Source organism: Anser anser, assembly GCF_964211835.1.
Source record: "Anser anser genome assembly, chromosome: W".
In the NCBI taxonomy this organism is placed as follows: Eukaryota; Metazoa; Chordata; class Aves; order Anseriformes; family Anatidae; genus Anser; species Anser anser.
In genome coordinates, this window is record NC_139731.1 from 7215149 (window position 1) to 7359327 (window position 144179).

The 144179-nt window shown below is 47.6% G+C and overlaps 1 protein-coding gene, 2 long non-coding RNA genes and 1 pseudogene across 4 annotated transcripts; 2 read left to right on the top strand and 2 right to left on the bottom strand.

Annotated features, from left to right (window-relative positions):
- Positions 1–1561: 1561 nt before the first annotated feature.
- LOC310888723 lies at positions 1562–61552 on the bottom strand. The gene is made up of 3 exons (XR_014576097.1): positions 60376–61552; positions 3583–22297; positions 1562–2774 (listed from the first exon to the last, which is right to left on the bottom strand). It is a non-coding gene; the product is annotated as an uncharacterized lncRNA (long non-coding RNA).
- On the top strand, positions 52571–95850 carry LOC310888721 (endogenous retrovirus group K member 21 Gag polyprotein-like). Its single transcript, XM_083815689.1, has 2 exons — positions 52571–52658; positions 86069–95850. The coding sequence occupies exon 2, from the start codon at positions 87807–87809 to the stop codon at positions 88953–88955; it is 1149 nt and encodes a 382-aa protein (XP_083671815.1). The 5' UTR covers positions 52571–52658; positions 86069–87806; the 3' UTR covers positions 88956–95850.
- LOC310888720 (dual specificity testis-specific protein kinase 1-like) lies at positions 61522–71302 on the top strand (annotated as a pseudogene). Its single transcript, XR_014589230.1, has 9 exons — positions 61522–61763; positions 67018–67139; positions 67251–67299; positions 67448–67594; positions 67724–67806; positions 68147–68237; positions 68439–68522; positions 68914–69003; positions 69149–71302. The product of XR_014589230.1 is annotated as a dual specificity testis-specific protein kinase 1-like (transcript).
- Positions 95851–112604: 16754 nt separating the features above from the next.
- Positions 112605–128526, bottom strand: LOC310888726. The gene is made up of 2 exons (XR_014576101.1): positions 120235–128526; positions 112605–117053 (listed from the first exon to the last, which is right to left on the bottom strand). It is a non-coding gene; the product is annotated as an uncharacterized lncRNA (long non-coding RNA).
- Positions 128527–144179: the final 15653 nt, after the last annotated feature.

The window sequence follows — 144179 nt, forward strand, 5'->3', positions numbered from 1 at the left end:
CGGAAATGAGTCCCGTTGTCTGACTCAATTCTCTCTGGGGTGCCATGTCGCCATAGGACTTGCTTTTCAAGGCCCAGGATAGTGTTCCGGGCGGTGGCATGGGGCACCGGATATGTTTCCAGCCATCCGGTGGTTGCTTCCACCACTGTAAGTACGTGGCGCTTGCCGTTGCGGGTTTGAGGGAGTGTGATGTAATCAATCTGCCAGGCCTCTCCATATTTATATTTCAGCCATCGTCCTCCATACCAAAGAGGTTTTGACCGTTTGGCTTGCTTGATTGCAGCACATGTTTCACAGTCATGAATAACCTGTGCTATAGTGTCCATGGTCAGGTCCACCCCTCGATCACGAGCCCATCTGTAGGTTGCATCTCTACCTTGATGGCCTGAGGTGTCATGGGCCCATCGGGCTATAAATAATTCACCTTTATGTTGCCAGTCCAGGTCCACCTGAGCCACTTCAATCTTAGCAGCCTGATCCACCTGCTGGTTGTTTTGATGTTCTTCAGTAGCCCGATTCTTGGGCACATGAGCATCTACATGGCGTACCTTTACAACCAGGTTCTCTACCCGGGCAGCAATATCTTGCCACAATGCCGCAGCCCAGATGGGCTTGCCCCTGCGCTGCCAGTTGTTCTGCTTCCATTGCTGTAACCACCCCCACAGGGCATTTGCTACCATCCATGAATCAGTATAGAGATAGAGAACTGGCCACTTTTCTCATTCAGCAATATCTAAAGCCAGCTGAATGGCTTTCACTTCTGCAAACTGACTCGATTCACCTTCTCCCTCAGCAGCTTCTGCAACTCGTCGTGTAGGACTCCATACAGCAGCTTTCCATCTCCGATGCTTTCCCACAATACGACAGGACCCGTCAGTGAACAAGGCATATTTCTTCTCATTTTCCGGTAGCTTGTTGTACAGTGGGGCTTCTTCAGCACGGGCCACCTCCTCCTCTGATGATATCCCAAAGTATTTGCCTTCTGGCCAGTCCATAATCACCTCCAAGATTCCTGGGCGACTGGGGTTTCCTATTCGAGCCCGCTGAGTAATCAGTGCAACCCACTTGCTCCATGTAGCATCAGTTGCATGATGTGTAGAGGGGACCCTTCCTTTGAACATCCAGCCTAGTACCGGCAGTCGGGGTGCCAGGAGGAGCTGCGCTTCAGTACCGACCACTTCCGAAGCAGATCGAACTCCTTCATATGCTGCCAATATCTCCTTTTCAGTTGGAGTATAGCGGGCCTCAGATCCTCTGTATCCCCGACTCCAAAACCCCAGGGGTCGACCTCGAGTTTCCCCAGGTTCTTTCTGCCAGAGGCTCCAGGTGGGACCATTCTCCCCGGCTGCGGTGTAGAGCACATTCTTTACATCTGGTCCTGTTCGGACTGGCCCGAGGGCTACCGCATGAACTATTTCCTGCTTAATTTGTTCAAAGGCTTGTCGTTGCTCAGGGCCCCATTCAAAAGCATTCTTCTTACGGGTTACTTGGTAGAGCGGGTTTACAATCAGACTGTAATTTGGAATGTGCATTCTCCAAAACCCCACGACACCTAGGAAAGTTTGTGTTTCTTTTTTGCTAGTTGGTGGAGACATAGCTGTTATTTTGTTGATCACATCCATTGGGATTTGACGACGTCCATCTTGCCATTTTATTCCTAAAAACTGGATCTCTCGTGCAGATCCTTTAACTTTATTTTGTTTTATGGCAAAACCGGCCTTCAGAAGGATTTGGACTATTTTCTTCCCTTTCTCGAAAACTTCTTCTGCGGTGTCACCCCACACAATGATGTCATCGATGTACTGCAGGTGTTCAGGAGCTTCCCCCTGCTCCAGCGCAGACTGGATCAGTCCATGGCAAATGGTAGGGCTATGTTTCTACCCCTGGGGCAGCCGATTCCAAGTATATTGGACTCCCCTCCAAGTGAAAGCAAACTGTGGCCTGCACTGTGCTGCTAGAGGGATGGAGAAAAATGCATTAGCGATATCAATTGTGGCATACCACTTGGCTGCCTTTGATTCCAGTTCATACTGGAGTTCTAGCATGTCCGGCACTGCAGCACTCAGTGGTGGCGTGACTTCATTCAGGCCACGATAGTCCACTGTTAGTCTCCACTCACCATTAGACTTTCGCACTGGCCATATGGGACTATTAAAAGGTGAATGAGTCTTTCTGATCACTCCTTGGCTCTCCAGTTGACAAATTAGCTTATGGATGGGACTCAGGGAGTCTCGGTTGGTGCGATATTGCCGCCGGTGCACAGTTGTGGTAGCGATCGGCACTTGCTGTTCTTCAACCCTCAGCAACCCCACAACAGAAGGGTCCTCTGAGAGACCAGGCAAGGTAGACAACTGTTTAATGTCCTCTGTCTCCAAGGCAGCTATGCCAAAAGCCCAGCATAACCCTTTTGGGTCCTTGAAATATCCTCTTCTAAGATAGTCTATGCCAAGCATGCACGGAGCATCCGGGCCAGTCACAATACGGTGCTTTTGCCACTCATTACCGGTTAGACTCACTTCAGCCTCCAATACAGTTAACTGCTGGGATCCCCCCGTCACACCATAAATACAGATGGGCTCTGGCCCTTTATAGCTTGATGGCATTAGAGTACATTGTGCACCGGTGTCTGCTAAAGCCTTATACTTCTGTGCGTCTGACGTGCCAGGCCATCGAATCCACACAGTCCAATAAACTCGATTGTCCCTTTCCTCCCCCTGGCTGGAGGCAGGGCCCCTCTAGTCCTGGTCAGAATCTTCGTTTCTGTGTTTAAAGGACTGCCTGCTGGAAGTTGGAGCAGCAAACTTTTCAGAGAACCCCTTTTTCCTAATTGTTTTCTTCTGCAACTCACGTACCCGTGCCTCTAGGGTCGCAGTAGATTTTCCATCCCATTTTCTCATGTACTCTCCATGGTCACGTAGGTAAAACCACAGGGTGGCGCAGGGTGTGTGCCCACCATATTGTCTTCCTTGCATAGATGAACGTTTACCCCTAATAGCTGAGACACTGGTTTGTACAGGTGGGGAGGAAAATAATCTCTCTTCAAGTTGGTGGATCTTTTCAGAAAGTTTCTCCAAAGCATTCTCTTTTAGCTGGTGAACACTGGTTCGTTCAGGTGGAGGGGAAGATGAATTCTCTTTAAGTTGGTGGACCTCTTCAGAGAGTTTCTCCACAGCTGAGACACAGGCCTGTAGGGAAGAGGAGAGATTTCCTTCGTACTGCCGGAGTAATTTAGTCACTTCATTCACTGGGGGATTCTCCTCCGCTTTCCAGGTTAGTATTGCCAATGAGCTGGCATATGATGATGGTGCACTCCGTACAAACTTCCGCCACATGGGTTGTACACCGGACTTCATCTGGATCTGTGGATGTTTGTGCGTCGTCTAGGTCCTTATAAATTACTTCCCGTACGGCCAATTCCCTCAGGTACTGAATTCCCTTCTCCATGGTGGTCCATTTGCCTGGTAGACATACAAGTTCTTCCTTGAAGGGATACCTTTCCTGCACAGCTGACAGGAGATGCCTCCAGAGGCTGCGAGATCGTGCTCCATCTGGTCAGAATCTTCGTTTCTGTGTTTAAAGGACGCAGCACTGTATGGGCTGCTGCAGGGAAAGTTAACTCCATCCCATCCAGACCCAGTACACTACAGTGTTATGGTTTTGGCTGGAATTGAGTTAATTTTCTTTGCAGAGGCTTGTATGATGCTGTGTTTTGGATTTTTGATGAAAATAGCGGTGATGACACACCAATGGTTTTAGTTGTTGCAGAGCAGTGCTAACACAGAGTCAAGCACTTTTCTACTTCTCATACTGCCCTGCCGGTGAGGAGGCTGGGAGTGGCACACCCAGGCTGCCAGCCGGCTTAAACCACAACCGTCATCTTCGTGGGCCTCCTCTTGGCTGACTCCAACAGGTCCATGTCCTTCTTATATTGGGAGTCCCAGAGCTGAATGCAATACTCCTGGTGGGGTCTCACAAGGTTGGAGTAGAGGGGGAAAATTACCTCCCTTAACCTGCTAGTCATGCTTCTTTCAATGCAGCCCAGGATGCAGTTTTATTTCTGGGCTGTAAGTACACGTTGCCGGCTCATGTTGAGCTTCTCATCAAGGAACACCCCCTGTTGTGTTAAAGGGTAAGGAAGTTTGGCAGACCTAAACCTCCCTTGCATTCCAGCTTGTCCTCAGATATCAGAGGGGCTGGGGGCAGCTGAGGTTATATATTCTGCGTAATACCCAATTTGGCACTATAATTCCGGTCGCATTCAATGTATATTGAATTATCATGATCACAGATGCACAAATACTGCAATTGGCACTATAAGTCCAGTCGCATTAATTACAATCACTGATTCACAAATAGCACAATACACTTTCAATCTAGTAAATGACTGGTGTAGTTTACTGAAGCAACAGGAGTAGAAGTTCTTTGGACTGCCGCTGATAAATACACTGTCTGCAAAGCACGTGCAAATACCAAGAATATGATTAACACAACCAACTACACATGTACTAACTTATGAAACAACTCTATAGAGAATGTTAGGTTTCCCGGGGAAGCACTCGGTATAACCGAGAGTTCGAATCTCACCCAATAGGCGTCCTTATGGGAGTGGAAGAGAGGTTCAGCCTGTCGACTGATCCCAGAAGTCAGCAATGTCCTTCGAACTTGTCTGTAATGATGTCTTCCCTCAAATTTTCCCTCTCTTGTGCCATTTTATACTATTTTCTTACTTTTAGGTGGAGCTTGAGTGACTCTAGTGAAACATGTCTTCGTTGTGATTGGTATAAATTTTTCTTGCCTTTGTTTAAAGGTATAGGCTCTGAGAAATTCAGAGTGCATGCTCAGTGGGGGGGGGGTATCGCACGTTGGGGGTGGGTAGACTTTGGGATAGAGGTGTGTTTTGGCATTATAATGGGATTATCACCCAGAGGACATGATTTGGTTATCAGTTGGAGTCAGAACCAGCCATGCAGTCTATGAATTCTGCAATAGCATCCAGTTCCCCATCACTGCAGTGATAGCACAGAGCCTGGCCGCGGTGTCTTCACTCCACTCCACCCTCCATACTCTTAGGGTCAGCACACCAAGCTTCCCTGGTGTTACCAATACCTAAGGTTGCAGGCTATGTTGCCAAGGGGACTATCAGATTTTCTTGCATATCCACTGTATCTCACCCTGGAAGTTTCCTCAACACTGAACCTTCCCTTAAGCTGTGGACAAATGTTTAGCCTCAGTGAGTCACCTCCAGCAATTATTCCACATAATCCACCCCATGACTATAGTCACTCAAGCTTCATGATGTTTAGAAGGAATTGGGGACATCATGTGTTTTCTTGTAGTGAGGTTTATCGATTACATCCCTTAAATAGTGGAAAGATAAGATACATCTCCTTTTCCAAAATGCAAAGCTGTAACCCACTTGGTCCCTACAGTGAGCTCTAAACATAAAATCTCTCTCAGTTGAAGCAAGGGTTTGATCTACAGATGGTAGCATTGACTGACTTCAGTTACTCATTTATAGAGGTTTGTAGAAATGACCTGATAACACATGGTGACCCATTAGGTACCTATGTCAGCATAATTTTTGTGAGAATCCAGAACAACCACTTCTGTGTCTGGACCCTAATTTTTAGGCTAAGAATAAAGACCTTTTTTTAAACTTAGATGTTCTGCTTTTCAGAGGAACAGGGAGCTTACACACCCTCCAGAGGAAATTCACTATAGTGTTGAATTCACAAATGGGAAGTCCTGCTAGTGCTTCTCCAAAAGTTTGGTTACCACTCTTTCTGCAGCTCCATGCAATGCCGAGAGAGCAGTGGAGATCTTGCAGTCTATGGCTATCTCCTGCCCCTTGTTAATTCATGGCACAGGCGAAAGACATTGGGGAAGAGTACTCTTTGGTGGAAGCATGGAGGTAATTCAGATCACTTCTTTATTAGCTTTGAAAAGCTGGTAGTTATCAAATTGAATCATGATCATTTACATGCAAATTAAAATGTAGTATTAGAAATTAGCGACAGTAAACCTTTTTGTTTAAGTTCATTCAACACCAAAGCTGAAATTCAGTTCAGCCTGCTTTGTGCGTACTTTCAGGGATTGATAGGAGGCTGCTATTTGTGAAAACTTATGTGAATGAATGACACATTGGCTTACCTTTTTAAAATAACTGCAAAAAGTAGTTATTAAATTGCAGTCAATGGTAATGTTTTGAAATTCATCCTATGAATACATACAAAATTGTCTAAGCAGGTAAGAGAAACCCTTCGCAATCGATATTCTAGCACTACAATGTGAGTTTTTAAAGTATGTATTTACAAATGTAATTCCAATTATTTTACATACTATTTGTAGCTCAGATATTATTTGCTGAAGAAATTTTGCCCAAATCATGAGACAGCTTGTTCTGCTGGGTACACAAATGAGCAGGGAGGAGAAGCAGAGGGTGTGGGGAATAAGCTGCTGGGACATTGTAACTCACTGCTTTGTGAAACCACAGCCTGCAGGGCATAGAGCATATATGGGAAGTGGAAGAAACAATAGATAATTGACTGAATTGTTGTGAAATGTGGACTATTTTAGACATTGTTTGATTAATTGCTTTCTTGTGTATACCATGGAATAACCTGATAGTGAAATAGGTAGATGAATAGATTTAAATAAAAGCTATTTTGATCTGTCTTCCAGCAACATAGCATAAAACAACATGGGGTGGAGACAACTTCAGAACGTACTGTAATAATAAACACCTAAACCACATTTATTTACCTGAGAAGCACTTTCACTTCAGAAGACTCGTAAACATCTTACTGTAACATTTTTGGATATTACTGAACATGTGTGCAGAAAATATAATAAAATGGTGTTGTAAGAGGGTTCTTTGTGTTTAGAGATAATGCCATAAAATGTTATTTTAGGTCTCGTTGTTTTCTATTCACCAGTCAGTTTTCTTCTGGTTTAAAACATAACTATTTTTTAGCAAGGGAGACAGTCTGTTAACGGTTTGGTTCTGTGAAGGGCTCTTACAACACTTGAGAGGAAATATCCAGCGGAGGGCAACAAAGATGATAGATGGGACCTGGAGCATCTTCCCTATGAGGAAAGACTGAGAGACCTGGGTCTGTTCAGCCTGGAGAAGAGAAGACTGAGAGGGGATCTTATCAATGATTACAAATACCTTAAGTGTGGGAGACAGTGGGATTTGGCCAACCTCTTTTCAGTGGTTTGTGGGGATAGGACAAGGGGCAATGGCCACAAGATGGAGCACAGGAAGTTCCGCACCAACACGTGAAAGACCTTCTTCACAGTGAGGGTGAAGGAGCACTGGAACAGGCTGCCCAGGGAGGTTGTGGAGTCTTCTTCTCTGGAGATATTCAAGGTCCGTCTGGACACCTACCTGGGCAGCCTGCTCTAAGGAACCTGCTTTGGCAGGGGGGTTGGACCCGATGATCTCTTGAGGTCCCCTCCAACCCCTACAATTCTGTGATTCTGTGATTCTGTGATATGTCCACTGGCACCTTTTCCTTGCAATATTTGCTACCATCTGCAGATAGCAGCAAAGCACTTACAGGAAGAAATCTGTACAAAGCAGACTGTCTGTAAACAGCTCAAATAGAGCAATAGGGTCCAAATCCACCACAGGCTGTATTCAGACGGCTAAGTGGTTTGACCAGCTCTGTAACTGTGTGCAAGCCAGAAAGAGTGGTCTGATCAACAATGGTAGTTGGGGAAGGAGAAAAGGGACCTGGAAGCACTTTCTTGGTGCTATGCCTGCCAAGACCTGTGTGCACTCATGTTTCACTCTTACAGCTCCCTGTTCATCATGGTCACCACACTGATGGTTATCACTAGAGCAGGGTCACAGGTGAAAGGTCATCTTAGGGGTGGCCAGGGGGAGTACACTGCCACACTCCACCCCATGACTATAGATAATTCATCTTACCCTCACAGAGTGGTGGTGCAGTGTGCCTGAAGTGACTTAGAAATTAAACTTATATTCACATTTTAAAGAAAAGGTACAGCATTGAAGAAACTTATGGGGTGAAGTGTAGCTGCATTCCATAGAAGTTCCCTAGGCCTCCAACCTTAGATGTTGATCACACCAGGGGAACTTGGTGTGCTGACTCTAAGAGGAAGTTAACAGAGGGTGGAGCTTAGTGGAGACACCTTGGCCAGGCTCTGTGATAAGATGGGAACCCGATTGTTCTTGTGTACACCGAAACCGATAAGATGAACATTTGCTACCCTGGGCCAACAGCCTGCCATGTTTTTGACAAAATGCTGTCCTTTTGGTGAACTTTGATCATTATAATACCATTATAATGCCAAAACACACCTCCATCCCAAAGGCTACCCACCTCCAAGGTGTAACCACACCTCAATGAGCTTGCACTTAAAATTTTTCTAGTCAATACCTTTAAAAGCAAAGCGAGAAAATTTCACACCAATCGTAACAAAGGTATGCATGACGAGTCACTCAAGCTTGACCTGAAAGATAAAAAATGATATAAATTAGCTTAAGGGAGAGAGGATGTTAGGGAAGATACCATCACGAAGGAAAAGATATCTTGAAAGATACCTTCTGACCTCTGGGATCAGTACAGTTTCAGGGGTTTCATTGGGATGTAGTTCAAAATGACAAACATTTTGTTCAGTGTCAAGACAAATGTCTTGGACTTTGATTGTGTTACTTTCACAAATAAATCCTTGTTGTTCCTGCGCAATGGACACGTTAACATCAACATTTTGCCATTTGTTTCTGTTTTGTTGGGCCCACACTCTGTGCTCTACTAGATATGGTTCTATTGTGATTTAATCTTAGCACAATGATTGGGTATATGGCATATACCAAAGTATTGTGTATTGTTAAGACAAAAGCAATGGCTTCATTGCTGATAGGGTTGTAAGTAAAATTAACTAAATAACACCACGATTGGAATTCCTTTTCAAATTTAGTTGCATTATCCCAAATTACCTTTCAAATTTCAGTGGGTAAGGTGCCCTCTTCATCTTCTCTTATAATTGCTGCTACCATAGATTGCATCCACAGCTAAGCTTGGATACAACTAAGAACTAGAGAAACATTATTTTGGGCTATACCAAGTGCATTCACAATTAATTGGTGGTCCCTTTCATTAATTTTTTCCCACCGAGGTAGTATGTCATATAAGAGCCATTGGTTAGTTCCTAATGCTAATAGAGAAGACCGTAATGGATGTTCTAATTTGTGTAAATCACTTGTGTCTGTGCTCAATTTATTTATGAGTACTTCAGCATCTATACTACTTAAGACTCCCAATCCTGTTCTTGTGATACCATTCACACCTCTCCGTATTTGTTTTGGAGAGGAGAGGGTTCGTCTATGCAACCATGCTAGCCATCCTGCATAGAGCGTACTCAGGAATGGTGAGCAGGCAGGTTTGACTGCAGAGATGTCAATTTGCATCAATAAAATACTCATTTAAGAGAATCCATCATGGTCTCAATTAAATAGCAATTGGTCTAGGCCTATATCTTTAATCACATACAGTCCAATTTCAGAAGGTTGTGGGGACAGGACTTTCTTATCCTTTGTCATAATAGAGGTACTTGTACTGGGGCAAATAGTTACCATCAGGGCAGGTGTACTAGGCACAATAATATCCATTTTAAATTTCAATGATAGTCCTATGCTACGGTGAACCCAGAAGCAAACTAAAAATACAGGTTGTACTAAGGTAAAATTGTACCAGCAGTCCAATCTTTTGGAGGCACAAAGTTTCATAACTTTTGCTGCTGGGTTTGATGTAATATCGTACACAGAAATCTGAGATACCTTCTCATGGGTAGACCCATTGATCATCTGGTAATTCCATTTTAATTTCTTCCCCTGCTGCAGCCAGGAGTTGAAGGAGTAGGTTAGTACTATCCCACCTCTACTCATTTGCTAAGTATATTTCAGTTCTGTGTATGACCATGGTAGAAAGGTTTAATTATCCCTTACTAGAGTGTATGCCCATACTCCCAGTATACTTAACATGAGCTTGAGACCATGGCCACTCTAGTGTTCTTTCACCACAGGTTAGGAGGAGCAGCATGGTTAGGGTTTGGAGAAGTAACATGAAAACAGCATTTCTGTCCCCCATCCTGTGGGGTGCTGTAAGAGAAAATAGACACTTGTTTTGGTGGGGAGGGTCTGAACAGGTTACCCTGTTAAAAAGAAGGAAATATCCATCATTCACTAATTCTATGTTTGCACCACTTCCTCCTCCTGCAAGGGAACTGTAAAGAACATATCTCTTACATCTAGTGCCACCATCCATGGGTGAACAGCTGCTTGCAATATAGCTGCTAAGTTTGCAATTTTTGACACAGCACCTGTTAGTGGGGCTTTATTAGCATTCAGGTGCTGACAATCAATTGTTAAACGCCACCTCCAGTCTGGTTTCTGAACTGGCCAGACAGGTGAATTATCATAGAATCATTCAGGTTAGAAAAGACTTCTAAGATCATCTAGTCCAACCTTTAATCTAGTACTGACAAGTCCATCACTAAACCATGCTACTAAGATCTGCATTGTTTCTTGAAGACCTCCAGGGATGGTGACTCAACCACTTCCCTAGGCAGCCTATTCCAATGCTGCACCCTCTCAGTAAAGAAATTTCTCCTAATATCCAACCTCAACCTCTCCTGGTGCAACTTGAGGCCATTTCCCCTCGTCTCATCACTTGGTGCTTGGGAGAAAAGCCCAATCCCCACCTTGTTACAACCTCCTTTAAGGTAATTCTAAAGTACAATAAGGCCTCCCCTGAGCCTTCTTTTCTCCAAGCTAAACAACCTCAGCTCACTCAGCCGCTCCTCATAAGACTTGTTCTCTAGACCCTTCCCCAGCTTCATTGCCCTTCTTTGGGCACACTCCAGCACCTCGATGCCCTTCTTGTAGTGAGGGGCCCAAAACTGAACATGGTATTCGAGGTGCAGCCTCACCAGGGCTGAGTACAGAGTGACAATAACTTCCCTAGTCCTGCTGGCCACGCTATTTCTGATACAAGCCAGAATGCTCTTGGCCTTCTTGGCCACCTGAGCACACTGCTGGCTCATATTCAGTTGGTTATCGACCAATAGCCCCAGGTCCCTTTCCGCTGGGCAGCTTTCCAGCCACTATTCCCCCAGCCTGTAGCGTTGCATGGAGTTGTGCCCCAAGTGCAGGATCCGGCACTTAGCCTTGTTGAACTTCATACAGTTGGCCTCGGCCTATTGGTCCAACCTATCCAGATCCCTCTGCAGAGCCCTCCTACGCGTGATAAGATCAACACTTAAGCCTAACTTGGTGTCATCTGAAAACTTAAACAATTGCTGGAAAGATTTAATCGTATGTTAGATAAAATGCAACCTTCCGCTCCAGTTAATGCATAGTGCAGACCCTGACAGTTGGGATGGTGATCTTTGGTTTGACAGTGATGATGAGGTTGAAGGGACTGACGAATCTGAATCTCAGTTGATTTCCTTGAGACCTTTGGTTAAGACTGAGACTGCTGTTGATGACGATGATGAAATCTGCACTAATGTGCGAACAATCCCATGGTTACCAGCAGAGCTGATAAAGAATACAGGAGAAATTCTCAAGGCGGTCAGGAGAATCACAAGTCGAGTATGTGTTGTGAGTTTCTCTTGAAGGAGGAGATCGAATTATGCTGAGTGAGGAAGAGGCAGGAGGCTTTGGGGGACCTGAAGTATTTTTAACTATCATGCCAGGAGAGCATAATTACTCCTTAACTGCTTGAGCTGCATACTGTGCAGGTGGTGTAGATCCCCAGGAGAGAGGGGAACCACTGGAAATTAGAGCCACAAGCTATTCTGACCTGGCTGTAGCAGTACAGAAAGCAGCCTTGCATACAGGCAATATATGAAAGAGATGAATTCGGGAAATCCCCGATGCTAGCCCCTATCAACTCAGCTCGATTAACCCCTCTTATCTGTGGACTCCCTGATTGTCTTAAGATGTTTGTAGCAAATACCCAGGATCGCATACTAGCTGCTTGTAGGGATGATGATCGTGGTTGTAGGTGAAATCCAAACTCCCCCATTCCCACCTGGAGTGAATTTGTACAAGACATAGATAAGTATGGACACCAAATGGGCTGGATCAGTTCGTCCACTTCTAAGTTCCCAGATCACTCCTGGTGAGTTCACTAAATCCACACTCAAAACCCCAGATACCCTAAAGCCAATGAGAGGTTCAAACCTAATAAGGAACGGGGTGAGTTGTGGCATAAGGCCCTAGCTTTGGGTGTACCCCCCCGACCAATCTTGCGTGGCGTCTCTACGGAGAATCTTCGTACATTAGTCTGATCTCTGGGTAAGAAAAATATCCCAGCTGGGGAGAATTGCCTAGCTGGAAAACCCCCAACCCATAAGGAAAGTGCACCTTCTTCACCAAGCCCAATTGAGGAGGCAGAATCTCAGCAAAAAAACTCCTATCCCCGGAGAGGGCAGTGAGCCACCCTGCTCTGCAGGTATTAGCAATTCAATGGCTCTCTGATGAATACTCTGAACCTGCCATTGCCATTCCCGTTGGACCCCGAAAAATATTGGTAAACTTTCTCATTGACACCGGGGCCCAAATGTCAGTAATTACCCATGAGACAGCACGAACCCTGGGCATAAGACCTGGCCAACGCAGGGTTAAATTCACAGGAATCGATGGTGTGCAAAAAGAATGCCCCACCACAAAAATTTCACTCTGGCTGCCAGAGGAATGAAAATTAACCAGGGCAGAAACATTAGTCGGTGCTGCATATACTAATGTTTTAGGATTTGACATACTACGTGGGCAAATGTGGAAACTTCCAGATGGAACCGTGTGGAGTTTCGTAACACAAAAAGGGATTCAGGCATAGTGAAACTGAGTCTGTTACAAATATCTATACCCTTACCCCCCTCTTAAATCACTGATGTTCGACAATATCTGTTGCCAGCAGCAGCACTTATGGGGATTGATGGGGTAGTAACAGAATTGGAAGAAAGAGGCATTATTAAAAGGACTCATTCACCTTATAACTCACTGGTGTGGCTGGTAAAGAAACCAACTGGCCAATGGCATTTTACAGTAGATTACCGACAGTTAAATGCTAATACACACAGGAACATAAATTCCTGGGACTCTGGTGGGTTAATGGAGCTGCTTCTATTCCTCAGGACACCCTGAGAAAAACAGAACATGGACAAAGACTTTCTAGCATAAAGGAAGTACAACAAGTTTGGGGAGCCTTAAGTTACTGGCACAAACACATCCCAGGTTTTCCTATTATTGCGCATCCTTTATATAATTTGCTCAAAAAAGGAAAATCATGAGACTGAACAGCATACCAGCACATTAGAATTGTTAATAAAAGAATTGAGGTTATTCCAGCAACTTGGTCCAATACACCCAACCGACACTATTCATGTAGAATGGTGGTTCAGTGAACATGGTTCTCATCCTAACCTGTGGCAAAAGGGGACAGAGGGACCAGAAAGACCACTGGAATTCACCTCCCACTCTTTCAGTGATACCAAAAGGATATATTCGTATCTTGAGAAGGATTTACTGTCCCTAGTGCGAGCAGTGAAACAAACAGAACAAATAAGGAGAGAAAAAAAAAAAACATAATAATTTGGGGGAAATTATGTCAATCACCAAGGGTAATACTAAAATATATAAACTACAAAAAGACATAGATAGTACCCTCTTGTTCCAGTCTCCACCAACCAAACCATCCCCAGTTTGGGAAGTACCCCCTCTAAAGGAAAACAGTCATCTTACAGAAGTATGGTTTACTGATGCATCGTCCCATGGGGAGAACAGTAAGTGGAAACACAAAGCTGTAGCACTGGAAGCGGCAACAGGAGAAAAATTGATTGAAACAGGTGAAGGCAGTAGACAGGTAGGGGAACTTAGAACTGTTCTATTAGCTGCACAACACGGTGCTAGCCATATCTACACTGACTCATATGCTGTTTTTAAAGGAACCACTGAATGGATAGGCCACTGGGCAGTCAATGATTGGCAGTTGAACAGAGTTCCAGTCTGGCAAACAAATAGTTGGAAGCAACTGTTAGAGATAGGAAAACAGTGGACACTACACGTAGGATAGGTAAAAGGACATGATCATAGCTGCTCAATTCAATCAACAGGTAGACAGCCTCACACGGTTGTGACAAACTGACATCATAAATAACCAAGAATGGAAATGTTTACTTGAATGGTTACATGTTAAACGTGGCACACCGGACGGGCTGATTTATACTGGGAAGGTAAAGCTCGAGGATGGCCTATATCAGTTAAACTGTGTAAACAAGTGGTGACTGCCTGTTCCCAATGTCGTTTACAGCTTAACAAAGACCATCCAAGTAAGGCACCCCCCTGCACATTCGTGACAAGAAAACATTGTGGCACTCCTGGCAGATTGATTATATCAGCCCATTGCGACCATTGGGTGGAAAAAAATACGTCCTGGTGGTAGTAGACATTATATCTGGTCTCACCATGGCTTCTGACTTTACATCAGCTACTGGGGAAAACACAGCAAAAAGCCTTAAGAGATGGTTCAGCACACTTCTACCAGAAGAAATTCAAAGTGATAATGGCTCACACTTTACAGCTGCAGTGGTACAAAACTGAGCCAAAGAGGAAAGGATTTGGTGGATATTCCACACACCCCTACTATCCTCAGGCTAACGGTATCATTGAATGCACCAATGGATTGGTTAAGTGTTTTGCGAACAATCATGACTTTGGATGGCATTTGCAATTGTATGATGCTATCTGCCAAGTAAATAATTGATGGAGTGGAGATGGCTGCCCCAAAATGAAAGCCTTCTGTGCATCTACTAATACAATCACCCCAAAGGTTCATACTAAACCAGAATATCCTACAGGATTTTACACCAGACAACCTGTGCTGGTGAAAATGCCTCAGATTGGAACAGTAGCAATGGTACTAACTACCCCCCAGAAAAACCTTATGCATGGGAAGCCAAAGATTGTGTGGGTGTAGGATGACCAATGGATCAACCCATGAAAAGGCCACATTAATAACAATATCTAGAAACCCATTAACAATAAAGTCTTGTACCACTGATGAGTGGGATTGTTGGTATAATTTTACCCTGGTGGAACCCACTATTGTGACTTGCGTGTGGCAACAACATTGTACAGGTACAGGGCTGTGGGAGCTACACTGTACAGGGCTGTTATTCAGATTCAAAATAGATATGACTGAACCTGATCCAACTACACCACCTGACCTAACTCCATCCATCCCATTTGATATACTGCAATATGGAGCTAGAAATGTACCCATCGTCACCATGACATTTCATAATGACCCTTGGAACCACACATTGTCACGATATAGTGCAAGTGTTGGAACACTGCAAAACAAAAAGGACCTAAATCTCTGTAGTTTAGTTTTACATGGAAACAAAATATACTCAAAAGATGAATGGAGTTGGAATGACTCTCTTCGGATGGCTAAACTTCAAGCCATTTCAGGACAGACAATACAAATCAGTTGCCAAATAACTAATGCCTCTACTTATAATAGGCCAACTGAAATTAAGACGATTTATACTGACTCTTCCAGACTGCAAAATTATAAAACCGAGTGTGACAAAGTAACTAAACCAAATTCTGATTGCTGGTACAATTTTACCTTCACCGAACCCGTAACTGTGTACTGTCTTTGGGGTTACAGAGGCACCAAATTGCTATTTGAATTTATGATTGATACAGCGACAACTGCGTCAATTGCAAAAGATAAGAAGTCTCTGCCCCCACAAATATCTGAAAATGTACCGACTCAGCCACCCATTAGTCTAACTCCTTCCATCTTCAACACAGGTCCTTACATAATTAAGAACATGGGACAACAACGAGTTCTCTTTAACCCTAGCTGGTCTGTATAAAGGGTAGAGCTAGCGCTGCACATTAACATCTCAGAAATCAACTCAAAATGTATCACCTTTTTGAGAATTGCCTACACTGGCTGGTTAGCATGGTTACATGGACGTTCTCTGTAACAATCTAGACACATGCTATGATATGCCACTGGGTTATTGGAAACAGGATCACAGAATCACAGAATGGCCGAGGTTGGAAGGAACCTCTGAAGATCATCTAGTCCAACCCCCCAAATTAGGAATAGGAATACTAAATAGGATTAGGAATATTAAATTAGGATTATTAATTTAATTAGGATTAGGAATGTTAAATAGCATAGATGCCGAGGTCCTAATCAGTAGAATTACTGCTATTACAGATGACCTGAGGAAATTGGAATGACCAATAAAATCATCGTTATTGGCCTTAGGAGCAAGTCAATGGCTTCTATCAGACATTTAACCCCATTGGGAACAAATTGAAGAAAATGATCATCAATTAATTGTAAATGCCCTTGGAAAAACCCAAGGTGATACTTCCCTTGCCTTGAGCTGCATCCAAGCACAGCTATGGATACAGTCTGTAGCAGCAGCTATTATTAGAGAGGGAGAAGGAGGAACTTTGCCCACTGAAATTCAAGAATTGATTTGGGATAATGCTTCAGAATTTGAAAAGGAGTTTCAAGCATGGTGGCAGTTAGTCAACTTTACCTACTATGCAGAAAGTGATAAAATTGTTGCCTTTATACTTACCATAAGTAATGCCACCATATACAATGTATATCCAATCATTGCATTAGGACTCAGTCATAATGGAACTATACTTTATCCTAAGGAGCATAAAGCATGGGCCCATCAAAAGGGAGGAAAGTGGCAAACAATTTATGTGAATGCATGCATTGTGCGTGAACAAAAAGGCTTCATCTGTGAGAGTAACACACTGGAAGCCCAAGACATTTGTCTTGACACTGAACAAAATATTTGCCACTTCAAGATACATCCCAATGAAACCTCTGAAACTGTACATGTCTCTATTGGAAAAGGATGTATCTGCATGAGAAGCTGTTGTGAATCTATAGTCATAGATAATACTACTGTAGATACAAGCAATCACTCTAATGTTTGTGTTTGTAATTTTACCAAAATTCTAGGATGTGATTTTAGTTACTCAGTTCCTGTCACCTCTTACCAATTTTACAATCCAATTATACTCTACTTCATGACCTACTGCCTACCCCTATTGGAATGAATCTCGCCTTGGTGGGAAGACTACAACATGAAGACCTACATCACCTGTTGGAGCGAGTTCGAGAAAATGGACAAAAAACTCTGATTACTGTTCATCGTGAAGCAGAAGAAATACATGAAGTGTTGGAAAGAGTAAAGAAGGATGGAAAACACCACTGGTGGTACACCTTGTTTGGATGGTCACCAACTGTCACAGAAATCTTCAACAAGATGCTTCACCCTGTTGTTGTTTTACTAATACTCACTGTATTGTGTTTCATATTGACAGTCTCCCTCTATGTTAAACTTTGGATTACGATTAAATGTTCTGTAACCCTACAAGATGTACATATGCTTGATATTTCTCATCACAAGAACATATGTGATGCACCCAATGCATTCCAAATGTCGTGAAGCTTGAGTGACTATAGTCACGGGGTGGATTATGTGGAATAATTGCTGGAGGTGACTTAGAAATTAAACTTATATTCACATTTTAAAGAAAAGGTACAGCATTGAAGAAACTTCTGGGGCGAAGCGTAGCTGCATTCCATAGAAGTTCCCTAGGCCTCCAACCTTAGATGTTGACCACACCAGGGGAACCTGGTGTGCTGACTCTAAGAGGAAGTTAACAGAGGGTGGAGCTTAGTGGAGACACCTTGGCCAGGCTCTGTGATAAGATGGGAACTTGAAGGTACATCGGAACCAATAAGCTGCATATTTGCTACCCTATGCCAACAGCCTGCCATGTTTTTGACAAAATGCTGTCCTTTTGGTGAACTTTGCCCATTATAATATAATTATACCAAAACACACCTCCATCCCAAAAGCCACCTGCCTCCAAGGTGCAACCACGCCTCACTGAGCTCGTACTTTACATTTTTCTAGTCAATACCTTTAAAAGCAAAGCAAGAAAATTTCACACCAATCGTAATAAAGGTATGCATGACTAGAGTCACTCAAGCTTGACCTGAAAGATAAAAAATGATATAAATTAGCTTAAGGGAGAGAGGATGTTAAGGAAGATACCATTGCATAAGGGAAGATACCATTGTGTAAGGAAAGATACCTTCTGACTTCTGGGATCAGTCGACAGGCTGAGCCTCTCTTCCCCCCCCATTGGGACACCTTTGGGTAAGATTAAAACACTTGGTTATACCAAACACCTCCCCGGGAAACTTTGAAATCCCTATATGGTTGCTTTATATATATTTTAACGTGTTTATAGCCAGGCGGTGTTACTCATACTCTTGGTATTTGCACATGCTTTGCAGACAGTGAATTTATCACCGGCAATCCAAAGAACCTGTGTACCTGTTGCTTTAATAAATTGCACTACTCATTAATCTAACCATGGTAGCTCTCATTGAAAGTAACCAAACTCTTTAAGTGTGGCCATGGTAGTTCATGGAACATGACTAGACTGAGGTTGTATTACATTATTTGTTCATCCGTAATCGTGATAGTTCAGTACCCTGAACGCGACTGGACTTATAACAACGGATTGGGCATCACTCCCAATTATTTTAACCTTTAACGCAACAGCTATACAAGACCCCAGTAATATGATGAAGTTGTCAGCCCATGCGGATATGTAGATTGTGTTTCCTTCACCACTGGTTTTACCATGTAACAACAGGCAAGATCATAGCTAGGAGAGGGAATACCTCTTTTACTGCGCCTGCACTGCCAGAGTGCAATGAAGAACAGAGTTTGTGTTCTGAGAAGCACGGCCCAAATAGCAGGCAATTCATTCTCCCAGGCACTCAAATATAAGTACCTTTGTGTTTCCCACAACAATTTTGCTTACTATTGTGTTTGTAGGATTATCTCCTTGTATCAGTATATGTCTAACTAAATATTCATGCCAATAGTATTTTTTCCACTAGATGTGTCACAAAGCCAGTGATTGCAGTAATTCTGCTCAACCTGCACTTCTTTCAGATACAAAGACTTATTAATTGTCTCTAATGAAGGATTTTACTAAATATTAGTGCTTTATTCATGTGTGTGCTGATGCTTGCAATAGTATCACATGGCAAGCTTAATATTCCCAAACATATTTATCAGTCTGGATTTTAGTATAAATTTATTGTTACAAGCTGGAATTTCTTCAAGGATTCTAGTCAAGCAAGTTTTCAATGTCTAACTGGACCATAGGATACATGAGTGAACAAACCAGCTTAAAAGTTGGTGCTTCTCAGGCTGTACTGCAATTCTGCACAACTCATTGCATGGGGGTTCTTTTCAGAGTTAGTCACAACAAAATTATTTTTCATAGAATCATTCAGGTTGTAAAACACCTCTAAGATCATCTAGTCCAACCTTTAATCTAGTGCTGACAAGTCCACCACTAAACCGTGCTACTAAGATCTACATTGTTTCTTGAAGACCTCCAGGGATGGTGACTCAACCTTGGGCAGCCTATTCCAATGTCGCACCCTCTCAGTAAAGAAATTTCTCCTAATATCCAACCTCAACCTCTCCTGGTGCAACTTGAGGCCATTTCCCCTCATCTCATCACTTGGTGCTTGGGAGAAGAGCCCAATCCCCACCTTGTGTAGTGGGTTTAGGTGGCAAGGTTTTGGTAGCAGGGGGCCATAGGGGTGGCTTCTGCGAGAAGAATCTAGAAGCTGCCCCATGTTAGATAACGGCTCCGCCGCTGGCCAGAGCTGAGCCAATAAGCGATATTGTTTGCGCCTCTGTGAGAGCATATTTAAGAAAGGAAAAAAAAAAACAAAAAGCTGCTGGGGAACAGCAGCTGGGAGAGAGAGGACGGAGAAACAGCCTTGCAGGCGCCAAGGTCAGTGAAGAAGGAGGGGGAGAGGTGCTCCAGGCACCGGAGCAGAAATCCCCTGCGGCCTGTGGTGAGGACCATGGTGAAGCAGGCTGTCCCCCTGCAGCCCATGGAGTACCACGGTGGAGCAGGGTTCCACGCTGTAGCCCATGGAGGAGACCACGGTGGAGCAGGTGAACCTGCACTGACGGAGACTGCGGCCTGTGGAAGACCCCTGCAGGAGCAGATTCTGGGCCGGATCTGTAGCCCGTGGAGAGGAGACCACGCAGGAGCAGGTGACCTGGCAGGAGCTGCTGCCCGTGGGGGACCCAGGTTGGAGCAGTTTGCTCCTGAGGGATGGACCCCGTGGTATGGACCCATATCTGGAGCAGTTCTTGAGGAGCTGCTGCCTGTGGGCAGCCCATGCCGGATCAGTTCAGCAAGGACTGCATCCTGTGGGAAGGACCCCACGGCAGAGGGGAAGACCGTGACTGAGAAGGAACAGTGGAGACAAAGCGCTATAGACTGACTACAACCCCCATTCCCCCATTCCCCTGCACTGCTCAGGGGGAGGAGGTGGAAGTGGGTGGATGGGGGGAAGGCGTTTTTACTTTCTTTCCTTTGTTCCTCACTTCTCTATCTTGTTAGTAATAGGCAATAAATCTTACTGTCTCCCTACTCTGAGTCTGTTTTGCCCGTGATGATAATTGTTGAGCAATCTCCCCGTCCTTATCTCATCCCTTGAGCCCTTTGCATCGTATTTTCTCCCCTTTCCCTTTGAGGAGGGGGAGTGAGAGAGCAGCCGTGGTGTAACCCAGCTGCCCACCTGAGTAAAACCACCACAGCTTGCTACAACCTCCTTTAAGGTAATTCTAAATTACAATAAGGTCTCCCCTGAGCCTTCTTTTCACCAAGCTAAGCAACCTCAGCTCCCTCAGCCGCTCCTCATAAGACTTTTTCTCTAGACCCTTCCCCAGCTCCGTTGCCTTTCTTTGGGCACGCTCCAGCACCTCAATGTACTTCTTGTAGTGAGGGGCCAGGGTGGGGGGACCGGCTGCTCAGGGATAGGCTGGGCATTGGTCAGCGGGTGGTGAGCAATTGCATTGCACATTACTTGTTTTGTACACATTATTAGTAGTAGTACTATTATTATTATTATTATTTTCCTTTCTTTTCTGTCCTAATAAACGTGCCCAAAGTCAAGCCGGCTGGGGAGAAGACCAATCCGTCTGAACAGAGAGCTTTTTCAGGAACTCATTTTTGTCCGTAGGTTCATGTCCGGTGAGCCACGCCAATAAGCACACCGAGTCAGAATCCACACGAAGGTCTTTTAATTAATTAATTAATTATATAACTGCAGGGGCAGGTGCTTGGCAATCTTTCGCAAAGCAAGCACACCTCTGACTCGAATCACACAGCAAACTTGTGAAAACTATCTCTTTGGCTACTTACATTAACTATTACAGCTCACCTAACTTACCTCTACTGAGTTTGAGCATTGCAGAGGAACAGTGCGGGGTGGGGGGTGGGGGGGGAACACAACACCAAATTGCTCATTAGCATACATTAGCATTTCGATGGGTGTGATTTTAATATGTTAATGACCCTTAATGAGCAAAAAGTTACTATAGGTCAGTCTGGAGCTGTTTTTCTCCTTCTTGTTTTTTACCTTTTATCCCTTATCTTCCTTGCTTCTGCTAGCTCAAGGCTACCTGTCTCTCTCTTTCCTTATTTTCTCAGGCAAAAGACTGCACAAGCTATAGAAAGACTACACAAGCTACAGGCCTCCCTATTCTCTTCAAGGTTTCCTTGTTTTTTCCCAGCTTTGGGACTACAATTTCCCCCCTTTGAGACTATGAACTTCACTTTTAGGCTTCATAGTTCTCACTGCATAGTTCTTGTCCATTTCTATTAATTTGAAGAAATACTCTATATTATCTGTATTTTGTTTCACTAACATTACTTGGTAAGGTTTGCATTTGCAAAGCAGGTTAAATTTAAAGCTAACTGAACTATAGAGTTCTGTGTCCAAGTATTGGAACAGTAAGTTGACCCTGTTAAGGAAATTCTAATCAGAACAGAAACCATTTTGTCCTTTTAAACAGCAATTTCAAGTCCTCGGTCGGTTCTACTTGCCACAAAGTAGTCTCTTTTGCTTCTTTTGATGGTAGGTCTTGCTTCTCCTCTTCTGGTGGTGCTGCCTTCACACGAGTGTAGTGAATCCACAATTTGATCCCTTCCACCTTGATTGCAGTGTAGGTGTGGAGCAAGATAGTGTAGGGTCCTTTCCACTTCTCCTTTAGAAGCTCATCTTTCCAGGTTCGAATCAGTACCTGATGTCCAGGTCAAAATGGATGTACCAGAACATCCAATGGAATTGGTAGTCTCTCCTGTACATATCTATGGAGAGAGGACAACATGGCAGACAAAGACAGCAAATATTGTCTGACCCAACCATCCCCCCTGACATGCATTTGACTCCCTTCTGTCACCAATTCATTTACTGGATATGGTTTGCCATATAATAATTCAAATGGGTTAACTTTTTCTTTAGCTCTGGAGGCTATCCTAATTCTCATCAGAGCTATTTGTAGGGCTTCTTACCATATTAGCTGAGCTTCCTGGCAAATTTTAGTCAACTGTCTTTTTAGTGTTTGATTCATTCTTTCTACCTGCCCACTTCATTGCGGTCTCCAAGCGGTATGTAAATCCCACTTAATCTGTAATGCCCTTGATATTTCTTGAACTACTTGTGATATAAAATGAGGTCCATTGTCTGAGGAAAGTCCCTCTGGTATTCCAAAGCATGGGATTATTTCTTACAGTAAAGCCTTTATGACTTCCCTAGCTTTATTAGTTATAGGCTACCAGTCTCTCTGTTTTCTTTAAGGTTTCCTTATTTTCTCAGCTAAAGACTACACAAGCTACAAGCCTCCCTGTTTTCTTCAAGGTTTCCTTGCTTTTTCCCAGCTTAGGACTACACAAGGTCCCCGTCTGAGGTGCTTCAGCAGCAGCAGCAGCAAAAGCAGATGATGTGGGGTTGCTCCTGGGTGAGAAACCGGATGAGCACCGCGAGCATCTCCCGTGTGCAGCGGCAGGTGCTGTGTCCTGGCGTGCCAGGCGTGCTCCATTCCTTGTTCCACATCTCCCACAGATCCGCTGTCATGGGAGGGAGCAGTGCCAGGAGCTGTCCCGCTAGAAGCAGCTGCGAGTGCACTGGGGAGCAGAGAGGAGGGCACTGAGCTGCACCCGGCTTTCATGCGTGTCGTGTCGTATCCTGGACACCCCCACCCCCACCCCACCTCTGGAAGTGCCTGGAAGAGCATATCAGCTCAATGACTTGTAATGTGATTAATCCTTGGATTAGTCAAAATATGATGCAAACAGATCCTGACTCAGTGCTGCATGTTGTTCTTGCCCGTGCATGCAGCGTTAGGTACCTTACAACTGTCTCAAATTGATCAGGACATCTGGATTTTGTAAACTCATTTTTAGAATCATAGAATATCCCAAGTTGGAAGGGACCCACAAGGATCGAGTCCAACTCCTGGGTCCCCAAAGGACCACCCATACTGGGTCTGGCTGGGATGGAGTTAACTTTCCCTGCAGCAGCCCATGTAGTGCTGGGCTCTGCACTTGTAGCTAGAACAGCACTGGTGTCACACACCAGTGATTTGTCTATTGCTGAGCAATACTGGCACAGCATCAGGACTCCCTCCAACCCCCCCAAGAGCCAGCAGGCTGGGGGTGGGCAAGAGGTGGGGAGGGGACACCACCAGGGAAGCTGACCTAAACCAACCAAAGGGATATTCCATACCATATGATGTCACACTCAGCACTAAAAGGTGGGAAAGGGGAAGGAGAGGGGAGGGGTGGGCCCTCATTATGAAAACATCTGTCCTCCCACACAAAGGATATGCGTATTGAGGCCCTGCTTCAGGAATGTGGTCCAGCATCTCTCCTTGATGGGAAGTAGAGAGTAATTTTTTTCCTCTCTCTCTGTGCTTCCACATGGCCTTTGCTTGTGTTTTTTTTTTTCCTCCCCTCTTCCTTTTCCCTTTAGTTAAATTACTTAATTTTCCCTTAATAATAGTTTTACCTTAATAATTATTTTCCCTTTAATTAAATTATCCTTATCTCAACCCTTGAGTTGTTTTTTTCCTTTCTTCTTTCCCTCCTCTTCTGAGAAGGGGGAGTGAGAGAGCAGTTGTGGTGGAGTTCATCTGCCTAGCAAGGTAAAACCACCACACCACCCAAAAAAATCAGACCTTGTGTCTGAGAACATTGTCCAAACACTTCTTGAACTCGGGCAGGCTTGGTGCTCGGCAGCCTGTCCCTTCTGAAGAGCTTATAGCCATCCATTGTAGCACTCCAGTCGTAGGAGTGGTCCCACCACATTTCAGTGATGGCAACTAGGTCATAGTTTGCCTGCTGCACAATGGCTTATGATCCACACAGGCATGGAATTAGAGCAGATTGCTGGTCATAACTAACTGAGGCTATAAGCAGTCACTGCTCACACAAGTGATACTGTTAGGAAATGGGCTGCTGGTTTTGCCTTCCCTCTCTAATTTTGTTTTCAGTATGTTTCACTTAGCACAATGCAGCAGAATACAAGCAGCTAGTGATCAAAAAACTTAAGGAAATGCTTTTAACATATTAATAAATACATATATTCCCAAGAGGAAATAAAAGGAATTTCAGGGCCAGCACAAATCGCTCTGCAAATATCTTTTAAGAAAACCAAACCCGAAAATATTTTCCATGTAAAATTATTTAAAGGTGGAAGAGAACAAATTAAGTACATCTTTCCTGCAGAACAGAGCTCTTCTTTCATATATTTCATCACAGTGCAGTCTTCTATTCTATTAAAGAGGGCCTACAAGAAAGATGGAGAGGGCCTCTTTATTAGAGAGTGTAGTGATAGGACAAGGGGGAATGGTTTTAAACTAAAAGAGGGGAGATCTAGATTTGAGGTTAGGAGGAAATTCTTCACTCAGAGGGTGGTGAGGCACTGGAACAGGTTGCCCAGAGAGGTTGTGGATGCCCCATCCCTGGAGGTGTTCAAGTCCAGGTTGGACGAGGCCCAGGGCAACCTGATCTAGTGGATGGCATCCCTACCCATGGCAGGGGGGTTGGAACTAGATGATCTTTAAAGTCCCTTCCAACCCAAGCTGTTCTGTGATTATGAAAGAACCACTTCAACAGGTGAATTCAGCTTTGCTTTATACCATTTTTGTAAAGAGATTAGCATTTAAGTTGCTTTTCTTAGTAGCTCCATTTTACAAGGGACCAAGAATCTCTGGCACATTATTGAATACCATCAACTCTGTATTTTAATTATAGGTTTCCAGCAAATTGGCAATACCTTGCAGAATTGAGCTCAAAAAGAATCTTACCAGGGAACACAGCATGTTGGCTCTGAATCTGTAATTTATGTGAGTTTTTGCTACTTTCAGGGAACAGAAGGATGCTCAGCACCTTCCACTATTGAAAATTAAAGAAGAGTCTGGGCAATCCCATTAAAGTGTTTCTTTATCACAGTCTTTCTCTATCAGTGGTGTTGTGGTTTAACCCGGCTGGCAGCTAAACACCACACAGCCGTTCGCTCACCCTCCCCCCTCCCTCTCTGGGATGGGGGAGAGAAACGGGAAAGTGAAGCCGGTGAGTTGAGATAAAGACAGTTTATTAAGACCAGAATATAATAATAGCAATAATAATAATAATAGTGATAATGATAATAGTATTAACAATAATAATGTGTAAGAAAACAAGTGATGCACAATGCAATTGCTCACCACCCGCTGACCGATGCCCAGCCTATTCCCGAGCAGCCGGCCCCCCCACCCCGGCCAGCCACCCCTATATATTGTTTAGCATGACGTCAGATGGTATGGAATACCCCTTTGGCCAGTTTGGGTCAGCTGTCCTGGGTCTGTCCCCTCCCAGCTCCTGCTGCACCCCCAGCCTGCTCACTGGCGGGACAGAGCGAGAAGCCGAAAAGTCCTTGGCCTGGTGTAAACACTGCTCTGCAACAATTAAAACATCAGCATGTTATCAGCGCCCTTCTCATCCTAATCCAAAACATAGCACCCTACCAGCTACTCTGAGCTACTTAACTCTGTCCTAACTGGAACCAGGACAAGTGGTTAAGGGTATTGAGTAAATTGCAGAACTGACCCTGAACGTGGATTTATTTCATAGAGTCTTAAAAGAGATTGGTGACACTTAACAGCCTTGTTTACTGGAAATATATATATATATATGTTTCAAATGAACACTTACCTAAATTCATTCCTTCCTGAAAGTCAGTACACAGGAAGGAACAATATATTCATTAATGACCTCTCTCAGATATGGTTTCTGCTGTTGACTTTTGTCTCATCTTGATACTGTGCCTTGTATTAGTGGTGAACCATAAGAGAAAAGCTTTTCAGAAGCAGCAAGTGGTCTAGTTTGCCATTTGTAGGGCTGCAAGGCTGGTTGCTGGTGCTGATACAGGCAAAGATCATCACAAGGTTAAATGCTACCCTTGGATAAATATTCTAAAATGTAAAGACAGTGACATGCGGGTGGCAAAACCACTTGACATTCAACAGAGCTACCATGGTTAAGTTAAAAGACCTTAGCTCATTTATTTGTGGTAGGTAGAAGAGCTGAGGATAACTACAAAACATAGAATGAACTAAGACATTTAAATGCTCTCTTTGAACCTGCCTTTAAATTCTGGCCCAGGTGAGAATCAGGTATGCTGCTATCTCAGTATTCATGGCTTAACAGCAGCAGAAGTACACCTAATGCATCAAAACCTGTCACTGATGCCATGTATTGCAAGAGTAATGTTAATTTTGAAGGCTTTCGGGATTCCTGAGAACTTCTGACAGTGAAGCACTTCAGACTCCAAACTGCTGCTCTTGCTCTCCATTTATCGTAGATGCAGAGGGCCAAATTCAGAACTGTTGCAACTCTCCTGATTTTGGGGGATTTGGCTGAGATAAACTTTGCCCTTTTAACTCTTGTTTTTCTTTCCAAGCTGTGTTGAAATACTTGGGTACTGTGTAGTTTTTTTATTACAAGGAAAACATATTTTCTCTGCTCCTTTTCATGTCACCATTTTGACATACCAACCCCTTCTTTTCTCTCCAGACAGTCTCTAGAGTGCCTGGAAGAGCATATTAGCTCAATGACTTGTAATGTGATTAATCCTTGGATTAGTCAAAATATGATGCAAACAGGTTCTGACCCAGTACTGAATGCTGTTCTTGCCTGTGCATGCAGTGTTAGGTACCTTACAACTGTCTCAAATTGATCAGAACATCTGGATTTTGTAACCTCATTTTTAGAATCATAGAATATCCTGAGTTGGAAGAAACAAGGATCATTGAGTCCAACTCCTGGGTCCCCAAAGGACCACACAAAAAATTAGATCATGTGTCTGAGAGCATTGTCCAAATGCTTCTTGAACTCCAGCAGGCTCAGTGCCGACCAGTTCCCTGGGGAGCCTGTTCCAGTGCTCAACCACCCTCTCAATGAACCTTTTCCTGATATCCAACCTGAACTGCCCCTGTTGCAGCTTCATGCCATTTCCTTGGGTCCTATTGCTGGTCACCAGAGAGAAATCAGTGCCTGCCCCTACAGTCCCCCTCGTGAGGAATCTGTAGACCTCAATGAGGTCTCCCCTCAGTCTCTTCTTCTCCAGGCTGAACAAACCAAGTGACTTCGACCACTGCTTTTATAACTGCTCCTCTCTAATGACATCCTGTGAAGTTTTGAGGACATGTAACAAGAAGCCACACAGTTACTGTTCCTTGCAGCTACCAGCCAACATCACCTGCTTCTCTGGTATCATCATGCAAGCATGCATTGTCACACTCCCCTCTGGAATCTCAGCTTGCAGGTTGAGATTCTCACTATCACTCAGCCTGATGAGAGTGTTGACTCTTGGCGCCAGAGCTGTGTTTGGGAGCACATAAAAGCACTGGAGTCCCCTATGTCTTGGCAGGACTTCAAGGACTATCCCAACAAAGAGATCTTGACAGCATAGTTATAAACTCCACAGGTCCCCCAAGGGTTCAAACGCCATGATATTTATGCTACAGATATTTATGCCAAGATACTGTGAGGTAAGCAGAGTTGTTGAGTATTTCTGCTAAAACAGCCAGCACTGAAATTAGTTCCTGAAATCAGGTGTTGACAGCAGATTTCAGACTCAGCCTGTTGAAGTAAATAGGGCAATTAACACCTTTGATCACTAACTTTTAAATTCATTTGTGGGGAAAAGCCCTTAACTTCAGAAACTTCAGAAGACAACTTTGCATTACTCAACTGTGATCTTCAATATCTTATCCTGAGAATTGCAAAGAATAAAATTCTAACATAACATTTAAAAAAACATTGGATCATGGAGGGCATAATTCTATAACCCTTAAGATCATTCCATAAGCAGAACAACAGAACAGAATACACAAATCCTGCTAATAACTTTTAACTCTGTTTTTCTAGCCTAAAGACCTGATTTTCTTTCTGAACAAAATCATTTTAATTTAGAACAATTCCATTCATTTTAAACAAGTTATAATGAAAATACAGCCAATGTTGGTAATATGAGAATTTCAACCATGGGAAGTCAAACCCCAAACCATCTTGAAATTATTCAGTCTTATGTAAAATATCTGAAGTGCTCCCATCGAACAGTCAGCAGCAATTCATAAGATTCTTAGGAAAAATACTCTCCTAATGAATGTACGAAAAATGAGAACAAAGGGTAATATTTTTGTAAGGTGGAAGTAGCTGAAAACGGACATCCTAAGAAATTCCATAATAAAATAATACTGCTCTTTTTTTCTCCTAGTTTTTGTCTCTATTTCTAATGAGAGATGAGAAAACAGCACTCTAGGTTAAACTCAGACCTGTTGTCATTCTCATTCACCCCTCCATCCCCACTCTGGATGTGCCTCTGACTTGCTCTTTTATCTGCTTTATTTCAGGGTCTACCTTTCCACTTTTCTCATACTGACTTTTCTGTATTGCTTCTCCCACCTCATGTAGCCTTCTGTCTTTAAGAGGGAACGTCTCTAGCATTTGAAAGCCGCACAAACAGATCCTCGTTGTTAGGGAAACATGCTCAGGAAAGGGGATTTGGGGAAAATAAACCGCACTAATGAAATGAGGCCTGGCCGAACAAGGATTTTGCAAGCCCCGGCCGGGACTGCGGGCCAGCGGCACCCTCTGGCGGCTACCGCAGCGCCGGCGGGGCACAGCCCGGTCGCATTCCTTGCCTTGGCGCCGTGAGCTGGCTTTACATGCACTATAACTGCCTGAAAACACATCATGCGAATGGGAACCCCAACCTCGAAATGCTTCTGCTCGGTTATTTGAGGGCTGAGAACCTTACGATGGTTTTGGTCCCTCTGTTGGAGAGGGACACTCCACGTCCATCTGCCCCTGGATGGGCACAAAGTTGCTTACGCATCTCTTTTTCCTTCTTCAGCATAATGATTTTTGGTTGTCAAACTCATTTTAGATTAAGTCCAGTGCTTATCCTGTGTTATAAAAGTGGCTTGAAAAAAATGTTGGTTGTGTTAGTGGCCAAATGCCTGACATCAGAATTTAAAGCACAAAAACATTTACACGACGTTAGCCTACTATTTCAGCTGATACTATTTTAAACCTGCAGAGCTCTATTTATTGACTGAGTATTCTTGCCATAGCACACGTAGATTTTTACAAAGAGAAGTGCTGAGAACCTTTGATCAAGTATTAAATAACACCTCAGGAATGTGTTGGAACTCTGAAGAAGCTCTTGGTTATGTGATCATGTTAAATACTTGCTGATTTCTGGATGACTTTTCACAAGGTTTCTCATAGAAGTGCCCCCAAAAATATCTAATCTATCTGTGACAGAATAAAATGCAAGGCTCTTCATGGATTAATAACTGGTTACAGGTAGAAATAAAGAGTAGGAATAAAAGTGTGCTTTTTTTTTTAATTTAGGGAAGTCACCAATGGAGTTGTCTGGGGATCTGTCCTGGGGCCTCTACTTTTTGACATATTCATAAATGATGTAGAAAAAGGGAGTGAGAAGGGGATGACAAAGTCTGCTTGTGATAATAAATTGCAATATAAATAAATTACAAAGTCCTAATTTCAGCTGAGATAGAGTTAATTTTCTTCATAGTGGCTGGTATGTTGCTGTGTTTTGGATTTAGGAGAAAAAAAATCCATACCATGTGATGTCATGCTGAACAATAAATAATATGGGAGGATTTGGCTGGGGGTGGGGCGCTGCTCAGGGACTGTCTGGACATCAGTTGGTGGGTGGTGAACAATTACATTGTGAATCACTTGTTTTGTGTGCATGTATATATTCTTCTTATTATCATTATTATTATTTACTCTTCCTTTTCTGTTCTATTAAACTGTCTTTATCTCAACCCATGAGTTTTACTTTTTTTTTTTTTTCTTCCTGATTCTCTCCCCCATCCCACTTGGGGAAGGGGGTGGGTGAGCAAATGGCTGTGTGGTACTTAGCTGCCTGCTGGTTAAACTACAACAGTCCCTCTCCATCTTTCCAGGTCATTACTGCCAGTGAGTTGGCATGTGATAATGGTGCACTCCGTACAAACTTCCACCACATGGGTTGTGTGCACTTGACTTCATCTGGATATTTGGATATCTGTTCATTGTCCAGATCATCATAAATCACCTCCAGCACAGCTAATTCCCTCGGGTACTCTTTCCATGGTGGTCCACTTGCCTGGGTGACATATAACATCTTTCTTAAAGGTATGCCTTTCTTTCATGCTTGATATGAGTTGCCTCCAGAGCCTGAGGTCTTGTGTCCCTTTTCCAATAGCTTTGTCAATGCCCCTTTCTCTAGAGAGTGATCCCAGCTGCTTGGCTTCCCAGCCCTCTAATTCCAGGCTGCTGGCCCTGCAGCCAGGTGAGAATGTGCTCACCTGCATGACTGAATTGCCTGGAGGCACTGTACATCCTTGGCAGAGACTACCTCAGAAGAGGGTACTTCAAGGACCCAAAAGGGTACTGGTAGGCTTTTGGCATAGCTGCCTTGAGCACAGAGATGACTAAGCAGCTGTCTACCCTGCCTGGTCTCTCAGAAGACCCTTCTGTTGCGGAGGGTCGAAGAATAGCAGGTGCCAATCGCAACAGTGCACCGACGGCAATATTGCACCAACCGAGACTCCCTGATTCCCATCCATGAGTTGGTTCATCATCTAAAGAGCCAAGAAGTGATCAGCAAGACTCGCTCACCTTTTAATAGTCCCACATGGCCAGTACAAAAGTCTACTAGAGAGTGGAGGCTAACTGAACTATCGTGGCCTGAATGAAGTCATGCCACCGCTGAGTGCTGCGGTACCAGACATGCAAGAACTTCAGTACGAACTGGAATCAAAGGTACGCCACATTTAATATCGCTAGTGCATTTTTCTTCATCCCTCTGGCAGCAGCATGCAGGCCACAGTTTGCTTTCACTTGGAGGGGTGTCCAGTACATAGCAGCAGAAGTTTTTGAGAAAGGGAAGAAAATAATCCAAATTCTCCTGAAAGTTTTTTTTTTTTTTTTGCCATTCAACAGAGTAAGGTCAAGGGACCTGCACAGGAAATCCAGTTCTTGGGAGTAAAATGGCAGGATGAACATTGTTACATCTCAACGGATGCGATCAACAAAATAACTGCTATGTCTCTGCCAACTAGCAAGAAGGAAACACAAGCTTTCCTAGGCCTTATGGGGTTCTTCCAAGCTATAGTCAGCTTGTGAGTTCTCTATATCGAGTGACTCAGAAGAGGAACTATTTTGAGTACTGTCCAGGGGCGGATGAGGAGCGAATTGAGAGTCTGTGGGTGAGAATTAAGGGGCAGGCTGGCATGGGGGATACTGTTGTGGGTGTCTATTACAGGCCACCAGATCAGGATGAGGAAGTTGCCAAGGCCTTCTACAGGCAGCTGATAGCAGCCTCGAGAACACAGGCCCTGGTTATGGTGGGGGATTTTAATTACCCTGACATTTGTTGAAAGGCCTACTCAGCGAGCCATCCGCAGTCCAGGAGGTTCCTTCAGTGTATTGATGATAACTTCCTGATGCAAATGGTGGATGTGCCAACTAGGAGAGGAGCGCTGCTGGATTTTGTCCTCATTAACAAGGAGGGTCTGGCTGAAGCGGTTAAGGTTGAGGGCAGCCTTGGTTGCAGTGACCATGAGATGGTGGAGTTTAGGATCTCATGTATCAGGAACAGAGTACCAAGAAGAATTGGAACCCTGGACTTCAGTAGGGCCAACTTTAGCATTTTCAAGCATTTTCTAGGGGAAATCCCAAGGAAAAGGTACTTGAAGGAAAAGGGGCCCAAGATAGCTGGTTAGTGTTCAAGGACTGCTTCTTCTGAGCTCAAGCTCAGAGCATCCCAACAGGTAGGAAGTCAAGAAAGATCCAGTTGACCTACATGGTTAAACAGGGAAGTGCTGGGCAAACTCAAGTGGAAGAGGAGAGTTTACAGATCATGGAAGGAGGGGCTGGCCACATGGGAGGAATATAAGGCTGTTGTCAGAGGATGTAGGGAGGCAACTAGGAAAGCTAAGGTCTCCTTAGAATTAAACCTTGCAAGAGGAGTCAGGGACAACAGAAAGGGCTTCTTCAAATACACTGTGGATAAAACTAACACTAGAGGTAATGTAGGCCCACTAATGAATGAGGTGGGTGCCCTGGTGACAGAAGATAAAGAGAAGGCGGAGTTACTGAATGCCTTCTTTGTCTCTGTCTATAATGCCAGAGGCTCTCCTGAGGAACCCCATACCCCTGAGGCCCCAGGCGAAGCTGGAATAAAGGAGGAGTTTGCCTTGGTTGATGAGGGCTGGGTTAAGGACCAATTAAGCAAGCTAGACATCCACAAGTCCATGGGTCCTGATGGGATGCATCCGCGGGTCCTGAGGGAGCTGGCGGAAGTCATTGCTAGGCCACTCTCCATCATCTTTGCTAAGTCATGGGCATCGGGAGAGGTGCCTGAGGACTGAAGGAAAGCAAATGTCACTCCGGTCTTCAAAAAGGGCAAGAAAGTGGACCCGGGTAACTATAGACTAGTTAGCCTCACCTCCATCCCTGGTAAGGTGATGGAACAACTAATCCTTGGCATTGTCTTTAGACATATCAAGGACAAAAGGGTCATTAGGGGCAGTCAACAAGGCTTCACCAAGGGGAAGTCGTACTTGACCAACCTGATAGCCTTTTATGAGGATATAACTGGGTGGATAGATGATGGAAAGGCAGTGGACATGGTGTATCTTGATTTCAGCAAAGCCTTTGACACCATCTCCCACAACATCCTCGCAGCTAAACTGAGGAAGTGTGGTCTGGACAATCGGGTAGTGAGGTAGACTGTGAACTGGCTGAAAGGAAGAAGCCAGAGGGTTCTGGTTAACGGGATGAAGTCGAGTTGGAGTCCTGTATCTATTGGAGTCCCTCAAGGGTCGGTAATGGGACCAGTTGTGGTGGTTTTACTCGGGTGGGCAGCCGAGCTCCACCTCAGCTGTGCTCTCACTCCCCCTCCTCAAAGGGAAAGGGGGAGAAAATACAATGCAAAGGGGTCAAAGGTTGAGATAAGGACGGGGAGATTAGTTTGGAGAAGAGGAGACTGAGGGGTGACCTTATTAATGTTTATAAATATGTAAACGGTGAGTGTCAGGAGTATGGAGCCAGGCTCTTCTCGGTGACATCCAATGATAGGACAAGGGGCAATGGGTGCAAACTGGAACACAGGAGGTTCCCTTAAATATGAGATGAAACTTTTTCACCGTGAGGGTGACAGAACACTGGAATAGGCTGCACATGGGGGTTGTGGAGTCTCCTTCTCTGGAGACATTCAAAACCCGCCTGGACACATTCCTGTGTGACATGATTTAGGTGTTAATGCTCCGGTACGGGGATTGGACTAGATGATCTTTCAAGGTCCCTTCCAATCCCTATCATTCTGTGATTCTGTGATTCTGCGAGTGGGCCCTGAGCAACAACAAGCCTTTGAACTGATTAAACAGGAAATAGCTCATGCAGTAGCCCTTGGGCCCGTCTGTACAGGACCAGCTGTGCAAAACATACTTTACACTGCAGCTGGGGAGCATGACCTCCCCAGGAACCTCTGGCAGAAAATCCCAGGAGAAACTCGAGGTCGACCTCTGGGATTCTGGAGCCGGGACTATCGAGGATCAAAAGCCAATTACACCCCAATTACAAGGATATACTAACAGCATATGAGGAGGTTTGAGCCACCTCAGAAGTTGTTGTTTGAGAAGCACAGCTCCTCTTGGCACCATGGCTGCCTGTGTTACATTGGATGTTTGAAGGGGTGAAAAACATGGACTCCGGATAGCTCTTGAACAGAAGGCCTTTACTGCCCTTTTTTCTCCACTACATATACTTTCCCCGTAGCCCCATGCACTGCCCATGCGCCCGAATCTGTCATACAATTGGTTAGAGACCCTCAGACGCGCCTCGAGCCAGCCAGCAATTGGCCACTGCGCAAAGCTCATCCTTAACACTGTAGCCAAGTTAATTTATCTCAACCTTGCTCAAGTTTTTGGTTCTACCACTGTTTTCCTCATTATCTCTAATTCAGGGAAATGTGAAACAGCGCAAAGCCACCTGCGAATTCCTTTCCCACAATTCCCCCTTTTTTATTTTCAACCAACCAAACGCTTTCTATAGATTTTTCTATCAAGCACCGCAGACATTGCAATAAGCAAGCAACAGGGTGAAAATCACAAGCAGAATTACGATTGTAAAGTAGCGTGCCTACTAGAATCTTCATCAGTCAACAAGCCACTAAGCGCTAGGGATGTTGCTTCGCAGCGATGCTGCGTCTCACTCACACAGCACAATCACACAATCACACAAAGAGGCCTCTTGCACTTCTCATTCATACCACAAGAAAATATCACTTAAAATAATGTGTCCGCGGCTTCAGGAGGTCCTTGTCTACTCCTGTGGTGAGCGGCTGGGAGTGGAGGCCCCTCCGAGGAAAATGCTCGGGGCGCACCTAGGGGCGTCCGTTCCACAGTCGTTCCCGCAGCCGAGCAGAGCAGCTCCTGGTGCAAGGAATGATGCTATTATAGTTTTGTATAATTACAACAAAGAGATGCATTGCGATAAGGAGCAAGTGTGGCGTTGACCATTTGTTTCATGGTTTGGTTTTTGCCCGAGCAATTGAACCTTACACATGCTGTTGCTGTTACACTTCCCAGGATATCTAATTCCTGTGGCTCTAGGGGCACTTACAGTAAGTAAACAGTCCAGTCTTTGTTATCTGCCAGGTTCCCCACCAGACATGTCGCGAACGGGTCATTAGCACTAGCCAGGGACAGGCACATCGCTTCTTGTCCTGTCATGTTGGCGAGGGTGACCCAGATGTTGTGGCGTGGTTGGATGGAGACCCAGGCCTGGCAATAACCGATGACAGCAGCGATTGTGAGGAGGAGGCCAACCATGGCCTTACCCCCCTTGCTGGTACCCATCTTGGTCTGTGACCTGTGGAGACACAAGCATACCCTCGACCCCAAGTTATTAGAGGATGGGGTCCCTCCCAAAAACCTGTATTTAAATTTTTTACCATTACTAAGGCCTGCTCTGATTGGGGCACCTGTGACAGCGCAGAATTCATATTTTTGTAATGTTTTACTATGGGCGGTACCTCTTCATGAGGAAAGGGTAATGATAGGTGAGTCATTATGTAAAGTGCCTTTCCCAACCTGTTCTCTGCTGTTTCCTGGGTGTCTCCCCCTTTTTGTTTATTTAGCAGTGTTTTCACGGTGCGATGTGTGCGCTCAACAATGGCTTGACCCATGGGGGAATGAGGAATGCCTGTGATGTGTCGGATACCCCAAGTTCGAAAAAAGGTTTGAAGGGAGTGATTACTATAGGCGGGGCCATTGTCGGTTTTAATTTCCTTTGGGATGCCTAGCACTGCGAAAGCAACACGGAAGCATGCCTGGACATGGCGACTAGTTTCACCTGCTGCAGCTGTCGCCCAAATAGCATGAGAGAAAGTATCTACCGATACGTGAACATATTTCAAGTGACAAAATTCTGGAATCTGCCTTATGTTGGTCTGCCATAACTGTAAGGACCGTAGTCCTCTAGGGTTTACCGTTAAAGACGAGGTCGAAACATGTTGTTGACAGTCAGGACATGTTTGGACAATCAATTTGGCGTCAATGATCGATATAGTGAATTGTTTCGCCAAGACTTTGGCAGATTGATGGAAAAAGGCATGGAATAACCGTGCTTGTTCCACTACCTTAGGCACCGGGGCAGTCAGGGTCATATTAGTTAGCCGGTCAGCACGTGCATTACCGTCTGCAAAAACACTGGGTAACATGGTGTGGCTCCGCATGTGAATAATACAATACAGGTGCACTCACTGCTCTACCAAAAATAACAGCTCTTTAAATTTTAGAAACAAGTTTTCCTTTAGGATATGTCTCAAATGTGCCCTCTCAATGCACTGAGCGACACCTACAGCATATTGCGAGTCCGACACAATATTCAAAGGTACTGGGTTTTTTTGGTTTTATTTTCTTTTTTTCCTTTTTCTTTTTTTCTCCTTTTTTCTCTTTCTTTTTTTCCCTTTTTTTTTTCTTTTTTGTTTTTCTGGCTGCAAGGAGCCCATGTCCTCGATCACTGCATTGATTCGCCACAAATCATGCAGTAATCTCCATTTCCCGCTTGGCGGCGGCGGCGGGCGGCGGGGAGCAGGGGCCCGCGGGGCGGCGGGCCCGAGCACAGCAGCAGGCGGAACATGGCAGCGCCCGGTGCGTGCGGGCGGGCGCTCAAATCTGAGACACGCAGCAGCCGGCAGCAGGGTGGGCGGGCGGGTGCCCGGAGCTGACAACAGCGATGGCGGCGCTGATGGCCGCAATGGTATCGAGCACGGAGTGGCCGCCATGGGTTGGGATATCGTCTCTGCCTCTGCTCCCAAGTCTATCAGGTTTGATTCTTCTGGCAGTACGCAGTCACCGCTTTTTATTTCACCTGCCTGCGTAGCCTGAGCGGCCGCTGTCGATACACTTTTTTCCGCTTGCCATGATCTCAGTGTCTCAGTTGCTAAGCGCCAGGTCGTCGTCACCTCAGCAGCTGTTGTATCTCCCCGCAAGGCAGCGTCCCATATAGTTGTCCCAGCATTTTCCCCAGTTTTTTAATCAAACACCGCTGAAACTGTCGACGGGGCCCCATTCTTTTGTAAGAACTTCAGCAATAGTTTCACTTTATACGGGTCATATTTCACTCCTCTTTTTACCAGGAGTTGAGTCAGTAGATTAGCTATCGCCTCCTCCTCAGCCGATAGATTAGCTCCCATAGTTAATGCCCCAGCCGCTCACCTGCTACTTGAGGTGAGGTCCCAGGATTAAAGCCGCGGTCTGGCCGCCAGCTTGAGTCGTTTGGCTGGGGTCCCTTCAGATGCTTCTCTCAGTGTTGCTCTCTTCCAACCACATCAGGGTCACCATATGAAGGGATGAAAGACACGGACTCCTGATGGCTCTTGAACAGAAGGCCTTTATTGCCATTTTTCACCACTACATATACTTTCCCCGTAGCCCCATGCGCTGTCCAGGCACTGGAATCAGTCATACAATTGGTTAGAGACCCTCAGACACACGCCTCAAGCCAGCCAGCAATTGGCCACTGCCCAAAGCTCATCTTTAACACTGCAGCCAATTTACTTTATCTGGACCTTGCTCAAGTTTTTGGTTCTACCGCTTATTTCCTCATTATCTCTAATTCAGGGAGGTGTGAAACAGCGCAAAGCCACCTGCGAATTCCTTTCCCACAACTAAGCTCTACATCTAAACGTCTTTTAAAGACCTCCGGGGATGGTGACTCAACCACTTCCCTGGGCAGCCCATTCCAATGCCTAACAACCCTTTTGGTAAAGAAGTTTTTCCTAATATCCAACCGAAATCTCCCCTGGCGCAACTTTAGCCCATTCCCCCTCGTCCTGTCACCAGGCACGTGAGAGAATAGACCAACCCCCACCTTGCTACAGCCTCCTTTCAGGTACCTATAGAGAGCGATAAGGTCGCCCCTGAGCCTCCTCTTCTCCAGGCTGAACAATCCCAGCTCCCTCAGCCGCTCCTTGTAAGACTTGTTCTCCAGACCCCTCACCAGCTTCGTCGCCCTTCTCTGGACTCTCTCGAGCACCTCCATGTCCTTCTTGTAGCGAGGGGCCCAAAAGTGAACACAGTACTCGAGGTGCGGCCTCACCAGAGCCGAGTACAGGGGGACAATCACCTCCCTAGACCTGCTGGCCACACTGCTTCTTATACAGGCCAGGATGCTGTTGGCCTTCTTGGCCACCTGAGCACACTGCTGGCTCATATTCATCCGACTATCAACCAGTATTCCCAGGTCCTTCTCTGCCAGGCAGCTTTCCAGCCACTCATCTCCCAGCCTGTAGCGCTGCTTGGGGTTGTAATGCCCCAGATGCAGGACCCGGCACTTGGCCTTGTTGAACTTCATGCAGTTGGCCTCAGCCCATCGGTCCAGCCTATCCAGATCCTCCTGCAGAGCCTTCCTGCCCTCGAGCAGATCGACACACGCACCTAACTTGGTGTCGTCTGCAAACTTACTGAGGGTGCACTCGATCCCCTCATCCAGGTCATCGATAAAGATATTAAAGAGAACTGGCCCTAGTACTGAGCCCTGGGGGACTCCACTAGTGACCGGCCTCCAACTGGATTTGGCTCCATTCACCACTACTCTTTGGGCCCGGCCATCCAGCCCGTTTTTAACCCAACGAAGCGTACGCCAGTCCAAGCCACGAGCAGCCAGTTTCTTGAGGAGAATGCTGTGGGAAATGGTGTCAAAAGCCTTACTGAAGTCAAGGTAGACCACATCCACAGCCTTCCCCTCATCCATCAACCGCGTCACTTGGTCATAGAAGGAGATCAGGTTTGTCAAGCAGGACCTGCCTTTCATAAACCCATGCTGACTGGGCCTGATCGCCTGCTTGCCCTGCAAGTGCCACGTGATGACATTCAAGATAATCTGCTCCATGAGCTTCCCTGGCACTGAGGTCAAACTAACAGGCCTATAGTTTACCGGGTCTGCCCTCCGGCCCTTCTTGTAGATGGGCGTTACGTTTGCTAGCCGCCAGTCGACTGGGACCTCCCCTGATAGCCAGGACCGCCGATAAATGATGGAAAGTGGCTTGGCCAGCTCCTCCGCCAGTTCGCTCAGTACCCTCGGGTGGATCCCATCCGGCCCCATCGACTTGCGTACATCCAAGTGCTGTAGCAGGTTGCCAACCATTTCCTCATGGATAGTGAGGGCCACATCCTGTTCCCCATCCCCTTCCACCAGCTCAGGGTACCAGGTATCCAGAGAACAACCGGTCTTGCCGCTAAAGACTGAGGCAAAGAAGGCATTGAGCACCTCAGCCTTTTCCTCATCTCTTGTCACTAAGTTTCCCCCCGCATCCAGTAAAGGATGGAGATTCTCCTTGGTCCCCCTTTTGGTGTTGATATATTTGTAAAAACGTTTTTTGTTATCTTTAACGGCAGTAGCCAGATTGAGCTCCAGATGAGCTTTGGCCTTTCTAATTTTGTCCCTGCACAGCCTTGCAACATCCTTATAGTCCTCTTGAGTAGCCCGCCCTCTTTTCCAAAGATTATAAACCCTCCTTTTTCTCCTAAGCTCGAGCCACAACTCTCTGCTCAGCCAGGCCGGTCTAGTTCCGTGTCGGCTCGTCTTTGGGCACGTGGGGACAGACCGCTCCTGAGCCATTAAGATTTCCTTCTTTCCTTCTTGGCCTCGATGCTGGAAAAAAAAAATCCTGCCCGCCTCGATCCCCCGCTCCACTGCAGAACGCGTCTGCCTCGGAGCCGATCCCCTCGGTGAGTGGCTGCAAAATGGTGGCGACACCCAATTTAAATGTCCCACTGATTCGTGGAAGAATTCTACAACTCAAAGCAAATTCCCAAAAAGGTTCACAGTTCCTTTATTGTCTCAGGTTTCAGGGTTTGACATATCGCTTCTTTGCGGTCCTGCCCCAAAGTCTGCTGCCTGGCACTAACCTCATAACTCAGGTAGATCACCTTCTGCTTTACCACCTGAGCCTTCTTCGATACCCGGTACCCTTGGGGTCCCAGAAAGTTTAAAAGGCTTACCGTCCAGGCCACACAGGCTTCTTTTGTCTGGGTGGCTATTAGGATGTCATCTACATATTGCAACAGTCTTCCTTCCCCGGGTGGGGCTTCCCACATCTCCAAGTTTTTCGCAAGTTTTTCTCCGAATAAGGTGGGTGAATTTTTAAAGCCCTGAGGCAACCTTGTCCATGTGAGCTGTGTTTTGCACCCGCTTTTAGGGCTTTCCCATTCAAATGCAAAAATTTTCTGGCTGGCTTCATGGAGAGGGAGGCAAAAGGTCTAAAAGATCCTTCAGATCTAAAATGGCAAACCAAGTTGGCTCTGGTGTTAAGCATGTTAGTAAAGTATATGGGTTTGCCACCACGGGGTAAAGGTCCTCAGTTATACGGGCAAAATAGGAGTGTTAAAGTCAGATTGACACTCTTTTAATAATCCTGATTGTAAGAAATGGTCCAGCAATTCGTGCCACTAAGGGGTTTTGAAGGGTTAACATTGAGGCCTGGGTTTAGGCGAGAAAAGAACAAAGGGATTTCTTCGGAGAAAAAACTGCTGACTTTGCACGAATGTGCAGTAACTTCTGACAGCCGGCCAAGAGACCACTAGATAAGGAGGAAAAATATGAGCCTCCCTGTCTCCCTGTCCGAGCGGCCCCCGAGAAAGTAACAAGGACTGATAAGCGGGTGCACTTGGAAGGACTTCGGATTCGGGAAACCAATTATAATAACCCTGCCTCTTCTAGAAGTAGTAATGAATATGTATTAGCCTAGGAGCATAAAAACCAGCCGCCTTACGTAACAGGTGTGCGTCCCGGTGGAGCAGAGACTCCCGGCGCACCCAGCGCTGTTTGCTTGCCTCTATTCGTTTAATAAATTGTAAACTCTGATTGTAATCCTATTTGGGACCCAGTCATTTATAACAATTGGGGGCTCGTCCGGGATGGTCTTGGTTCCTGAATTCTGACTTGATCTAGGAGGGGCGCCCCCACCATTTGGTGGCTCCTGTTCGAGTCAGGTCAGGGCTAATGCCATCTTGAACCTGAATAAGGGCAAGCAAAGATTTAGATTTTTTTATGAGCTCCCTTTGCCGGCTGCAGCACTATATTTTGCCCGTAATTCTGCGCGCGAAGATCCGAACGAAGACGACGGAGTCGTAAGTATTTAAGGCGTATACCGTTCGGTTGGGTGGGTTTCGGTTGCCTGTGTGTGTGAGAGTGTGACTGAGACGGAACGTAGTTCCGAAGCGATTGTGGAGGTCTTCTAACCGCGGTTCCAATCTCCCGCGAGGGACTTGGCCGGTGAAGGACCGAAGCGATTCCTATAGGATTCGTGGGTGGGTGATAGGTCCTAAACCCCCTGCAAGACACTCTCACTAAGGCAACCAAGGGCTGTAGGAATTGCCACAGTAAAATTCCTAGATGGGTCAGACAAAATTGAAGACCCGGGACCAGAGAAAAGGGAGCAAATTACCAGACATACCACCAGAAAGTCCATTAGGGATAATGATTAGAAATTGGAACGATAGGGGCCCCAGAAAAGGGAAAAAGTAAATTAAAAATGGTTCAGTATTGTATGACAGAATGGCCAAAGGAGCCTTTAAGACCACATGTCTTTTGGCCCGTTTTCGGATCCTTTGAAGACTGGGTTTGCCAGGCCTTAAATATACATGTTAATTCAAAGGAACCTTTTAGCCAGGAGGAAAGTGATTATGCAGGATTATGGATCAGGATCTCACGTCCTTTTCCAGCCTCAATATTTACACTAAAAGCAGACGAGAAGTTTGACGAAGAAGAGAACAAAAAAATAAAAAAGAAAAAAAAAGGAAAAAGAAAAAGATGATGAATGGGAGTCATTGGATAACCTACCACCTCTATATCCTAACAATCCACCCCCGGTGGTGCATCTTGTAATCCTGTTTTGTTCTTAAATGTTTTGACTGTGTCAAGGAGGAAGGTGGGAGCATTATCTAAGTAACAGTTTAGAAGTTTGGGTATATTCGCGGTGGTGTTCGGTCAGTTTCCCAAGTATCGGGGGAGCGGGGCTGACTGATTATCAAAGTGGTAGAACGGAGAGTCACTTCTTTGGTGGTTCGGGCCTGAGCCCTGGGAATTTGGTAAGAAGGGGGAGAGCGAATTTATTTAGGCCTCAATACCTTTTTAAACCCCCATCTTGACGGATACACAGGAGTGATTCCTTGTTTTGTGTAGGCTTACTAACAAAGTGCATGAGAAAAATTAGCATTTGGCTTGAAATTCGGTCTTATTGAAATGTAAATTTTGTGGAAAAGGTGTTATTGTTTGTCTAGAAGACAGAAGGCTGAGTGCTTCAGGTGTTTTTCCGAAGTCCTGCGGATTTATGATTGGAATGGGGCTCATTAATAATCTGAAATAGTAAAGTTTGTATGTGGAAAGAAGAGTTTAATCCCAGAGAATTGGGACATTTGGGAAGAAGATTAGGAAAAGATAGTAAAAACCTGCAATAAAAAGGTTTGCGTGGAAATTGAAACAAGGGACAGTAACTAATATAAATAAATAAAAGGGAATGGGAAATCAAGGAAAAGGGGAAAATCCAAAAAAAAAAAAAAAAAAAAAAAAAAGACGTCCTTGGGTGCATATTGGCACATTGGAAGGATATTGTTAGAAATGGGGGCACAGAAAGCAAGAGGACTTTCACTAAGTATTGCAATCAATGGTGGCCACTATATAAACTAAATGGCCACTTTATGGATCAATCGACTATAACAGTGTCTTGCAATTAATGTTTTTGAGGAGAGAAGGAAAATAGGATGAAATGTTGTATAGTGATATGTTGTTTCAGCATGTTGGAGGGAAAAGGTTTGGAATTAAGTTGGCCCCTGACTGAGCCTTTGGTGTTGGCATTAGAAAAGTACAGGCTGGAGAAAGATAAAGGAAGTGTTAAAAGGATTATTGGAGGTGTTAAAGGTTGTGTGGCATGTAGTATTTAACAGAGCTGTTTGAAGTTGAATGAGCAGGGAAAGAGGATGTAGGAATGTTAATAGTTCCGTCTCAACCCGAGGCTGAGATCTCTAAATAGCGGGTGTGAACCCTCTGGGGCAGGGGGACCGTGATGGGTCCGAGAGAGTTGTCGTGGAAACAGAAAAGCAGCTAACTCTTGAAACAACCTGAGTTCCTGTGTGAGCTCAGATTGCCAATGGGACCGCTCAGGGAACTTTCAACGATTGCATTCCCCTGACCGACCCCCTCACTGAGACCCTAATCACCCCGGAAATTATGTAAATACTAAAATCTGGTTAAATTGGCTATTGGGAATTGAGAATCTGTTCCAACAAGGTCCAAAAGAAACCCCTATGGAATTTATGGAATTTTTGAATTTCTGGACCAACTTTGAAATGCAATGAGAAAAAAAAAAAATGGACCTGGCTTAAAAAAAAAAAAAAAAAAAAAAAAGAGAGAGGCAACTGGCTAACCTCTTTCCAGGGCAATCAGCCCCTGATATCCGAAAGAAATTGTCTTAGGCTGCAGGACAAACAACAGTCAGGAATGATGGGGACCTGGGGCATCTACCCTAGCAGGTCCACTAGTTGAAATAAAGCTAGGAAACGAAGACAGGCTTGAATTTTTTGTTGGTTATGGGAGCTTCTTTCTCTGTGTTAATTAGGCTGTAAATGTAATAGGAGCAACATATTCAGTGTTAAATAGTTTAAAAGGACGATTAGGAACTAAGACAACTACAATAATTGGAGCCACAGGGAAAGAGGAAGAATGGTCATTCTTACGACCCCTTGATTTGCGTTTTGGGGGTGAGGAACTAACCCATAAATTTTAGTATGTACCAGAATGCCCGATGCCACTCTTGGGACGGGATCTATTAGCCAAATTAGATGCAACAATAACCTTTGAGGATGGAGAATTAATAATGAAGGTACCTGAGTCCAAAGTAGGCCAAATCCTAATGATCAAAGATAAACCCTTTGTTAATATTCCAAGAGAAGTAGAAAATGCAGTTATAGCAACAGTACGGGAAACAGATGTACCAGGGAAGTCGAAACTGGCACAACTGGTAAAGGTGGAATTAAAGGAAGGAGCCAAACCTGTTTGAATCAAACAATATCCACTTAAGATAGAAGCTAGGCACGGGAATAGTGAAAATTATTGACAAATTTCTCAAATATCAGATTCTGGAAGAATGTAAATCGGAATACAATACTCCAATTTTTCCAGTAAAGAAGCCGAATGGCGAGTATAGATCTGTACAAGATCTTAGAGCAATAAATGAAATAACAAAGGATATTCACCCAGTAGTAGCTAATCCTTACACATTGTTAACATCTGTGAAAGAGAAATATAAATGGTTTACCGTGATAGATTTAAAGGATGCCTTCTTTTGCATACCTCTTGATAAAGATAGTAGAAAATTATTTGCCTTCAAATGGGGAAACGTATTGAAGTTTTTGGACCACATATGGTAACAACCGTTTTGGAACAAAGGGGGGGGGCACTGGTTATCACCCAGCCGGATGATGAAATATCAGGCAATCCTAACTGAACAAGATGACATAACCTTGAAAACGACTAACCTGTTATATCCAGCAGTATTTCTAGGAACCGTTCCAGAAGAAGGACCGTTGGAACACAATTGTGTGGAAATAATCGAACATACGCCAGCCACAAAGATTTGAAGGATGTACCCCTTGAAAGGTATTCAGTGGGAATACCACACTCCGTGGCACCCACAAAGCTCAGGGAAAGTAGAAAGGATGAATCAAACAATAAAACAACAATTGGCTAAGTTAATGATCGAGACACAGCTGCCCTGGACGAAATGCTTACCATTGGCACTTTTAAACATAAGAACTAAACCACACAGTGAGACTGGATTATCATCACATGAAATGTTATATGGTATGCCTTATTCTCAAGGGATGCCCCTAGGGAACAATGTAGTTGAGGATCATAGTATCCAGAAATACATAATTACCATTGGAAGGAGATTACAGGAGATAAGAGAAATTGGGATGATGACTCAGACACCACCTTTAGGATTTGCTATTCATAAAATACAACCAGGAGACAAGGTCTTAATAAAAACCTGGAGAGAAGAATCATTGAACCCCCGATGGGAGGGACTGTACCTTGTTTTACTTACTACTGAAACAGCTGTGAGAACAGCAAGAAGGGGTTGGACCCACGCATCCAGAATAAAAGGACCAATAACTACCGAAGCCTGGAGGGTTGAGTCCACTCCTGGGGAACTGAAACTGAGACTAAAGAGGAACTGATATCCCAGCAGTGAGGTTCTGCATGAATTAAGGGCACTGGATAAAGAGGACAAGGCTGAAGGGAGGAAAGGGAGAAGGCAAGACCGGGGTAGGACCCTCCACTGCGGCGTGTATGGTCTACCGAGGGAGGCAACCCCTATGGGTATTGACCGCCGAGTGAGAGTGCCTCGACCGGACTTCTCCCGCGCTAAGATCAGGTTGTCCTGAGAAAAATAACATGAGAACCTTTTAAACCCATAATAAAATTGTGATTAGTTTTTCCAGGAGCTGGATCACCCTGAAGGGCTGAATGGTAACACAAGCTCTGAAAGCGGGCCCAACCCCATGATTGAAGGAGCTTCCCACACTCTCAAGATTGGACGGCGAAAAAGGCTTATAATATGACAGGTCGCCAAAGAGAACTGAATTGTGACTGTAAGTGGAAACCCAACGTGGGAGCTTGGAAGCGTGCATATACGAGTACAAACGGGGCAGACATTGTAACAGGACCACTCGGTAACAAGGACACTCTGTATTATCACACCCCAAAGGGTAAAGATGGATGGGATGGTCATTTTCCAAATGGGACGTGGGCCCTAAAGGGACATTATTGGGTGTGTGGCAAACATGCTTAGAAGAGGCTACCCGGAAACTGGTCGGGAATATGCTATGTGGGGTACATAAGACCCTTGTTCTTTTTATTGTCACAAACACAAGGAAATCATTTAGGAATAAGATTATATGATGACCTGAACAGACTAAAACGATCTATTGATACTTCCTTATCCGGGGATAGTGCCCAATCATACAGCATTATGGGCCAGCTACCTGGAACCCAAATGAATTGGTATCAGGAGCCCGAGAACCTATTTATAATTTGAACCGAATAATTAGGTCGCAAGCTATCCTCGAAGTTGTAACCAATCAAACAGCGACGGCCTTGGATCTTCTGGCTGATCAGTCCACTCAGATGAGGAATGCTATCTTTCAACGTAGAATGGTCATAGACTATTTACTAGCAGAAGAAGGGGGAGTGTGTGGAAAACTGAACGATTCTAATTGTTGTTTACAGATTGATGATAATGGAAAAGTGGTCAAGCAGATAACAAAGGAAATTAGAAAGCTAGCCCACGTCCCAGTACAAACTTGGAAGGGTATGGATTGGGATTTCTTTTCATGGTTGCCTGGTGAACCATGGGTTAAAAGGATGCTGTTTTTATTTTTATGTGGTATAGTGACATTATTGTTTATACCTTGTATGATACCTTGCTTTACGTTGTTGATACGGCGAGTAATAAATAGCACCCAATTTGTGATGACTTCAGTGGAGAGAAAAGGTGACGTGTCGATAATGATGCTTAAGAAATGGACACCCCGAGAACTGACTGATGAAATCCAATTGTTACTGACAAAGGTTGAAGGAGAGACACGAATTGATGATTAAAAAAAAAAAAAGGGAGGAATTGTAAGAAATGGTCCAGCAATTCGTGCCACTAAGGGGTTTTGAAGGGTTAACATTGAGGCCTGGGTTTAGGCGAGAAAAGAACAAAGGGATTTCTTCGGAGAAAAACTGCTGACTTTGCACGAATGTGCAGTAACTTCTGACAGCCGGCCAAGAGACCACTAGATAAGGAGGAAAAATATGAGCCTCCCTGTCTCCCTGTCCGAGCGGCCCCCGAGAAAGTAACAAGGACTGATAAGCGGGTGCACTTGGAAGGACTTCGGATTCGGGAAACCAATTATAATAACCCTGCCTCTTCTAGAAGTAGTAATGAATATGTATTAGCCTAGGAGCATAAAAACCAGCCGCCTTACGTAACAGGTGTGCGTCCCGGTGGAGCAGAGACTCCCGGCGCACCCAGCGCTGTTTGCTTGCCTCTATTCGTTTAATAAATTGTAAACTCTGATTGTAATCCTATTTGGGACCCAGTCATTTATAACACTGATTGCAGAAAATTTTCAGTTATCAGGCTAATTCCTTCTTCACTAATTTCCTTTTTAGTTTCAGTAGCCATCATCATCAAACTCAAAACTTCCACATATCTTTGATCATCTACCTCCAGAATAATCTCCCCATTTTAAAATGAAATGGTTGCTTGTAATTTTTCCAATAAATCTCTCCCTAGGAGTGACTCCGGAGAGTTGGGCATGTATAAGAACTTGTGAATGCCCCACTGTTTCCCATATTTATATTTCAATGGTTTGCAGAAATATGCTATTTCAGATTGGCCAGTTACCCCCTTCACAATGTAATCATTCCCCACTGATACTAATGTTTTATTTAAAACTGAGTATGTTGCCCCCATATCCACCATAAGTTCCACCTCTTTTCCCTCCTTCCCCAGCTTCATTTTTATAACCAGTGGATCTGCTGGGGTAGATTCCCCCAGTCTTCCTCAGTTGCCTTTTGCACGCGCGACCACCACCTCCCTTCCCCGGTTCCCTTTTCCATTTCTTCTCTGTTCCGGGCATTTGTTTTTCCAATGCCCAAATTTCTTACGTAGGGCACATTGATCCTTGCCTAGCCGGGGCTGTTGCTGTCTAGACCTCCTTTTTCCTTCTTCCCTAATGTGAGAAACACTCCGTAGCCAATAACTTAGGCTCAGGCGAGGATCTCAGTGAAGTAGTAATTTATTCGCGATTGCAATGGCGGGCGCCCCACAAGCAGGAGAGCGCGCCTACTAGTTCCAAAAACACAGTTTATATACTTTTTGATGACAGGACCCTCCCCTGTTTCCCCACTGGAGTGGGTAATCCAGGTTCACAATCTACCTGATGCTTCACAGACAATGCCTGGCCTTCAGTTGCCGGCCTGTTTTTGAGATGGTAATGTTTTCTCCCCTTATCTGGCTTGACTTAACATAGTGATTTTCACCTGATTGCTCTAAGGAGTCTGGTTGTCTGCATTTTAGGAGGACACCTGCTGAGCTTTCTTATCACTGTAAGCATATCTCAATACCACATTCCTTCCTTCTATACAATGTAACACTGCAAAAACAACATTTCTATTCCCACAATTCCCCCCTTTTCTCTTTTTATAATTTGTTGATTTTTGCAAAATTTTTCTCTAAGATGTAATCTGGTAGATGTCTTCCTCTTCTTTACTTTCTTTGCTTTCCATTTCCTCTAATATCATCATCTTATCTGAGTAGGGTGGTGGATCCATGGTCATTTGTTTCAAAAGTGCAGTTTCAATTAACCGCTGGACAAGTCCCCTTACACAGGGGATAATGCGACAACCAATGGCTGTCAAAACTCCTGCTACTACAATCAAGGATGTAAATATGGACACTACCATCCCTTTCCATTTACCAAACCAAGATTCCAACCATCCTGTGATGGAAGTGTCTGCTCCTGAGTTTTCTGCCAATTCATTGGCAAGGGTGGTAAGCCCTTGCAATGCTCTAGTTACTGTGCCATCCGGGGCAGTATTGTTAGGGATAAAAGTACAACAACGGTTGCCCAGCATCATGCACACACCACCTCTCTCCGCAAGAATCATATCTAATGTTATTCTGTTTTCCCAAGCCATTTTGCTGGTGGCATCTAGTTGTTCAGCGATTCCTCGTATCGCATCCCTTGTATAATTTATGAATCTCTGCTGATTATAGTAAATATAAGTAATCCAATCCACATTCTTATTGATTGTTACCCACCAGAACAGTGACTCAAACCCTGCAGCAATTTGATTCCTGGCTTCCTGTTCATCGGGAACTCCTCTAGGCACCCCTAATAGAATCTACGTATGCTCTATCATCAAATGATACTCCTAAGCTTCTTTTACTTCTTCTGGGTATTTGTGATGTTTCTCTTTCAAATGCCAGGGTGAAGGGTATAGCTAATTGAACAAGTGCACAAGTGCCTCCCCAGTTAGATGGTAGGGTGGACCGTAAGATCTTCCCTCCACAGTACCACCAGAGATCTGCCCTGGGGATCTCAAATCTTGAATAGTTTCCCATCAAGTCCTCGGTAGCATTCAAGGTCCTCGTGCACAAGGCAAATTCTCCCAGATGCCAGGTAGCACTCACACCCTGCCGTGAGAGGCAAGCTGTATGGTTACCTATAGCTGTGGAGAATACAGGGGGAGCCCTGATACTGCTATCATGCAAGGAAGGGAATAGCAAAGAGAGAGACTTACAGGCCTCATTTCCCCAGGCAGTCTTTTCTTGGTACAATGCAATCATACATCGCATTCCCTGGGAATCCTTGGTCCACCCCAATGGGCAGGGCACTATCTGGGCAATCGGTCATCCCGAGGCACAAGCATAGCAATTGCTATGGTTGAGACTCTGGACAGTATATTTGACCCATTCTATCCAGGCATTCACAACCCCATACCCTGTTTCAATCTCAAATGTTTGAACTGCCGCATTTCAAAGAGGGCCTCCTGTTTTCTCTCCTGTTTTCTCCTTGAGTTTCTCCCTTTCTCTGATGGCAATAGAGGATTGTTTCCATACAGCTATTCTCAATCTGGCTGTTGGGCCTCTCCCAGTTATTTGTTGTCTCTGCTCAATTGTCATTGGGCATTTAAATCTCCACAAGCTAACACCTCACAAACATCAAACATGACAGATTGTGGTACATAACCCTCTGTCACATTCACCCATATTTTTATGGGGTATCCCATCTTACTATTATCTGGTCATGCCTTTTCCAAGTTGCCAATTGACCAAGGCTTTCTCTGAGGCCTATAATCACTAAAAACAAAATTAATAATTGATTTTTCCCTGTCATTATTTTTAAACCTTAGGTTTCCAAATAATTATCAATACAAAGAATAAGATATACACTACTACCATAACAAACCCCCCTTGGGAACACTTCAATTCACTATAGGCCAGTCCTTTCTCTCAATCACAAGTCACACTCATTAGTTACCTGTGAAAATAAAAGGTTAGTTTACAATCGCAAGCTCTTATCCCGGACGAGCCCCCAAATTGTGAGAAACACTCCGTAGCCAATAACTTAGGCTCAGGCGAGGATCTCAGTGAAGTAGTAATTTATTCGCTATTGCAATGGCGGGCGCCCCACAAGCAGGAGAGCGCGCCTACTAGTTCCAAAAACACAGTTTATATACTTTTTGATGACAGGACCCTCCCCTGTTTCCCCACTGGAGTGGGTAATCCAGGTTCACAATCTACCTGATGCTTCACAGACAATGCCTGGCCTTCAGTTGCCGGCCTGTTTTTGAGATGGTAATGTTTTCTCCCCTTATCTGGCTTGACTTAACATAGTGATTTTCACCTGATTGCTCTAAGGAGTCTGGTTGTCTGCATTTTAGGAGGACACCTGCTGAGCTTTCTTATCACTGTAAGCATATCTCAATACCACATTCCTTCCTTCTATACAATGTAACACTGCAAAAACAACATTTCTATTCCCACACTAATAACTGCTATCAGCTTCTTCTGCATCTTTAATTGAGGAAGATAAAAGTCCTCTCTCCTTCCAAATTGCCCCGTGTGCATACACCACACCAAAGGCATATTTCAAATCTGTCCAAATGTTTGCCAGCTCAAAAGCTCTTATCAAGGCGATGATTTCCACCTTTTGGGATGATGTTTGTTACCGCCTATCCTGTGAGGCGAAATCCCTGGCGGACGAAGCTCCTGCCATCTATATACCAATCCTCCGCATCTTCTAAGGGTGTATCCTTTAAGTCTGGTCAGCTGGAGTATACCGTGTCAATAGTCTTGATGCAATCATAACTAAGGAAAGAGGCTGGGTTCACAGAATTAGTGCCGAAAACCTTTAGGAAGTCCATTATACCCACTCCTTTTCTTCTTCAGTAGCTGTCATTTGCGTATTGCAACAGTGTCCCCTTTTCCCGAAGGGGTCTTTCAAGCTTCAAGATCACAGGCTAGCTGTTTCCCGAATATGGTGGGGCTATTCTTGAACCCCTGTGGTAACACAGTCCAAGTAAGCTGAGTTTTTTGTCCTCTATTAGGATTTTCCCATTCAAAGGCAAAGAGTTTCTGGCTTTCAGTTGCCACGGGCAGGCAAAAAAAGGCATCCTTTGAATCTAGTATCGTGAACCAAACTTGACTGTTTTCTAATTTTGTCAAAAGGTTATTTCCAGTTTTCCTTGTTCAAAAGAAATTTTTGCATCCATTTTTCCAGCAAGTCCCTTCTTAACAAGGACCTTGGCAAATTGGGTAAGTATAAAAATTGATGAATTCCAATCATTTTTCCCAATTTAAATTTCAAGCATTGCAAATAAAAACGCCTTTTCCTGTTTCCATGACAACTCTCTCGGACCCATCATGGTCCCTCTGCCCCAGAGGACTCACACCCGCGATTTTGAGATCTCAGCCTCGGGTTGAGGCAGAACTACTAACATTCCTACATCCTCTTTCCCTGCTCATTCAACTTCGAACAGCTCTGTCAAATACTACATGCCACACAACCTTTAACACCTTCAACAACCCTTTTAACACTTCCTTTATCTTTCTCCAGCCTGTACTTTTCTAATGCCAACACCAAAGGCTCAGTCAGGGGCCAACTTAATTCCATACCCTTTTCCCTCCAAGATGCTGAAACAAAGTATCAGTATACAACATTTCATCCTATTTCCCTTCTCTCCTCAAAAACAACATTAATTGCAAGACACTGTTATAGTCGATTGATCCATGTAAGAAATGGTCCAGCAATTCGTGCCACTAAGGGGTTTTGAAGGGTTAACATTGAGGCCTGGGTTTAGGCGAGAAAAGAACAAAGGGATTTCTTCGGAGAAAAACTGCTGACTTTGCACGGATGTGCAGTAACTTCTGATAGCCGGCCAAGAGACCACTAGATAAGGAGGAAGAATAAGAGCCTTCCTGTCTCCCTGTCTCCCTGGACCACGAGATAAGGAGGAAAATATGAGCCTCCCTGTCTCCCTGTTCGAACGGCCCCTGAGAAAGTAACAGAGACTGATAAGCAGGCGACATCGGATTTGGGAAACCAATTATAATAACCCTGCCTCTTCTAGAAGTAGTAATAAATATGTATTAGCCTAGGAGTATAAAAAAGTAGATGCCTTACGTAACGGGTGTGCGTCCCGGTGGAGCAGAGACTCCCGGCGCACCCAGCGCTGTTTGCTTGCCTCTATTCGTTTAATAAATTGTAAACTCTGATTGTAATCCTATTTGGGACTCAGTCATTTATAACAATTGGGGGCTCGTCCGGGATGGTCTTGGTTCCTGAATTCTGACTTGATCTAGGAGGGGCGCCCCCACCATTTGGTGGCTCCTGTTCGAGTCAGGTCGGGGCTAACACCATCCTGAACCTGAATAAGGGCAAGCAAAGATTTAGATTTTTTTTATGAGCTCCCTTTGCCGGCTGCAGCACTATATTTTGCCCGTAATTCTGCGCGCGAAGATCCGAACGAAGACGACGGAGTCGTAAGTATTTAATGTGTATACCGTTCGGTTGGGTGGGTTTCGGTTGCCTGTGTGTGTGAGAGTGTGACTGAGACGGAACGTAGTTCCGAAGCGATTGTGGAGGTCTTCTAACCGCGGTTCCAATCTCCCGCGAGGGACTTGGCCGGTGAAGGACCGAAGCGATTCCTATAGGATTCGTGGGTGGGTGATAGGTCCTAAACCCCCTGCAAGACACTCTCACTAAGGCAACCAAGGGCTGTAGGAATTGCCACAGTAAAATTCCTAGATGGGTCAGACAAAATTGAAGACCCGGGACCAGAGAAAAGGGAGCAAATTACCAGACATACCACCAGAAAGTCCATTAGGGATAATGATTAGAAATTGGAACGATAGGGGCCCCAGAAAAGGAAAAAGCAAAGTAAAAATGATTCAGTATTGTATGATAGAATGGCCAAAGGAGCCTTTAAGACCACATGTCTTTTGGCCTATTTTCGGATCTTTTGAAGACTGGGTTTGCCAGGCTTTAAATCTACATGTTAACTCAAAGGAACCTTTTAGCCAGGAGGAAAGTGATTATGCAGGATTATGGATCAGGATCTCACGTCCTTTTCCAGCCTCAATATTTACACTAAAAGCAGACGAGAAGTTTGACGAAGAAGAGAACAAAAAAAATAAAAAAGAAAAAAAAAGGAAAAAGAAAAAGATGATGAATGGGAGTCATTGGATAACCTACCACCTCTATATCCTAACAATCCACCCCCGGTGGTGCATCTTGTAATCCTGTTTTGTTCTTAAATGTTTTGACTGTGTCAAGGAGGAAGGTGGGAGCATTATCTAAGTAACAGTTTAAAAGTTTGGGTATATTCGCGGTGGTGTTCGGTCAGTTTCCCAAGTATCGGGGGAGAGGGGCTGACTGATTATCAAAGTGGTAGAACGGAGAGTCACTTCTTTGGTGGTTCGGGCCTGAGCCCTAGGAATTTGGTAAGAAGGGGGAGAGCGAATTTATTTAGGCCTCAATACCTTTTTAAACCCCCATCTTGACGGATACACAGGAGTGATTCCTTGTTTTGTGTAGGCTTACTAACAAAGTGCATGAGAAAAATTAGCATTCGGCTTGAAATTCGGTCTTATTGAAATGTAAATTTTGTGGAAAAGGTGTTATTGTTTGTCTAGAAGACGGAAGGCTGAGTGCTTCAGGTGTTTTTCCGAAGTCCTGCGGATTTATGATTGGAATGGGGCTCATTAATAATCTGAAATAGTAAAGTTTGTATGTGGAAAGAAGAGTTTAATCCCAAAGAATTGGGACATTTGGGAAGAAGATTAGGAAAAGATAGTAAAAACCTGCAATAAAAAGGTTTGCGTGGAAATTGAAACAAGGGACAGTAAGTAATATAAATAAATAAAAGGGAATGGGAAATCAAGGAAAAGGGGAAAATCCAAAAAAAAAAAAAAAAAAGACGTCCTAAAAAAAAAAAAAAAAAAAAAAAAAAAGCCTCCTTGGGTGCATATTGGCACATTGGAAGGATATTGTTAGAAATGGGGGCACAGAAAGCAAGAGGACTTCCACTAAGTATTGCAATCAATGGTGGCCACTATATAAACTAAATGGCCACTTTATGGATCAATCGACTATAACAGTGTCTTGCAATTAATGTTTTTGAGGAGAGAAGGAAAATAGGATGAAATGTTGTATAGTGATATGTTGTTTCAGCATCTTGGAGGGAAAAGGTTTGGAATTAAGTTGGCCCCTGACTGAGCCTTTGGTGTTGGCATTAGAAAAGTACGGGCTGGAGAAAGATAAAGGAAGTGTTAAAAGGGTTGTTGAAGGTGTTAAAGGCTGTGTGGCATGTAGTATTTAACAGAGCTGTTTGAAGTTGAATGAGCAGGGGAAGAGGATGTAGGAATGTTAATAGTTCCGCCTCAACCCGAGGCTGAGATCTCTAAATCGCGGTGTGAGCCCTCTGGGGCAGGGGGACCGTGATGGGTCCGAGAGAGTTGTCGTGGAAACAGAAAAGCAGCTAACTCTTGAAACAACCTGAGTTCCTGTGTGAGCTCAGATTGCCAATGGGACCGCTCAGGGAACTGTCAACGATTGCATTCCCCTGACCGACCCCCTCACTGAGACCCTAATCACCCCGGAAATTATGTAAATACCAAAATCTGGTTAAAATGGGAAACGAGAATCTGTTCCAACAAGGTCCAAAAGAAACCCCTATGGAATTTTTGAATTTTTGGACCAACTTTGAAATGCAATGAGAAAAAAAAATGGACCTGGCTTAAAAACAAACAAACAAACAAACAAACAAACAGAGGCAACTGGCTAACCTCTTTCCAGGGCAATCAGCCCCTGATATCAGAAAGAAATTGTCTTAGGCTGCAGGACAAACAACAGTCAGGAATGATGGGGACCTGGGGCATCTACCCTAGCAGGTCCACTAGTTGAAATAAAGCTAGGAAACGAAGACAGGCTTGAATTTTTTGTTGGTTATGGGAGCTTCTTTCTCTGTGTTAATTAGGCTGTAAATGTAATAGGAGCAACATATTCAGTGTTAAATAGTTTAAAAGGACGATTAGGAACTAAGACAACTACAATAATTGGAGCCACAGGGAAAGAGGAAGAATGGTCATTCTTACGACCCCTTGATTTGCGTTTTGGGGGTGAGGAACTAACCCATAAATTTTAGTATGTACCAGAATGCCCGATGCCACTCTTGGGACGGGATCTATTAGCCAAATTAGATGCAACAATAACCTTTGAGGATGGAGAATTAATAATGAAGGTACCTGAGTCCAAAGTAGGCCAAATCCTAATGATCAAAGATAAACCCTTTGTTAATATTCCAAGAGAAGTAGAAAATGCAGTTATAGCAACAGTACGGGAAACAGATGTACCAGGGAAGTCGAAACTGGCACAACTGGTAAAGGTGGAATTAAAGGAAGGAGCCAAACCTGTTTGAATCAAACAATATCCACTTAAGATAGAAGCTAGGCACGGGAATAGTGAAAATTATTGACAAATTTCTCAAATATCAGATTCTGGAAGAATGTAAATCGGAATACAATACTCCAATTTTTCCAGTAAAGAAGCCGAATGGCGAGTATAGATCTGTACAAGATCTTAGAGCAGTAAATGAAATAACAAAGGATATTCACCCGGTAGTAGCTAATCCTTACACATTGTTAACATCTGTGAAAGAGAAATATAAATGGTTTACCGTGATAGATTTAAAGGATGCCTTCTTTTGCATACCTCTTGATAAAGATAGTAGAAAATTATTTGCCTTCAAATGGGAAAACGTATTGAAGTTTTTGGACCACATATGGTAACAACCGTTTTGGAACAAAGGGGGGGGGCACTGGTTATCACCCAGCCGGATGATGAAATATCAGGCAATACTAACTGAACAAGATGACATAACCTTGAAAACGACTAACCTGTTATATCCAGCAGTATTTCTAGGAACTGTTCCAGAAGAAGGACCATTGGAACACAATTGTGTGGAAATAATCGAACATACGCCAGCCGTGAATATTCGAAGGATGTACCCCTTGAAAGGTATTCAGTGGGAATACCACACTCCGTGGCACCCACAAAGCTCAGGGAAAGTAGAAAGGATGAATCAAACAATAAAACAACAATTGGCTAAGTTAATGATCGAGACACAGCTGCCCTGGACGAAATGCTTACCATTGGCACTTTTAAACATAAGAACTAAACCACACAGTGAGACTGGTCATCATCATATGAAATGTTATATGGTACGCCTTATTCTCAAGGGATGCCCCTAGGGAACAATGTAGTTGAGGATCATAGTATCCAGAAATACATAATTACTATTGGAAGGAGATTACAGGAGATAAGATAAATTGGGATGATGACTCAGACACCACCTTTAGGATTTGCTATTCATAAAATACAACCAGGAGACAAGGTCTTAATAAAAACCTGGAGAGAAGAATCATTGAACCCCCGATGGGAGGGACTGTACCTTGTTTTACTTACTACTGAAACAGCTGTGAGAACAGCAAGAAGGGGTTGGACCCACGCATCCAGAATAAAAGGACCAATAACTACCGAAGCCTGGAGGGTTGAGTCCACTCCTGGGGAACTGAAACTGAGACTAAAGAGGAACTGATATCCCAGCAATGAGGTTCTGCATGAATTAAGGGCACTGGATAAAGAGGACAAGTCTGAAGGGAGGAAAGGGAGAAGGCAAGACCGGGGTAGGACCCTCCACTGCGGCGTGTATGGTCTACCGAGGGAGGCAACCCCTATGGGTATTGACCGCCGAGTGAGAGTGCCTCGACCGGACTTCTCCCTCACCAAGATCAGTTTGTCCTGAGAAAAATAACATGAGAACCTTTTAAACCCATAATAAAATTGTGATTAGTTTTTCCAGGAGCTGGATCACCCTGAAGGGCTGAATGGTAACACAAGCTCTGAAAGCGGGCCCAACCCCATGATTGAAGGCGCTTCCCACACTCTCAAGATTGGACGGCGAAAAAGGCTTATAATATGACAGGTCGCCAAAGAGAACTGAATTGTGACTGTAAGTGGAAACCCAACGTGGGAGCTTGGAAGCGTGCATATACGAGTACAAACGGGGCAGACATTGTAACAGGACCACTCGGTAACAAGGACACTCTGTATTATCACGCCCCAAAGGGTAAAGATGGATGGGATGGTCATTTTCCAAACGGGACGTGGGCCCTAAAGGGACATTATTGGGTGTGTGGCAAACATGCTTACAAGAGGCTACCTGGAAACTGGTCGGGAATATGCTATGGGGGGTACATAAGACCCTTGTTCTTTTTATTGTCACAAACACAAGGAAATCATTTAGGAATAAGATTATATGATGACCTGAACAGAGTAAAACGATCTATTGATACTTCCTTATCCGGGGGTAGTGCCCAAAAATGGGGAAAGGATGAATGGCCTCCTGAAAGAATCATACAGCATTATGGGCCAGCCACCTGGAACCCAAATGAGTTGATATCAGGAGCCCGAGAACCTATTTATAATTTGAACCGAATAATTAGGTTGCAAGCTATCCTCGAAGTTGTAACAAATCAAACAGCGACAGCCTTGGATCTTTTGGCTGACCAATCCACTCAAATGAGAAATGCTATATTCCAACATAGAATGGTCTTAGACTATTTACTAGCAGAAGAAGGGGGAGTATGTGGAAAACTGAACGATTCTAATTGTTGTCTACAGATTGATGATAATGGAAAAGTGGTCAAGCAGATAACAAAGGAAATTAGAAAGTTAGCCCACGTCCCAGTACAAACTTGGAAGGGTATGGATTGGGATTTCTTTTCATGGTTGCCTGGTGAACCATGGGTTAAAAGGATGCTGTTTTTATTTTTATGTGGTGTAATGACATTATTGTTTATACCTTGTATGATACCTTGCTTTACGTTGTTGATACGGCGAGTAATAAATAGCACCCAATTTGTGATGACTTCAGTGGAGAGAAAAGGTGACGTGTCGATAATGATGCTTAAGAAGTGGACACCCCGAGAACTGACTGATGAAATCCAATTGTTACTGACAAAGGTTGAAGGAGAGACACGAATTGATGATTAAAAAAAAAAAAAAGGGAGGAATTGTAAGAAATGGTCCAGCAATTCGTGCCACTAAGGGGTTTTGAAGGGTTAACATTGAGGCCTGGGTTTAGGCGAGAAAAGAACAAAGGGATTTCTTCGGAGAAAAACTGCTGACTTTGCACGGATGTGCAGTAACTTCTGATAGCCGGCCAAGAGACCACTAGATAAGGAGGAAGAATAAGAGCCTTCCTGTCTCCCTGTCTCCCTGGACCACGAGATAAGGAGGAAAATATGAGCCTCCCTGTCTCCCTGTTCGAACGGCCCCTGAGAAAGTAACAGAGACTGATAAGCAGGCGACATCGGATTTGGGAAACCAATTATAATAACCCTGCCTCTTCTAGAAGTAGTAATAAATATGTATTAGCCTAGGAGTATAAAAAAGTAGATGCCTTACGTAACGGGTGTGCGTCCCGGTGGAGCAGAGACTCCCGGCGCACCCAGCGCTGTTTGCTTGCCTCTATTCGTTTAATAAATTGTAAACTCTGATTGTAATCCTATTTGGGACTCAGTCATTTATAACAATCCATAAAGTGACCATTTAGTTTATATAGTGGCCACTATTGATTGCAATACTTAGTGGAAGTCCTCTTGCTTTCTGTGCCCCCATTTCTAACAATATCCTTCCAATGTGCCAATATGCACCCAAGGAGGCTTTCTTTAAAACGTCTTTGTTCTGGATATTAGCCATGTCCTTGATTTCCCATTCCCTTGTATTTATTTATATTAGTTACTGTCCCTTGTTTCAATTTCCACGCAAACCTTTTTATTGCAGGTTTTTACTATCTTTTCCTAATCTTCTTCCCAAATGTCCCAATTCTCTGGGATTAAACTCTTCCTTCCACATACAAACTTTACTATTTCAGATTCTTAATGAGCCCCGTTCCAATCATAAATCCACAGGGCTTCAGGAAAACACCTGAAGCACTCAGCCTTCTTCTGCACAAAATTTACATTTCAACAAGAGCGAATTTCAAGCTAAATGCTAATTTTTCTCATGCACTTTGTTAGTAAGCCCACACAAAACAAGGAATCACTCCTGTGTATCCGTCAAGATGGGGGTTTAAAAAGGTATTGAGGTCTAAATAAATTCGCTCTCCCCCTTCTTACCAAATTCCCAGGGCTCAAGCCCGAACCACCAAAGAAGTGACTCTCTGTGTTCTACCGCTTTGATAATCAGTCAGCCCCCCTCCCCCGATACTTGGGAAACTGACCAAACACCACCACGAATATACCAAAACTTCTAAACTGTTACTTAGATAATGTTCCCACCTTCCTCCTTGTCAGACTCAAAACATTTAAGAACAAAAAATAGGATTACAAGATGCACCGTCGGGCCCGTTTATTGGGCACCAGCAATCAACACTTGGATAAAACAGCACTTCTTTTTGGTCCGTCATGCGCTTCGTTCGTCTCCGGCCGTTCCCCTCGTGAAGAATACGGAACCGCAGATCAGAACTCCGCACTCTCTTCGCAGCGATGCTGCGTCTCACTCACACAGCACAATCACGCAATCACAGAGTCCCCTTGCACTTCTCGTTCATACCACAAGAATATATCACTTAAAACAATAACCAAACTTGTTTGTATCATCTCCGGCCGTGTTCCTCATGGGTAACTCACTTCACAACAATACTTTGTCTCAAACACATACACTTACACAAATGCTTTCAACATGAGATACCCAGACATCCACAAATAAGACATACAATTATTAACACTCCAATTAATATCCCTCCAGCAGCTGCAAATATTACCCAGGTAACCTTGTCACAATTGTGAGAGGCCCACTTACCCTTCTCATGCTTCTTATACAGTCATTAGCAGGTCCGTCCTGGCTCCCAAAACCGGGATGCAGCGGTAACCTCGGATTTGCTCGATCTACTCCCAAGATCGCTAGCGGCCGCTCTATCGGTCAGCAAATCCCCCTTGACTCTATCGGTCAGCAAATACCCCTTGAGCACTCCATCGGTCACCAAATCTCCCTTTGACCGCTCTATCGGTCTGCCTGTAGGGTACCCTTCTCCCATATGGGGACTATGCTGCACGCCAGATGTCTCTGCGCGATTTACCAGCCGCCCCGGCCATGCGTACGACTTACAGGCCCTTCCTGTACTGTAAAACATACCATTTGTCCATGGCTTCAGGAGGTCTTTGTCTGCTCCCGCGGTGAGCGGCTGAGAGTGGAGGCTCCTCCGAGGAAAATACTCGGGGTGCATCTAAGGGCGTCTGCTCGGCAGTCAATCCCGCAGCCGAGCAGAGCGTCTCCTGCCTGGCTCGCCAAACTGACTTGCGGAAAACTGACTCCACAATCAGTAAGATTGTAAAGTAGGTATGTTTATTCAGCGCTGGGCAGCACGGGGGGTAGTCCCACCAAAGTCGTGCGCACCTGACGCAGCAATTTGCCATGGTTATATGCAGTAAAGAGTTACATATGCATGACGTTTCACAATACGCCTATACATACTCATAACCTGCCCCCGCTTCATATTAAAATTAGTTCCAAGGAGTCATTTCCATAAACTCTTCCCATCTGCGCTTGTGCAGTGTCTCCTGGTGGTGGTCGCCGGGGGTCGTGGGGATGAAGGTTGGTGACTCTTCCTCGTCACCGCTAGTTGACCTCTTGTCTTTGCGCAGACTCAGTTGCTCTTGTCCATCTGCAGGACCAGTTTCTACCAGTTTCTTAAGATAGGCTCACACTCTTATTAAGAGACTGACCTTGGTAAGGGGCCCAAGGCTTCTTGCTTTAGTTAATTTGCACAATGCACCATAGTTAGCAAAGACACTGAGTAGCATCCTAGCTTAATGCCCTCCGTGCTCTATCTCTACTTGATAAGATTCTCCTAACTCCCTCTCTCACGGGAAAGAGAGAAACGTGGCAGGGTGCAAGAGGCACGGGGCCTTTTGGCTGCACTTCCCACTTCCCCAGGGGCACCAGCCGGGCAGGGGTGGGCGCACAGGGAGAGGCAAGAGCCCCACATGCCCACCGCCTCCATCCGAGCCTGGCTGGCTGTAATCAGGGACCAGAGCCCGTCCCGGCGACCGCCAAGGAGTTAAGGGCTGAACCCGCCCCGGCTCTGCCCCGCCGGCGCCTGCGCTTGGGGGCGGCGGAGGCGCAGCGCCGGGTCGTGGCGGGGGTTGGGGCTTCGCCACCGGGCCATGAGCACCGCGCACCCCACCGGCCTCTCGTCCCCGTCGCTAGCAGCGCCGGGCCGAGCCGGACCGGGTGGCGGCGGAGCCCCCCCAGCGCCGTGCTCTGGGGAGATGTGAACGGCGCTGGGGGTGCTCGGCGGGGCCGATATGGAGCGGGAGAAGCTGCCGCGAAGGCTTGGGCTGGCACTGAGGGGGGAACGGGTCGAGGAAGGCGAGGGGGAGGCGGCGGGGCCGTGGCCGGGCTGCGGGAGGCTGCGGCCCTCCTCGTACCGGGCGCTGCGTAGCGCCGTCTCCACCCTGGCGCGCATCGACGATTTCTACTGCGAGAAGATCGGGGCCGGCTTCTTCTCCGAGGTCTTCAAGGTATGCGCCGCCCCCCGGGGCTCGCCGGGGGACTTTGGAGAGGTGTCCGGGCGTCCCCGGTACCGCCGCGATGGGGTTGAGGGGGGGGGTCTGGTGGAGATGCTGGGGGAGCCCCGCAGCCGCCGGTGCTGTTGTCCCTCTATCAGAGGGAGGAGGGTAGCGGCAGATCTGTTCTGCACCGGGGTTACCGGGGGAGACAGCCCCGGGGGGGTGCCCAGAGCCCGCTGTGGGGTCTAGGTGTGCCGGTGGCAGGAGGTGCAGTCGCTCTAGGGCAATCCCCGGTTAGGTACACAGGGAGCCCGCTGAAGGTGGGAGGGGTGGGAAGAGTGGGGTGATGCTGCAGAGCCCCCCCCCGGCTGTCACCCTGCAGCTGCCTTCGTGCCACAGCCATCTGATGCTCAGGGTGGGCAGGCACAGTCTGCCGGAGCAGGGACGCTTTGCGTGTGGCTATGCACAGGTTGGGGTCCCAGCAGTGGCACCTACCTACTGCCACTGTGCCCCAGCTGAGGGGAGGTGCATGCGCATGTTGTTCTTGTCCTCGGTGTCATCACTCAGCATGCCGCAAACCACTGGGCAAGTGCCACCCTTACACTTTCAGCAGCTTCGAGAGCAGCTCTGTCCAGCCAGGACCCCGCTGCCATCACTGGGATCCTGCCTGTGGGAGAAGCAGCCTGTGGGGAGGGGGGATCCAGGGTGGGGACACAGGGGGAACACTCATTCACGGTCGCTCCCACGAGGCCATGGCCTCTCCACTGGCCAGGCTCCTGTTATCGATCCCTGGCTGGAAGCATGTGGCGGCACCTGGGAGCAGAGGGATTTAATAATGCCAGGTGTGGATACAGCTCTTTAATAATGGATGCTGCCCTGTCTCTGCCAGGCTAAGGTGTCTCCTTGTTCACCGTCCCTGCTCCCCTGGCTCACCCTCCCCCCAGGAGCCGCAGTGTGCTCCTTGCGCTCCAGCACTGCTCCCCCTGGTGGGGCCGTGCCTGCGGAGGGGCTGGGGCTGGGGCCTAGAGCAGGCAGCAGTGGGAGGCAGGGCCGGGAGGAGGCCAGATGGGGTTATGTGCTGCATGGTGGGTTGAGGCCAAGATCTCAGCAGGATGATGGGGCAGGCCCAGCCTCTGAGCTTGGGGTTTGGGGCTGGTGAGGCTCGTGAGGAGGATGCAGCTTGGCAGGGCAGCACAGGACCCCCTTTTCTCCCACCTCCCTTGTTCCCACAGCGCTTTCCATGGCCGTGGGTGCTTGCGGTTCCCTCCTCCATACAGCCACCAGGTCCTGACTCATTTCAGCTGTGGTGGGTGGGTGGGTGGGTGAAGGCGGGTGAGGAGGGGACCTGAACCCATGCCCTGGCACACAGCTGGCCCAGGGGCAGGCAGGGCAGTGGGTGCCAGCACAGCCATCTGACAGCATTCCCAGGATCACTCCCGGTGCAGCCAGAGCCCGAGCGCATCTCTTGGAGAGGCCGCACGGAGCAGGCGGGAGCACTGACGATGGAAAGCTACCCTTGTCCCCGGGGGCTGCTTCCTGCTGGGCCCCGCACTGTTGCAAAGCTGGGCCTGATTTCTCTCCCCAGCAGCTGGTTTTCTTCTCTTTCCCCAGTGTGATTTTGGAGGCGCCAGGCCCACCCATTCTCTAGGGTGTGCGGACATTGCAGCAAGCTGCCTCTCCATCTCTCTGATAGATGGAGCAGATTGAGCCTGGTGTGTTTGTGCCAGACATTTTCTTCATCCCTTAAACCACTGTTGCATCTCTTCCCCAGATCCCTTGCTCACTTCTCCGTGTGCCATCCACAGCAGGCATGGAGGCTGCAGGCAGCATCCTGGCTTCACCCCCCCGGGGGCTGTGCCTGGACATCGCTGCCCTCATGGAGATGCTGGCTCCGGGATGCGGCCCTTTGGCATGCCTAGACCTTGCACAAGGGCTGTGATACAGCACCTGCCTGCCTGTCTCTGTCAGCTTCCCTGCAAACCTTTGAGATTTTCTATTTACTCCTAATGGCATGCATGCTTGCTCTTATCTGGTGCCCTTCATCGATGGACCTTGCCTTGTTTCACAAAGCAGGATGGAGTGGCATGGCACAGGTGGCACCGATGGGGGAACCAGAGCAGGCAGGGAGGAAGCAAATTCGCTGAGGCAGGCCCAGGAGCAGCAATTCAGTTTTTCTTGAATGATCCGCCTTTTCCGCATGATGAGCAGCTTTTCCAGTCCTGCCCAGTAAAAGACCTGTTGCAGTACTGGGATACCTGGGAGCTTAGGCACAGCTGCTATGGAGTTGCCTGCAGCATTGTGTGTTCCTTTACCTGCCCTCGGCACCTTCCCATGCTGCCCAATGGGGAGCAGGGGTGCAGGATGCTGCCCCTGCAAGACAGCTCCGGGCTGGGACACAGGGGAGGAGTGCTGAGGGGGAGCGGTGGGTACCGAGCCCCTCTGGGGGCTTTGTCCTGCGTTTAGATGGGAGTGCCGGCTGCGGGGAGGACCCAGGCCTTCTGCTCACTCTGATTAGCATGCTCTTTAAACAAAACTCTAATTTCTGCTGTTAAAAGGGCCTGTATCCCTTGTGCCCAGGCTGGGGCTGCAGCCAGTCCCATCCCTTCCCCCAGCCTGTGTGGGCAGCGCTAGCAGCAGATGGGATGGGGATGGGGAGCAGGGGGCTGCAGGTCGGGTGGGGCGCCCCCCGCTAGGTGCATGATGCGAGGGCTCCATGGGGTGCTGGGGGGCAGCGGCGGGGGGTGAGGGTTGGCTCCCAGGTAGGGATCGGTGGGCTGCTGCCTCCCCCAGTGCCAGGCTGAGCTCAGCTCCGGGGAATGTGCTGGAATTCCTTTGTGCAAGGCCAGAGTGTGGAGAGGCGAGGGGGGAACCCATGCTACCTGGGGAGGCTCTGCTGCCCACTCCCTTCGATGCCGACATTGGGGAGGGGGAGACGGACATGATGGGAAGGGGATGGAAACCCCCTCAGCGTGGGCCTGCGTCACCTGGGGTTGTGGCTTGCTACGTCTAGGGGCTGTCACTGCTTCTGGAAGGCATTCAAGGTGCTGGGATGGTGCCAGCCCCTGACGGTGTTGGGTGAAGGGGCCAGTGCATGTGGGAAGCCACCTGCCAGGCCAGAGGACCATCACCCCTTCTCCTGCGTGACCAGGGGTGTCCTCCAGCTGTGGAGTGGGCAGGACAGATGGCAGGACAGCTTGTGAGCAAGCTCAGGGTGATGGATGACCCTGTGGGCTTGCGGGTGGGGCTGTGCTGGGACCCTCTGAGCACCAAGGCCGGGCTGCACTGCCGGGGGAATCACTGGGATCCCTGGGAGAGATCCCATGGTGTGGGGGGGGGTTCCCCAGAGCTTCCCTCCCACAGGATCCTCCAGGATTATATTAGATGCCACGTGGTGCACTCAGGCCTGACCTTGGCTATTGCAATGGCAGGAGGTTTATTGGTGAGGAATTGGGCTGTGGGCACAACTCAGCCACTTGGAGTGAGTCACCACCCACCAGGGGATGCTCCCCACTGCTGTTGGCCTGGATATGGCCCTTCCCACAGTGGACGGCAACTGGGGAGTGCCACAGTACATGCCACTGGGCGTTCCAATCGCAGCTGCGTGGCAACCCTGTGCCAGGCAGCACTGTGGGGCTGAGCCAGGTGTCGGCACCCGGCAGCTGCTAGTGCCAAGCTGGAGTGACCCAGCTGGTCCCGCCAGCCCCATGCCACGTGGGAGGGCAGCACTGCCTGCCGGACGAGCTGGCTCTGCATGCTGGGATGTGCCAGGTGCTGGTGCCCACCACCGGGAGCTCGTGGGGCTGGGGGTGTCAGTGAAACACGTCTCATCCCTGGCACACATGTCCCTCCTGTCCCCATCTCTGCAGCACGTGCTTGGGGAGCCTGTTGTTTGGCAGATGCCCTTTGTGTTTTGCCAGAGGGAGGGGTCAGGGAGGAGCATGGGGAAGGCCAGGGGCTGGCACAGGCACAGCAGCTTCAACCAGCATCGACTAAAAAGGAGAAGAGCGTCGAGCTGACAGCAGCGCCGAGGAATGCCTGTGCCTCCGTGTGCAGCTCCCTGCGTGCCAGGGGGGCAGCTGCTACCAGGGTCCCATCCCACCCCCTGCACCCGCTCAGGAGGGGATCCCTGGTACTGTCCCCTATCCAGAGCTGGGGCCCCCGTGCCTGTCCCTTGCCCCCCATGTGGGGTGGGGGGGCCGGGGGTGTCCAGGCTTGGCTGCCTTCCCAGCTGCTGTTCCTGGCAGGGGTCCAACTCCTGGTTCATGCGACAGCATTGGGCTGGAGCCAGCTAAATATATGGCCTCGGCCAAGCACTGTGCACTGCGGGGCTGATTTGGGCAGGATGCATCCCCTCTGCCCTCACCCCCCACCAGCTGTTTGGGGTCTGGCTGGGCTTGTGATGCTGAGCCAAAAAAGCCAGCCTGTGCTGCACACCTGACTGCGCCCCAGTCCTGCACCTCTGGAGCTGAGCTTTTGGCTTGCAGTAACTGCCAGCATGTCTCTGGGGGTCTGGGCATGTATTGGGTGGAGCACAACAAGTGGGGTGCCTCAGGGAAGGTGGGGTTGTGTGTCATGGGCTTTGGGGTGCTGTTGAGCTGTGAGAGCCTCCCCCCCTGTCCTGGTTCCAGTTAGGACAGAGTTAATTTTCCTCCTAGTAGCTGGTAGGGTGCTGTGTTTTGGATTAGGATGAGAAGAGCGCTGATAACATGCTGATGTTTTAATTGTTGCAGAGCAGTGCTTACACCAGGCCAAGGACTTTTCGGCTTCTCGCTCTGTCCTGCCAGCGAGCAGGCTAGGGGTGCAGCAGGAGCTGGGAGGGGACAGACCCAGGACAGCTGACCCAAAGTGGCCAAAGGGGTATTCCATACCATCTGACGTCATGCTAAACAATATATAGGGGTGGCTGGCCGGGGTGGGGGGCCGGCTGCTCGGGAATAGGCTGGGCATCGGTCAGCGGGTGGTGAGCAATTGCATTGTGCATCACTTGTTTCTTATACATTATTATTATTAATACTATTATCATCATTATTATTATTATTATTGTTATTATTATTTTCCTGTCTTAATAAACTGTCTTTATCTTGACTCACAGGCTTCACTTTCCCGTTTCTCTCCCCCATCCCAGAGAGGGAGGGGGGAGGGTGAGCGAACGGCTGTGTGGTGTTTAGCTGCCAGCCGGGTTAAACCACAACACCCCCCAAACTCTGTCGGTCCCTGGGGTGCTCCATGTGTGGGGTACTGAGCCCTCCCTTGTACCCCCCTGCAGGTGCGGCACCGCCAGTCTGGGCAGATCATGGTGCTGAAGATGAACAAGCTGACAAGCAACCGGGGCAACATGCTGCGGGAGGTGCAGCTGATGAACCGCCTCTCGCACCCCAACATACTCAGGTAGGTCCCACTCCCTGGAGCCTGGGGGGCTGGACAAGCTCCTGGGGCTTGAGTCCCATCTGTCCTCCCCCCCCCCCCCCGGGCCACTCTCAGCCCTTCTCTGTCTTGCAGGTTTATGGGGGTGTGCGTGCACCAGGGGCAGCTGCACGCACTGACGGAGGTGAGAGCGGGATGGCAGCTGCGAGTCTGGGGGTTTCCGTGGGGACAGGGTGGCTGTGCCATGGGGTGGGAAGAGAGGTGGAGAGGTGGGGACCCAACTTTAAGGGATGGAGAGGGGGAGTGCAGTGAGGCAATGGCTGTTCCACCAGTATATCAACGGCGGCAACCTGGAGCAGCTGCTGGACAGCCCTGTGCCCCTTTCCTGGTCCACACGCGTCCAGCTGGCCCTCGACATTGCCCATGGGCTGCACTACCTGCACTCCAAGGGCATCTTCCACCGTGACCTCACCTCCAAGGTATGGTCCATCCTGCTGCCCTAGCTTCCTTGTACACATTGAGGAGCTGCATGGTGCCCAGGGCATCCCAGGAGTGGCGGCTGGTGAGGTGGGGGCTGGCGGTGTGAGAGGGTCCTCCTGTCCCCCCAGAACTGCCTGGTGCGCTGCGAGGCCAGTGGCTACACAGCTGTGGTGGGCGACTTCGGCTTGGCGGAGAAGATCCCCACCTACAGGTGCATGGGTGGTGTCTGCCTGTCCGTCCCCATCTTCGGAGCAAGGGGTTCCAGCTCGATGGGGAGGAGCTCCCCAGCAGGAGCTGGGGAGGGATGGACTTTTGGGGTCCAGCTAGAAGGGCAGGGATGGGGGCAGTGGGGTGATTCCCGTGTGCTGGGGACCTATGGGACAGATGAATACGTCTGGGGATGGGGAAAGGGCATGGTGTGGGTGGCCTGGTGGCAGGGAGAGATGAGTCACGGGGTGCATGGAGGACTGCTGGCGCAGGAAGGGAGAGGGAGGTTTGGGGGGGGATGGGCGAGGGGATGGGGGCCCCTGACATCCTGCTGTGTCCCCCAGCGAGGGCAGTGAGAAGGAGCCGCTGGCTGTGGTGGGTTCCCCGTACTGGATGGCGCCTGAGGTGCTGCGAGGGGAGATCTACAACGAGAAGGTGATGCTGCATGGGGCCGTCTGCAGGGTTTGCAGCCCTGGGGTCAGCTGGGCACACAGAGAGGCATGGAGGGATGGGAACAGGCATCCCCAGGGTGCCGAAGAGGTGGGGACCCAGTGCCGCTCTGCAGGGAGAGCTCACAGAAGCAGGGGCACATCACTTTGGGCTGCAGGACCCCCCATGACTCCCCTCTCTTTGCAGGCTGATGTGTTTGCATATGGCATCATCCTGTGTGAGACCATTGCTCGTGTCCCCGCGGACCCCGACTACCTGCCCCGCACCGAGGTGACTCGCTGGGACAGGGAGCAAGGATGACACGCGGTGGGACCTGGGGCTGGGGACGTCACCAAACGAGGGGGACCAACATGAGCAGAGCTCCCTGCCTGTGGCAGAGGCTATGGGGAGCTGCCCCACATCTTGGGGTGAGGGTACCACATCCCCAATGTCTCCTGGCAGCAAGAGGGATGCTCTCTGCCCATAAACTGTCCTTGGAGCCCAGAATCAGCCCAGGCAGGAGGGTGGGTGCCTTCAGGCAGGGAGCAGGAGGGATCTGTGTTCCAGCACCCTGCAACCTTCCCCCTGCTTGGGTTACCCCAGGGTCCCTCCTTCCTTTATGCAACCATGGCGTGTTGCCCTGTGGCACCTGGCCTCACTCTTCCCCATCTCCCTGGCACAGGATTTTGGCCTGGATGTCACTGCTTTCCACACCATGGTGGGACTTGACTGCCCAGCAGCCTTCCTCCAGATGGCTTTCCACTGCTGCAGTGTGAGCCCCTGCCGCAGGGATGCCCAAATCCTGGTGTCCCATCGGGGATGCCTTTCCCAGCCTATTGGAGCTGCTTCCAGGTGGTGCACCCCAAGGGCTGGGGGGGTGGGCTTCAGACCTCAATTGGGACCCATCCTGCCTGCAGATGGAGCCGACCTCCCGCCCCTCATTCCTGGAAATCACACAGTGCCTGGAGGGCATCCTGCAGCACCAGCTAGGCACCGAGGGTTTTGGGGCCCCCCTCTTCAGCACCAGGGACAGCCTGCCCGTGCCCAGCACGGCACCCGTTCTCAATGGTATGTGGGTGTCCCGGGGGCGGGGGGGTGCCCCTTTACCACCCCACCAGCTACTGGGGAGCAGGCTGGGGTAGAAGGTCTGTAGGAAGCAGCCCCACTTCTCACTGCCTGGGCTGCTCCCTGTTTTGCCCCATGGTGCCTGGGCATACCCAGGGCACCAGTGACACACACACACACACACAGTCCTGTGCCCCTGCCCAGGGGTAGCCGGGAGGGTGGCCAGCCACGCCAAGCAGTCGCCCCTGCACAAGTTGGGGATGCAGCACCTGCAGCCGGACCAGCACCTGTCCCGCAGCCAGTCCGACATGTTCCCCTCCAAATTGCCCACCTTGCCGCAGCTGCCTGAGCCCTGTGGCGGGGCCAGGACCAAGGAGATGCCGCTGCGCATCAACCCCTTCTCCCAGCGTGAGGACCTGAAGGGGGGAAAGATCAAGCTTTTTGATACGCCCAGCAAGTCTGTAATCTCGCTCACTTTTGACCTGCCCCCCCCGGCCTCGTTGCAGCTCTGCTCCCCCATGACGCCCGAGCCAGCCGTAGAGGTGCAGTGTGACTTCTTGGTGCCTGTCGCAGCCCGCCACAAGTGCCACTCGCTGCCCACCTCCCCTGAGCTGCCCTGCCATGGGGGCCTGGCACTGGGCGTGAAGTCTCCTGCCCAGCCCCCCAGCCTGAAGTGGAGCCGGGAGGATGCTGGGGAGCCGGGAAGTGGGACTCACGCCTCCCCCCCAGTCCCACAGCAGAGGAGCACAGTTCCAAGCTGCTGCAGGTCTGTGCTCTGGCACATGCCACCAGCAAATTCATCCACACGGCGGCCTCAGGTGCCCGGCCCTGGCAAATGGAGCCGTGGGCGCCCAATGAGCTGCTCATCAACAACAACCATGTGGTGGTCAGAAAGCCACTGGCCGGGGGCAGCAGGTTGGAGAGTGGCTTCTCCCAGCTCAGCATCCCCTGTGCGGCAGCAGCCCTGGAGCAGACGGAGCACGTGGCCATGCTGCCCGGGCACAGCACTGGCACTGTGTTGGAGCAGGACGAGGTGCTGTCCTGCCCCGGCTGCTGCTTGGGGCCTTTCAGCTTCACCTCCGTTTGCCACTGGCCTGCGCCCAGCCCTCACCACTACCAGAACCTCAACTGCGAGACCAAGAGCCTCCTCTGCCACGACCACGGCCGCCTCCAGAAAGCCCAGGGGCTGATGCTGGTGGAGCCCAGCCTGAAGCTGCCAGGAGCGCAGTCCTAGTGCTGGAGACCACAACTGCAGCCAGGTGCTCCTGGGAGCTCCCCTTGCATGTGGGGTGGCTTTGTGAGCCTGGGGTTTTGTACCCTGTTCCCCCCTCCAACGAGTCTGTCCTTGCTCACCTGGTGGCCATGATGGCAATGCTGAGGTGCCTGTTCCAATGGGATTGGCCTCGGGGGGGCTGCAGGCAGCACCCGGGCAGGCTGGCTTCTTGCAGGGGTCCCAGTGGGGCTGGGCTGAAGTGCAATAACACCGTTGCCCTAGGCGGCAGGGCCCATCCCCTGTCCCCAAGGGCTCACCCCTCAATGGGCTCTTGCAGCCCCCTGGGACAGGGGATGGGGGGGCGGATGTCCCACTGCCTCCCCACAAGTGTGGGGAACTTTCCTAGTCCCCCACAGGGGCATGCGGAGTGGTGATGTTGGGGGGGGTGCAGCACGGGGGGAGGGTGCCACCGCTTGGGTTTCCCTGGGCGCTGAGCCCTCTGGCACGCGGAGCACCCTCCTGCCCCGACACCACACCAGGGTTGCGGGGACATATCTGCGTTGCCCCCCACCAGCAGCGGGCACCCCGCGCCCCCCCCCCCAGTGCCTCCTGGGTAGCCAGGGGGACAAGGGGGGATACACCCAGCAAGGATAGGAGCCAGCTTTCCTCCCTCCCGCATAATGCACTGGTGAATGTAAAATTCTTGCGTTTTTTTTATTATTGTTAATAATAATTGCTAGTAATATATACCCAGCTTATTTAAAGTGTTCAATAAAAATGAATGTCCCAGCGAGCTAGGTTGCCACATGTGTCTCTCAAATGTGCTGAGCAGGGTGGGGAGTCCAGACCCCGAGGCTGACAGGGACTTGGTCTGGCTGTGTCCCCTGGGGACTGTGAGTCAGCTCTGGCTCAGTGCCTCCGAAGTGGCAACCTCAATTGAGGCAGCTTTAGTGAAATTCCAGTTTCTGGTTTGGGATCGTTGGATTTGTGTCCTGAAGTCTGTGTCGGGGTGGTAAAGGCAGAAGCAAACAGCAGACAAGCTGTCTCTTTATTTGCTACAAAGGAGGTTCAGCCAGTGGACAAGACAGAGGAGTGGTGCACCTCCAAAACACCTGCCTTTAACAGCCCTGTGCTCTTCAAGCAAAGTGGTTTACATACTAATTAATCGGTACTGAGACAGAGAACAAGATAAAGGATGTTGATTCCTAGGTCTTAGCTAGCACAATTGTATGTTAACGACCCCAAAGATAAGGGAGTAAAAGACAACGCATAGATAATGGGACCAGCAAGAACTGAACCAAGTGTATCTGTGAATTTGGGCTACAGGAGTACCTGGGAGAGTACCTGGGAAAAAAAATGATTTAAAGGAAAATGCTCCCAAGATATGCCAAAAGCAATACCCACTAAAGGTGGAAGACAGAAGGGGAATGGAAGGAATAATTAATAACTTTCTTAAATACGGACAATTAATAGAATGTGAGTCAGAATATAATACTCCATATAGGCCCAATTAGAAAGGCAGATGGAACCTATCGTATAGTCCAGGATTTAAGGACCATCAATAGGATCACAAAAGATTTATACCCTGTAGTAGCCAACCCCTATAACCTTTTGACAAAATTAGAAAACAGTCAAGTTTGGTTCACAGTACTAGATTTAAAGGATGCCTTTTTCTGCCTGCCTGCGGTGATTGAAAGCCAGAAACTCTTTGCCTTTGAATGGGAAAATCTCAAAATAGGAAGAAAAACTCAGCTTACTTGGACTATGTTACCACAGACGTTCAAGAATAGCCCCACCATATTCGGGAAACAACTAGGCTGTGATCTTGAAGCTTGGAAAACCCCTTCAGGAAAAGGGGACACTGCTGCAATACGTAGATGACCTGTTGATAGTTACCAAAGAAGAAAAGGAATGTGTAGAATGGACTATTAGTTTAATAATTTTTTTCGGCACTAATACTGTGAACCCAGCCCCTTTCCTTAAGTAACAGAGTTTCCAGATCACCCATTCGTGATTGCATCAAGACCATGGACACGGTATACTCCAGCTGACCAGATTTAAAGGATACATCCCTAGAAGATGCGGAGGATTGGTATATATATGGCAGCAGCTTCATCTGCCAGGGAGTTCACCTAAGGTGGAAATCATCGCCTTGGTAAGAGCTCTTGAGCTGGCAAAAGGGAAAAGAATTAACATTTGGACAGATTCGAAATATGCCTTTAGTGTGGTGCATGCACACGGGGCAATTTGGAAGGAGAGGACTCTTATCATCCTCGATTAAACATGAAGAAGAGATACTGAAGTTACTCCAAGCTGTATACCTGCCTATTAAAGTTGCCATTATGCACTGTAAAGGACATCAAACAGGGGATACTGATACTGGAAGAGGAAATAGATTGGCTGATGCAGGAGCCAAAGGGTAGCAGAACGGGCATCTGAGAGTCAAATTTTGGCATTAGTACCAGGAAGAGAAAACCAGGCATTAACAAAAGCTTTAGAAAATGAAGTAGAATATTCTAAGATCGATAAGCAATTAATTGAAGATGTAAATGGAAAATGTTACCTACAGGTTTAGCACAAATAAATGGTGGGAGAATCGTGATACCACATTATATTAGATGGTAATTGGAGAACATAATAAAGCATGCTGGGGAGCTGAAATATTACAACAGTTTTTAAGTAGAAAATGGATAGGACCTAATTTGTAAACCATTGTCAGACAGGTATCAAAACAATGTGTCATATGTCTTAAAAATAACCCACAGACAGGAATCAAACCCCAAATGGGAACAATAAAGAAGGGAAATGTTCCTGGGAAACAGTGGCAAATTGGTTTTTTTCAAACTCCCAAGAAAAGGGATGTTAGTACTAACAGACACCTTTTCCAGATGGCCAGGAGCATTCCCATGTAGAACTAACAAAGCCAGAGAAGTGTCCAAAGTATTGTTGAATAAAATTATACCGAGATTTGGTGTACCTTCAGTAATGTCATCTGACAGGGGACCACAGTTCACTGCAGAACTGACCCAACAAGTCAGCAAAGTGCTGGGGATTGATTGGCAATTATACACTCCGTATAGGCCACAGGGGAGTGGCCAAGTGGAAAAAATGAATCATTTGATAAAACAATAGATTGCTAAAATCTGTCAAGAAACCAATATGTATTGGTATCAGGCACTACCCATGGCACTTCTTAGAATTAGAACTAGGCCTGGGACCAAGGAAAAACTAAGCCCCTTTGGGATATTGTATGGCAGGCCTTACCAAATGCCATACAAAGGAGAAGATCTAACACAAGTAGGAAACCAATATTTATGACAACATATTATAGTTTTGGGCAAGCAACTAGAACAAATCAATAAGAATGTTTTAGGCACTAGACCTTTTATTAGCCTCCCAAGGGGCAGTATGCACTTTAATAAATATTTGTTGCTGTATGTATGTAAATGAGGCAGGACGAATTGAGACTGATCTCAAAAAATATTTGGAAAAGACCAAGATCTTACATAAGGTAGTTCAAGATGACACCTCGTGGGGCTTTTGAGAATTATGGAACAAACTGACCTCTTGGTTACCCAACTTTTATTGGCTTAAGCAGTTGTTTATAGGAATATTGATCTTGCTTATACTAGTATTCTTAACCTGTGTATTAGTACAGTGTGCATTTTGGTGCTGTGTAAAAGGACTAAATGATTATGAAACCTGGAAGTGTAACCAAATCAAGCACCATGTAGAAACTGGTAAGAATTTTATGAAAACTTTGAATCAAGAAGGAGTGCTATAAGCAAAATAATTTGCCTTAGGATAAAGAAAAGGGGGAACTTGAGACAGGGAACAAGATAAAGGATGTTGATTCCTAGGTCTTAGCTAGCACAACTGTATGTTAACGACCCCAAAGATAGGGGAGTAAAAGACTGTATGCATAGATAAGGGAACCAGCAAGAAGTGCCTTGACTGCTGAAGTCTGTCGAAGACAGGAAAGGCCAGAAGATTAGCAGTGAGGAAGACTTATGGCCTTCATCAAAAGACCACCAGAGTATGCTGGACCACCCAAGGACTCCAGTACACATGTGAATAGGGGCGGGAACCTACCCAAGGACTCCAGTACACATGCGAATAGGGTCGGGAACCAATGTTAATGATTCTTCGGAGACCTGATGAATACGCAAGAGACTTACGGGAAATGAAATGAATATGTATTTGTCCCAATAATATAAGCACTGCCAGTAACCCTTAAGGTGTGTGTGTTAGGCGGAGCAATCCCACACACACCCAGCACCGTAATAAAGAATACCTGCTTAATAACTTTGGTTATTGAGTTTTCACTGCATCAGTATGGCACACGCGACCCGACAATAAGCTGAGAGCATCTTTGCCTAGATGAACATGACTTCCTCTGCTCTTGCCAGGCTGAATGTAAATCAGGGCCATTTTGCACGTGTAGCAACTATTTAAAGTCCTGGTGACTTGTCTCACGTTCACTGCAAGTGCTGGCACTGTTTTTGCTATTGAAACAATGCAATCCTAAAGGTCACTGCTCTACTCCCTAATTAGCAAAAAATCAAAAAAAAAATAAATGCTAGTGCCAGTGCTGGCTCCCTCCTCGGGCTCCAAGGCTTTGCCTGGACTGCCTGAAACCTGGCGCCGAGCTGCTGCCAGGATGGCTCCAGCCTAAAAGTCTGTGTAGTGGGCACGTTGGCAGAGGCATGCTGGAGGCATGCCATCCCCTGCTTCTGCCTCTAGGCTGGGGCTGCTGCAGGGTGGCAGCATTGGCTGTGGGGGCTCACTCATGCGGGCATGGGGCTGAGCTGTGCGGACATGCTGCTCCGCTGGAGCGCCTCAGCCGGGGTTGGGGCAGGGCTCTGCAGCACAGGAGGGGGCTGATGCGCATGGGGCAGGCTCCAGCGTGGGGCGCAGCAGGGCTGAAGCAGAGGGGGTTGCGGGTTCTGTGAGGGAAAGCAGAGGGGTATATGCTCAGCGGGGCCAGGCCAGCTCCCAGGGATGGTGTTTCCCACATTTTTTCCACCTTTGCTGCCCCTCCTTGCACACCCCAGGGCTGGGCAGACTCGGGCTGAGCTCACCGCAGAGCTGCCAGGGCCAGCAGCCACTGTCACTCGAAAGGGGAGCTCAGCCCTGCCGCCTTCTCACAGATCCAGAGGTGCAGGTCATTCAGACCTTCACGTGGCGCTGGTTTGATGTTCCCACGGCTTATTATGGCACAGGACTTGTTCAGCTTCTAGTGCCACGGCCTGTATGGAAAAACACCACGTCGGGGCTGTCACTGCCCCATTCAGCCCCTGCTGAAGCTGCCGACAGCTGGAGCCAGCAACATTTTGGGGTGGCAGGAAGAGCCCCCTGCTCCCCGAGGACGCCGCAAGCAGGGGCTGGGCACCCGGCCAGACAGAGCTGTTCCTCCCCATCGATTTCAGACACCGCAAGAGGAAGCGGTGGCATGCCAGGGAGGTGACGCACGTGGCGGGGAGGAGCCCCATACCCCCATGGGTGGGAAGCTCTGATTCCCCCCCCTCCAGGAGGACCAGGGAAGCGTGTGGGAGATAGGGGTGGTGCTCAAACACTTTGTCTAGATCCCAAATAAAACCTGTAGTTCCCTTTGTCCTCTCTTGCTGCCTCTTGCTTGCATGAGCCCTCTGAAGCTCGGCTTTCCTTTTGCATGGCCTCTGAGCATCTCAGCACACCACTGCCCAGCGCTCACACCAGGCACTGGGTACTGGTGCAATTTAAAATGTTTCTTAAGGCCTCGCTGGAGGAGAAGGGATTTGGGCAGGAGGTGTTAGCCCGGCCATGCCATGCATACTGTTCGTAAAGTGAGCCATCCACCCAGAACCAGGCATCTGTGATCCCATTGCTGCCTGGCTCCCCTTCCTCCAGAGAGCCATACCAGGCTGCTCTTCTGCAGCCCGATCCAGTACACAGTGTCCACATTCTTCAGGAAGCTCTGGGGAAGGAGCAAAAGGGTTTTTTTTGCAGCTTTTCCATGGCATTTAGAGGCTGTTGTATCTTCATCTCCCCACCAAAGCTGAGTAGCTCTGGTGCCCTGTTCCAACCCAGGGGTGCCAGCACCCTGTGCCACCACGCCACGCTCTGGGGATGACCCTGCACCATCCAATGCCTCAGCAGGTCTGGCCCCTCCGAGTGGGGCCCTCGGCTACCACTCTGTACTGGCACGGTCCAGCGACTCCAGGATTTGGTAACCAGGAGCTGAAAGTATTTCTCACACTCTGCTGTCATCCCACATCTTCTTCTCCAACGAAACAAAGAGGCACTTGCCGTGGTAGAGCAGCCAGCCTGAGGGGTAGCAGTCTGGGGATGGGGGCACAGCTCAGGCGTCTGCCAGGCTGCAGATGCTGGGGGCGGGGGGTGGGGGTGGGGGGCCTGCATCTCCTGGCAGAGCTTCAGCCTTCGAACCACCCCGTCCCCAAAAAACAGTGTCTGTGCCTCAATGCTGTGGCTGCCTAGAGGTGCTGGGGCTGATCTATCGCTCCTGCATAGCCATGAAGGAGCGCAGCAGGGTCATGGTGCTCTCCCTGGCGCTGAGCTTCCCCTGCACGTCCTGCAGCTCCCTCTTGGCACTGGCCAGGGCTCACGAGACACACGCCAGCTCAGCTTCCTGTCTGCCCAGCTCCAGCCGGCTGCCATTGCCCTCCTGCCACGCTTGCTGCAGCTCCGCTCATGCCTGCACCAGCTCCCACTGCATCTGCTCCAGGCTCTGCTCCCACAGCTGTGCCTCCTGCGAGAAGTGGCCATGCTCGTACGCCTGCTCTAGGGATGTTTCCCACAGCCAGAGGGTCACCTGCCAGTCTGGGGACGAGGTGGGGCGAGCCAGGGTGTGGTGACAGGACAGCCCGTGTGTTGGGCAGGCAGGGCAGGGAGGTGCCCCTGCTGAGTGGGAAGGGATGGGGAAGGCAGGGAAGCATGGGCCTGGCAGGGGAGAGCAGGACAGGGTGGGATGGGGAGGGAGCAGGGAGAGCAGGGCAAGGGCAGGAGCAGAAAGGAAGAACAAGAAGATGGTTGATGGCAGGTGAGGGAGAAGCCCATGATGCAAGACGGACATTGGCCAGCTTGGGGCAGACAGGGCAGAGGGACCTACAGCCACGTACACGGACATCTGCCTGGGGCACCCACCCTGACCCTCCTCCCCCCCGTCCTCGTGCACTGGTGCCATCCTGTCCCCACTCACAGCAGGCCCCCAGGACCACAGCAGCCACCAGCAGCAGCAGGCAAGTTACCAGCAGCCCCACGGAGACGCAGCACCCTGCAAGACACAAATGGCCGCGAGCATCACCCACTGCTACCTCCCGCTTCCCTGGTCCAGCCCTGTGGTGGCAGCAGGGTGGCACAAGTGGCACAGCATGGGTGCTTCCTCTCGCCAAGGAGGGGATGGGGAGCACCCTGAAGCACCACCCACCACCAACACCAGGACCTCCCCAGGTGCCCGGTCCCTGTCCAGGCACTTACCTGGGTTGTTCCAGGTCCCTTTCCCAGCCAGCGCCACAGGTGCCGGCCCCGGTGCCATGTTTTCGTAGGGGCTCTCAGCTTCATCCATGCCAAGGGCTGCAGGAGGAAGGCAGGGAGCATGGAATCAATGAGGCTGGGCACAGCACAGGGCAATGCGGGGGTCCCATAGCTCCATAGCTCTCACCTGCCTCCAGTGCCTGGCTGGCCATGCCATGGCCCCCTGGCCTGTTGGTGAACCTCAGTTTGGTGTAGAGCACACTCTGGGCCATGTGGGCAGGTGCTGGGCAAGTCCTGAGCCCTGCTGGCTCCCACCCAGCTCTCTGGGGTGCTCCCACTGCCCAGCAGTGTGAGAAAAATCTCAATAATTTTTTTCAGACAGGATCTTCTGTGAAGCTATTTTATTCACAGCTGCAATGGCAGGCGTCCTGCAAGCAGAAGCGCACAACAAAAGTATATCATAACCTTATATTCCCTATTACCTGACACCTGATTCCTCCCATTTCCTCATTGGCTGAGTACTACAGGTTCACAACCTACTCGACACTTATTACAATACCATACATGTACAGTTTTATTTGACCAACCGTTAATTTCTCTTTTTCCTTTTTTTCCTTCTTCTCTCATGACTAGAGGGCCCGTGATTTTTGTTTTTACTGATTTCGTACTGCTCGTCCTGTTTTTCTTAGCTATCCTCCTTATTTTGGGACAGTGGGACCTTCCCCTTATCTGCTTAACATACTCCTCCCCACTGCTATGCCACTGTCATGCCTGCACAATCACTTTTGAATATGCAAGGTTAGTGGATTTTCCACTGCAAAAACACATTGTACTGCAAAAACACAACTTGGTTTCTCACAGTGGTCGCCTGTCTCGGGGTGCAAAGTGAGGCCGGTGCTTGCAGAAGCAGAAGTTGGCTCTGAGCCATGGCAGATGGGACCAGCGAGGCACAGCTGCAGGATCCAGCCCCCTCCCAGTGGCCCCAGCACTACCAGCACGTCCCCTCCCATGCCCCAAGAGCACCCTGGGTGCACAGCAGCATGGGGCTGAGCCATGGGGCACAGCAGAGCAAGGGCAAAGACCCAAATCCCCTAAGCAGGACTGAGCGAGGCAGGAACAGGTCAGTGTGGGGCTGACCCTGTCCCAGCTGGGTAATGCCCCCGAGTGCACAGGGTTGAGCATCCCGGGGGGATGGAAGTGTTTGCCCTGATGATGCCTGGAGGGGGTTTCCAGGCTGCACCTTGAGATCCTGCACCTCATCGCATCCCAGGGGCTCTCTGAGAAGAGCTGGGACCCCCAGGCAGAGATGGGCATTTGTCCAAGGACATTTGTCCCAGGTCCCCCCTCGCCCGTCCAGCACAGCCACTTGCTCTCTTGTTCCCACCAGCCACAGAGAAATGGGACACAGAGAAATCATCTGGTGGGAACAGGAGAGCAAGCAGCCATGATGGATGGCCCAGGGGACCCGTGAGCAGGAGGCTGGGCAGGACTCCTTGTGGTGACAGCGCCCAAGGGCACTGTGCAGTGGTGGCTGAAGCTCAAGGGAAGCACACAGGCACCCCGCTTGCTGGTCTCACCATGGTCTTTGAGATCTTCCCTCCCTGGTGTCATAGCTCTCCCATTTCCCCTGTGTTCCCAAGCCTCCCCTATCTCTCCCATGGTTTTCAGAATCCTCACTGTACCCCCGTTTCCTCTCATGGCCTCAGGGCTCCCCCATTTCCCCCTGTCCTGGTTTTGGCTAGGATAGAGTTAATTTTCCTCCTAGTAGCTGGTAGGGTGCTGTGTTTGGGATTTAGGATGAGAATAATGTTGATAACACACTGATGTTTTAATTGTTGCAGAGCAGTGCTTACACCAAGCCAAGGACTTTTCAGCTTCTCGCTCTGTCCTGCAAGCGGGCAGGCTGGGGGTGCTGACCCAAACTGGCCAAAAGGGTATTCCATATCATCTGACGTCATGCTGAACAGTTAATATGGGGTGGCTGGCCGGGGTGGGGGGACCAGCTGCTCGGGGATAGGCTGGGCATCGGTCAGCAGGTGGTGAGCAATTGCACTGTGCATCACTTGTTAGTACACATTATTATTAGTAGTACTATTATCATTATTATTTTCCTTTCTTTTCTGTCCTAATAAACTGTCTCAACCCACAGGCTTTCATTTTTTTCTAATTCTCTCCCCCATCCCAGAGAGGGAGGGGGGAGGGTGAGCAAATGGCTGTGTGGTGCTTAGCTGCCGGCCGGGTCAAACCATGACAGCCCCCCATGGCCACAGGGCTCCCCACTGCACCCCCATTTCCCCTGACATCTCAGGGCTTCCCAGCTGTTTCTCAAGCTGATGCTACACCTTCCCCAGGGACCCTGATGGGATACTGGCCAGGGCACATGGGGGCACAAGCGTGGGTCTGGGGGGGGGGGGGGGGGGGGGGGAGCAGGAGCAGGGTGGTACAAGTGCATGAATGTGTGCGTGAGAGAGAGGGGAATAAGGTCTATATTACATAAGTCTTGCTTTAAAATATGGACATCTCTCCTAGACCATTTCCCAGCGCTTTGCCACATGGTAGAGGCAATGTGTGCACAGTGTGTATGGGGGGGGGAGCGTTTCTGGGGGCACCCCCATCTCCTGTCCACGAGTCCTGTGACGGAGAGGGGGTGGCAATGTTAGCGTAGCAACCACATAACCACCAAGTGATTATATGAAGGTGCTTTATTCAGCGTTGGAAGCCGGGGCAGGTGCCCAAATCTGGCTTCAAGTCCCGTTACTTCCCAGCCATTATTTATATATTCAACATTACGTAAGGTATACATATTCATTACAGGTTGCAACATCAGCCTCGCATTCCATTCTAATTAGCTCCCCTCCCCTTTGCACATGCGTGGCGCACTCTGGTGGTCGTCCAGGTGGTCGTCCAGATGAAGTAAGGAGTCTTCCTCTCCGCTAAACTTTTCACCTTTCTCACTCGACGCATGCTCCCTCCGCTCCTTGGTTCTGCTTCAACTCATTTCAGCATTTCCAGGCCCTTATCCAAGGTCAGGTTGTACCTGTTCCCTCCCAGGGTTCCCCTTCAATGATTCCTTTAAATGTTCAGTGTACTCCCTAAGTTTCCAGTGTACATAGATTAATTGATAATGTAAGTACATTTGGCAATGCTTAATTATACTGTATGTCCCATTACCTAAGAGACATTAGTAAAACATCCATTCGATTCTCCCCAACACTAACAGCAACACAGTCACTCCTTGAACAGGAGAAGTGAGAGGCCCTTGGGCATGCTGCTCAGCCTTGGGGGCTGCTCGAAGATCCAGTGGTGAAGCCTCTTGCACAGCAACCGCTCAATGCCCTTGGTGGCTGACAGCAAGCACTCTGCACTGTAAGTGTGCCTAGAAGGGAAGGCACGTTTCAGAGGGGCAGGGGCAGCATCCCCACTGCAGCCACTTCTTCCCACGGGTGCCAACACTGGCAAAGCCCCTCCAGATACCAAGCAGATGAGCTTTTGCCGGGCTCTGGGCTCTTGGTGCTTCACGTGCCCCATGGCTGCACATTCCCGCTTGGGGAACATGGCGCTGCACCCCCCCAAAGGGGTCGCGCCCGAGACACTTTGGTGTATCCCTCCGAGGAAGTTCTCATGGGGGCGAAACGGCACCTCTTGGTTATGGGTAAAAGGGAAACCTGCAGGTATGGTGCTTGTGCCAGGGACCGCTAGATTTACATGTGAGACAGCACATTGGCCTGCCACACGACTGACCCAGATGCACTGGAAATAATCTGCTCCTTGATCCAGTACTTGGTGCCGCCTGCATGCAGGGAATGCTGCGGGAGAGAAGCTGTCGAGCGCCTGCCCCACACCCAGGAGTGCCGGGGTCATGCTGTGCCTAGCCCTGCTTCGTATGCTAATTATCTTATCAGTCCTTCTGCGCTTGTGTAGTACTCTCTGGTGGTCATCCAGGTGGTCGTTGGGATGAAATAAGACGTCTTCATCAGAATTGAACTTTTCACCTCATCTCCCTGCGCATGCTCTCTGAGGCCTTGGTCACAGTCCGAACCATAAGGCTGGTTTGATCCGGTTCTCGGGGTCCGAGGGGCTCCTGTTATCTCGAGGCCTTGCAAGTTTGGCATTCTTTATCTTGCCCTTTTACAAACAGTCCTCTTTATCTCTGAGCCCTTGGTCACAGTCTAACCATAATGTTGGTTTGATCTGGTTCTTGGGGTCCCAGGGGCTCCTGTTATCTGGAGGCCTAAGCGCAGCACAAGCACAGTACATCGCAAACATAGCACACATTAAGCAATGAGTGTTGCCTACATATTCATTCTTAATCGATCGCCCTCTAATTTCTAACCCCCTGTCTCAGGGATGGGGGTGGGGGGGTCAGGGGGTGGTACAGTGTGCCATTACCTCGTACAGGGAGCAAGCACAGATCTGCGTAAGTCACCTCCTCTTCCATCCGTCCCTTGGTCTCTGGTTGTGTGCCCCGCAGGTAGGGGGGAGCAGCAACCCCCTCCCAGCCCCCTTTGGCAGCTGAGTGTGACACAAAATGGAAAGCGTCACTTCCTGGAGGGGCCTCCGGGACACCAGCTGGGTCACAGCCCTGGGGGGCCGCGGCACTGGTGGCACACAGGGAGAAGGGGAGCCCCAGCCAGGCAGGACTCCCAGCATGGGGGGACCCCATGCCTCCCAGTGACGGCTGCTGGCTCAGGCATGGATCAGGGCTGGGCAGCTGCGTTGAGGCTGATACGAGGTTGAGGGGACCCTGGCACCATCAGGGTACAGGGGGACTGTCTCTGCATCCCCAGCCTCTGTATGCTCTCAAGCAGCAGGGCAGCGGGGTGTGTGTGCAGAGATGGTTCCTGCCACCTCTTTTGCATGGGGCTGCAGCTACATCTCAGCCCTAGAAAGCTGGGGAGCTGGGGCACTCTGTCCCCTCCCTGAGCCTTGATGGGAAGCCATCCTGATGTGCACCCCTGCCATACCCTCGGGGCTGGGGGGCAGCATCCCCCAGCCCCCCCCAAGGGATGCTCATCCTGCCCCACCACCGGGCAGAGCAGGCACATCCAGGACTACGTTTCCCAGCAGCTCCTCCTGGGGCTGCACATGCTCCTTGTGGCTCCCGGCTGCTCCCAGCAGCTCCCTGTGCAGCTCCTGGTGGTCCCCAGTGCAGCCCCAGGTGCGGACCCAGCACAGGCACAGGGGGCTCCCTTGGGAGCACGCAGCCAAACCCCGGGGCAGAGCCCTGTCCAGCGCCCACCCTCCCAGCCCCCTCCACAGCATGCCCCGTGGGCGAGCCTGGACACAGGCAGAGGTCGGCAGCCTCCTGGTGCTGGTGGGAGGCTCAGGGGAGGCCGCCCTGCTGATGGCCTCCACATTGCAGCCCAACGAGGCGCTGTGGCGGGAGATCTCCCAGGGGCTGGCGGCAGTCGGCTATGGCTGCAGCGTGGCCCAGTGCTGCTCCAAATGGAAGGTGCTCAAGCAGGCTTTCCACTCAGAGCGGGAGACACGCCACCAGGCCAGCTGCCACTCGCCCTGCCTGCCCCCACACTACTGCACCATGAAGAGCATCTGGAAGGTGGCTGGGCGGCCCATCTTTGGCGAGCAGCGGCTGCCAGGTGGGTGCCAGGGCCGGATGGGCTCCACAGGTGCTGCCCAGGGTCCATCGCTCCCCGGCCTAAGCCTTTTCCTCTTCTTCCAGACCTGGTGAAGCCACCCCCTGGGAGGCGCAGGTCAGCCCTCACCACCTGCTCTCCGTCCTTGCCAGCGTTGCCAGGTACCTGGCAGGCTTGTGACCAGGGGGCTTGTCCTGGCCAAGAGGTGGCCGGCACCCCTCAGGGCTCACTTACTGAAGCTCTTCTCTGCCCACTGCACCCATGCTTCTGCAGAGTCCCTGGCCACACTGCTGGCTCCACTGCTGCAGCGTGCGAAGGACAAGCCAGAGAGCTGCAAGTACCGGCCTGCCCCGCTGCGCCGGGCTGCACAGCCACTGCTCCAGCTCAAGCCCACGCCAGCATGCTGGGAATGGGGGGGGGACACGGACACACACAAAAGGGTCAGGGGCCTTTTGTCCCAGGAGGGCCCTGCCATGGTGTGTTCCTCTCGGGGATGCTCGCGGACGGGGCTGTTGGGACTTCTCCCCCCCAGTTTGGCTCCAAACCAACCCTGCAGCATGAGGGTTTTGTAAGGAATGGTCCAGCAATTCGTGCCACTAAGGGATTTGAAGGGTTAACATTGAGGCCTGGGTTTAGGCGAGAAGAGAACAAAGGGATTTCTTCAGAGAAAAACTGCTGACTTTGCACGGACATGCAGTAACTTCTGACATCAGGATGAAATGTTGTATACTGATAAGTTGTTTCAGCATCTTGGAGGGAAAAGGTTTGGAATTAAGTTGGCCCCTGACTGAGCCTTTGGTGTTGGTATTAGAAAAGTACAGGCTGGAGAAAGATAAAGGAAGTGTTAAAAGGGTTGTTGAAGGTGTTAAAGGTTGTGTGGCATGTAGTATTTAACAGAGCTGTTTGAATTTGCATGAGCAGGGAAAGAGGATGTAGGAATGTTAATAGTTCCGTCTCAACCCGAGGCTGAGATCTCAAAATCGCGGGTGTGAGCTCTCTGGGGCAGAGGGACCATGATGGGTCCGAGAGAGTTGTCGTGGAAACAGAAAAGCAGCTAACTCTTAAAACAACCTGAGTTCCTGTGTGAGCTCAGATTGCCAATGGGACCGCTCAGGGAACTGTCAACGATTGCATTCCCCTGACCGACCCCCTCACTGAGACCCTAATCACCCCGGAAATTATGTAAATACCAAAATCTGGTTAAATTGGCTATTGGGAATTGAGGATCTGTTCCAACAAGGTCCAAAAGAAACCCCTATGGAATTTATGGAATTTTTGAATTTTTGGACCAACTTTGAAATGCAATGAAAAAAAAAAAATGGACCTGGCTTAAAAAAAAAAAAAGAGGCAATTGGCTAGCCTCTTTCCAGGGCAATTGGCCCCTGATATCAGAAAGAAATTGTCTTAGGCTGCAGGACAAACTTACAACAGTCAGGAATGATGGGGACCTGGGGCATCTACCCTAGCAGGTCCACTAGTTGAAATAAAGCTAGGAAACGAAGACAGAGGCTTGAATTTTTTGTTGGTTATGGGAGCTTCTTTCTCTGTGTTAATTAGGCTGTAAATGTAATAGGAGCAACATATTCAGTGTTAAATAGTTTAAAAGGACGATTAGGAACTAAGACAACTACAATAATTGGAGCCACAGGGAAAGAGGAGGAAAGGCCATTCTTACAACCCCTTTATTTGCGTTTTGGGGGTAAGGAACTAACCCATGAATTTTAGTATGTACCAGAATGCCCGATTCCACTCTTGGGACGGGATCTATTAGCCAAATTAGATGCAACAATAACCTTTGAGGATGGAGAATTAATAATGAAGGTACCTGAGTCCAAAGTAGGACAAATCCTAATGATCAAAGATAAACCCTTTGTTAATATTCCAAGAGAAGTAGAAAATGCAGTTATACCAACAGTATGGGAAACAGATGTACCAGGGAAGTCGAAACTGGCACAACCGGTAAAGGTGGAATTAAAGGAAGAAGCCAAACCTGTTTGAATCAAACAATATCCACTTAAGATAGAAGCTAGGCACGGGAATGGTGAAAATTATTGACAAATTTCTCAAATATCAGATTCTGGAAGAATGTAAATCGGAATACAATACTCCAATTTTTCCAGTAAAGAAGCCGAATGGCGAGTATAGATTTGTACAAGATCTTAGAGCAATAAATGAAATAACAAAGGATATTCACCAGGTAGTAGCTAATCCTTACACATTGTTAACATCTGTGAAAGGGAAATATAAATGGTTTACCGTGATAGATTTAAGGGATGCCTTCTTTTGCATACCTCTTGATAAAGATAGTAGAAAATTATTTGCCTTCAAATGGGAAAACATATTGAAGTTTTTGGACCACATATGGTAACAACCGTTTTGGAACAAAGGGGGGGGGGGGCACTGGTTATCACCCAGCCGGATGATGAAATATCAGGCAATCCTAACTGAACAAGATGACATAACCTTGAAAACGACTAACCTGTTATATCCAGCAGTATTTCTAGGAACCGTTCCAGAAGAAGGACCGTTGGAACACAATTGTGTGGAAATAATCGAACATACGCCAGCCACAAAGATTTGAAGGATGTACCCCTTGAAAGGTATTCAGTGGGAATACCACACTCCGTGGCACCCACAAAGCTCAGGGAAAGTAGAAAGGATGAATCAAACAATAAAACAACAATTGGCTAAGTTAATGATCGAGACACAGCTGCCCTGGACGAAATGCTTACCATTGGCACTTTTAAACATAAGAACTAAACCACACAGTGAGACTGGATTATCATCATATGAAACGTTATATGGTATGCCTTATTCTCAAGGGATGCCCCTAGGGAACAATGTAGTTGAGGATCATAGTATCCAGAAATACATAATTACCATTGGAAGGAGATTACAGGAGCTAAGAGAAATTGCAATTCGTGCCACTAAGGGATTTGAAGGGTTAACATTGAGGCCTGGGTTTAGGGAGAAGAGAACAAAGGGATTTCTTCAAAGAAAAACTGCTGACTTTGCACGGACGTGCAGTAACTTCTGACATCCGGCCAAGAGACCACTAGATAAGGAGGAAGAATATGAGCCTCCCTGTCCGAGCGGCCCCCGAGAGACTAACAGAGACTGATAAGCAGGCGCACCTGGGAGGACTTCGAATTCGGGAAACCAATTATAATAACCCTGCCTCTTCTAGAAGTAGTAATGAATATGTATTAGCCTAGGAGCATAAAAAACAGCCTCCTTACGTAACAGGTGTGCGTCCTGGTGGAACAGAGACTCCCGGAGCACCCAGCGCTGTTTGCTTGCCTCTATTCGTTTAATAAATTGTAAACTTTGATTGTAATCCTATTTGGGACTCAGTCATTTATAACAGTTTGGGACCAGCTGGGATGGGGCAGAAGCGGGGTACCCGACTCTGACCTGGCCTTGGGGCACAGCACAGCTGCTGACAGCACACAGGGAGAGGGGGGCTCCATGGGACAGAGGCCCTGCTCCAGACCTGGGGGCTCTTGCAGCTGTGGAGCACTGCGGGGCACACGACCCTTTCCCTTCGGCAAGCCCTGGCTGCCCCAGCTCCGGGAACAGTTCAGTGTGGGAAAGGAATTCGCAGGGAGTTTTGTGCTTTTTTGTGGGAAAGGAATTTGCAGGTGGCTTCACGCTGTTTCACACGTCCCTGAATTAGAGATAATGAGGAAAACAGCGGTAGAACCAAAAACTTGAGCAAGGGTGAGATAAAGTAAATTGGCTACAGTGTTAAAGATGAGTTTTTGGGCAGTGGCCAATTGCTAGCTGGCTTGAGGCGTGTGTCTGAGGGTCTCTAACCAATTGTATGACCGATTCGGGCGCGTGGACAGCGTGTGGGGCTACGGGGAAAGTATATGTAGTAGTGAAAAATGGCAATAAAGGCCTTCTGTTCAAGAGCCATCAGGAGTCCGTGTCGTGCATCCCTTCAATTGGTGACCCCGACATGATCAGGGAGGAGCAGCGCTGTACGAGAGTCTGAACGGAACCCAGCAGAACGGATCAAGCTCGCAGCTGGACTGCAGCTTCAACCCTGGGACATCACCTGGAGGACAGGTGAGCGGCTGGGCATTAATCATGGGAGCTAGCCTTTCGGCAGAGGAAGAGGCTATAGTGAAATTACTAAAGCAACTCCTAATAGACAGGGGAGTAAAATATGATCCGTTTAAGATAAAGCTATTATTGAAAATTTTGTGAAAACAAGGGTTCCCCTCAATGGCTTCCACAGTATTTGATGTAAAAACTTGGGACCAAGTGGGGGAAAAAATATGTGAAGCAGCGTCCAGTGGGGATACTAATGCTGCTGAGGTGATGACTATGTGGCGGCTGGTGACTGAGACTTTAAGAGCATGGCAGGCAGAAAAGAAAGTACAGAACGCCGCTGCCCAGGCAATAAAAGCAGCCGAACTGAGATCAGAGCCTGCAAGGTCACCAAAGCGGTGCAATTTGATAGACCTGGGGGATGACAAGGAAGAGGGCCGCGGACCGCCGCCGCAGAGCCCCTCCCCGCTGACCCCCTTGGCTCCCACCTTGCCTGCCCCCGATAATGCCTCTCTGGGAGCCCGAGCTTTCGATCCGCGGGGACGATGGGAGCTGGTGCGCCGGGAAGCGCTAAAGGACGGGGACCCGGTAGGAATGGCTTTCCCGGTGCAGGTGCGACCCAACGGTCCAAATGAATATAATGCCTTCCAATGGGACCTAATTAAAGAATTAAGAAAGACTGTGACTACATATGGACTACATGCACCATTTACTCAGTCATTGTTAGAAAACGTTATGACTGGTCACTTGCTGGTGCCGTACGATTGCCGTCAGGTAGCCGCGATGATTTTAACGCCAACACAAAAATTACTCTGGGAGCAAAAATGGAAAGAAGAGTGCGAATTAGCCGCCCTGAGTAACATGGACCGGCAGCCTGGCGACCCCCTCCTGGGAGCCGGGATCCCACAGTTGGTGGGGACTGAGCCGTTACTTGATCCGAGATTGCAGGCTAGGCTCGACGATGCCATCCTGCGGCAGTCCGCGTCTCTGGCCTTCCAGGCTATGTTGAAGTTGCCTGAAGTTGGAAAAGTCGAGCCGTCATTTACCAGCATTAGGCAACAAGTTACCGAGCCTTATATGCAATTCACTGATAGATTGCGAGACGCTTTGGACAAACAAATTGACAACCGCGAGGCCAAAGAGGCCCTTATACTAAAACTGGCAGTGGAAAATGCAAACACAGACTGTAAGAAAATACTCCAAGCCCTGCCTGCTAATACTGCATTGGTACAAATGATAGAGGCTTGCAATCGAGTCGGATCCATAGAACATCACACTGCCGCTTTGGCCGGAGCTTTTGCTACTGCACTTAAAACCGGGTGAAAACGGTGTTTTCGCTGTCGAGCCACGGGGCATTTTGCCACCGAATGCCCACAGCGAGGAGCGGGGGGGGGAATGTGGTAACTCTGCCCCTCCCACTGTTTGCCCACGGTGCGGCAAGGGATGGCACTGGGCTAGCCAGTGCCGTTCGAAGCATAATGCAGAGGGACGAGCTTTACAACCGTGGCAGGGAAACGGGAAGCAGAGCGCGGGGCGGGGCCGCGCGATGACACAAGTGCCCCGGCCCTCCTTCGTGGGCGGGCCGTCCTCGCGGAAGTCACCGCCCTGGGCGATGATGACTACCGGGCTGCGACCACAGCCGCCCACTGCTCCAGCGATCCCACCGACTACGTCACCGTGGATTCCCTCACAGCCAAAACCCGAGGAAGCGCCGGATTGGATGTCTCCACAGTAACGAGCTGCACCCTTTGGGACACTCGGGTCCGCAAAATACCTCTAAACGTAAAGGGACCAATAAGGAAGGGATGCAGCGCCCTCTTGCTAGGGTGGTCTAGCACCACACTAACGGGTCTTTTTATACTGCCTGAAGTCACTGACGGAGTAATCGATGCTGATTATGAAGGAATAATACAAGCAACGGCATGGACTCCCTCCCCTCCGATGCTCATTCCCAAGGGGACTACAGCTGCACAGTTAATACTATTTAAAGCCATAGTTCCACAAGCAGAGACGCGCGACAGACACGACGCGGGGTTTGGATTGGCAGGACCCCCATCAGTTTTTTGGGCCTCAGCCATCGCCATCAAGAGACCTACACTGACCCTAACACTTCATCACCCAAAGGCCGACCCCTCGAGCGCACAAATAGCCATATTAATGGATACCGGGGCAGATGTCACAGTAATTGCTCTTCATGATTGGCCCAAAGGTTGGCCGTTAGATTCCACCACAAAAGGCCTTGTGGGAGTCGGTGGTGTCTCCTATACTTTTCAGAGCTGGTATATGCTTACCATTAAGACTCATGAAGGCTCGCTGTATAACGTCTGGCCGTATGCTGCCCTCATACCTGTCAGTCTCCTGGGGAGGGATGTGATGGGGCAGGGCGAGTTCACCCTGGGCTTTCCGGAAAATTTTCGATAGCGGCCATTGACGAACGACCGTGCATGAGACTCACCTGGAGGACTAATAATCCTGTGTGGGTGAATCAATGGCCACTTCCTGAGGAAAAGGTCGCTGCTCTCCAAGAACTTGTCCAAGAACAGTTCCAGTTGGGACACATTACCCCCACAACCAGCCCCTGGAATTCACCCGTGTTTCTTATTAAACAGAAAAGCGGGAAATGGCGATTACTTCACGATTTACGTCAAATAAACAATGCAATGGAAGACATGGGAGCTCCCCAGCCCGGATTACCTTCTCCTGCTATGATCCCTCGCAATTGGAATATAGTGATTATCGATTTAAAGGACTGCTTCTTTACTATTCCACTTCACCCTGCTGATGCTCCTCGATTCGCGTTCTCGGTCCCAAAAATCAATAAGATCGAACCAATGGATAGGTATCATTGGACTGTGCTGCCCCAAGGGATGAAAAACTCCCCAACAATTTGCCAAACATGCATAGCAGAAGCGCTACGCCCCGTACGCAAACGATTCCCACACGTATACATCTATCATTATATGGACGACATATTGCTCTCCAGCCCGACAGACAACTTAACGCAAGAAGTACTGCCTGTTCTACGGCAGGAGTTCCAGACATGGGGACTGCAAATCGCACCGGAGAAAATTCAGATCGAGGCACCTTGGAAATATTTAGGCTGGAAGATACTGCAGCACAGTATTCAACCCCAAAACATAGCCATTACAACGGAAATTTGCACGCTCCGTGATGTCCAGAAGCTTATAGGCAATATAAATTGGATAAGAACGCAATGCGGAATTGACAACCATACACTAGCACCCCTGTTCGAGTTGTTAAAAGGGGACACTGATATTAATGCGCCCCGCTGGCTGACTAATGAAGCCAGGGCGGTGCTACACCTTATAGAGGAGAAGATCTCTGCCCAACAATGCCAGCGGCGAGCAGAAAATTTACCCGTTCAGCTCTACATATGCAACCAGAATCCACAACCTTTAGCTATTATTGCGCAATGGGACTCCAATGCAACAGACCCGTTGCTGCTATTAGAATGGGTGTTTCTACCTCACCAACCGACAAAGACACTTGCCACCCACATTGAAATGTTTTCAGATTTGATTAGGAAGGGAAGAGAACGAATTATAGAAATGGCCGGAGAAGAGCCAAAATCCATTATCATTCCGGTAGTTAAAGACTACCTCGATTGGTGCCTCCAGAATAGCTTAGAGCTACAATCAGCCCTTTCGGGTTTCAGTGGTCAACTTGATATACATCTCCCCCTCCTCATAAAATGCTTACCTTTTATAATAATGTACAGGTTGAGGACAAGCCACTATATCGATGGCACCCAGTCCAAGGACAAACAGTATTCGCAGACGGGTCAGGGAGAACGGGAAAAGCTGTAGTCACGTGGGAACAAGGAGGCCACTGGCAACATGTCATAGAAACAATACAGGGCTCCCCTCAGATAGTAGAATTACATGCGGTAGCAATGGCATTCAAGCAATGGGACCAGGCTCCACTAAATATTGTCTCTGATTCGCATTATGCAGTAGGAATAGCACAATGAATTGAAAGATCTCAGATCAAACACATCCACAACGAGGCACTATTCTTAAAATTTAAAGAGTTATTATTTCTCGTAGAGCACCGTACCCACCCTTATTGCATGATCCACATTAGAAGTCATACGACACTCCCGGGATTCTTTGTAGAAGGAAATGCCCGGGCCGATCAATTGACCAACATTGCATTGCAAGTCCCAGTGCCAAATACATTGTTCCAGGCTCGTTTATCACATCAGTTCTTCCACCAGGCAGCAAAAGCATTGTCCAAACAGTTTGCCATCCCCATAGGAGATGCTAAGCTCATAGTACAGACCTGCCCGGATTGTCAACAACGACCAGGCCCACCGACTACAGTTAATCCTAGGGGCCTCTCTTCTCTTCAGCTTTGGCAAACTGACGTTACTCACATTCCCGAGTTCGAGAGGCTACAATACGTTCACATGTCCATAGATTCTTTTTCACACGCGCTCTGGGCCTCTGCGATGACGGGCGAAACAAGCCATCACGCACAGGCGCATTTCCGTGCGGCCTTTGCCGCCCTCGGAATCCCTAAAGAAATAAAAACTGATAATGGCCCAGCTTATGCGAGCTGCTCTACACGACTTTTTTTCCATTCCTGGGGTATCACTCACAAAACAGGCATCCCACACTCACCCACAGGAGAAGCAATAGTAGAACGTGTTCACCGCACATTAAAGGACTTATTGGCTAAACAGAAAAAGGGGGAGACACAGGAGACCCCACAGAATAGATTGAACAAAGTGGTATATGGCATAAATCATTTGACACTACCTTTTCAATATGAAGACATACCACCTATAATTAAGCATTTTAAATCAATGGAATCAGGACTAACGTCCGTTCCAACAGGGAAAGTGATGGTTATGATGAGAAATCTGGATACTGGGGGGTGGGAAGGACCATATCCCTTAATAACCTGGGGGCGAGGGTACGCTTGTGTTTCCACAGGGCAAGGACCACGATGGGTGCCAGCTCGTGGCGTGCGACCATGGTTGGGACCATCATCCTCGTCCGCCTCTGCAGCTTTGGCACCTCCTGGGTCTCAATCCAGCCCAGACGAAACATCTGGGTCACCCTCGCCAACATGACTGGACAAAACCATATGTGTCTGTCTATGGCCAGCGCGGGAAATCCGTTCATGACCTGCCTGGTTGGGATTCTTCTAGAAGATAAGGATCTGACAAATTTGGTTAGCAGCACATCGACAGGGCCACACCTTGTGGGGGGGTGGAGCCTCTCAGGTACAGGAAATGCCTCCAGAGAGGCAATGAACAACTGGGATGGTTGGGTGGTCCAATTACCGATAGCCCCGTTGGAGCCTCAGGAGCTAGATATCTTGGGAAGTGTTAATGCGCTTGCCTGCTTAAAGTTCAATTATACTGGGAAAAATATCACTGCGGTTAACATCACGGCCAGCCTATCTGTGTACCGGAATGAATCTAAATGGTGCAATTATACCACCCCTAACATATCTAGGTCCTCGAATGCATCACTGGCCTTGCCAGCCGGGGTGTTCCTTATTTGCAGCAACCGGGCCTGGCAGGGTGTCCCCTCGCATATTGCAGGAGGACCTTGCACTTTGGGTTGTTTAACTTTATTGACGCCTAATACGTCTATGATCTTGAATATCATGAAGCTCCATAGGCAGACGAGACGAGCGGTCAATCACTACCAGAAAGACTGCAAGGACAATCTTGATTTCTGGGAGGCTGATAAAGTTATCATAGCCTCCTTCCTTACACCCGGTGTTGCTGCCACCCAGGCTCTGACAACACTCAGTAAATTAGGGTGCTGGCTTGCCAAACAAAACAATGCTACGTCTGCTGCGCTAAGTGCGCTCTTGGCAGATACTGATTCTATTCGACACGCTACTTTGCAAAACAGGGCCGCTATAAACTTCTTGCTATTAGCCCAAGGCCATGAGTGTGAGGAATTTGAGGGTATGTGTTGCATGAATCTAAGCAATAACTCCCAGACAGTGTTTCAACAGCTGAAAAAGCTGAATGAACTATCCAACAAGCTAACAACAAGCTCACTGGGATTAGATTCGTGGTTAAAGGGACTAGGAATAACCGGGTGGTTGACGGAGCTGATAAAAGGAGTACTTATCCTGCTTATTGCATTTGTCGCAATCCTAGCAGTTGTGCCATGCGTGTTGCAATGCCTGCAAAAAATGATTAGTTGCTCAATATGAACGGTATGGCTAGTGGAAACAAAAAAAGGGGGAATTGTGGGTGTGACCCGTTTGGTGATAATCTGGAGCTGATTAATACAGCGGTGCGCTAAAGGTCAGGAGGGAGGTGGCTCAGGGGCATAGTGTGGCAAACACCTAGAAAGGAGGAAATTGGAACTGATAGGAGGAGGTTCCTGGATTTGGTGGAGCCAATGAAAGGAGGAAGTTGGAACTGATAGGAGGAGGTTCCTGGATCTGGTGGAGCCAATGAAATGACCCGTTCACGACATGTCTGGTGGGGAACCCAGCAGATAACAAAGACTGGACTGTCTACTTGCCACAAGCGCCCCCAGAGCCACAGGAATTAGATATCCTGGGATGTGTAACAGCAACAGCATGTGTAAGGTTTAATTGCTCGGGCAAAAACCAAATCATGAAACAAATGGTCAATGCCACACTTGCTCCTTATTGCAATGCATCTTTTTGCTGTAATTATACAAAACTATAATAGCATCCTTCCTTGCGCCAGGAGCCGCTCTGCTCGGCTGTGGGATCGACTGTGGTGCCTCTAGGTGCACCCCATTTTCCTCGGAGGGGTCTCCACTCTCTGCCGCTCACCGCGGGAGTAGACAAGGACCTCCTGAAGCCGCGGACAAATTATTTTAAGTGATATTTTCTTGTGGTATGAATGAGAAGTGCAAGAGGCCTCTTTGCGTGATTGTGTGATTGTGCTGTGTGAGTGAGACGCAGCAACGCTGCAGAGCAACATCCCTAGTGCTTAGTGGCTTGTTGACTGATAAAGATTCTAGTAGGCACGCTACTTTACAATCGTAATTCTGCTTGTGATTTTCACCCTGTTGCTTATTGTACCTTGCTTATTGCAACGTCTGCAGTGCTTGATAGAAAAATCTATAGATTTTTCTGGACTTTTCTGGACTTTTTCTGGACTTTCAGCATTGTGAAATGCTGTTTCACACGTCCCTGAATTGGAGATAATGAGGAAATAAGTGGTAGAAACAAAAACTTGAGCACGGTCGAGATAAATTAACTTGGCTGCAGTGTTAAAGATGAGCTTTGGGCAGTGGCCAATTGCTGGCTGGCTTGAGGCGCGTGTCTGAGGGTCTCTGACCAATTGTATGACTGATTCAGGCACATGGACAGTGCATGGGGTTACGGGGAAAATATATGTAGTGGAGAAAAAGGGGCAATAAAGGCCTTCTGTTCAAGAGCCATCAGGAGTCCGTGTCTTTCATCCCTTCGCTGCTTCAGTGTTCAGTCACCCACACAGTAAAGAAGTGTTTCCTGATGTTCAGATGGAACCTCTTGTGTTCCAGTTTGTGCCCATTGCCTCTTGTCCTGACACTGGGCACCACTGAAAAGAGCATGGCTTCATCTTCATTGTATCCTCACATCAGGAATTTAGAGACATTGATAAGATCCCCCCTGAGTCTCCTCTTCTCCAGGCTGAACAGTCCCAGCTCTCTCCACCTTTCCTCATAGAAGAGGTGCTCCAGTCCCTCTAAACACACCAATGTTGTAGTTGTCCTTGAGTGGTGTTTGCACAGAGACGAGGACTTTTCTGTTCCTCATGCTGCCCTGCCAGCAAGGAAGCTGGGGGTACACAAGAAGCTGGGAGGGGACAGAACCAGGACACCTGACCCAAACTTGCCAAAAGGATATTCCATACCATATGATGTCATGCTGAACAATTAATATGGGGTGTCTGGCCGGGGGGGATGGGACACCACTGCTCGGGGAAGGGCTGGGCATCAGTCAGCAGGTGGTGAGCAATTGCATTGTACATCACTTTCTTTGTACACATTATAATTGTTATTACTATTATCATTGTTATTATTATTTCTCTTCCTTTTCTGTCCTATTAAATCATCTTTATCTCAACCCACGAGCTTTTACTTTTTTTCCCCCCTCATTCTTTCCCCCATCCCACCATGTGTGTGTTTGCGAGAGAGAGAACATCTGTGTGGTGCTTAGCTGCCTGCCAAGTTAATGCACAACAGTCCTTTTGGTGCCCAGTTGTCCTGGATCCAGTTAGGACAGAGTTAATTTTCCTCCTAGTAGCTGGTAGGGTGCTATGTTTTGGATTAGGATGAGAAGAGCGCTGATAACATGCTGATGTTTTAATTGTTGCAGAACAGTGTTTACACCAGGCCAAGGACTTTTCGGCTTCTCGCTCTGTCCTGCCAGCGAGCAGGCTGGGGGTGCAGCAGGAGCTGGGAGGGGACAGACCCAGGACAGCTGACCCAAAGTGGCCAAAGGGGTATTCCATACCATCTGACGTCATGCTAAACAATATATAGGGGTGGCTGGCCGGGGTGGGGGGCCGGCTGCTCGGGGATAGGCTGGGCATCGGTCAGCGGGTGGTGAGCAATTGCATTGTGCATCACTTGTTTCTTACACATTATTATTATTAATACTATTATCATTATCACTATTATTATTATTATTGTTATTATTATATTCCTGTCTTAATAAACTGTCTTTATCTCAACTCACCGGCTTCACTTTCCCGTTTCTCTCCCCCATCCCAGAGAGGGAGGGGGGAGGATGAGCGAACGGCTGTGTGGTGTTTAGCTGCCGGCCGGGTTAAACCACAACAGCCCTTTTTTGGCGCCCAACGTGGGGCTCGAAGGGTTGAGATATCGACAAATTTGACCTGAGTGTGTTAAACTAAAATTGGTATAAGTATTGGACCTGCTTAATAGTTGCTAGTCATGATGTTGATTGCCTTAATCTCCAGTCTGCTGTGCCTGTTTTCCAAATTGAGTTTTATAGTGCGTTACTTTCTGTATGTGCTCCCTGTTGCACTGTTTATCCTTTCCGGGCCCTGGTTTAAGATTGTTATGGTACTGTGCGGTGTAACAATGGCTTATGAAATGATGAAATATCTGGTCACGACTCTAACCTGGTATTTGTACTCAGCACTGACGTCGACTCTATACTTTGGAAACCATATCTCGGAAACTATTAGCAATTACACCTATTGCCTTTTTTCGTCAGGGAGCCAATCTGTGGAGGGGACAGGGGAAGACATGTTTCCCTCCCTGTTCACTCTCCCTTTCTCCTTCACCACCACCCTCTTATCCCCCGAGCTAGTTACAGTGGTTCTCCAAGATGTTGAATATCCTTGGGATACTCAGACCAGCCTGCTCTTGTTGTTATGTCTCCTGAATGCGCTTCAGGTTTTGTTGAGGGTTAAACAACTACTTAGGAATCTCATCCGGAGATCTGTCTTGAGGCGGGATAGTTGCGAGTGGCAGGGAGTGTGGGAGGATATGGGCAGGTTTCTAGAGCAGTGGGCACCTCCAGTGTTTTGGACATTCACCCCTGAGCAACTGCAAAATCCTAAAAAGCTGGCAGAATGCTTGAAAAAAGGTGTCATGACTCTGGCAGTTCCAAAGTGACACAAATCACTGTAGCGTGCTGGGGTCTGGCTTGTGCCTATCGAGCTGCAATTGATGCTACTAGCAACCTAGTGACAGCTCCTGCAGCCGCTCTAGTTCCAGCTCCCGCAGCTGCTCCAGCTCCTGCAGCCACTCCAGCCCCTGCAGCAGCTCTAGCTCCTGCAGCTGCTCCCACTCCTGTGGCTGGGTGTTGTGGTTTAACCCGGCTGGCAGCTAAACACCACACAGCCGTTCGCTCACCCTCCCCCCTCCCTCTCTGGGATGGGGGAGAGAAACGGGAAAGTGAAGCCGGTGAGTTGAGATAAAGACAGTTTATTAAGACAGGAATATAATAATAACAATAATAATAATAATAGTGATAATGATAATAGTATTAATAATAATAATGTGTAAGAAAACAAGTGATGCACAACGCAATTGCTCACCACCCGCTGACCGATGCCCAGCCTATCCCCGAGCAGCCGGCCCCCCACCCCGGCCAGCCACCCCTATATATTGTTTAGCATGACGTCAGATGGTATGGAATACCCCTTTGGCCACTTTGGGTCAGCTGTCCTGGGTCTGTCCCCTCCCAGCTCCTGCTGCACCCCCAGCCTGCTCGCTGGCAGGACAGAGCGAGAAGCCGAAAAGTCCTTGGCCTGGTGTAAACACTGCTCTGCAACAATTAAAACATCAGCATGTTATCAGCGCTCTTCTCATCCTAATCCAAAACATAGCACCCTACCAGCTACTATGAGGGAAAATTAACTCTGTCCTAACTGGAACCAGGACAGAAGTCTTTGTTAATGCAGTCTCTCAGGTATCACGGTTAACTGATGCTTTTACCCAGGAATGAGTCCACCCTTTCTCAGCCGTTCTTCCTGTCGTCTCAGTAGTCAGGAGCACTTGGAACAGTCCATCCCACTCAGGTTGCAGTTTCAATTCTCTCCATGTTCGCATCAGAACCCAATCTCTTGCTCGGAATGGATGGATCAGGGCTTCCAAGGGTGGGGTTTGAGCTAACAGTCCATGGGTCCTGAGAGATGACAAAGAGGACGACAGCCCAAGTACATAGTTGTTAAGAAAAGCATCTTTTGTCTCAAATTGAGGGAATTCATTCCCTTTGTCCATGTACAGCAATCCAAATAATATTTCATATGGTGAAACTCCCACATCTTTTCTTGGTGCAGTTTGAATTCGGAAAAGTGCCAAAGGTAAGCACTTCGTTTGGGGAAGCCAGGTTCCAGAACTTAGTCAACTGCGTCTTTACTGTCTGATCTGCTCCACCCTTCCAGAAGAGGAAGGATGCCAAGGAGTGTGAAATTTCCACTTGATTCCTAGAGTCCACGTTAGCCCTTGCAATGTTTCTGACATAAAGTGATTTCCTTGATCAGAGTCAGTATTTTCATCAATTCCATACCTGGGAGTTACTTGTTGTGGAATTACTTTAGTTACTAAGTTTGCGGTAGCAGATACTGAAGGGAAAGCTTCCACCCACCCTGACAAATGATCTACCAAGACTAATAAGTATTTAAATCTACCTACTCTAAGGAGTTCTGTAAAATCTACCCATACATTTTGGAAGCGTTGAATTCCTGGTTCTCGCCCCCCTTGGTCTGACTGCAGATAATTTTCCTATTTACCTTTTGACATACTACACAACTCCTGCATACTTGTTCAGCCAGATTATATATATATATTCCTACACATATATATTTCTATAGCACCGCATCACACGTTGCTTGAATTCCCCAATGACCCTCTTGATGTAAAACAGTTAATATTTGCCTCATTAGCACTTTATTCAGCATTTCTCTCCCCTCAGGGAGTATTTGTTTTCCTTTGGACATCATGAGTCCTAATTCCTTAAAAACCTCTTTCTCTTAAAACTTTTTAGTTCTTTTTAGTTTTGGGTAGGGGTAGCTCAACAATTCCCTGAATCCTCTCTGGATTTATTCTTCATTCCCCCTCAGACACTAGATGCCCTAAATACTTGACTTCTCTTTCTACGTATTGTAAATTATTTTCCAATACTTTCAAGCCCTGTTTTCCCAGAAAGTCGAATAGCTTGTTAGTGGCTTCCTTCACAGCTGTTTTCTCCTGTCCTGACAATAAACGATCCTCCACATATTGTAACAGTAACACCTCCTCTGGAGGTTGGAATTGTTCCAAAATTTATTCTAGAACTTGCCCAAATAAATTGGTGGCCCTGTAAAACCCTTAGGTAAAATTGTCCATCTGTACTGCTGCTTTCGCCCCATTTCAGAGTCTTTCCACTCAAAGGCAAATATATCTTTGCTCCCAGGGTCTCTGAGCACCCTATTAATAATACCATTATTCCAGCCTAACAATTTACTATTTGAATGTCCAATTTCATTATCAAATCCTTTCCCAACAAGTTAGTCCCTGCCTCGGGTACATACAGTAATTGCCCAGTGATCATTTTATCCCCTAGTCTCAGCTTGGTGTCCCCAAAAAGTAGCACTGTTATCCCAGTCCCTTCTACCCCCATCACTTGTTAGGGTTTCATTAGTTAATTTAATCCCTAATACTTCACAGGCCAGTAATGACCTAGCTGCCTCAATGTATTGGGTTCACATGGCAAGGTTCTGGTAGTGGGGGGCTGCAGTGGTAGCCCCTGTGAGAAGAATCCAGCAGCTGCCCCGTGTTAGATAAGGGCCAGTTTCAGCCAGCTCCAAAGGGGCCCACCCCTGCCCAGAGCCAAGCCATGAGCAATGCAGTTTAAATCTCTATGAGAGCACATCCAAGAAAAGGAAAAGAAACTGCTGCACAACAGCAGCTGGGAGAGTGAGGAGTGAGAAACCTCCCTGCAGACACCAAGGTCAGTGCAGAGGAGGGGGAGTGCAGCGCAGAGGTGCTCCAGGTGCCGGAGCTGAAGCCCCCCCCCGCTGCCCACAGAGCGGCCCCTGGTGGGGAAGGCAGACCCCCCTGCAGCCCATAGTGTACCGCAGCGGAGCAGATTTCCACGCTGCAGCCCGTGGAGAGGAGCCCATTCAGGAGCAGGGGATCGGGGGGGCGGAAGGGGGTCCCAAGCCGGATCAACCTGCTCCCGATGAATAGACCCCACGGCACAGACCCACACCTGGAGCAGCTCCCAAAGATCCTGTTTCTCGCTGCCCATGGAGAAACCCACACAGGACCAGCCCAGGAAGGTCGGCACCCCACGAGAGGGACCCCACAACGGAGCAGGGGGGAGACTGACCGTGAAGGAGCAGTGGAAACGAAGCGCCATGGACTGACGGCAGCCCCTGCTCCCAGCCTCTCGCACCACTCAGGGCAGGGAAGACATGGAAGAGAGTGGACGGGGAAAGGTGCACCCAGCTTGTTTCTCTGTTTCTCACCGCTCCAGCCTGTCAGCAACAGGTAATAAATTTTATTAATCTTCCTATGCTAAGTCTGTTTTGCCTGCAACAATAATTGTAGAGTGATCCCCATTGAGGTACACTTGAGGAACCCTTGAGGTACACTTTTTCATTTATCAGGGAACTAGCTTTCTGAGAAGCCCCGACTCCCCTATTCTGAATTTATAACAGCAATCTCTCCTCCTTCTTCCACTCTGGATATTCCTATTTGAAGTGGCCGGCCTGGCCACACTTAAAACATCTTCTCAAAGCCTGTCCCTGCTAGGATTTAGGCTGCAACACAGGTAGCTTTCCTTGCCTGCCATTCCTCCGTCTCTCTTCCTCTCCTTTCCATCCTGGGCCCTCTATCTCCCCCTCTGCCTCACTACCCAGTACGCTGTGAATACCATTTGTTTTGCTCTCTGCTTTTCCTTCTCATCTCCCCTCCTGGCATACACCTTCATACTACCCACACTGTTCACTCCATCCTCCCACCTTCTGGAGCTTTTTCTGTATATCTGGCCAGGCTTTATTCACAAAATGAACTTTAAAGAGCCCTTGGGCTACCGGGTCCTCAGGATTCATCCCCGAGTACTTTCTAATTCTGACCCCGAGTCTCTCATAGGATTTCTATGTTGTGGGTTGTTATTGTTGCAGTTAGATAAGCATATATTTCTGCTCTGTCGGAATTACTCTCGGTTTTGGGGGGGGCGTTAGTTCTTTCCCATTCTTGCATAGCTGCCTGCCGAATCATTCCCCTCCTAAACATTCTTCTCCAGGGAATAACATACTCAGGATTGACATTTCCCCTGCCCCCAAATACAAATTAGGCCTTAGAAACGGATTTGACTGTTCTGCTAGGCCCTCAATTAAAGACTTCATTTCCTTCTTAAAACTCCTAACCTCTCTGCTGGTAAGGGGGGAGTGGCATCAGCCCCTGCACGACCCCGAGGCCCCACCAGGACCCGCCCCGCCTCCCCGGCGCAACTTCTCCAGGGACAGTGTCAATTGTAGTCCCTGTCTTCCCTCATGGAGCAGCTGCTGCTGCCTCCGGAGCAATATTAGGATTATAGGGAGCATAACTTGATTCCTCCTCCCAAAAACTGAACCTTATTGTTTACATATAAATTTCAAGCCTGAATTTTCATCAGACCCGTATTTTGGCCAAAATACTGAAGTTCCTTTTATTGGCTTTTTAGGCCAGACAATTACACAATACCTAACCATTTTTAAATATTTATTTTTTAAAAACTTTTTCCCTAGTTTTTGGGTTGTTTTTCCAAATCCTTATCATTCTCTCCAAAGGGCTATCTTTAGGCACAATCCCGGGGTCTTCACCCCCACCCTGTTGACTCTTGGAACCCTTAATCCCCAGCTCTTCCTGCTGTGCTGCTGTGGACTTTACCACCCACAGGGTACCACACGCCTTCACCTAGGATTAGGACAGAGGTGGGGGTGTACTGCCGAGCACCTCACTTCACCGTGCTCGGGGTACCGTACACCTAAGGGCCCAAACCCCCGAGACTCTCTTTTGCTTGTCTCTCTTTCGCGTCGTCCTTCTCCGGCCGAGGGGACTTTGTTCGTCCCCTCACGGGACTACAGAACCTCGCGGATCGGGACTCCACACTCGCTTCGCACTAAAAGTGTGTCTCATTCACACTCCACACCAGAGAGTCCCCAAACCCAACCCAAGGCAATATACGGTGAAGTTTCCCTTACCTCTGTACGTGCACGGCTTCCCGGTCCGGGTTATCAGCAGTAATCCCAGTGCCTGTTCCCAATTCGGGCTGAACTATACCTGGGCTGTGTCTGTGTATGTCAGTGCTGGCCTCCCTTCTCCCCAGAGCTTCGCAGAGCCTGTCTTCAGATTAACAGTCTTGGTCCCTTGCCGGCCATACCGAGACAACCCACCTTCCCCGACGGGACAGCTGAAATCAGCGGGGTGCACCTTCCTGTCTGTGGTGGCAAGAAATCTTCGGCAGGTGACAAGATCCCGGACGAGCCCCCAAATTGTGAGAAAAATCTCAATAATTTTCTTCAGACGGGATCTTCTGCGAAGCTATTTTATTCACGATTGCAATGTCGGGCGTCCTGTCAATTAGGAGTGCATTTTAGTAAACAAATCATAACCTTTTATTCCCTATTACCTGACACCTGATCACCTCCCCTGTTTCCTCATTGGCTGAGTACTACAGGTTCACAAGCTACTAAGCACTTCTCTATACCATATATGTGCAATTTTTCTTTTTTTTTCAACCCTTTAACTTCTCCTTTTTCCCTTTTATTTCCCTTTCTTATGTTTTGAGAACTTGTGATCTTTGTTTTACTGTTCTCACGCTGCTCATCCTGTTTTTCTCAAGGTTCCACCTTATTTTGGAACAGTGAGGCCTTCTACTGTCCACTTATCTACTTAGCATTTCTCCTTGTTATGACTACACAACTACCTTGGAATACAGAAAATTAGTTCTCTACTGCAAAAACACAACTTAGTTTCTCACACATAGGCAGGGCCATTGTCGGTTTTTATTTCCTTTGGGATGCCTTGCGCTGCGACAGCGACACAGAAGTGAGCCTGGACATGGCGACTAGTTTCACCCGCTGCAGCTGTCGCCCAAATAGCATGAGAGAAAGTATCTACCGATACGTGAACATATTTCAAGCGACCAAATTCTGGAATATGCATTACGTCTGTCTGCCATAACTGTAAGGACCGTAGTCCTCTAGGGTTTACCGTTAAAGACGGGGTCGAAACATGTTGTTGACAGTCAGGACATGTTTGGACAATCAATTTGGCATCAGTGATCGATATAGCGAATTGTTTCGCCAAGACTTTGGCAGATTGATGGAAAAAGGCATGGGATAACCATGCTTGCTCCAGCCCCTTAGGCACCGGGGCAGTCAGGGTCATATTAGCTGGTCAGCACGTGCGTTACCCTCTGCAAAAACACTGGGTAACATGGTGTGGCTCCGCATGTGAATAATACAATACAGGTGCACTCACTGCTCTACCAAAAATAACAGCTCCTTAAATTTTAGAAACAAGTTTTCCCTTGGGATATGTCTCAAATGTGCCCTCTCAATGCACTGAGCGACACCTACAGCATATTGCGAGTCCGACACAATATTCAAAGGTACTGTTGGCCAGCGCTTGAAAGCCATTATAATAGCATGTAATTCAACTATCTGTGGGGAACCTTGGATCCGCTCAATTTGGTGTTGCCACTTTCCATCTTCTTCCCAAGTTACTACAGCTTTGCCTGTTTTCCAGACCCATCTGTAAAGACCGTCCGCCCATCCACTGGTTGCCGTTGGCACAACGGCCGCTCTTCAATTTTTATATTATTATAAAAGGACAACATTTTATGAGGTGGATGGTGGGTATCAACCTGTCCGTCGAATCCCGTCAACGCTATTTGGAGCTCTAAACTATTCTGCAAGCACCAGGTGAAATAGTCTTTTACTATGGGAATTATAATCAGATTGGACTCTTCTCCCGCTAATTCAACTATTCTCTCAAGTCCTTTCTTTATTAGGACGGCGAACATTTCCACTCGCGTTGCAATAGTTTTTGAGGGTTGATGGGGTAAAAAGACCCATTGCAGGACCACTAAGGGGTCCTTACAGGAGGGGTCCCATTGCCCAATAATAGCCACTGGTTGTTGTTCTTGATTACAAATATATAATTGAAGGGGGATGTTCTCACTACGGCGATGGCATTGCTGTGCCGAGATTCCTTCGTTAACCATTTGCAATGCTTTATATGCCTCCTCACTCCATCACCTTGGGCTGAGAGGGTGTCCACGGTGGTAATAGTGGCAGCGGGCCTGCAGGTGGCGCTGGATCCTGCGTTAGCACTACATTTGGAGCCCTCCCTTGTGGGAGGTTCCTCCTTTGACCGGGAGGTGGGGGTGCTTGTGTCGTCGTGCGGCCCCGCCCCGCGCTCCTCTTCCCGTTTCCCCGCCGCGGCGGCAAAGGCTGCCCTTCCGCGTTGTATTTAGAGCGGCCCTGGCTCGTCCAGTGGCGTCCTTTCCCACATCTGGGACAGAAAGTGGGCGGAACTGCCGGAGAGTTGCCCCCTTGCCCCCGCCAGGGGCATGTGAAGACTAGGTGGCTTGGGTCTCCACACTGATAGCTTTTTTTCTGACCCTTGGGGTCCTGACTGATGGTTAGTGCTGTTGCAAAAGCAGATGCCAGCGATTTGGTATGAAGTTCGATAGAACCCACTTGGTTACACGCCTCTATCATCTGAACTAGTGTTGTATTCACGGGCAGAGCCTGTAGCACCTTTTTACAGCTGGTATTTGCGTCTTCCACCGCTAGCTTTTGTAGCAAGGCATCTTTTGCTTCCTGATTGTCAATCTGCTTATCTAGTGCATCGCGAAGCCGATCGAGAAACTGCATGTATGGTTCAGACACCCCTTGCCGGACCTTTGTAAAGGACAGTGCGGGCTTCCGGTCTCTGGAATTCTTAACATTGCCTGGAGGGCTAGGGTCGCAGTCAGCCGGAGGATGTCTGGATCTAGACATACCCGAAGGCGCAGATCCGCTATTGGGTCTGTACCCATCAGTTGAGGTATACCGGCTCCGAGAAGTGGATCCTCCAGCTGCCTTTCTAAATTTTGGAGTGCTGCATGGTCACACAAATCTCTCCATTTATGTTCCCATAATAACTTTTGTGTCGGAGTTAATATCATCGTTACCACTTGTCGTATGTCAAAGGGGGTTAAAAGCTGTGCCGTCATGACATTCTCCAGCAGGGACTGTTGTATGTCAAAGGGGGTTAAAAGGTGTCCTGTCATGACATTCTCCAGCAGGGACTGCGTGAACGGGGCCGAAAACCCATAAGTGGTCACCGTCTTACGCAGTTCTTTAATAAGGTCCCCCACTGGAAGGGGTTCCAGTCATTTTTCCCATGATCCCAAACTTGGACTGGAAAAACGAGCCCTGCGCACCCCCCCCCCCCCCCCCCCCCCTTTTTTGCTTCTCTCTGAAGTTGTTTCCAACGATCTCGGGGGTCAAAAGGATCCCCTGCGGGTGGCGCCGCTGACCTTGTGGGTGGCGGCAACAGTGGCGCTGATGACCGCTGAGACACTGTCTCCGCCTCTCTTCCCAAGTCTATCAGGTTTACTTCCTCCGGCGGTACGCAGTCACCGCTTTTTTTTTCACCCGCCTGCGTAGCCTGAGCGGCTGCTGTTGGTTCCCTTTTTTCTGCTTGCCATGATTTCAGTGTCTCAGTTGCTAAGCGCCAGGTCGTCATCACCTCAACAGCTGTTGTATCTCCCCACGAGACAGCATCCCGTATAGTTGTCCCTGCGTTCTCCCAGGTTTTTACATCAAAAGCCGCCAAAGCTGTTGCCGGGGCCTCATTCTTTCGTAAGAACTTTAGCAATCGTTTTACTTTATGCGGGTCATATTTCACTCCTCTTTTTACCAGGAGTTGATTCAATAGCTTAGCTATCGCCTCCTCCTCGGCCGATAGTTTAGCTCCCATATTTAATGCCCCAGCCGCTCACTGGCTTCTTGAGGTGATGTCCCGGGATTAAAGGTGCGGTCCAGCCATCAGCTTGAGTCGTTTGGCTGGGGTCCCTTCAGATGCTTCTCTCAGCATTGCTCTCTTCCCGATCACATCGGGGTCACCATTTGAAGGGATGAAAAACATGGACTCCTGATGGCTCTTGAACAGAAGGCCTTTATTGCCCTTTTTTCTCCACTACATATACTTTCCTCATAACCCTATGCGCTGTCCACGCACCCGAATCGGTCATACAATTGGTTAGAGACCCTCAGACACGCGCCTCAAGCCAGCCAGCAATTGGCCACTGCCCAAAGCTCATCTTTAACACTGCAGCCAAGTTAATTTATCTCGACCTTGCTCAAGTTTTTGTTTCTACCGCTTGTTTCCTCATTATCTCTAATTCAGGGAGGTGTGAAACAGCGCAAAGCCACCTGCGAATTCCTTTCCCACAGAGCAGGTTGCACAGAGAGGTTGTAGAGTCTCCCTCCTTGAGGATATTCAAAAACTGTCTGGTCCTGATCAACATGCTCTAGGTGGCCCTGCTTGAGCAGTGTGGTTGGAACAGATGACCTCTGGACGTCCCTTCCAGCCCTAACCATTTTGTTATTCTGTGATCCTTTGTTATCACCACTGTTTTCATGAAAAATCCAAAACACAGCATCATATCAGTCTCTGTGAAGAAAATGAACTCTATCCCAGCCAAAACCAGGACATCTAGTCATCATATTATATATTCACAGTTGGGGTTTGGCCCACACTATTCTGATGGTTTTTCAACACACCACCTTGTTGACTGTCCTGACTCAATGTAACCCTTTATCACTCCATGACCAAATTCCCCTCTGTGCCCAACACCCCTGGGGAGGTGGGAGGCATTGATATCAGTCTTGGCCTTATGCTGACATGACAAGATGAAAACCCTTTTCCCCACTGAGTCACATAAGCAAGGGGTGGAAATGTAGGATTAGTATTGCCTTAAATGATATTTCCGGGCCTATCCACACCAAGGGCAGAACTGGCACAAAGGGGAGCAGAGGTGGAATGTGTTGATTGGTTAACAAGTCCAGATAGTGTTTTCATGACTCAACCAAGGAGGACAGTCCAGTCAGAGAATTTGGAATTCCCCAAGCCCGTTGGCTGGTCTGACTCACTTCTCTGAAGAAGCCATGCCCTGCTTCCTGCCAACTTGCCTGATAAAGCCTGGTTATATAAATCTTTACAAGTTCAGATATCAAGTTTAGCCTAGTATTAGTGAATTACTGGACTTACTGTCATTTTGACATGGTTAATTGTACTGCTGATTTGTATTTGTTGCTGTACCATTATTCTGAAATAAATTTTTAATTGCTAAAGCTGTTGGTCTGGTGTCTGTTACCGTATCCCAAACCTATAGCTTGACCGGGATGCCTTAAGCCCATACATAGGCTCTTCACAGAGACCTTGCAGAGAAGAAAATCTGAACCCCTAACTGCCCAAAAGGAAAAGCAATCAGAGATTGTGTTTGATTGGCAAATGGATACTCCCATGGTTTAGAAGGCTAGAGGCCTATGAGTTCTGGTAATGGGAGGAAGGTTCCTTCTCCACCTGCAGAACTGCAGTGGCAGAATAAGTTCAGTGCCCTGGTAGGAGATGATGGAGAGAAAGGAGTGTCTGGAGAGATATCAGTCAGCCAAACTCTAATGATGCATTGGGACCAAGAGGAAGCAGCAGGTGACAGTAGTGAGAGACTCCCTCCAGTGAGTGACAAAGGCCCCTATCTGCTAACCTGGTGTGGTGTAATTGCCTAAAGTAACTAGGAAAATAAAACTAATATTCACATTTTAAAGAAAATGTACAGCATTGAAGAGGCTTTCAGGGTAGGGTGCAGCTGCATTACCTGAGCGTTCCCTAGGCTTCCAACCTTAGATGCTATCGCACTGGGGGAACCTGGTGTGCTGACTCTAAGGAATGGTACAGAGCGTAGAGTGGAGTAGAGACACCATGGCTAGGCTCTGTGACTAGGTGGGGACTCAATTATTCTTGTGCGCACCGAGACCGATAAGCCGCACTTTTTGCTACCCTGAGCCAACGACCTGTCATGTTTTGACGAATGCTGTACTCTAGTGCACTTTTGCTCATTATATCATTATAATACCAAAACACACCTCCATCCCAAAAGCTACCCACCTCCAAGGTGCAACCACCCCTCACTGAGCATGTGCTCTGAATTTCTCGGAGCCTATTCCTTTAAACGGAGACGGGAAAACTTTTCACCAATCATAACTAAGATATGCTTGACTAGAGTCACTCAAGCTTGACCTGAAAGATAAAAAATAATATAAATTGGCCTAAGAGAGAGGGGATGTTAGGGAAGATACCACCATCAGGGGAAGATACCATCACGAGAGAATACACCATCCCGAGGACCTCCTGACCCCTGGGATCAGTCGACGGGCTGGGCCTCTCTTCCCCCCCCATTGGGACACCTTTGGGTGAGACTTGAACACTTGGTTATACTGTGTGTCTCCGCGGAAACTTAGAAATCTCTACAGAGTCTTTGTGCCTTTTAACGCGTTAATTTCCAGGCTGCGCACCTGTGTATTTCATGCATGCTAGCTTGCTTTTGCAGACAGTAAATTATCGCCAGCAATCCAAAGAACCTGTGTACCCGTTGCTGTAATAAATTGCACTTAATTGCATTGTTCCTAGCCGTGATAGTTCTCATTGAACGCGACTAGAGTAAGGGCATGATACGTTATTGGTGAATCCGTGACTGTGGTAGTTCAGTGCTCTGAATCCGACCAGACCCATATCGGTTAATGCGTTACTGGTGAATCTGTGATTGTGATAGTTCAGTACCCTGAATCCAACTGGACCCGTAACGGTTAATCGTCTACACCCCTTAACGCGACACCTGGCCTGCTTTTGAGGGAGGTTCATTGCTTGAAAGAGGCTTGGATCTGGGATGCTGTGGAGACACTATCAAGGCTTATTCAGCCCTCAGAAGTCTGTTATCCAAGTTGCTTATCCATGTGGACACCAATAATATCACTGAGGGAGACCTGGAACATAGAAAGAATGATGACACGTCTCATGGGCCAGGATCACAGAAACACAGAATCACAGAATCACAGAATGGTTGAGGTTGGAAGGGACCTCTGAAGATCATCTAGTCCAACCCCCCTGCCAAGCAGGATCACCTAGTGCATGTTGCACAGGATGGCATCCAGGCGGGTTTTGAATATCTCCAGAGAAGGAATATCCACAACCTCTCTGGGCAACCTGTTCCAGTGCTCTGTCCCCCTCACATTAAAGAAGTGCCCTCTCATATTCAGATTGAACTTCCTGTGCTTCAGTTTGTGCCCATTGCCTCTCATCCTGTCACTGGGCATAACTGAAAAGAGTCTGGTTCCATCCTCTGGACACCCTCCCTTGACACCTATCTATATGCATTGATGAGATCTCCCCTCATTCTTCTTTTTTCCAGGCTAAACAGGCCCAGGGTCAGGGTCAAGGGCACGGGGGCCCATGTGTTTTTTCTCCTCTATCCTGCCAGTGAAGGAGAAGGCCCTGAAGAGTAGATCAATCTTGTGGTTTAACACCTGTTTGTGCAGCTGGTATAGTCAACAGGGATTTGTTTTTTACAGCCATGGGAGCATCTTTGAGGATCAAGGACTCATAGGGAGAGATGGGATCCACTTGAGAAAGTGGTGTAAGAGCATCTTTGCCAACAAGCTGGCCAACCTGGTACGGAAAGCTTTAAAGTAGGAATGATGGGGGCAAGGCTGCAGTGACCCAGTGCCATGTGAGGAAGTGGTGGACCACGTCAGCAAGCTGCACTGGGTCTGGCTGGGATGGAGTTAACTTTCCCTGTAGCAGCCCATAAAGTGCTGTGCTCTGCACTCATAGCTAGAACAGCATTGGTATCACACCAGTGTTTTGTCTATTGCTAAGCAATACTGGCACAGCATCAAGACTCCCTCCAAATCCCCCACCCCAAGAGCCAGCAGGCTGGGGATGGGCAAGAGATGGGGAGGGGACATCGCCAGGGCAGCTGACCTAAACCAGCCAAAGGGGTATTCCATACCATATGATGTCACACTCAGCAATAAAAGGTGGGAAAGGGGAAGGAGAGGGGGGGCTCTCGTTATGAAAACATCTGTCCTCCCAAACAACCGCTGCACATATTGAGGCACTGCTTCCTGGGACGTGGCCGAACATTGCTTGTTGATGAGAAGTAGAGAATTTCTTTTCTCTCTCTCTCTGCTTCCAGGTGGCCTTTCCTTGATTTTTTTTCCTCTTCCTTTTCTCTTTAATTAAATTACCCTTATCTCAACCCGTGAGCTTTTTTTTTTTTCTTTCAAGCACACTTTCTTCTTCCCCTCTTCTTCTGAGGAGGGGGAGTAAGAGAGCGGTTGTGGTGGAGTTCAGCTGCCTAGCAAGGTAAAACCACCATAGTCCTTTTTGGCGCCCAACGTGGGGCTCGAAGGGTTGAGATAACAGTAGAATTAATTAAAATGCTTACGACTAACACACTTACTTGCTAGTCACTTCTGGAATCTTGGAAATTATTTTTGGAGAATATTCAAAATTACACTCCCTTCTTTTCCTCCTCCAGAAGTCAGGCTACGAATAATATCAGAAATAGTACAGTAGTGGGATTCTGTGAGCCGCTTTTTCCTATTTGCCCTTTAAGTTTAGTGAACTAAGAGTCACGTGAAATTGAGATTTCTTCTTCAGAGTAGCAGGATGTCAAAGGAGGCAATCTGTAAGAAAAGAACAAAATGCCTCCTGTCTAGGCTAAAAGCCAAGACAGGTAGTGTTATTTGAGTTCCTCCTTTCAGAATTCCTTCATACAAATTTGGTTCTAGTACCACTGTAATTAGAGCTGTGGTGATGGTCTTGGTAGGGGAATACATGCTCGCACTGTAGTCCCTACGACAGCTTGTGAAGATGGTGAAAGGAGGGGCTTCCATAATAGGTGAGCCTGAGGGACCGTTGGTAGCAGAATAGGGAAAAGGGCAGGGGTGTGGGTTTGAGAATAAAATGGTTGCGACCTTAAGGTTGGACTTTGTTGATGATAGCGAAGATACCAAGAACCCGATGTTGAGCAGTAATGTGTTGTGCACATCCGTCAGGGAAAGGAACATTGTGAAGGACATCGTGAAGAATAGGATGCAAAATCTTAAGTGTAAGGGGCAATCCCCAAGGACTTCATCAATATCAGAAAGGGCAAGGAAGGTGGTGAGTAAAGCGTGCTCCCATTCCCAATACAAGGCTTGCACACCCTATTACCCCTTGCTAAAAAAATGGATTGGTTTAGGAGTAGGGCCCTTGGGACCTATTTCCTGGAACAATCCCCACCAGGCACTGTTTTCACTGTACTGTACTCTGAGTTCAAATCTGCTGGTAGGGGTAAGTGGTCCCAAATATTGATACTGCTGAATACTTTGTAGGAGAAGGGTTAGGTCCTGTTGATGACTCACATTCCTGTCCCAGGTGGAATGTTTGCACAGCAAGGAATACAGAGGATGGGCTAGCTGACTAAAAACAGGGACATGGGCACGCCAAAAGCTTATAGTGCCTAAAGGGCTCTGGAGGTCATGTTTAGAGGAGGGAGTAGGGAAAGATAAAACAAATTGCATAACATTTTCAGGAATACCTTTAGTACCAGCACACAAGAAGACTCCTAAGAAAATTATGTTCTGGGCAGGACCCTGTCATGTACTGGGAGGAATAGAAAGATCTTCGCATTCTTTGAGGTTTGAAATTAAGAGGGTCATATCTTGTGCAACGGATTCATGTGTAGGGCTGCCCAGAAGAATGTCATTGATACAATGCTAAAATAATGGAGAAGATTATTAAAACACCTGAAAGGGAATGCAGTCATTGGTCTCATCCAACACAAGTTCATGAGGGGAAAGTCCTGTTTAACAAGCTTTATTTTTTGGAGAATATTCAAAATTACACTGCCTTCTTTTCCTCCTCTGGAAGTCAGTCTATGAATAATATCGGAAATGGCACCTCCTTCTTCCCTCCCTGTGGGCTAATTACAGCAGCTTGTGAGTATTTTGAACATCCGTGGGTAACCAACATACTCCTATTGCTAGGTCTCCAGAATGCGTTTCTGTTTTTTCCTAACGTTGAGGAATTTGTTAAGAATACTACGCAGGAATTTGCCCCGAGACAGTGTGGTGGTGGGTGGCAAGGTACATGAGAGGATATGGGCAGGTACCTGTCACAGTTGTCTCCTCCGATGCTTTTGAACTTCACCCCTGAACAAGTGCAAAATCCTAAAAACAGACAGAATGTTTGAAAGACGTATGCCCTGACCCTGCCAATGCCAGAGAACGACAGCTTGCCGCACTGTGCTGGGGCCTGGCTGTCGCATTAAGGGGTGTAACCGATTAACCGTTATGGGTCCGGTCGGATTCAGGGTACTGAACTATCACGATCACGGATTCACCAATAATGTATCACACCCTTACTCTAGTCGTGTTCAATGAGAACTATCACGGCTAGGAACAATGCAGTTAAGTGCAATTTATTACAGCAACAGGTACACAGGTTCTTTGGATTGCTGGCGATAATTTACTGTCTGCAAAAGCAAGCTAGCATGCATGAAATACACAGGTGTGCAGCCTGGAAATTAACACGTTAAAAGGCACAAAGACTCTGTAGAGATTTCTAAGTTTCCGCGGAGACACACAGTATAACCAAGTGTTCAAGTCTCACCCAAAGGTGTCCCAATGGGGGGGGAAGAGAGGCCCAGCCCATCGACTGATCCCAGGGGTCAGGAGGTCCTCGGGATGGTGTATTCTCTCGTGATGGTATCTTCCCCTGATGGTGGTATCTTCCCCTGATGGTGGTATCTTCCCTGACGATGGTATCTTCCCCAACATCCCCTCTCTCTTAGGCCAATTTATATTATTTTCTATCTTTTAGGTGGAGCTTGAGTGACTCTAGTCAAGCATATCTTAGTTACGATTGGTGAAAAGTTTTCCTGTCTCCGTTTAAAGGAATAGGCTCCGAGAAATTCAGAGCGCATGCTCGGTGAGGGGTGGTCGCACCTTGGAGGCGGGTAGCTTTTGGGATGGAGGTGTGTTTTGGTATTATAATGATATTATAATGAGCAAAAGTACACTAGAGTACAGCATTCGTCAAAACATGACAGGTCGTTGGCTCAGGGTAGCAAAAAGTTCGGCACATCATCACATCCTCACCTGGCTGCTTTGATGCTGGGACACTGAGGCCAGTAGCCAGAAACTAGAGGGCAAGGAAACCAAGCAGCTGGGATTCATCTCTAGAGAAAGGGTCATTGACAGAGAAACTGGGAGAGAGACACAGGTTCTCAGCCTCTGGAGGCGACTCCTGGCAGGTGTGTAAGAAAGGTATCATTGCAAGGACAATATTGTATATCAGCTAGGCAAGTGGACCACCATGGAGAAAGGTCTCCAGCACCTGAGGGAATTAGCTGTGCTGGAGATGGTTTATCGTGGTTTGGACAATGACCAGACACCCAAAGATTCTGACGAAGTCCAGTACATGTGACTCATGTGGTAGATGTTTGTGTGGAGTGCACCATCATCACATGCCAGCATGCTGGCAGTGATGAATTGGAGAGATGGGATGGGACCAACAGTGGATGCTGTGTCCAGCCAGCTTCAGCAATATGAAGAAAATATCTCTGTTCCACTACGGGCCTGCATCTCAGCTGTGGAGAAACTGTCCCAACAGGTCCACCACCTTGAAGAACATATAACTTCCTCCTCACCCAGATGGAGCTGTATCTCAGCCATTAAGAGTCAGTATTTTCCTGCTCGAGGGAGGGAGTACCAGGGACACACACCACGTGTCACCCTGTGGTTTTATCTGCTTGACCATGGGGAAGATATGAGGAAGTGGGATGGTGAACCTACCTTGACCCTAGCCGCTCGGGTACGTGAACTGCAAGGAAATACAGCAGCAGGAAGAGGGTCTCCTAGGAAAATTACTGCTCTGGTTTCTGCTGGGCAGTCCCCCAGAGGCAGTAGAACGGCTGATGTTATTCTTGACCCTGATGAAGGTACCTCTGCTTCACATTTGCAAGAACTATGTGGCAGACACTCCAACTAGGACTAGAAGGCCCTGCCTCTGGCCAGGCAGAGGAAAGGGCCAACCAGATTTACTGGACTGTGTGGATCTGATGGCCTGGCACACTGGACCCGCAGGAGTACAACGCTCTAGAAGACACTGGCGCACAGTGTACCCTAATGCCATCAGGCTACCAAGGGGCAGAATTCATCTGTATCTCTGGAGTGACAGGGGGAGCCCAATAGTTAACTGTATTGGAGGCCAAAGGGAGCCTAGATGGGAATTACTGGCAAAAGCACCCCATTGTAAATGGCTCGGAGGCTCCATGCATCCTTGGCATAGACTACCTCAAGAGAGGGTACTTCAAAGAACCAAAAGGGTACCGGTGGGCTTTTGGCATAGCTGCCTTGAGTACATAGAAGATTAAGCAGCTGTCTACCCTGCCTGGCCTCGCAGAAGACCCTTCTGTTGTAGGATTGCACAGCAGGTGCCAATTGCTACCACAATGGTGCACCGGCGGCAATATCACACCAACCGAGACTCCCTGATTCCCATCCATAAGCTTGTTCATCAACTGGAGAACCAAGGAGTGATCAGCAAGACTCGCTCACCCCTTAATAGCCCTATATGGCCAGTGCAAAAGTCTAATGGAGAGTGGAGGCTAACTGTGGACTATCATGGCTTGAACAAAGTCACGTCACCGCTGAGTGCTGCAGTGCTGGACATGCTAGAACTTCAATATGAACTGGAATCAAAGGCAGCCAAGTGGTACGCCTCAATTGATATCGCTAATGCATTTTTCTCCATCCCTTTAGCAGCAGAGTGCAGGCCACAGTTATCACTGTTATTTTTATACATGGCAGACTTGTGAAAACCTCTTTGTGAAAATCTCTTTAGCTACTTTTGTCAGCTATTACAGCTCACCTAATTTATCTCTACTGAGTTTGCGCATTACAGAGGACCAGCGGGGGGGGGGCACACCAAATCCCACATTAGCATGCGTTAGCATTTTGATGGGTGTGATTTTTAATATGTTAATGACCCTTAATGAGCAAAAGGTTACTATAGGTCAGCCTGGAGCTGTTTTTCTCCTTCTTGTTTTTTACCTTTTGTCCCTTCGTTGCTTCTGTTAGCTCAAGGCTACCTGTCTCTCTCTTTCCTTATTTTCTCAGCTAAAAGACTACACAAGCTATAGAAAGACTACACAAGCTACAGGCCTCCCTATTCTCTTCAAGGCTTCCTTGTTTTTTCCCAGCTTTGGGACTACAATTTCCCCCCTTTGAGACTACGAACCTCACTTTTAGGCTTCATAGTTCTCACTGCATAGTTCTTGTCCATTTCTATTAATTTGAAGAAATACTCTATGTTATCTATATCTTGTTTCACTAACATCACTTGGTGAGGTTTGCGTTTGCTGAATAAAGTACTATATGAATTCAAACAACTAGGCGTGCATCGTAGAACACAGCTACATATCACTACCATTGCTACAATTATTATAATAATTAAAAACAGTTGTCTTAACCATCCAAAATCTGGCAACCATGACCACAGCCAGGAAAAATCTGGTCCACTACCAAGTGTTGCATCCTGAGATATTTGGTGAAACAGGTGGGATGCTTGCCAGATTTGGTTAATGTCTGTTTGAATTTGCTTCCTCTCATTTACATAGACTCAGCAGCTGCGGTTTATCACAGCACAAACACCTCCCTGGGCTGCAAGTAGCCCATCTAAGGCAAGATGGTTTTCTAAGGCTATTTGGGATACTTGTTCTGTTTCTGTTTGTATTTGACCAAGAGCATCAGTAGTGGCATTGCTTATGATTTCTAAAGTTGCAGAAATATTTACTATTGCTCTCTCGAGTTCTATTACTCCCAATGCGGGGATTAAGGCCCTCCACAAAGTATGAAACCAGGTATTTCTGTTTGCAAGAGGATTATAAATTCCTCGTTTCTCCCAAGGTGTCATAAAGATGGCCTGTGATCTTAGCCAACCCCTTATGTCTGCATGTTTATGGAGTCTAACGTCTGGAACTACAGCTCCTAGGGCACAAGTCCCATACCATCCAGGAGGAAGTGCTTTACATGCTCGTGGACCACATAGCCAATATACTCCTCCCGGGGATATCCACTAGTGGAGGCCGATAGGTCCGCTTCTGCTTCCATAATTTTTTTTTGATACCGTAATTGGTGGTTTCAACTACAATCATCGTTTTACATTGTCCAATTAGATTCCAGGAACCCACATATGATCCCTGGACCACATTTTCCTTACTTCTATTAATTGAGTATACACATGATAGATTTTCTCTCTTGATAGGGTACACAGGGATAGAGGGAGACTGTAGTGGAGGAGAAATACTAGCATTGCTTGAGTTTGCTAACTGCCATACGTCTGTCTTGTTTACAGTGAGTGGTATGGCATAGATAGGAGTTCCCTCATGAGCTGAGGCAGGTACATGCATACGCAACCAACAAGATGATATGTTTGCAAAGCGGGTTAAGTTTAAAGCTAACTGAACTATAGAATTCTGTGTCCAAGTATTGAAACTGTAAGTTGACCCTGTTAAGGAAATTATAATCAGAACAGAAACCATTTTGTCCTTTTAAACAGCAATTTCAAGTCCTCGGTCGGTTCTACTTGCCACAAGGTCTCTTTTGCTTCTTTTGATGTTAGATCTTGCTTCTCCTCTTCTGGTGGTGGTGCTGCCTTCGCATGGGTGTAGTGAATCCACGATTTGATCCCTTCCACCTTGATTGCAGTGTAGGTATGGAGCAAGATAGTGTAGGGTCCTTTCCACTTCTCCTTTAGAGGCTCATCTTTCCAGGTTCGAATCAGTACCTGATGTCCAGGTCAGAATGGGTGCACCGGAACATCCAATGGAATTGGTAGTCTCTCCTGTACATATCTATGGAGAGAGGACAACATGGCAGACAAAGACAGCAAATATTGTCTGACCCAACCCTCCCCCCTGACATGCATTTGACTCCCTTCTGTCACCAATTCATTTACTGGATATGGTTTGCCATATAATAATTCAATCTAATGTTGAATCTCCCATGGGAGACCCTAGTAAAAACCTACAAATACAGGGAACTGATCCCTGTAAAAACCTACAAATAGAGGTTAGTACTCTGGTTAGTACAAATAGAGGTTACTCTCTGGTTAGTACTATTTCTCACCGGGATATGGCTTTTCTCAGAGAAGGGGTCCTGCTAAAGTCCCTGGACGTGAGGAAACAGCTAGGTTGCGCCAGGGGAGGCTTAGATTGGACATTAGGAAGAATTTCTTCATGGAGGAGGTGATCAAGCATTGAAACAGTCTGCCCGGGGAAGTGATGGTTTCCCCATCCCTGGAGGTATTTAAAAGGCGTGTGAACATGGCACTAAAGGACATGGTTTAGTGATGGGACTTGATAGGTCAGGCTGATGGCTGGACTTGGTGATCTTGAAGGTCTTTTCCAATATATATGATTTTATGATTCCATGATGCTGTTGACTGCACTCTGGGAGCTGTGCTCTGGGCCAGCCAGTTATAGAAATCTCTCCCTAGCACGAGTTAAATGGGTGCTTGATGCTCCCTAATCAGGAGTTGACTAGAGACAAAAGTTCAAAGTACCCACTGATCGAGAACAGCTGACACAAACAGCTAGAGTTTGCTATAAGCAAAAAAAAAAAAAAGCTTCTTGTAGCTAGATGCTGCAATCATTTTACCTGTTTTTAAATTTAAACAAAACAGCTCTTCCCACATCCCCTGCCACAGATCAACTTACCCTTTCCTCATTTAATTCCTCATTTCCACATTGCATCTTCCCCTGTTTTTCCTTCCTTTGCAACAAAAAAGAAGACTAGGGAACATGTAGGTCTACTGTTGAATGGGGCAGGGGACCTGGTGACAGGGGACACAGAAAAGGCTGAGGTAATCAATGCCTTCTTTGCCTTGGTTTTTAGTGGTAAAGTTTGCCTTAGGAAATCCCAGACCCCTGAGACAAGTGAGGAAAGTTCAGAGCAAGAAAGACAGACCCTTGGTGGAAGAGGATCAGGTTAAAGAACATTTAAACAAATTGGACAAAAATCACAGAATCATCTAGGTTGGAAGAGACCTCCATGATCACCTAGTCCAACCTCTGACCTAACACTAACAAGTCCTCCACTAAACCATATCACCAAGCTCTACATCTAAACGTCTTTTAAAGACCTCCAGGGATGGTGACTCAACCACTTCCCTGGGCAGCCCATTCCAATGCCTAACAACCCTTTCAGTAAAGAAGTTCTTCCTAATATCCAACCGAAATCTCCCCTGGCGCAACTTTAGCCCATTCCCCCTCGTCCTGTCACCAGGCACGTGAGAGAATAGACCAACCCCCACCTCGCTACAGCCTCCTTTAAGGTACCTATAGAGTGCGATAAGGTCGCCCCTGAGGCTTCTCCAGGCTGAACAATCCCAGCTCCCTCAGCCGCTCCTCGTAAGACTTGTTCTCCAGACCCCTCACCAGCTTCGTTGCCCTTCTCTGGACTCTCTCGAGCACCTCCATGTCCTTCTTGTAGCGAGGGGCCCAAAAGTGAACACAGTACTCGAGGTGCGGCCTCACCAGAGCCGAGTACAGGGGGACAATCACCTCCCTAGACCTGCTGGCCACACTGCTTCTTATACAGGCCAGGATGCTGTTGGCCTTCTTGGCCACCTGAGCACACTGCTGGCTCATATTCAGCTGCCTATCAACCAGTATTCCCAGGTCCTTCTCTGCCAGGCAGCTTTCCAGCCACTCATCTCCCAGCCTGTAGCGCTGCTTGGGGTTGTTACGCCCCAGGTGCAGGACCCGGCACTTGGCCTTGTTGAACTTCATACAGTTGGCCTCAGCCCATCGGTCCAGCCTATCCAGATCCTCCTGCAGAGCCTTCCTACCCTCGAGCAGATCGACACACGCACCTAACTTGGTGTCGTCTGCAAACTTATCCCCCCCCCGCATGGGGCTACGGGGAAAGTATATGTAATGGTGAAAAATGGCAATAAACGTCTACTGTTCAAGAGCCATCAGGAGTCCGTGTTTTTCATCCCTTCACATGGTGACCCTGACATGATAGGGGAGGAGCAGCGCTGCACGAGCGTCCAAAGAGAACCCAGCCGAACGAGTCAAGCTCACAGCTGGACTGCAGCTTCAACCCCGGGACATCACCTGAAGGACAGGTGAGCGGCTGGGCATTAATCATGTGAGCTAGCCTTTCGGCAGAGGAAGAGGCTATAGTAAAACTATTAATGCAACTACTAACAAAAAGGGGAGTGAAATATGATCCGTTTAAGATAAAACTACTGTTGAAATTTTTGCAAAACAATGGGGCCCTGTCGACAGTTTCAGCGGTGTTTGATTTAAAAACTTGGGAAAATGCTGGGACAACTATATGGGATGCTGCCTCGGGGGGAGATACAACAGCTGCTGAGGTGATGACGACCTGGCACTTAGTAACTGAGACACTGAGATCATGGCAAGCGGAAAAAAGGGTACAGACAGCGGCCGCTCAGGCTACACAGGCGGGTGAGATAAAAAGCGGTCAATGCGTACCGCCAGAGGAAGTAAACCCGATAGACTTGGGAATAGAGGCAGAGACAATATCCCAACCCATGGCGGCCACTCTGCGCTCGATGCCACTGCGGCCATCAGCGCCGCCATCGCCGCCGCCCGCCCCGCTGTCAGCTCCGGGCACCCGCCCGCCCGCCCCGCCGCCGGCTGCTGCGTTTCTCAGGTTTGAGCGCCCGCCCGCACGCACCGGGCACTGCCATGTTCCTCCTGCTGCTGCGCCCGGGCCCGCCGCCCCGCGGGCCCCTGCTCCCCGCCGCTGCTTCCCCGCTGCCCCCCCCACCCCGGGCCGGCCCCCCCTCAGCCCGCCGGCCCCTCTGCTGGCGCTGCGGGCCGCCGCCGGCAGCTCGGCCAAGGATGTGGGTGGATCCCCTGAAAAGGCAGCCACAGATCTCAGCAGTGAAAACAAGAAATTCAATAAATCCCAGCAGCTGAAAAAGTTTTCAAAGAATATGGTGCTGTAGGAGTTTCATTCCATGTTGGAATTTCATTAGTATCTCTAGGAATCTTCTACCTGGCTGTGTCAAGTGGTGTGGATATGACTGCAGTTCTCTTCAAACTTGGTTTCGGTGAATCATTGCTGCAGTCTAAAAGGGCTGCTGGTACAGGCACATTTCTGTTGGCATATGCTGTTCACAAATTGTTTGCTCCAGTACGAATCAGCATTACTATAGTTTCTGTGCCATTTATTGTCCGATACTGCTGGAAGACTGGTTTCTTCAAACCTCCTACCCCAAATCCATGATAACTTATTGTTTTTTACTCGCCCAACATGGGGCTCAAGGAATTTGAGATAAGGATAATAGTCGAGAGAAGTAACGGGCAAAACATGGACTGGATTTTTTTGTGAATGCAACAGTCGTGAAGAATTTAAGAAAGTAGCAATTGTGAGGAATATGTTTCATATTAGTGTGGTGAAGGGACAAGGGGTGGTGTGTGTGTAAATTGTCCACCTCGTCGGTGCTGTGATGATGTTATGTTTATTTTGGTGTGGGGAATTCTTTTTTTTGATGTAAGTGAAGTTTGTGAAGATTGTGATAATTGTAAAGTAAGAGTATATTGGAATGTAGTGGGTTTACGTGGCAAGCTTTTGGTAGCGGGGGGGGCGTAGGGGTGGCTTCTGTGAGAAGAATCTAGAAGCTGCCCCATGTTAGGTGAGGGCCCCGGTGCTGACCAGAGCCGAGCCAATAAGCGATGTTGTTTGAGCCTCTGTGAGAGCAGATGTAAGAAAGAGAAAAGAAAAAAAAAAAAAAAAAAGGAAAAAAACGCTGTGCCACATAGCAGCTGGGAGAGTGAGAGGAGTGGGGAGCAGCCATGCAGGCGCCAAGGTCAGTGAAGGAGGAGGGGGAGAGGTGCTCCAGGCAATGGAGCAGAAGTCCCCTGCGGCCTGTGGTGAGGACCATGGTGAAGCAGGCTGTCCCCCTGCAGCCCATGGAGTACCACGGTGGAGCAGGGTTCTGCGCTGCAGCCCCACTGCCATGGTTACCACCGTGGACACCCTCTCGGCAAGAACCAGAGGGAGTGCTGGAGTGGATGTCTCCACAGTAACAGATGCCACATTGTGGGGTACTCATGTTCATAAAATTCCATTCAACGTCAAAGGACCAATTGGGAATGACTGTAGTGTATTGCTGCTAGGATGATGTCCTGGTTCCAGTTAGGACAGAGTTAATTTTCCCTCATGGTAGCTGGTAGGGTGCTATGTTTTGGATTAGGATGAGAAGAGCGCTGATAACATGCTGATGTTTTAATTGTTGCAGAGCAGTGTTTACACCAGGCCAAGGACTTTTCGGCTTCTCGCTCTGTCCTGCCAGCGAGCAGGCTGGGGGTGCAGCAGGAGCTGGGAGGGGACAGACCCAGGACAGCTGACCCAAACTGGCCAAAGGGGTATTCCATACCATCTGACGTCATGCTAAACAATATATAGGGGTGGCTGGCCGGGGTGGGGGGCCGGGCTGCTCGGGGATAGGCTGGGCATCGGTCAGCGGGTGGTGAGCAATTGCATTGTGCATCACTTGTTTTCTTACACATTATTATTATTAATACTATTATCATTATCACTATTATTATTATTATTGTTATTATTATATTCCTGTCTTAATAAACTGTCTTTATCTCAACTCACCGGCTTCACTTTCCCGTTTCTCTCCCCCATCCCAGAGAGGGAGGGGGGAGGGTGAGCGAACGGCTGTGTGGTGTTTAGCTGCCAGCCGGGTTAAACCACAACAGATGATCAAGTACAACTTTGACCGGATTGTTTGTTTTGCCGGGGATAATTGATGCCGATTATAATGGACAAATCCAAGCTATGGCTTGGACACCGTCTCCACCATTGTCAATACCAAAGGGAACTAGAATTGCTCAATTGATTCTTTTCCGAGCAGTAGTCTGCAGGACTTGGTTCAAAAACAACTCCAACAAGGGCATATTGTTCCGATAAACAGCTTATGGAATTCACCAGTGTTTGTCACCAAGAAGAAGAGCGGGAAATGGAGATCACTGCATGATTTGAGACGAATCAATGCAGTGATCGAGGACATTGCAGTCAGAAAGCAAAAAAAAAGCAAAAAAAAAGAGAAAAAAAAGAAGAAAAAAGGAAAAAAAAGGAAAAACAAAAGAAAAAAGAAAAAAGAAAAAAAGAAAAGAAAAAAGAAAAAAGGAAAAAAGAAAAAAGAAAAAAGAAAAAAGAGAAAAAACAAAAGCAAAAAGAAAAAAAAAGAGAAAAAAGAAAAAAGGAAAAAAAAGAAAAAAGAGAAAAGAAAAAAGGGGAAAAAAGAAAAAAAGGAAAAAAGGAAAAAAGAAAAAAAAAAGTACCTTTGAATATTGTATCGGACTCGCAATATGCTGTAGGTGTCGCTCAGTGCATTGAGAGGGCACATTTGAGACATATCCCAAGGGAAAACTCGTTTCTAAAATTTAAGGAGCTGTTATTTTTGGTAGAGCAGTGAGTGCACCTGTATTGTATTATTCACATGCGGAGCCACACCATGTTACCCAGTGTTTTTGCAGAGGGTAACGCATGCGCTGACCAGCTAACTAATATGACCCTGACTGCCCCGGTGCCTAAGGTGGTGGAACAAGCACGGTTATCCCATGCCTTTTTCCATCAATCTGCCAAAGTCTTGGCGAAACAATTCGCTATATCGATCATTGACGCCAAATTGATTGTCCAAACATGTCCTGACTGTCAACAACATGTTTCGACCTCGTCGTTAACGGTAAACCCTAGAGGACTACGGTCCTTACAGTTATGGCAGACCAACATAAGGCAGATTCCAGAATTTGGTCGCTTGAAATATGTTCACGTATCGGTAGATACTTTCTCTCATGCTATTTGGGCGACAGCTGCAGCAGGTGAAACTAGTCGCCATGTCCAGGCTCGCTTCCGTGTTGCTTTCGCAGTGCTAGGCATCCCAAAGGAAATTAAAACCGACAATGGCCCCGCCTATAGTAATCACTCCCTTCAAACCTTTTTTCGAACTTGGGGTATCCGACACATCACAGGCATTCCTCATTCCCCCATGGGTCAAGCCATTGTTGAGCGCACACATCGCACCGTGAAAACACTGCTAAATAAACAAAAAGGGGGAGACACCCAGGAAACAGCAGAGAACAGGTTGGGAAAGGCACTTTACATAATGACTCACCTATCATTACCCTTTCCTCATGAAGAGGTACCGCCCATAGCGAAACATCACAAAAATATGAATTCTGCGCTGTCACAGGTGCCCCAAGCAGAGCAGGCCTTAGTGATGGCAGAAAATTTAAATACAGGTCTTTGGGAGGGACCCCATCCTCTAATAACTTGGGGTCGAGGGTATGCTTGTGTCTCCACAGGTCACAGACCAAGATGGGTACCAGCAAGGGGGGTAAGGCCATGGTTGGCCTCCTCCTCACAATCGCCGCTGTCATCGGTTATTGCCAGGCCTGGGTCTCCATCCAACCACGCCGCAACATCTGGGTCACCCTCGCCAACATGCCAGGACAAGAAGCGATATGCCTGTCCCTGGCTAGTGCTAATGACCCATTCACGACATGTCTGGTGGGGAACCTGGCAGATAACAAAGACTAGACTGTCTACTTGCCGCAAGCATCCCTAGAGCCACAGGAATTAGATATCCTGGGATGTGAAACAGCAACTGCATGTGTAAGGTTTAATTGCTCGGGCAAAAAAACACACCATGACACAAATGGTCAACGCCACACTTGCTCCTAATTGCAATGCATCTCTTTGTTATAATTATACAAAACTATAATAGCATCATTCCTTGCACCAGGAGCTGCTCTGCTTGGCTGTGGGATCGACTGTGGAACGGATGCCCCTAGGTGCACCCCGAGCATTTTCCTTGGAGGGGTCTCCACTCTCAGCCGCTCACCACGGGAGTAGACAAGGACCTCCTGAAGCCACGGACAAGTTATTTTAAGTGATATTTTCTTGTGGCATGAATGAGAAGTGCAAGAGGCCTCTTTGCGTGATTGTGTGATTGTGTGACTGTGCTGTGTGAGTGAGAAGCAGCATCGCTGCAAAGCAACATCCCTAGTGCTTAGTGGCTTGTTGACTGATGAAGAATCTAGTAGGCACGCTACTTTACAATCGTAGTTCTGCATGTGATTTTCACCCTGTTGCTTATTGTACCTTGCTTATTGCAATGTCTGCCATGATTGATGGAAAAATCTATAGAAAGCTTTTGGTTGGTTGAAAATAAAAAAGGGGGAATTGTGGGAAAGGAATTCGCAGGTGGCTTTGCGCTGTTTCACACGTCCCTGAATTAGAGATAATGAGGAAAACAGCGGTAGAACCAAAAACTTGAGCAAGGGCGAGATAAAGTAAATTGTCTACAGTGTTAAAGATGAGCTTTAGGCAGTGGCCAATTGCTGGCTGGCTCAAGTCGCGTGTCTGAGGGTCTCTAACCAATTGTATGACAGATTCGGGTGCGTGGACAGAGCATGGGGCTACGGGGAAAGTATATGTAGTAGTGAAAAATGGCAATAAACGTCTCCTGTTCAAGAACCATCAGGAGTCCATGTCCTGCATCCTTTCAAGGGTGCACTCAATCCCCTCATCCTGATCATCGATAAAGATATTATAGAGGACTGGCCCTAGTACTGAGCCCTGGGGGCCTCCACTAGTGACCAGCCTCCAACTGAATTTATCTCCATTCACCACGACTCTTTGGCCCCGGCTACCCAGCCAGTTTCTAACCCAACAAAGCGTACGCCAGTCCAAGCCAAGAGCAGCCAGTTTCTTGAGGAGAATGCTGTGGGAAACGGTGTCAAAAGCCTTACCAAAGTCAAGGTAGACCACATCCACAGCCTTTCCCTCATCCACTAAGCGTGTCACTTTGTCATAGGAGATCAGGTTCGTCAAGCAGGACCTGCCTTTCATAAACCCATGCTGACTGGGCCTGATCGCCTGGTTGCCCTGCAAGTGCCGCCTGATGACACTCAAGATAATCTGCTCCATGAGCTTCCCTGGTAATTGGATGCAAACAAGTCCCTGGGACCTGATGGGATGTACCTATGAGTGTGAGTGAGTTAGCTGATGTCACTGTGATGCCACTCTCAATTATCTATAAAAGGTCATAGTGACCATGGGAGGTTCCCGAGGACTGGAAGAAAGGAAATGTCCCTCCTATCTTCCAGGAGAGCCAGAAGGAGGATCTGAAGAACTACAGGCCAGTCAGCTTCATCTTGATCCCTGGAAAAGTGATGGAGTAAAACCTCCTGGAAGCAATTCCAAGCCTATTAAGGACAAGGGCTCAAGGACTCTAGCTCACAGACTTGTAATATATGCCAGGAGATTTCAGCAAGTACATTATTAAAGTAAAATAAAATTATAGTTTTGAAATTAAGCTATGGGCAATAAAGTAGCAATAGAAACAAAAGGTCAGGCTAGAAATATTTTTGTGTGGTTTAAGACTGCTGTATATTTATCCAAATGCATTCTATGATAAAATGATAAAAATTTCTGGTAAAATGACTTTAAAAAATAGAAATATTTATATAACATTTATTTTTATGAAAAATTGTCTTTCATGTTGCAGAATTCCATCTGGGATTTGCAGATAGGGATCTTAATGTTTTGGAGTGTCAGATCTTTCAGCATAGTGTCATTGCAATGAAATATTCTTTCCTTTGTTTGAGGGTGATCCTTCAAGCTTCCTAGCTTAATATACGTTTATCGCACAGGAAATGAAATAGACTTTCTCATCAACTTCTGGAAGAAACACCTTGCACCATTTTGAAACCACTTGATTTAATAGTGCCAATATGCTCCAAAATATTTGTTGCCTAATTTTCCTGACAAAAAATACCTGTCTTCATAGGTTTGACCACTAAAACAGCTAAGTTAAATGGGGGTACCCTTCAGTTCTATTGAGACAATCCAGTGATCCACTGCAAAACAACTTTTGTATGTGAGCTCTTTGTCAAATGGATTTATGTTTGAACAAGAAAAACTGCCATAAGACTTAGAATGAGTCCACTGCGTGTAATTTATGTTGTGCCTTGTAACTATTAACCACATTAATCTATTTTTTTCAGTATTTGAGTATTTCAGTATTCGAGGCAGCACAAAAAAAATATCATAAATATCATCCCTAGTACTGTATATTCTGCCACAGTATAACCATATCAACAGTCATGTATTTCTTTACTTTTCTGTCTTTCATTTGAAAACACAGATAATTTATTAAATGAAAAGATGGTGTTACAGATGCCTGGGACCCAGGGCAGCAGAGGATGACAAATCAATACATTAAGTCAGTAGCAGCTAGGAGAAATGAGACTGCAAATTCCCAGTTCTTAGCAATAGAAAATTAGCAAAAAGAACTTTATTGAAAAAGATGGTTTTTGAGTTAAATGTGTAGGGAGATCATGTACCCAAAGTTATGCAATAACCATCTGCTTATTGTGAAACAGTGGATCATCCTGAACTCAAACAAGACTTAAAATAAGCAGAAGAATGTAAATCTGGCATCAGTTACCCTCTGCCATTCAGGCATTTGTATTTGAAGAATGAGCACTAGTCCAGAAGGAAAATATTGAAGAGCTCATCATGGCTCTCTTTATGACTGGAATTTTCTGGAATATACAAAGAGACTGAAAATACTGATTTGAATTGGTAATCGCTCCAGTACATATCTATGGAGAGAGGACAACATGGCAGACAAAGACAGCAAATATTGTCTGACCCAACCCTCCCCTTTGACATGCATTTGACTCCCTTCTGTCACCAATTCATTTATTGGATACGGTTTGCCATATAATAATTCAAATGGGCTAACTTTTTCTTTAGCTCTGGGGGCTATCCTAATTCTCATCAGAGCTATTGGTAGGGCTTCTGGCCACTTTAGCTGAGCTTCCTGGCAAATTTTAGTCAACTGTCTTTTTAGTGTTTGATTCATTCTTTCTACCTGCCCACTTGATTTTGGTCTCCAAGTGGTATGTAAATCCCACTTGATCTGTAATGTCCTCAATATTTCTTGAAGTACTTGTGATATAAAATGAGGTCACATTGTCTGAGGAGCATCCCTCTGGTATTCCAAAGCGTGGGATTATTTCTTTCAATAAAGCCTTTATAACTTCCCTAGCTTTATTAGTTCAGCAAGGGAAGGCCTCTGGCCATCCAGTGAATGTGTCCACCAATACTAGAAGATATCGATATAGTCCTTGTCTGGGCAATTCAGAAAAGTCTACTTGCCAATATTTCCCAGGCTTCATTCCTTTTTTTGTCTCCCCTGGTGGTGATTTTGGCTGAATCTTGGGGTTGTTAGCACAGCATACAGGACATTTTTGCATTATTTGGTTTGCTATAGTTTGCATTTTTGGTCCAATTGAAAAGCACTTCAGACTATCTACCATGGCATCAGCACCAAAGTGCTTTCCTTCATGTAAGTCTTTCATTAGTTGTTCAGTCATAGTCTCTGTTATTAGTATCTGTTCGTTGGGGGTCTCCCACCATCCATCCTTTCGCTTCGTACATTTTAGCTTTTCTGCTAACTGGATCTCTTTAGCGGAATATTGTGGTGGATTAAGTGAAGTCTTTGCACAGGGGACTAACATGCCTTGTAGGTCTCCTGGTGCCCTTCTGGCTTCTTCCTTGGCTGCTAAATCAGCTTTCCTGTTCCCTGTTATTATATCATGATCACCCTTTTTGTGGGCCTTACAGTGCAGTACTGCTACAGCTTTGGGCCTTTGCACTGCCTCCAACAACTGTAAAATTTCTGGACCATGCTCGATTGGTCCTCCAGATGTTGTCAATAGTCTTCGCTCTTTCCAGATGGCTCCATGGGTGTGCAAAACTCCAAAGGCATATTTAGAATCTGTATAGACATTGAGTGCCTTCCTTTCTGCTAATTCCAAGGCCCTAGTCAAAGCAATTAATTCATCTTTCTGTGCTGAGGTGTCTGTGGTAGTGGCTTTGCTTCTACAGTGTCCCAGAGGGTCACAACTGCATATCCTGCTTTAGGATGTCCCTTTTCCATGAAGCTGCTGCCATCTGTAAAATACTCAAGATCTACATTAGTGATCGGTTCATCTTTAAGGCCAGCTCGACTGGCATATGTGTGCTCAGTAATACTCACACAGTCGTGATGGATTTCTCCTGCCTCCTCGGTTGGAAGGAGCATAGCAGGGTTCAAGGTGCTGACCACAGACAGCTTTATGTCTCCTTGGTCTACTAATACAGCTTGATATTTAGCTATTCGACTTGGGGATAGCCAGTAGTTTCCTTTGCCTTCCATCGCTGCTAGAACTGCATGTGGCACAAATACTGTCAAAGGTTGTCCCACAGTTAGTTTTCTTGCTTCCTGAACTAGGAGAGCAGTTGCTGCTACTGCCCTCAAACAAGATGGCCATCCTTTACTTGTTTCATCTAGCTGTTTGGAAAATAGGCCACAGGCCTCCTCCAACTACCCAGCATTTGGGTCATTACCCCGGCTGCCACCCCTCTTCATTCATGGACAAACAATTGGAAAGGTTTTTCCACGTTTGGCAGCCCCAGGGCTGGTGCTGACACTAGGGCCCTTTTTACATCATCAAATCCTTTTTGGCACTCAGCAGTTCACTCCAACACATTTTCTGGCCCCTTTGTTGCTTCATACAACAGCTTTGCTATTAGTCCAAAATTTGCAATCCAGATTCGACAGAAGCCTGCCATCCCTGGGAATCCTTGCAATTGCTTCTTTGTACTGGGAACAGCAATTCGGCATATAGCTTCTTTTTGCTCTGGACCTAGTGCTTCCTGTCCCTGAGAAACATCGAATCCCAGGTACCATGCTTTCTGCTGGGCTATTGTGGTGGTTTTACCGTGCTAGGCAGCTGAACTCCACCACAACTGCTCTCTCACTACTCCTCCTCAGAAGAGGAGGGGAAGAAGTAAAGGAAAGAACAACTCGCGGGTTAAGATAAGGATAATTTAATTAAACGGAAACATATTTATTAAGGAAAGATTGTTATTAATTAAACAATTTAACTAAAGGGAAAAGGGAGGGGAAAAGGGATGGGAATCAGGGAGTCTCGGTTGGTGCGATATTGCCTTCGGTGCACCGTTGTGGTAGAGATTGGTACCTGCTTTGCAATCCTACAACGGAAGAGTCTTCTGAAAGGCCCGGCCGGGTAGACAGCTGCCTAATCTTCTCTGTGCTCAAAGCAGCTATGCCAAAAGCCCACCGGTACCCTTTTGGATCCTTGAAGTACCCTCTCTTGAGGTAGTCTATGCCAAGGATGCATGGAGCCCTGGGGGCCAGTCACAATGGGATGCTTTTGCCACTCATTCCCAGTTAGACTCACTTCAGCTTCCAATGCAGTTAATTGTTGGGATCCCCCTCTCACTCCAGAGATACAGATGGGTTCTGTCCCTTGGTAGCCTGATGGCATTAAGGTACATTGTGCGCCAGTGTCCACTAAAGCTTTGTATTCTTGTGGTTCCAATATGCCAGGCCATCGGATCCACACAGTCCAATAAATTCGGTTATCCCTCTCCTCTACCTGGCCAGAGGCAGGGCCCCTCTAGTCCTGGTTGGAGTATTTGCCACTTAATTCTTGCAAATGAGAAGCAGAGGTCCCTTCCTCAGGGTCAAGAATAACATCAGCTCTTCTACTGCCTCTGGGGAACTGCCCAACAGACACTGGAGCAGCATTTTTCTTAGGAGCCCCTCTTCTTTCTGCTGTATTTCCTTTCAGTTCAGGTATCCGAGCAGCTAGGGTTGAAGTAGGTACACCATCTCATTTCCTCATATCTTCCCCGTGGTCACGCAGATAAAACCACAGGGTGACACGTGGTGTGCGTCTTGGATACTCTCTCTCTCGAGCAGGAAAATACTGATTCTTAGTGGCTGAAAAATCACTCTGTCTGGATGAGGAGGGATATGCTCGTTCTACAAGGTGGTCAAGTCTTTCGGACAGTTTTTCCACAGCTGAGACACAGGCCTGTAGCGGAGCAGAGAGGTTGTCTTCATATTTTTGAAGCTGGCAGGATACAGTATACACTGTTGGTCCCATCCCCTCATCCCAATGAATTCCTGCCAGTGTACTGGCATGTGATAATGGTGCATTCCGCACAAATTTACGCCACATGGATGTTGTGCACTGGACTTCATCGGGATCTTGAGGTGTCTGGGCATTGTCCAAATCACTATAAATCATCTCCAGCACAGCTAATTCCCACAGATGCTGGAGACCTTCATCCATGGTGGCCCACTTGCCTACTTGATATACGATATCTTCCTTATGGGGATACCTTTCTTTCACAGCTGCCAGGAGTTGCCTCCAGAGGCTGAGAACCTGTGTCCCTCTCCCAATTACTTTGTCAATGACCCTTTCTCTAGAGAGGGATCCCAGCTGCTTGGCTTCATTGCCTTCTAATTGTTGGCTATTAGCCCCAGTGTCCCAGCATCGAAGCAGCCAGGTGAGGATGTGTTCACCTGGGTGTCAACCAAAATCCTTTCGTATTTCTCGCAACTCACTCAGGGATAGGGATCGAGTGGTTTCTGATTCCTTTATGATTTCCATCTCTTCTTCCTGCTGTTTTTGTGATGGCTCTGCTTTAGAGGTGCCTGCCTTCTCCCCTTCTCCCTCCTTCTTAGGAGAGGCTTCTTCCCTTACTAAACGAGCTGACTTCCGTTTCCATTGCTTTGACTTGACTATGGGGGCGACTGATACCATAGTTGGTTGATCCTCTGGGTCAGTCACAGCATGTGTTATCTGGTCATCAGATTCAGAGACTTCCTCCCTCTCTTCAAGGTGCTGGATGATGTTAAACAGTGTTTGATAGGAGTAAGCCAGGACCCAGCAGGGTGCTGCAAGCTGTCGTTCTCCGGCATTGTCAGGGTCAGGGCATACGACTTTCAAACATTCTATCAGGTTTTTAGGATTTTGCATTAGTTCAGGGGTGAAGTTCAAAACTATTGGAGGAGACACCCGTGACAGGTACCTGCCGATATCCTCCCACACACCTTGCCACCTGCCACAAGACTGTTTCGGGACAGATTCCCGGGTAAGCTTTCTAAACAATCGACTAATCTTAGAGAGAAGAGGAAACCTGTTATTCAGAATTAGAAATTTTAATATATGGGTTACACATGGATATTCAAAATACTCAGAGACTGTTGTAATTAGCCCACTGTGAAAGAAGGAGGAGGCACCATTCCTGATATTATTCATAAAATGACTTCCAGATGAGGAAAGGAAGGCAGTGTAATTCTGAACATTCTCTAAAAGATAGTTTCCATGAGACCCAAATGATAACAGCGCAGAGCCTGAATGCCAGATTAAACTCAAGGCCAGTCTTGGCAGCACAGCGGATTTAAAAAAAAGAACACAGATTGTAGCACATTCTCGGATCGGATATAGAGGAGAAAGGAGAACATGACAGGGATTGCATGACACATGATCAAACACGCCACTATTAACAGGACACTGAATATGGTGACTAGCAAGTAAGTGTGTTAGTTGTAAGAGTTTTAATGATTTCTATTGTTATCTCAACCCTTCAAGCCCCACGTTGGGCGCCAAATAGGTCTGTGGTGGTTTTACCGTGCTAGGCTGCTGAACTCCACCACAACCACTCTCTCACTCCCCCTCCTTAGATGAGGAGGAGAAGAAGTGAAGGAAAGGACAACTCAGTACAGCTATCTGGGCTTTTTTTCTGGAATACTCGGTATCCGGCCATTCTCTGGTAATTTAACAAGCTAATAGTCAACTGTAAACATTTTTCTTTGGTTGGGGCTCCTAGCAGCAAGTCATCAACATACTATAATAAGATTCCTTCATTCTTGCTTTGGCAATTGTTTAAATCTGCCCCTAAGGCTGTCCCGAATAATGTGGGGCTATTCTTGAATCCTTGTGGCAGTACTGTCCAGCACATTTGAGTCTTTTTCCCTGCTGTGGGATTTTCCCATTCAAAAGCACATATAGTCTGGCTATCAGGCTCCAGGGGTACACAAAAGAAGGCATCTTTAAGATCCAGTACTGTGAAATAAGATTATCTTTTGGACAGTGTTGTTAGAAGGGACCCGCGGGAATGGTGTCAAGCTGAGGCAGGGAAGGTTTAGGCTAGACATCAGGAAGAGGTTCTTCACCGAGAGGGTGGTCGCACACTGGAACAGGCTTCCCAGGGAAGTAGTCACTGCAGCAAGCCTGTCTAAATTTAAGAAGCATTTGGACTGTGCACTTAGTCACATGGTCTAAACTTTTGGGTAGACCTTTGTAGTGCCAGGAGTTGGACTCGATGGTCCTTATGGATCCCTTCCAACTTGGGATATTCTATGATTCTATGATAAGGGTATATGGGTTTGGCACTACAGGGTGGATGTCCTCAGTTATTTTGTTTATAGCTCGCAAATCTTGCACAAGCCTGTATTCACTGCTATTTGTTTTATTTACTGGCAGTATTGGGGTGTTGAAGCTAGATTGGCATTCACAGATTAATCCATAAGATAAGAAATTGTTTATCAGAGGCTCCAGCCCCTTCCTTGCTGTAAGGCTAATTGTATATTGTGGTACCTGTACCGGTACAGCTCCTGGTTTTAGCTCAATACGAATTGGAAGTGAGTTTTTCGCTCTCCCAGGCTGTTTTCCTGCCCATACGAAAGGAGTCACTGCATTCAACACCTCTTCAGGGATCTGTAGCCTTTCTTCTGCCTTTGATTCTGTCAATAAGCAAATTGTGCCTTCCATGCGTTCTCAGATGGAATTTTAACTGTTATTCCGTTTGTGGAGAAGGTTACCTGTGCATGCAGTTTGCACAGCAGATCTCTTTCCAACAAAGGGAGAGGACATTCAGGCATATATAAGAATTGGTGTGTCAAAACCTTCCCTCTGATCTCACAATCCATGGGCTGTAAAAAGGGTCTTCAAGTCCATTTCCCAGTCACTCCTATAATTGGAACTTTTGTCTTACTTAAGGGTCCTTTGCAATCTATTATTACTGAATGAGTTGCTCCACTGTCTAAAAAAAAACCAATTATTTTCCCCCCCAGCTTCACTGGAACCAGGGGATCTGCTGGGGAAATCGGAAATTCATCCCCCAGTCTCCTTCAGTCTGAGTCCTCTAGCGTAATCAAAGCCTGCTCTTGTTTCTCACTGCCTGCTGTTTTCTTTTTCTTCCTCGGCGGACAGTCTTTCTTCCAGTGCCCCTCCTTCTTGCAGATAGCACACTGGTTGGGGCCCAAGTGAGTTTTTCGCTGTGCTTCCCTTGCCTTTTCTCGCCCTTGCCTCCCTGAAAATTCCTCTCGTTCACCCCTACTTCTACCTCCTTCTCTCATAGCCACTGCTATCAGTGACGCCTGTACTTTCATTCTTTCTCTGTCTTTCGTTGCTTCCCGTTTGTTATAAACCTTATAGGCTTTGTTGATCAGCTGTGATATTGACATTCGTCCATCCGCCTCCTCACTCTTTTACAGCTTTTTCCTGATGTCTGGGGCTGTTTGCCCTATGAACAGCATGGCAAATAGTCAGTCATTCACCTGCTCATCTGGGTCTAAATCTGTCCGCTTTCTGTCTGTTTTACAGAGGTGTTCATAAAAAGCAGATGGATTCTCATTCAGGCCCTGACAGACCTCGTATAATTTAGAGAGGTCTTTTGTCTTTGGTACTCCGTGTTGAATCCCATGTAGGATTAATTGTCGATATTGTTCTATTAATCACTGACCCCTGCCAGTATTTGGGTCCCACTTGGGATCTTTCTTAATAGGTAACAATTCCTCTACCTCCTCTCGGGTACAAGTTCTTCGTTTCTGCCTGAGCTTTCTCTAATACCATTCTCTTTTCTTCTACAGTCAACAATGTGTTTAACAGGGCTTGCATATCCCCCCAGTTAGGGTTATGGAAAATCATAATAGTTTCTAACAACTGATGCATTTCTGCCGGGTTCTCCCTATAAGGTCCAACAGAGTGTTTCCAGTTTAACAAATCCGATGTTGTAAACAGAACATGAACAAAAAGAGATTCTCCTTCTGGTCCCACTGCCTGTCTTAACGGAGCCTGGATAACTGGCCATACCCTTTGTCGGGTTCGAAGTGCTATTGGGCTATAATTAGAATCATCCTGGGCCTCAGGAGGGGCCTTTGATGTCCCTGCAGAAACATCTGCAGGTCGAGCCTCAGGGGAGGACTCCGATGTTTCCATGGGAACCTCTGTAGCTCGAGTCCCAGGAGTGATCTCTGTCCCTGGGGGGACCTCTACAGTCTGAGCCCCAGGAATGATTCTTGATGTCCCTGCCGAAACGTCTGCCAAAATACCCACTGCAGAAACACCCACAGACATGCCTGCAGAGATACTCAGAGCCCGAGCTTCAGAAGAAACCTCTGTCCCTGCAGAAACCTCTGTAGAACCATCTGCAGTCTGAGTTTTGGGGAAGATTTCCGATGTCCTAGTAGAGACCTCAGAAATCCAACTCCCAGGGGAAGTCTCTGGCATCCCCACGGAAGTCCCAGAGATAGGGGAGGCCTCTAGTCCATACTGCGGTGGTGGTGCTGAGGGTACCAAAAACTGAACTTCTTGTTCTGGACTCGGATAAATTTTAGGGAGTTTATCATTCTCTTTTTTCCCTTTCTTTTCAGCGCGTAACATAACACTATCTTCCCAGAATCAGTACTACGTCTGACTTTGCAAGTCCCAATACAGCGACATGAAAGCATGTCCTGGTTTCAGTTAGGATAGAGTTAGTTTTCCTCCTAGTAGCTGGTAGGGTGCTATGTTTTGGATTAGGATGAGAAGAGTGTTGATAACACATTGATGTTTCAATTGTTGCAGAGCAGTGCTTACACCAAGCCAAAGAATTGGTGTCCTTGGTTATACCAAGCCAAGGTGCAGCGGGAGCTGGGAGGGGACAGACCCAGGACAGCTGACCCAAACTTGCCAAAGGGGTATTCCATACCATCTGACATCATGCTAAACAATATATAGGGGTGGCTAGCCGGGGTGGGGGGGCCGGCTGCTCGGGGATAGGCTGGGCATTGATCAGCAGGTGGTGAGCAATTGCATTGTGCATCACTTGTTTCGTACACATTATTAGTAGTAGTACTATTATCGTTGTTATTATTATTATTACTATTATTATTATTATTGTTATTATTATTATTATTATTTTCCTGTCTTAATAAACTGTCTTTATCTCAACTCACAGGCTTCACTTTCCTGTTTCTCTCCCCCATCCCAGAGAGGGAGGGGGAAGGGTGAGCGAATGGCTGTGTGGTGCTTAGCTGCCGGCCGGGTTAAACCACAACAAAGCATTAACATACATCACTTCCTCCCACTTTCCTTCCCGCCGGCAAAATAACAGCAATTGCCAAATGGTATCATACTTAAAGGATCCGTTTTCTGGCCGTCATTCTCCACCATCTAATTCGTACTGATTCCACTCCTGGTTACAATAGCGCCTCATTTTATCTTTTATCAAATAATCACCACCAAATTTAGACGAATTTCTGAGGAGGCATCCAAGGGATTGCACTGGGTCTAGCTGGGATGTTAACTTTCCCTGCAGCAGCCCATACAGTGCTGTGCTCTGCACTTGTAGCTAGAACAGCAGTGGTATCACTCCAGTGTTGTGTCTACTGCTGAGCAATACTGGCACAGCATCAGGACTCTCTCTAACCCCCCCAGAGCCAGCAGGCTGGGCGTAGGCAAAAAGTAAGAAAGGAACATCACCAGAGCAGCTGACCTAAACCAACCAAAGGGATATTCCATACCATATGATGTCACACTCAGCAATAAAAGGTGGAAAAAGGAGGAAGAGGGGAGGGGTGGGCTCTTGTGAAAACGTCTGTCCTCCCGAACACTGGCAACGTGCGTTGAGGCCCTGCTTCAAGGACGTGGTCAAGCATCGCTCATTTGTGGGAAGTAGAGAGTAATTTCTTTCCTCTGCACTTCCACATGGCCTTTCCTTGTTGTTTTTTTTGTTGTTCGTTTGTTTTTCCCCTTTTCCCCTTTCCCTTTTCCCTTTAATATTATTATTTAATAATAATAATTATTTAATAATAATTTTCCCTTAATAATTCCTATTAATAATTATTTTTCCGTTAATTAAATTATCCTTATCTCAACCCATGAGTTGTTTCTTTCCTTTTCTTTTTCCCCTCCTCTTCTGAGGAGGGGTAGTGAGAGCGGTTGTGGTGAAGTTCAGCTGCCTAGCAAGGTAAAAGCACCACAGGGCGGAAGAAGGGGAGGTTCTGGACTGACTACTTCCCATTTCCTCACCGTTGTGAATTGAAAAGCAAACTTGTGAAAACTATCTGTTTGGCTACTTGTGATTGGCTATTATCTCTACGGAGTTTGCGTATTACACAGGAACGGGGGGGGGGGGGGGGGGGGCACACCAAATGCCACATTAGCATACATTAGCATTTTTATGGGTGTGATTTCAATATGTTAATGGCCCTTAACGAGCAAAAGGTTACTATAGGTCAGTCTGGAGCTGTTTTTCTCCTTTGTTTTTTACCTTTTATCCCTTATCTTCCTTGCTTCTGTTAGCTCAAGGCTACCTGTCTCTCTCTTTCCTTATTTTCTCAGCTAAAAGACTACACAAGATACAGGCCTCTCTATTTTCTTCAAAGTTTTCTTATTTTTTCCAAGCTTTGGGACTACAAAAATGTCCTGAAAGCTGGTTTTGCCATTAGAGTAAGGTCAAGGGACCTGCACAGGAAATCCAGTTCTTGGGGGTAAAATGGCAGGATGGACTTCGCCATATTCCGATGGATGTGATCAACAAAATAACAGCAGTGTCTCCACCAACTAGCAAAAAAGGAACGCAAGCTTTCCTAGGCCTTGTGGGATTCTGGAGAATGCATGTTCCAGGCTATAGTCAGCTTGTGTGTCCTCTATATCGAGTGACTTGAAAGAGAAACTATTTCGAGTGGGGCCCTGAGCAACAACGGGCCTTTGAACAAATCAAACAAGGCCCAAGTAGCCCTTGGGCCTATCCGTACCGGACCAACTGTGCAAAACATACTTTACACTGCACTTGGGGAGCATGGCCTCACCTGGAGCCTGTGGCAGAAAACCCCAGAAGAAACTCGAGGTCGACCTCTGGGGTTCTGGAGCCGGGGCTATCGAGGATCAGAAACCAATTACACCCGAACTGAAAAAGAGATACTCATGGCATATGAGGGTGTTCGAGCTGCTTCAGAAGTTGTGGGTACAGAAGCACAGCTCCTCTTGGCACCACGGCTACCTGTGTTACACTGGATGTTCAAAGGGAAAATTCCCACTACACACCATGCAACTGACGCTACGTGGAGTAAGTGGATAGCGTTAATTACACAGCGGGCTCGAATGGGAAAACCCAAACTCCCAGGAATCCTGGAAGAGATCATGGACTGGCCGGAAGGCAGAGATTTCGGAGTGCCGACAGAAGAGGTAACCCGTGCTGAAGAGGCACCAGCATATAATGAGTTGCCTGAAGACAGAAAGCAGTATGTGTTGTTCACTGACGGATCCTGCCGTGTGGTAGGGAGCCATCGGAAATGGAAAGCTGCTGTGTGAAGTCCCACACGACGAGTCGTGGAGGCCATGGAAGGGGAAGGTGAGTCAAGTCAGTATGCAGAAGTAAAAGCCATACAACTGGCCCTTAAATTGCTGAAAGAGAAAAGTGGCCAGTACTGTATCTCTACACTGACTCATGGATGGTGGCAAATGCTCTGTGGGGTTGGCTGCAGCAATGGAAACAGAGCAACTGGCAGCGCAGAGGTAAACCTATCTGGGCTGCTACCCTGTGGCAAGATATTGCTGCCCGGGTAGAAAACTTGGATGTAAACGTACTTCATGTAGATGCCCACATGCCCAAGAGTCGTGCCACTGAAGAACATCAGAACAATGAAGAGGTGGATCGAGCTTCTAAGACTGAAGTGGGTCAGGTGGACCTGGACTGGCAACATAAGGGTGAGCTGTTTGTAGCTCGATGGGCCCATGAAACATCAGGACATCTGGGGAGGGATGCCCCATACAGATGGGCTCGTGATCGAGGGGTGGACCTGACCGTTGAGGCCATCACACCATTCACCCATGACTGTGAATTGTGTGCTGCGATTAAGCAAGCTATGACTCTAAATTCTCCCTGGAACAGGGGGAGGTAGCTAGGGTTTTTATATTCTGAGGACTGGCAAATGGACTATATTGGACCACTCCCACAACAGTCCTTTTGGTGCCCAACATGGGGCACGAAGGGTTGAGATAACGACAGATCTGACCAGAGCGTATTAAAACAAGATTCATATAAGCATTACATCAGTTTAATAGTTGCTAATCAGTATGCTGATTTCTGTGATCTCAGGTCTGCTGTGCCTGTTTTCCGAACTGAGTTATATAGCACATTACTTAGCATATGTGTTCCCTGTTGTGTTGCTTATCACTTCTGGGGGTTGGTATAGGGTTGCTACTTTGCTGTACTATGTAACACTGGCTTATGATTGTTATGGTTTAATCTGGCCGGCAGCTAAGCACCACACAGCCGTTCGCTCACCCTCCACCTCCCTCTCTGGGAAAGTGAAGCCTGTGGGCTGAGATAAAGACAGTTTATTAAGACAGGAAAATAATAATAATAATAATAATAATAATAATAATAATAATAATAATGTGGACTGCCTTCTGGAAGTTGGATCAGCAAGCTTCTCAGAGAACCCTTATTCCCAATTGTTTTTCCTTGCAACCCAAGTACCTGTGAATTTGAGGAAACCACAGTTTGCTTTCACTTGGAGGGGCATCTAGTACACCTGGAGTCGGCTGCCCCAGGGGTGGAAACACAGCCCTACCATTTGCCATGGACTGATCCAGTCTGAGCTGGAACAGGGGGAAGCTCCTGAACACCTGCAGTACATCGATGACATCATTGTGTGGAGTGACACAGTAGAGGAAGTTTTCGAGAAAGGGAAAAAAAATAGTCCAAATCCTTCTGAAGGCTGGTTTTACCATAAAACAAAATAAAGTCAAAGGACCTGCACAAGTGATCCAGTTTTCAGGAATAAAATGGCAAGATGGACGTCGTCGAATCCCAATGGATGTGATCAACAAAATAACAGCTATGTCTCCACCAACTAGCAAAAAGGAAACACAAACTTTCCTAGGTGTCGTGGGGTTTTGGAGAATGCATATTCCAAATTACAGTCTGATTGTAAACCCGCTCTACCAAGTAACCCGGAAGAAGAATGATTTCAAATGGGGTCCGGAGCGACGACAAGCCTTTGAACAAATTAAGCAGGAAATAGTTCATGCAGTAGCCCTTGGGCCAGTCCGAACAGGACCAGATGTAAAGAATGTGCTCTACACCGCAGCCGGGGAGAATGGTCCCACCTGGAGCCTCTGGCAGAAAGAACCTGGGGAAACTCGAGGTCGACCCCTAGGGTTATGGAGTCGGGGATACAGAGGATCTGAGGCCCGCTACACTCCAACCGAAAAGGAGATATTGGCGGCATATGAAGGAGTTCGATCTGCTTCAGAAGTGGTCGGTACTGAAGCGCAGCTCCTCCTGGCACCCCGACTGCCGGTACTAGGCTGGATATTCAAAGGAAGGGTCCCCTCTACACATCATGCAACTGATGCTACATGGAGCAAGTGGGTTGCACTGATTACTCAGCGGGCTCGAATAGGAAACCCCAGTCGCCCAGGAATCTTGGAAATGATTATGGACTGGCCAGAAGGCAAATACTTTGGGATATCACCAGAGGAGGAGGTGGCCCGTGCTGAAGAAGCCCCACTGTACAACAAGCTACCGGAAAATGAGAAGCAATATGCCCTGTTCACTGATGGGTCCTGTCGTATTGTGGGAAAGCATCGGAGATGGAAGGCTGCTGCGTGGAGTCCTACACGACGAGTTGCAGAAGCTGCTGAGGGAGAAGGTGAATCGAGTCAGTTTGCAGAAGTGAAAGCCATTCAGCTGGCTTTAGATATTGCTGAACGAGAAAAGTGGCCAGTTCTCTATCTCTATACTGATTCATGGATGGTAGCAAATGCCCTGAGGGGGTGGTTACAGCAAGAGAAGCAGAACAACTGGGAGCGCAGGGGCAAACCCATCTGGGCTGCTGCATTGTGGCAAGATTGCTGCCCAGGTAGAGAACCTGGTTGTAAAGGTATGCCATGTAGATGCTCATGTGCCCAAGAATCGGGCCACTGAAGAACATCGAAACAACCAGCAGGTGGATCAGGCTTCTAAGACTGAAGTGGGTCAGGTGGACCTGGACTGGCAACATAAAGGTGAGCTGTTTGTAGCTCGATGGGCCCATGAAACATCAGGACATCTGGGGAGGGATGCCACATACAGATGGGCTCATGATCGAGGGGTGGACCTCACCACTGAGGCCATCACACAGGTTACCCATGAGTGTGAGACCTGTGCTGCAATTAAGAGATCCATGAAGGTAAAATCTCCCTGGAACAGGGGGAGGTGGCTAGGGTTTCAATATGGTGAGGCCTGGCAAATTGACTATATCGGACCACTCCCACAAACCCGCCAAGGCAAACTGTACATACTTACCATAGTAGAATGTTGTGGTTTAACCCGGCTGGCAGCTAAACACCACACAGCCGTTCGCTCACCCTCCCCCCTCCCTCTCTGGGATGGGGGAGAGAAACGGGAAAGTGAAGCCTGTGAGTTGAGATAAAGACAGTTTATTAAGACAGGAATATAATAATAATAATAATAATAGTGATAATGGTAATAGTATTAACAATAATAATGTGTAAGAAAACAAGTGATGCACAATGCAATTGCTCACCACCCGCTGACCGATGCCCAGCCTATTCCCGAGCAGCCGGCCCCCCCACCCCGGCCAGCCACCCCTATATATTGTTTAGCATGACGTCAGATGGTATGGAATACCCCTTTGGCCAGTTTGGGTCAGCTGTCCTGGGTCTGTCCCCTCCCAGCTCCTGCTGCACCCCCAGCCTGCTCGCTGGCAGGACAGAGCAAGAAGCCGAAAAGTCCTTGGCCTGGTGTAAACACTGCTCTGCAACAATTAAAACATCAGCATGTTATCAGCGCTCTTCTCATCCTAATCCAAAACATAGCACCCTACCAGCTACTATGAGCTACTTAACTCTGTCCTAACTGGAACCAGGACAGATATCCACCCCTTATTCCATACCATTTATGTCATGCTCAGGTTACACTCTGTCCAATACATTCTAATTAATCACCATTTTCATCTATGATATATAGCAATCATGGTAGTGATGACATACAGTATTATATAATAATTAACATACTACAATTCAACTCATGGGCTATTCTCACCCAGTATCAAATCCCCTTGAGGTACACACCGGACCTCCCCATTCTTTTGCATTACCCACCAAGTGCATCCAGGTCCCTGAGCAAAAGCAATTCCACGAATGGGTTTGCCTTTTCCTGAGGCAGGAGTAGCCCAGACTGTTTTACCCAGCATGTTTCTTACGTGCACTACAGGAACTTTATCCCCTTCTACAGTGCGTAACAGGTTTGATTGGGCAGGTCCAGCTCGGTTGGCAGATCCCCTGGTATTGACTAACCAGGTGGCCTTTGCCAAATGTGTATCCCAATTTTTGAATGTCCCAGCACCCATTGCTTTCAGTGTAGTCTTCAACAGTCCATTGTATCGTTCAACTTTTCCAGAGGCTGGTGCATGATAGGGGATGTGATACACCCACTCAATACCATGTTCTTTGGCCCAAGTGTCTATAAGGTTGTTTCGGAAATGAGTCCCGTTGTCTGACTCAATTCTCTCTGGGGTGCCATGTCGCCATAAGACTTGCTTTTCAAGGCCCAGGATAGTGTTCCGGGCGGTGGCATGGGGCACAGGATATGTTTCCAGCCATCCGGTGGTTGCTTCCACCATTGTAAGTACGTGGCGCTTGCCGTTGCGGGTTTGAGGGAGTGTGATGTAATCAATCTGCCAGGCCTCTCCATATTTATATTTCAGCCATCGTCCTCCATACCAAAGAGGTTTTGACCGTTTGGCTTGCTTGATTGCAGCACATGTTTCACAGTCATGAATAACCTGTGCTATAGTGTCCATGGTCAGGTCCACCCCTCGATCACGAGCCCATCTGTAGGTTGCATCTCTACCTTGATGGCCTGAGGTGTCATGGGCCCATCGGGCTATAAATAATTCACCTTTATGTTGCCAGTCCAGGTCCACCTGAGCCACTTCAATCTTAGCAGCCTGATCCACCTGCTGGTTGTTTTGACGTTCTTCAGTAGCCCGATTCTTGGGCACATGAGCATCTACATGGCGTACCTTTACAACCAGGTTCTCTACCCGGGCAGCAATATCTTGCCACAATGCCGCAGCCCAGATGGGCTTGCCCCTGCGCTGCCAGTTGTTCTGCTTCCATTGCTGTAACCACCCCCACAGGGCATTTGCTACCATCCATGAATCAGTATAGAGATAGAGAACTGGCCACTTTTCTCGTTCAGCAATATCTAAAGCCAGCTGAATGGCTTTTACTTCTGCAAACTGACTCGATTCACCTTCTCCCTCAGCAGCTTCTGCAACTCGTCGTGTAGGACTCCATACAGCAGCTTTCCATCTCCGATGCTTTCCCACAATACGACAGGACCCGTCAGTGAACAAGGCATATTGCTTCTCATTTTCCGGTAGCTTGTTGTACAGGGGGGCTTCTTCAGCACGAACCACCTCCTCCTCTGGTGATATCCCAAAGTATTTGCCTTCTGGCCAGTCCATAAGCACCTCCAAGATTCCTGGGCGACTGGGGTTTCCTATTCGAGCCCGCTGAGTAATCAGTGCAACCCACTTGCTCCATGTAGCATCAGTTGCATGATGTGTAGAGGGGACCCTTCCTTTGAATATCCAGCCTAGTACCGGCAGTCGGGGTGCCAGGAGGAGCTGCGCTTCAGTACCGACCACTTCTGAAGCAGATCAAACTCCTTCATATGCTGCCAATATCTCCTTTTCAGTTGGAGTATAGCGGGCTTCAGATCCTCTGTATCCCCGACTCCAAAACCCCAGGGGTCGACCTCGAGTTTCCCCAGGTTCTTTCTGCCAGAGGCTCCAGGTGGGACCATTCTCTCCGGCTGCGGTGTAGAGCACATTCTTTACATCTGGTCCTGTTCGGACTGGCCCGAGGGCTACTGCATGAACTATTTCCTGCTTAATTTGTTCAAAGGCTTGTCGTTGCTCAGGGCCCCATTCAAAAGCATTCTTCTTACGGGTTACTTGGTAGAGCGGGTTTACAATCAGACTGTAATTTGGAATATGCATTCTCCAAAACCCCACGACACCTAGGAAAGTTTGTGTTTCTTTTTTGCTAGTTGGTGGAGACATAGCTGTTATTTTGTTGATCACATCCATTGGGATTTGACGACGTCCATCTTGCCATTTAATTCCTAAAAACTGGATCTCTCGTGCAGGTCCTTTAACTTTATTCTGTTTTATGGCAAAACCAGCCTTCAGAAGGATTTGGACTATTTTCTTCCCTTTCTCGAAAACTTCTTCTGCAGTGTCACCCCACACAATGATGTCATCAATGTACTGCAGGTGTTCAGGAGCTTCCCCCTGCTCCAGCGCAGACTGGATCAGTCCATGGCAAATGGTAGGGCTGTGTTTCCACCCCTGGGGCAGCCGATTCCAAGTATATTGGACTCCCCTCCAAGTGAAAGCAAACTGTGGCCTGCACTGTGCTGCTAGAGGGATGGAGAAAAATGCATTAGCGATATCAATTGTGGCATACCACTTGGCTGCCTTTGATTCCAGTTCATACTGGAGTTCTAGCATGTCCGGCACTGCAGCACTCAGTGGTGGCGTGACTTCGTTCAGGCCACGATAGTCCACTGTTAGTCTCCACTCACCATTAGACTTTCGCACTGGCCATATGGGACTATTAAAAGGTGAATGAGTCTTGCTGATCACTCCTTGGCTCTCCAGTTGACAAATTAGCTTATGGATGGGACTCAGGGAGTCTCGGTTGGTGCGATATTGCCGCCGGTGCACAGTTGTGGTAGCGATCGGCACTTGCTGTTCTTCAACC

What these genes read in the sequence shown, in the direction of transcription:
- LOC310888721 (XM_083815689.1), top strand. Translation starts at nt 87,807, where the DNA reads ATGGCTTCCACAGTATTTGATGTAAAAACTTGGGACCAAGTGGGGGAA.